Below are 115416 nucleotides of genomic sequence, written 5' to 3' on the forward strand. Positions count from 1 at the left end.
CAGCAAACGTCTGCCCCTGCCTGAGGGCTGGCTCTGGGCGTCCTTCTGTGGCCACCAATCCGAGCTGTGGACCCCAACCAGTGATGGTGGCCAAGCTCATGGTGGCCACAGGGGGCAAGGTCCCACCAGAGAGTCTGGATGGCGACTGGAACAGAAGGTCCAGTGTGCTCCATGGACACTCCAACTTGGCTCCACCACATCCCACCTGCCGGGGTCTCGAGTGATTTCACGCAGTGTCTTCATTGTTTGTGAGTCTTCATCCTCCCAGAGTTTAAAAAAATATTCACCACTCAGCCTTTCACCAACTAACGTTCATGACGATATCGTCTCATGAGTGTGCATCCCGGTAGAGCCCACAGGGCACCTCCTTGAGCTGTTAACTCTTCAGCACGCTCGATGTAGGACTCGGAGACTCTGACTCCTGGAAGGGAGATGGAGGCTGGAAGGGTTAACTGGTGTTACGTTATTCCACGTAAGCTGGATTTGAAGGCTCACAAACACAAACATGGCATCAATGAAGCAGGGAGGGGAGAAGAGAGAGGCTGTTCCATGAGCCCGAGTGTGCAGGTTGATTCTGAGGACAGAGGGTGCTCCCGACAAGTGAGCACCATAGGTGTGTGAGGGTGCGCCCACGTGTGGAGGTCCTCCTAAAGGTGATGATGAACCAGCCAGGCGCTGAGGGGTTCTCAGGCTGGGACTGAGGCAGGGAGACCCCTAGAGAGAAGCCCAGGGCACCTGCCAACCCTGGTGACCTTGATCTTCACCGACGTACAGGAGGTAGAAACAGAAGGCCAAGTTCAGAGCCAACTTAACTTTATGGGTTAAGTTGTCCCATAAAACTGGAACCCCAAAATGTGGAGGTGAGCCAGAGGACCCCAATTCTCTAGCCCCAAAGGACATAGGAATAATCAGCCTCAAACCTTGGGGATGTGAGGAAAAGAGAAAACTCATTGCTGACTATTCGGAACACCAGGCTGTCCCTAACTTTGTGAAAGGGGGCTGATCCCCTGAGCCCTCAAGCTGAGAAGTGACATAGAGGGTTAGGGTCATCCTGGGTGCCAGGCGGAGACCCTCTGAGACTCGCCCTTCATTGCTTGCTGCTCCTTCATCAACGACATCACAAAGAGAACTGCACAGAAGGTGAGCAGCTCTCAGTAAAATGACCGACTTCACATGGGGACAGAGCACTGGCGTGAGAATCCACAGAAACTGTAGCAGAAACAGACACAGAGGCCTCGGGACTCATCAGACGAAAACACCAAATAACTATGAGGATTTATTTTGTTTAGAGAACTAAAAGGCAAAGTTCAAAATATCTGAAGAGAACAGAAAACTATTCCTTAATTACCAAACACATTTGAGGAAGGATGAACTAAAACTTACAGAAATGCAAAAGGGCAGGACAAGAGGTGCATAGAGCTGAGCCTGGTCTTTGCTGCAACGGCCGCTCTGTGCCGGGTGGGGCGCCGTGTGCCGTGTGCGGGGCCGTGTGCCTGGGCTCGGAGCCCCCCACCCCTGCACACACCCCTCCGAGGTGCTCACGGGAATGTCTCCTTTTTCTGCAGGAGCCCAGGGACCTGCGCCGACTGAGAGCCCCTTCCAGGGCTCCTTCTCCGCCAGTGTGCTGCCTGTGAAGTCGGTCCCGGAAACGCGCACTCTCCTGTTCCCTCTGCGTGGCCACAGGAAAGACACGTCGTCCCAGAGGCACTGTGACGTCCTCCCCAGCAGCCAGAAGCCCTGGAGCTTGGAGGCCACGGTCTTCTACCTCCCCGGGAGCTGCCAGGAGGAGCCTCATGAGTGGGCAATGGTCAAGAGCCTGCCCGTCATCGAGGAAGAAGAGTATGGGATGAAGGTGACCCCTGTCATCAGTGTGCAGAAGGATTGCAGCCCCAAGGAGGCCACTGAGCCCGGCATCCCCACCAAGGTCACCGTGATCATAGTGAATGAGGTCCCAGAGCCCGAGGACCGGGCTGCCCAGCCTCAATAGAGCAAGCGTGTCCCCCAGGGCCCCAGGACGCCCCTTCCTCCAGAGCTGCTCACACAGCCTGGCCTCATTTCCAATTCTAGGAGGAGACCTGGGTGGGCCCTGCCGTCCACGGCCAGACCCCGCGGTCCACCTTCAGACCCCACACCCTCTGTGAGAGTCAGGAGGGAAGAGGGAGCATGAGCCCCTCTGCTTCTGGCTACGTGGGAAGAGTTTTATGATCTCTGCATTTCACTCACTCTAGAAGCCATATTTTAAAGACTTTCATATTTTTCTAAACACGTCTAAGTGTTATTCCAGAAAGAAAGAGGATTCAAGATGGAGTGGGTGCCATGTTTTTACTCTGTTGACTATTAATGTTTTTAACTGTATGAATTTAAGTAGCTTTTAAGAAAATTCTTCAGAATTCCTTAGTAAGTTTTATAAGAAAAAATAAAAATTAATTTTAATGGCAATAACCTTGAAATCAGTCTTGGTAAATTTTAAGTCCCCGGGTTTCAAGTGGCTGCTTCTGTGAAGGCCTGGCCGCCGCTCCCTGGCCTGCCCACCACACTAGTGCTGGGCTCTGAAGTCCAGTGTGAACCAGGCCTGGTTTGGGCCTCCAGAACTGGCTCCCAAGCCCATTCCCGGGGGCAGCCACCCCAGCCTTGTCCCGGTCACTCCCCTGAATCGGGCCCCCTGCAGGCGGTGACCATCCAGGGCACAGCCTGCCTCACCCGCACGGCCGTGGTCATCCCCACCAGCACGGTCCGAGGCCCTGGGCAGGCTACTGAGCTCCCATTTCCTCCACTGAGCCGCACGCTGATGACGTCCCCTCCTAGAGGGTCAGCCTCCAGGCCGCCTGTGTGGCCCCTCATCGGGAGAGCACACGCATGTGTCGTGCGTGACGCAAGGAGCCCCTTGGCCTCACCTGCTCATGACCATGTTCTTCAGTCACAGAGTCCGTTTCCAGCGCCCTCCTCCTGATGGAACGTGTTCTCCCTTGGGGACCACCTAGAAGACCCCCACACGCCCTTGGGCCTCTCCAGGGTGGGGGTGCCCTCCTACAGCCCACCTCCCCCACCGCACACACTTCTCATTCCCATCAACACAGTCGGGGGGCCCTGCCTCCAAGCCGAAGACAGCTGCGCCCTCTCACCTGCGGGAAACCTGGAGCGGCCCCTCCCTGTCCCTGTTTTCCTGCCACCTCCAGCCCTCTCTGCCCTCCCCACAGGGTTTGGGTGTCCCTCTGGGCTGCCAGCAGCACTCTGGCTCCTGCCCCCAGGCCCCCAAGTCTGCAGAGACCTGGTCCCCACAGGACCTGCTAGTGGAACTTCTGTCACCCCAGTTACTTGAAATCGGATTATGGCACCAGGTGGCAGCTCCCCTGGCCCCATGGCATGGGGACCTCCAAGTCCACGTGGGCTCTTGGGACTGAGGGAACCCAGCCGCTCATCTGACCTCAACCTTAAGAAAAGAGGAGCCTCTGGCTTCCAGAGGGGAGGTGGTCTCTGCCTCCCACCCAAGCTCACAAAGAAGATCCAGAAGATCCCCCAAATAGAGAACAGGTTCAGAAGCTGGGTGGCTAGAACGTACTGACAAAAAGCATGCAGGGACTACATGATAGGCGTTAGGGCTATGGCCCTCTGAGTCATGAATATGGACTGAGGACCTAGGACACGAGATATGAAGAAAGGGCTCCCAGGCTGTATGGTGACGTTTTTACTGCAGAACAATAAGCACTTGCTTAAAAACGCATTTTTATTGCGTCCTGCATTGAAGAAAGTGAGGAGACTCTCAAGAAACTAGAGAAAGTGAGCTGGGAGACAAGTAGTGAGCACACAGAAGGGGGGGCTTCTTTGAAACTAGGCCTTGAACCAAGAGCAGGGCTGGGTGCAAGGTTCCAGGACTAAATCAGGGACTCCAGCAGAAATAAACTGAAATAAGGCGGCCGAAGTTGAGACCCTAGATTTCTTAGATTTCTAGATTTCAGGGTTTAAGATCAATCAAAATAAGCTCACAATGAAAGATCAGAGAAAACACACCATTGTGAGTGGAAGTCAACAGAAACAGTAGAAGTGGATTTAGGCCCCAGAAACTTGAGATTTGGAATTAGAAAGATGGAATATTCAATAGGGTGCATGAAATATTTAAATATACGAAAATCACAGAAATAAGCAAAAAGAAGATTTTCTTCATGATCTGGAAGATATGTAAAAGATGCAAATAGACTTTTTTTTTTTTTTTTTTTTTTTTTTTTTGCGGTTCGCGGGCCTCTCACTGTTGTGGCCTCTCCCGTTGCAGAGCACAGGCCCCGGACGCACAGGCTCAGCAGCCATGGCTCTCGGGCCCAGCCACTCCACGGCATGTGGGATCCGCCCAGACTGGGGCACGAACCCGCTTCCCCTGCATCGGCAGGCAGACTCTCAACCACTGTGCCACCAGGGAAGCCCTGCAAATAGACTTTTTAGAAATAAATATACTTGTTAAAATAAACGTAACAGGTAAACGAAACATCAGATTAAACATAGTTGAAGAAAGAGTTATTAAACAGGAAAATCATCTGAAGAAATTACTCAGAATGCAGACACAGCAGAGAGGATGAGAGATGGACAGAAAGAAGGGAAGGTTGGCAGAGACAGAGGAAAGATGGGGTCTCAGATGCTAGAGGACAGGAAGACAAGAACGCAGGGAGGGAAGTGTTATAAGGGCTCCCCTGAACTAACAAAGGACATGAAAGTACAGGTACAGGAGGCATAACGTATAACAAGCTGCATAAATAAAAAAGTAACCCACACCTAGACACCTTGGAGAGAAAGGCAGGGCACCAGACCATCTGACCTTGAAAACAACCAGAAAGAGAACGGATCACCTACAGAGAACAGCAGACTTCTGGACAGTAACAACGAAAGGAGGGAAGTGATGTCCACCAAGTGTGACAGAAATGGGTGTCAACCCAGCGGCGTGTACCCAACAGTGCACACTTAGGACAAAGAGCCGAAACACATTCTTAGATAAATAAAAGCTGAGTTCACCACCATCAAAGGAAAACGTGTAACGCAAACATTGGCAGAAGCCACGGGAAAAATGGAGACGTGCTTCCAACACACCCCTCTCGGCTGTGTCAGGCCACCACATTGGAAAGGAAGTAAAAATACAGATGGGACAACACGACGAACAAGCCCGATTTAGGGGGCATCATCAGGACCCTGGACTCGTTTTCTGGAACATGTGGGTTCTGCTCAGGCACACAGGGATTATTTCCCAGAACAAAGCCCGAGCAACCCTCTGGTCACGGGGCGGGTGGGTGAGGGACCTCACCTCTGTCCCCACCTCCGCCCTGTGGGGTGCCGTCTCCTGCTGCCTTACGGGCTCCCCGTGACCACGGAGTTGAGCAGTGGGACTGATGTACACGCTGAGCCTCCCCTGGGTCTTCATGTTTGGGCTTCATCGAGCTTTTTGCACCTCTGGGTTTAGTTTACATCACATTTGGAAACATTTTGGCATTCATTTTTTTTCTAACATCTTTTCTGCACTCCAACCCCAATATTTTCTCCCCTTCTTCAAGAGCTTCAACTAAACATACATTAGGCTGCTTCAAGCTGTCCCACAGGTCACTGATGATTTTTTTTTTTTTGGTGGTGCCACACAGCATGTGGGATCTTAACTCCCCAACCAGGGATCAAACCCGTGCCCCCTGCAATGGAAGCACAGAGTCCTAACTAGCAGACCGCCAGGGAAGTCCCTGTGATGATTTTTTTTAATTCTCTTTCATCTCTGTTTCATCTTGGAGAGTCGGCATTGCTACACTTCTCCATGGTCTAACCTGCCAGTAACCCCTTGTGTACTTTATCCCATGCATCGTAGTTTTTACCTCCGTGAATTTAACCGGTAGTGTTGGTATAGTCTTAGAACACGTGGAATACGTTATAATACTGTTTTATTGCCCTGTGTCGGTTCTAGGTCCATTTCAATGGATTCATCTATCTTCTCACTATGGGTCTTATTTTTTTTTTTGCTTCTTTGCACACCTCATAGTTCCCATTGAATGCCAGTGACTGTTAAGGGTACCTTTTGGGTGCTAGATATTTCTGTATTCTTATACAGTAAATTTTCTTGAAGTTTGGTCTGAGATGCAGTTTGGTCCCTCTGCCTTGCTGCTAAGATTTGTAGGCAAGACCAGGGCAGAGCTCGGACTGCGGTCTCCCATCCCCTCTCCAGAGCAATCCCTTTCTTTCCAGGCACCCCAACGCCCAAGAATTGTGAAGTCTTCTTGTTGGCTGGTACACGCGTCGCTCATGACCTTGTGTGTGTCAGGCTCTGCCCCCTCTGACATTTGCAGTGGTCCACTCCCAGCCTTGCGGGTGTCCTCACCTAGGTGAGGGGATCAGCACTCGGCTGCACACTCTAGGGGGCTGTGCAGCTCTCTCTGTGCTACTCTGTCCACTTTGGACCTCCCAGTCTCTCCGCTTTGTCCCCTCACCTGGGGAGGCTGCCGGCTCCGCCCGGGTCCTCTCCCTGCACCTGGACGCTATCTAGGATGCCAGCTGGGGCTCCCGTCACTCGGGTCACTGTCCTTTGTCACCTGCTGTCCAGTGCCTTGCACACCATTGCTTCATAGATTTCATCCAGTTTGGGGCTGTTTCACATCTAGTTCCTGTGGTTACTCCATCTTGCCTGGAAGTGGAAGAGTCTGTTCAGTGATAATTTGAGGCATATTGGCTACTGCTGCGCACACACCCATTTTCCTTTGCAAACTCAGGAAATGCAATGACGGGAGCGGAGCCAACTGAACCCACACAGGCTCAGGCAGCTGCTGTTGTCACCGGTGAAGACGTGCCAGGGCCGAGGGGTCGCAGACCCCAACCCCCAGCAGGGACGCGCCCCCGAACAGCAGGAAATGGGGGCGGCGCTTCTCAAGGGCGTGTGTTCACAGAACGCAGGGGGAGGGTAGCTGACCCAGTAGCTACTGCCTTAACAGACTAGGAATCGTGCTGAGATCTCCGTGTGCTAAGAAGGCAGCACAGAAGAAGAGGTTCTCAGTTTAATGAAGTGGGAAAGGCTCGGACTGGGCTGAGGGGCGGACTCTGCTCCCACGGGGCAGCTGACCCCGGCGTGGTTTCCGGGGACACATGGTGCCCCTGTCCCGGGATCCCTTCCAGACGACGAGACACGGTGTCAGGCAGAGCCAGTGACTCCCCTGCAGTGGACGTCTTCTGATGGATTTTCACAGATGCTGGAAGAACAAGCTTATCAAAATGGCTTTGATTTCTGTTAAACTGTTTCGATTTTTATAACCTCTATGACGTGGATGCACATCCACGTCCTCTTGAAGGGACCACAGAAAGCCGCCCTGTTCACACACCCACCTCAAGCCCTGCAGTTTAGAACGCCGTCCGCCGTGACTTCGGGGTGTCCGACTGTCCTACTGTCCTCTGGCCCTCACGCCCGGAGTGCGCAGGCGTTAAACGAACTTGATGGCACATTCAGGAAACCGTGTGCATGCCTGTGCTGGCACCATACGCTCTCAGCCTCATGCAACGTTGGGAAAAAGGAAAAGCCAAGGTAGGCTGCCTCGGGTGGACACAGGGGCACCACCTCGGCCACTATGATCACAGCAACGATGACCAACAGCCCCGGGGAAGAACTCAGAGTCTGTCACTGTGCTCAGAGCCCACGCACCATGTTGCCAGGGTTAGCACCGCAGGTTTGGCATGACCAGAGGTGCAGAAGGATGCGTGGGCAGGAGGGGTCCCCAAAGCCAAGGGGACACACCAGGCCTCCACCCCGAGTTGGTGAGCTGATGCCCCTTGAGACTGTCTTAGAAGCAAAGTTAACAACAGACCCCAGGTCCTGAAAGTCTTATTAGAATAAAAATTAGGGAATCATCTTAAACCATCAGAAATGTATATGGCTTTCTTAAATAAGACTTTATGCCCAGGTTTATGGCTGCAAGGATAAGTCTACGAGCCACAAAAGCAGGTTTCCAAGGTGAGTACCAAGCACGTGCTGGTGGTGGGCGCCAGCCCTGCCCCAAGCCTGCTGTGTGTCCTGGGTCAGCTATTCAGCTTCTCTGAGTCCCAGGGGCACCGCCTGAAAATCGGGACAGCGATCAGCGCTGCGCACGCCTAGGACCCCCAGGAGGATCCCGTGCTGGCCCAGGGCTCGGCCGCCACCATCATGAGATTCTTCACAATCTGGAACGAGGGCCCCAAGGTTTCATTTTGACTGGATCCCGCACCTGACGTCGGCGGCCCCGATCGGACATCCACTCCAGGCGGGATGTGCAGCAGGGCAGGGACAGCGTGGGCCACAGAGCGGGCACTGGGCGTCCACGGTCACCGTGCTGGGCTGTGGTGAGGACATTCCTCCCCAGGAGCCATCTGTCTGTCCATCCCGTGCACCTCACCCCGAGGAGGGGGCCCTGCTGGGCACCGACCAGCAGCGAGCAGACAGAGCGGTCCCCAGCTGGCTAAGGCACCCCACCCTGGGCAGCAGCTCCCCAAGGGGCTCAGAGCTGGCTGGAGGTCGTCCCTCCTTCCTTGGCTGCCCGGGGTTATTTTGGCTCCATTGGGTCTAGGCTTCGATGAAGGGCAACTCTTCCCTGGTTGAGCAGCACCAAGCGGGAGTCGCCAAAGCTCTGTCCCCCTGGCGAGATGGATGGGCCGCCTTGTGCCCACCAGTGTCCCCCTGCCGCCTGGGTGAGAGCCTGCACGTGCCCGCGGTCCACGAGCAGCTTCCCACGTGGGGGAACACCGCGTGGCCGAGGATGGAAGCTGCCTGGGCCTCCGAGCATGTGGTCAGGAATGCATTTCAACCAAGAGGACGGACTTCAGGTTTTAAAATAAGGAACACTCTCATGCCTAGTATGTGGAGTTAGGTATATAGCCTGAGGCTCCAGCCATTTCCCGCCCACAGACGCCCTCTGCCTCCCGTCTGGGTGGCCCTCGGTGGGGGGCGCCCAGGGTCCAGAGCCTGAGGTAGCCAGTGGGAGCTAGGGTGGACAAGGCATGGGAAACAGAACGTGCCAGGAAGCCAGGCCAATGAGCTGAGCACCGTCCTGGGGGGAGCACAGAGGTGGTCTCTGTAGATGTAAGTAGGGGCCTCTACAGGAGGGCACCTCGGATTACCCTCGTGGGCCCTAAATCCACGAGAGTGTCCTTAGGAGACAAAGGGAGGAAACAGACACGGGGGAGGAGGCCACGTGAAGTCACAGCCCGAGGTCAGGGTGATGGGGCCACAAGCCCAGGGATGCCTGGAGGCCCCCAAAGCCGGAGAGGCAGGAAGGGTCCCCAGACCCCTGCAGGGAGCACGGCTGCCGACGCCTTGACTTTGGACTGTGAGGGCTTCTGTTGTTTAAGCCGCCAGCATGCAGTCCTTTGCCCCGTGGCCCTGAAAAACCAGCACAGTGTCTTACAAGTACAGATGATTCCGCTCACGGGCGGCCTCCGTGTGGCCACCGTGCAGACGTGCGTGTGCCAGCTCGAGTTGGGTTTTGATAACTGGGGTGTAGACGGAGGCCGTCCCAGTCTTGTCAGTGGACCAAGGGCCAGGGGGCAGTGTCATCCCCCACAAAGGGTGCGCTGGTGCAGCAGCCAGAGCCAGAAGAAGGGTCCTCCGACTCCCACACCAGGATGGAACCTGCCATCCCATCCTATCCTGAAGGGGACTCTCCCAGCTTGGTAAGAGCCCATGTCACTATTCCAGGCGATTTTTTGAGTGTGGCCAGGACTGACCCTATGCTGTGAACTCAAAGCACAATCTCATTCACAGACGACCAGTGGTAGCCTCCAGGAATGGTACAGCCGGCAACCCCGCTGGCTGGCTTCTGGCGCCTGCGCCGTGGGGCGTGGCTCCGTGGGCTGTAGCTCTAGCCACCCCATCGTGGGGGTGGGAGTGCTGGGAGCCCGCCCCGTCCCCCAGGCCCTGCCTCTGGGATGACTCTGTCCCTCACACACTTCTGCCCCCGGAGTCTGGCACTCACCTCCCAGAGCAGTTCTGCCATCGGCAAACCCGCACATTTATGCCACAGCGCTTGCACAGGTTTTGAAAGTGGACCGAATGCTCGCCTTTTGGCTAATACGATACTGGGAACATAATAACGAGTAGTGTTTTTCGTTCTTTCGTTTGCATCGTTAATAGTAACTTCAGCGGTGCTCGGGGCTGTGTGGGACAGAGAAGGTGCAGCCCAGCTTCAACCTAAAGAGTCAGGACCGCAGGTCACGAGGAGCGGGCCTCAGGGGGACCTCCTGCTTTCCCTGTCCTTGCGACTCTAAGATCCTGGACTTGCCTGGTGTCCAGAGCGTGAAACTTTTCAGGGAAATGAGAAATAGAAGCCCATCTTCGGCCAGTTTTGAGCAGGAGCAGAAACCAGAGGGGCTGAGAGAAAGGCACGTCACCCCAGGACCACGGTGGGGATGGGCGGGCTCAGCCTGCCTGTCCCTGGTTCCCAAAGGGTCGAGAAAACCGCATCCTCTCTCCCGGGGGCGGGCGGTCTGTTGGACAGCAGCACCTGTGACCCCTTCTCTGGCTCAGCACCCCGGCTTCCCCTGCTGCCTGGCCCGGCCGGAATCCCAGGTGAAGTCGGAAGCTGCTGCCCGCAATTCCGACTCAGACGAGACCTGAGAGCTGGGCAGAGCCTGGGGTCAGGTGTGGGGTCTCTGCAGCCAGGACGAGCACAGAGACTGGGTGGGGGGGGGAGGGAAGTCTGTGGCCAGATGGGCCATGGAGGTGTGTATGTGTAAGGCTCAGGGTGGGGGCTTTGCAGCCAAGAGGGGAGGACAGGGCCTGCGGTGGGCTCCTTGGCCAGCGCCAGGTACCACGGCAGTGAAACTAAAGGCCACGCTTCCCCCTGGAGCCCGGGCATCTGGACAGTTTGGGGCGGCTTGCTCCACTGGAGGGGGGCCTGGAGGATAGAGAGGGAGACCCCTGCACCCCAAGTCTCAGGACTAGAACCTCCCTGTCACCCCGGCCCCAGAACCTTCGGCTGAGCAAACTCCTGGTGAAGGCGGGGACGCGCCCTGTCTCCGAACCCACCCCTCCTGGCGCAGAGCCGGCCTGGTGGAGAGGAAGCAGCAGGTGTCCCGAGAAGAGAGACGAAGAGACCCTGGAAGAGGCTCTGAGGTCTGCAGCTTTCACCCAGGTAACCCGCGGAGGCCCCGGTCGGACGCAGGAAGATGGCCCGCCTCCAGCTGGAGTCGGAGCCCGGGTTGGGGCGCCGCCGCTCGCCCCCGGGAAGGCGTCCCAGCTGCGCACCGCGCCCAGGGCCCGGCACGGAGCCGCCTCCCCGCCTCTGGCCCACCCCAGCCAGGCGCTCGCCTCACCCTCCCACTGTCCCCCAAACTCTCGCGGGGCGGCCCCACTCCCCGCCCCACCCTGCTCCCCTCCTTGAGGCCCGAGCCCGGTCACCCCGGACCCCAGCGTTGGCCCGAGCGTCTCCGCAGAGAGGCCAGCGTCCAGCCGACCCAGCCGGGAGGCCCGTCCTCGCGCCCATCCGTCGACCCGCGTCCGGGGTCCCGGAGGGCCAGGTGGGACCGCACGGGCGACACCCCGCCCCGCGGAGCCGTGTGGCCCTGGGGCCAGCGCCGACCCGCCTTGTAAGGCAGGGTCCGCGCTCGGACGGCCTCAGTGCGCCTGGCAGCCCGGGAGGGAGGGGGCGGGGCGGAGCCGCCAAGAGAGTGCGGGGCGGGCCTGGGGGGCGGGTCCGAGAGGGGGCCAGTGGGGGCTGGGGGCGGGTCCTGGGACGGGTCCTCCAATAGGAGCGCGGGGAGGGCAGGGCGTGGGGCGGACCGGGCGCGGAAACTGGGGGCCAGGGGGCGCGCCGGCGGGTCTGGGGGCGGGCCTGAGGCCGGGGGCGGAGCCGGCGGGCTGGGAGCTGCGGCGCGAGCGCAGGCCGGGTACCGGGTTGCTCGCGCGCGAGTCGCGGAGGCGCCGCCGCTGCAGTCGCCGCATCTCCGAGGTAAGGGGCAGCGGGGCTCCGTCCCGGGGCGCGGCGCGCAGGGCCACCTGCTCCTGCGGGCCGGGGCGCGCCACCCATTCCCGGCGCCCGCCCGCGCCCCTTCCCCGAGGCCCAGTGCGTCCGTGCGCCCCGCGCCCCGGAGCTGCCGGCTATCCGCGCGGCGCTCGGGCCCCCGTGGCTGCGTCCGGGCGCGGGTTTGGGGACGCGGGGGCGCGGGCTGGAGCGACCGGCGATGCAAAGGGCAGGTTTATAATTGGGCCCTAAATGAGGCTCCTCGGCCTTTCTTCGTGTCGGTGCGTAACGCGATAGAGGACTCCCCTCGCAGCCCCTTCCCTCTCCGTGTCCTGCTACATAAACACCGTTCACATGCCCAGGCCTGGGGTGGCGGCTGCCAGCGAGACTGCGGGACATTAGGGCTTAGAGGGTTTGAAATGAAGCCACTGTCATACAGCACGAATTTAAGGAGCCCCAGGGCCACAGAAAGGGCCGTTTGTGTCCAGGGGCCGAGAATGTACGTGATCCTTTGGCGAGAACTCGGCCGTCCCTCGGTCCGGCATTAACGTCGCCATATCGGTGCAGGTGAGAGGGTCAGGCCTACACTTTGCAAATCCAGAAGCATCCCCGGAGGGGTGTTCTGTTTTCTTATCGCATGTGGGCACATAACCCGGCAATCAAGATAAAGAGGTTGGCTGCCAGTGTATTTTTTCCACACGCCCCTGGGGACCAGTGCCCCGCCCTTGAAGGAGGATCCAGAGAAACCCTTTATTCTGCGGTTTCAGTTATGTAAATGAAGCCTTGAAATGAGGTGGGAAGAAAACCCTCCCTGTGACTGCTGTTTTGATAGGCGCTTTGTGCTCTGATGATGGGACACCTTTTAGGCTAAGCTGGCTATGCTGTCATCCGTCTGTGTGTTTACTGGCTAATTCATCTGACGTTTATAAACGATAAAAGACCTAGCTCCCACGGCCCCCCCCGCCACCACCTCCCAGGACTCCCCGTGGCCAATCTCTCAGGGAGGGTGCGCTGGGGGGGTGCTCCCCAGGGCCTGGGCCAGCCCCTGCCGCCTAGGAGGTGATCAGTAAACCCTGACCTGAACTCCAAGTGCCCTAGGACCACATCCGGGGATGGAGCAATGGGCCTGGGGAGGGAGAGCTTGGAGCCGGCAGGAAATGGGGGGAGGGGCGGGGGCCATGGGACAGGCGCCTTGCGAGTGCCTTAAACTGGACTCCATGACCCCTTCTCTGGTACCAGCCCCTGTTCCCACCACGTGGTTGGAATCCCAGGGCTCAGTGATGAGTGATGGGGGAAGGGGGTGCTGGTGAATTGCCTGGGGGCATCTGCAGAATGCGTGCCACACAAGGGTATGTGTGTTTTCCTGGGGAAGGGGCCTTCGTGATTTCCAGAAGGATCTGTGACTCAGAAAGGTACCCTAATTTATGTACTACATTAAAAAATTCTTCTCCATCTTTTTGGAATGACGAAGTGATGGAGATTAGTGGGAGCTGTGTTGGCCGAATTCTTATCTCCTCGGTGTTGTTTGGCTGATCTTCGTGAACCCGTTGAAGTTGCAATAAATAAGCTGTTTTAACTGTATACAAGGTTATAGATGCTCATTGTGGGAAATGTGCAAATCACAGGAGAGTTTCGTGAAGAAAATTAAAATCACTCGTCACTGATTGAGGATTAAGAGAAATCTTTGAGCAGCCAAACTGTCCTCTGGGGCTGCGTCCTCGTGGCTTCCCTCGCTGGTGGGCAGTGGAGCCGCTCCCTGCAGAGGAGGCTGAGAATTAGAAGCTTCCTCAGGGAGAGGCTTGCTGGCTTAGCGCCAGGGCTATTTATAGCTGGTGATGTTGCTGTGAGGCCAGAGGAGCACGTACAGGAGCCGCCATCCGGGGCCACTGGGGCCACGAGGCACAGCCCCCACTGCACCTTGAAGTATCAGGGCCTCCCTGGGTCGGGAGGTCTGTGCCCTGGGCCCAGCCTGGCACCATCTGGAAACCACCCCAGACCGAGGGTGCCGGGCACTGTGCAGAGGCCACCTGAGCCCCAAACCCTGGACCAGGCGGATGCTGGGATTAGGCAGGAGAATCGACACACGCCCAACTCCTGCTGCTTGAGCAGCAGGTGTTTCCTGGGAAGGAAGGTGGGGAGCTGCCTGGGGGGTGCCCAGCGGCATCTGGGGCTCAGACGTGGTCTCCGGCGCCCCGCTCTTCAGCCCCTCCTCGGGAGACCAGCCCCCTCTTGGGGTGGGGAGGTAACCATGGTGTCACAACCCATGGAACCCCCAAGCTTGGCACCCCCAGTCCACAGCATCCCCGCCACAAGTCCCAGCTCAGCAGAGTCTCTTCAGAGGGGGAACGTCCTCAGTGGCATCCACATGGCAGTTCCTGGAAATGGCTTTGATTGGCCCTGCTGGGGTGACAGGGGAGGGTGCGGGTTCTGTGATCTGCAGCCCCCAAGAAGGGCATATGGGGGAAGGGCCGCTCCCCACAGGGACGTGGCATGCTGTCTCCAAATCTCGTTTGCTGACAGGGAAGCAAGACTGTTTTGCGCTTGCAGATTTCCCCTTTAACTGTACGGGATGTGCAGTGACGTGCAGTGAAGCTCAATTGTAATTTAATGTCTAAATGTCCAAATGTAGGACCTTCCTTGGTGAAGAAATGTAACAAGTCTTTCACAGGGTGTGAGGAAATGATGGTGTTCTGACTTTGGTACCAAACCCAAGTGTCTTCTGCGACCCCCCATTAGCTGGGGGTGTGTGTGAGCTTACCCTCGGGAGAGCACATTCATGGCCACTTTTCCTTTTCTTAATTAGATTTGTGAAAAGGAAGGACTGGCCCTTACCTTTTTTCAAGCCTAAAAGTTAAGAACACCTGGAGCCCTTTCCTGCCCATCGCCTTGTGTCCCACAGAACAGTGTCCCCGTGTGTCCCCCTGTGTCCCCAGCATGTCCCATGTCCAGTTGTCCCAGCACAACCTCCCCTCTTTGGGCCACAGTCCCAAGGTCTCATCCTGTAACCCTGTTGCACCCATTTGTTCAACAGACATCAGGTGCCAGGTGAGCCCGGCCAGGTCAGCCCCGGGAAGCTCTCGCTCCAGCGGGAATGTCACAAAAGCCAGCATCCTCCGGGGGCCTCGTTCAGGCCTCACGCTCCCACTGCCTCTGGGCGCGGGGGGCCACGGGCCTCGGAGCCTGGGAGGAGCCCCCAGCACCAAGCTGCCTTCCTGGGAAGGCGGTTCCCGCAGCTCATCTGGGCCTCGTCTGCCCGGCCCTGGCCCTGCTGGCTGCTCGGCCCCCAGGCCTCCAGAGGTCCCGGGCCGCTCCTTCTTCCTCCTGCCAGGGGTTGTGGCTGCCCCCCAGCCCGTTCCTGGGGAGGGACTCTGCTTTTGCTGTGGTTTTACTCCCTGCGCCTGTTTCCCGCCCCCCCTCCGGTTTAGTGTTTAACCTTCCTGCCTCACAGCACGTGCTCTGCGATGCTGGCGCGTTTCGGGCAGTACCGCGTGGAGCCGGTGCCTGCTGCGTTCCGTGAGCCCCTCACCGTCCGCTGATCCCTTGTGTGGGCCACGGGCCTTGGGGTTATTTCCATTCTCTGGCGTGGCTGCCTGGAGCCCCCCTGCGTGTTCCTCGGAGAACACGTGCGAATGTTTCTGCTGGGCCCTCGGCGCCCCGTCTTAGCCGATGGTACCGGCGGCTCCCCGGAGTTGAAGCCCCTTGACGGCCGCGCTCCACAGCCGCCGGCAGTGGGCAGGGCGCAGTGGCCTCTTGGCGGGTGGCCTTCTGGAGGGTGCGTGCCAGAGCCTGCGTTTCAGGCTAAGGTAACGAAGCCAGGCGTCCCCGCCAGTGACTGGGTGTCTGGATGTGCTGGGCCTCCTCGAGTCCCTTGCCCGTTTCTCTAGAGCTGTCTTTTTCTGGTTGATCCACAGGGTTCTTTCTAGATTCTGGAGACGGCAATGTGTGTTGCATGTAAGAGACACCTTCTCTGCCCACAGCTGTCTTTTCAATCCTTAGTGATATCTTCTGATGAATGGAAGTTCTGAGTTTTAATCTGGTGCCATTTAAGAATCTTTTCCTTTAGGGTTAGTGGTTTTTGTGTCCTGTGTAGAGTCTTTCCCACCCAGGACATCAGATACTCTCAAACATCCCCTTCCTGAGGCTTAATGATTTTGCCTTTCCTGCTTCAATCTGTACCTGAATTAATTTCCATTTTTCTCCATGTGTCTGTTCAGTCAGCCCATCTCCTTTTGTTGAAAAAGTTTTCTTCCCCGCTTTTCCTTTGTTGTCCACACTGTCTCTGCACCTGTGCGGGTGGATTGGAGGCTCTCTTCTGCCCAGTGGTTTATTTTCTGTCCTTGTACCAAGACCACACACCACACTGGCTTCATTTCCAGAACTTTCCATCAAGTCTCGAAACCGCTGGGCAAACCCTCCACCTGTTCTTCCTTCAAGATCGCTGGTTAATTCATGGTTTTTTGCCTTTTTGTGTATATTTTACAGTCAGCTTGTCTCACTACCCAGACATAAAAAGTGTTAGAATTTTTATTTGGATTAAATTAAAACTGTGGATGAATTTAGGGACAATTGACCTCTTTGTATTTCAGACTTAACCCATGTTCATAATATCACTGTTCTTTCAATAATGCTTCATAGTCTCTGTGTGGACGGTCTTACACATCTTTTGTTAAATGTATTCCTAGGTAATTCATATTTCCTCACTTTTTTTTAAATGGTATATTTCTAAATACCTTTTATTGTCTGGTTTTGCTGCTACATGGAAATAGATTTTTGTATGTTGACCATGTATCCAGAAACCTTGCTAAACTCACGTTGATTCTAATAGTTTTCCTGGGATCCCTTTGGATTTTGTGTGTACACAGTCATAGAAACTGCAAATAATGCCAGTTTTATTTCTTCCTTTCTACGTTTATATATTTATTTCCTTTCCGTATCTTACCACACTGACACAGTGAGTAGAAGTGGTGATAGGCAAGCGTCTTTCTCTTACTCCAGTTTGAAAGGAAAATTTTTCAATATTCAAAGTGTGATGATTTTGTAGCTTTTTGTAGGTACCCATTATCAAATTAAGGAATTTATTTCCTTTTCTAATTTGCTCAGAATTTTTACGGTGAATAAATGCTGAAATCCATCAAGTGCTTTGGCTGCATTTATTAAGATGATAATATGATTTTGGTTCTGTGTTGTGTTATGTGGTGAATTATATTAAGTTAATGTTAAATGAACCTTGCACTCCTGGCATAAACCAAACTTGATTGTAAGGTATTGATCCTTTTTATCTATTACTGGATTCAGTTTGTTAATATTTTGTTTAGGGTTTTTGTATCTGTGTTTGTAAGTGAGATTGGCATCCATTTTTCTTTTCTTGTAACGCCCTTATCAGGTTTTGGTACCAGGATTATTTTAGCCAGAATGAGTCGGGTGGGGTGTTTCATCTTTTACTCTTCTCTGGAAGAATTTGTGTAAGACTGACAGTATTTCTTCTTTCGGTATAAGGAAGAATCTGCTGGTAAAGTCATCCAGGCCTGGGGTTTTCTTTGTGAGAAGGTTTTAAATAAGAATTCAAATCCTCAATAATTATAAGAATTAATAATAGATACAAGAGCAATGATAAGAATATATTTCTTCTTGTTACTGTTTGGTAAAATGGCTTTTGTTTTGTTTTTAGGAATTTGTCTGTTTCATTTAAATTATCAAACATGTTGGTCCAAAATTGTTTATAATATTCTCTTATTATATTTTAATCCCTTAATATCTGTCGAGCTTGTAGGGATGTCCTCATTTTCCATCTGATATGGGATATTTTGACCTTCTCTTTTTTTTACTTGATTAGCGTCCCCAGTATTTATCAATTTTATCAGTGTTTTCAAGGCATTAAGTTTTGATGTCGTTGGTCCTCTGTATTATAGATTTGTTTTCTAATTTATTAATTTGTACTTTTATCTTCATTGTTTCTAACACCTTTGTCCTTAATTTGCTGAGGTTTTTTTCCTAACTTCCTGGATGGCAGCTTACCTCACATATGATGGTGTACCCACATACCATTTTCCTATGTGTGTACACCATACACATGCACATGTGTATGTACATGTGTGCACACACACACGTTTCCGCCATGTCTAGCTGTTTTCTTTTGGGTATTTCTGATCCACGAGTTCTTTAACCTGCTCTGCTGTGAATCCCATCCACTGAGTTCTGAATTTTAGTTATTGTGTGTTTGTTTTACGGTTAGAATTTCCAAGGTGTTCTTTTTTCAGATCTGCTACCTGCATTCTTACAGGCCCCATTCTTGGCTGGAATTCCTCACCTTGTTCTTTTTCTTCTTTGCACACGGCGCGCACTGCCCATTTCTTCTCTGCACACGGTGCACGTAGTTACTTTAAACTCAATGTCTGATCCAGCTCCAGTAACTGGAGCCTCTCGTCGTTTCTGCTTCCTGTTGTTTCTGCAAGTTCTTGGCACTTGTTCCCCCTCTTGGGCCTGGTTATTTTTTTTATCATCATATGTGGATATTGTGTTTTTCCGTCTCCAACGGTCGTCTCCTCCTCAGGAGTGCTTGTGTGTGTCCTGCCGCTGTTTGGGGCACCAGCGCTCCAGATCCCCGCATCCACGCTGGGGGTAGAGGGGAGCCGGCCTGACCGCCCCTGACTCCCAGGCGCCCGTCCGCCCACCCCCAGGGCAGGGCTGGTCTGTTCAGGGTGCCCTGCCCTCCCGGGTGGGGGGCCTGGGGCTTTTCAGTCCCCGTGGTTGGTGGGAAGCCTCCCAGCTGTCTGGCACGGGGTGGGTGGGGAGTGAGGGCTGGGCTGCAGACCACTGCGGAGACCCTCGGGCTGCCTCCGGCTTTGCGCTTCACACCTGCGCCGGCTGATCTCCTCTTCGGCTGCTTGGGGCCAGGAGAGGCTTTGCGGCCTGCAGGCGACACTGCCGCCCACCTGCCAGCCGTCAGACCCAGGCAGCGGCCCTTCCCCGCAGGCCCCTCTGCTCTTCCTGGCCCTGCGGTTGGCTTCCCCGGGCCCCGGCCTGCCCCCCACGCTGTGGGCTCCGTGGGGTCTCGGGCGGCCTGAGAGGCCTGGCCCCAGGACCTGCCGTGCGGGCACGTGGTGACCGCAGGGCGCCTGCCGTCGGGGAGAGGCCAGGCCATCCGCGGGCAGCTCCACGTTCCTGGAGCTAACAGACTTCCTGTTGAGGGTCTCACGTGCACGCCAACTCGAGGCCGGACCCCGTCTGCGGGGAGGGGCCTCTGCCCGCTATCGCCCCTGGGTTCTGTGCCGCCTCCCAGGCTTCACTCCTCTGGGCCTTTGCAGGCGCTTTTCTCCGGGGCAGGGACCCCCTTCTGGTGTCCCTGCTGTGTGCGGGTCCTGCGGCCGCTGTGACAAAGGACCACAGACTTTTGACTGAAAACTACAGAAATATGTCCTCTCCCAGTTCTGAGGCCAGACTCCCAGTCCGAGATTGAGGTGTCGCAGGGCCGTGCTCCCTCCAGAGGCACCAGGGAGGGTCCCTCCTGCCTCTTCCAGCTCCCGGGGCTCCGGGCATCCCTGGGCTTATGGCGACGTCCCTCCCGTCTTGGCCTCCGTCTTCACGTGGCTTCTCTGTCTGTGTGTCTCCTCTTCCGTCCCTTGTAAGGACACCTGTCAATGGACTTAGGGCCACCCTGGTCCAGAGTGGACCCATCTCGAGATCCTTAGCTTGATGACGTCTGCAGAGACCCTTCTTCCAAACGAGGCTCCTCCACCTTGCGAGGACGTGGACACACCTGGCTCGGGAACACCATTCACCCACTACACGTGCCCTGCACAGGGTCCGCCCGACCGCAGGTTGGCTGCAGATGCCGTGTTCTTGGATTTTGTAAGAAACTTGCTGACAAACAGTAGAGACCGGCTCTGGGACCGGGGGACTGAGGCCCAGGACATGGTTCCTGGGAGGCCAAGGGGTCCCAACGGAGTGAGTCCCCCAAAAAGCCCCAGCTTCGTGGTGACCCAGAGAAGCTCCTGCTGTCCGCATCAGTTCTTCTGAGGGGCAGGGGTGGCAAACCTGTCCTGGCCCCTTCCTCCCCCCCGCCCCCGTCCCCTCCCCCGCCAGCCCGACCAGCAGGAGCCCCCAGGCCCGCGGGTGCGGCTCCCGCAAGATGGCCACGGCCCCCAGGAAGGCGCCCGCTCAGCCACCCACCTTCTTCCCTCTCGTCCCAGAGAAACCGCGTTTGACTTGGGCGCAGGGGACAGTGTGGCTGTGACTGTGGTTCCCAGGCTGCCCCGAGGGATGGCCTAGCCTCAGTGCAGGAGGTCCCAACCCCACGGGCCTTTCCGGGCCTACGGCCTGAAGCATGTGACCCGGGACCTGAGTGGCATCCTGCTCGGACGGTGCGGCCGCTCGCCCCGTGCTGTCGGGGCCCCTGCAGGGACCGTGGAAGGCAGCGCCGAGCCGGCAGGGCTGCGTCCACGCCTGAGGCTCCGGGACCGTCTGCTCTGCGGGGCAGGCACTCAGAGGCCGCTTTGTGCCCGCCTGGGAGGCCCCGCTGCCTGGGACGAGTGGTCATTCACATCGAGTGTCGGGCAGCCGAGCTGTGGTGGCCGTATTATGACTAAAATGTGGACAGTTGCCAAAGGGCTGTGTCGTGTTCCAGTGGACTCTGAAAGAAAGAGCCAGAGCTGCGGGCCGGCGGCCCAGACGGTGCGCAGCCCCGACGCCTCTGTTCCCCTCGGGCTGTTCCCTCGGAGGCTGTGCCTCTTCCAGGGGCTGCACCGAGGGCGAAGCTGGACCCCGACCCTGGGGGCCTAAGCCCTGGTGGACAGAGGGGAGCAGGGGGAGGCGACGGCATCCATCCCCCGGCTTCTGGCCGCTTGGTCTTTTGCATTTTCTGTCCTAACCCTCACCCGCCCACCTCATCTTGGCTGCACGGGTACAGCGCGCCCACCCGGCAGGGGTCAAGGAGGTTCTCCCCGGGACCAGCTGACCAGGCGCCCTGGCCTCCTGTGCGGCCCCGGAGCAACTTGGGACTTATCTGGGGGCTGCTGCTGTTATTCCCTCGCCCCCTCCGTGCGCCATCAGTCCTGGGACTGGGCCCGGTGGGCTGAGCCGTCCAAAGGGGCTGGGCTGCCCTGGGAGGCGCCTGCTTGCCCTGCACTCTCTCCTCCTCTCCTTCCCGCACTTGGCACAGAGCCTCTGGGTTGCCTCTGCGCGTCCAGCGGCATCCGGCGAGGGGCGTTCTGTGCCCAGGCCCCTGCACGGCCGAGGTCAGGTGCGCTCAGCAGACTGTCAGCCCGGTGGGCGTCAGGAGCTCCGTCGAGGTCCAAGGAGGGCTAGTTTGTCAGATGCTCGGGAACCTGGCATTTCCAGGGCCCGTGCGGTTCTTGCGCAGAAGCAGGGTCTCAGCTGGACCCCGGGCCTCGGGGGCACATCAGCGGGCGCAGCCACGGCCCAGGGACTTGGGCTGTCGGCCCTGGTGGAGGGTGCCGCCCCTGGGCCCGGCTTGCTGTAGACATCTGGAGGGTGCTGGCACCACGCCGGCCCTGAGAACGCAGGAGGGTGGCACGTGGGGTGGGCCGACGGGGCCGAGGACCAGGAGCTCGAGAGCCCAGGGCTCCCACCGCGGCTCGTGCCTCCAGAAGGTTCCTTCTGGCGTCCGCTGTCCCGGGAGCCCTTTCCCACCTGCGGGCCGGTCTCCCGGTCCCGAGCAGCCTCTAGGACGAGGTCGGGGACAAGAACCCCAGTCGAGCTCTAGCGCGTCGTCAGCGACACCCCCAGGGCATCCCGGCGGCCACAGAGCGCTGAGGCCTCTGGATCCCCCGGCTCTCCGACCCTTCAAGTAGGGGGCTCGCCAGTGGGGCTGATGTGTTGCGGGGAGGTTCCGGACTTGGGGTGCGATGCCCGGTGACCCGGCAGAGCCCGTGGTGGGGTTCGGGCGCCGTGACCCGAGTTTCCCCCGGGTCAGTTTCCCGCCGGCCCAGCTCGCTCGGCGTGAGGTGGAGCCGGGTTCCGAGTTCCGGGAGGTTTGGCGTCAAGGAGGCCGGCGGGACGGGGCCTGAGGCCTGAGCAGCGCCCCCGCAGGGCCTGGGAGGCGGGGAGTCCCCTGTGCGGGTCCCAGCCCCCAGACATGCGCATCCCCTGGCCCGCATCCTGCCCCCAGAAGCACGCCCCCCCAGACCCCCCACCCGAGGGCCGGCAGCTTTCCCAGGCCGCCCTCCAGCGAGCCTTGGCCATCCTGGTGCACTCAACACCCGCCTGGGGCTTCGGGCCCAGAGGACCAGGGAGGTGGAATGGGCCCCGGGGGCTGGAAGGCACCTGGATCCCAAGGGGCAAGATGCTTGAGGCCTGGTCCGATGCAGGAAGTGCCTGCAGGTAGGGTGTACATATGGGCAGCGTGAGGAGGGGCATTGGGAACGAGAGGCTGAGAGTTGGTCTGGGGGGCCCGGGGGTGGAGGTGCGTTCACACCTGCGGGAGCAGGAACACACACTCCACCTGTGGTCTCAGTGCACACCTGTGTTCTGCTCGAGGAGGGGGAGCCAGGGGAGGCGGAGCTGCTGTTCCCTTTAAAACAACACGTGGCCCAGCTCACATGCACACGTGGCCCAGCTCACATGCACACGTGGCCCAGCTCACATGCACACCTGGCTCAGCTCACATGTACACGTGGCCCAGCTCACATGCACACCTGGCTCAGCTCACATGCACACTTGGCCCAGCTCACATGCACACCTGGCCCAGCTCACATGCACACCTGGCCCAGCTCCCATGTACACCTGGCCCAGCTCACAGGCACACCTGGCCCAGCTCACATGCACACGTGGCCCAGCTCACATGCACACGTGGCCCTGCTCACATGCACACGTGGCCCAGCTCACAGGCACACCTGGCCCAGCTCACATGTACAAGTGGCCCAGCTCACATGCACACCTGGCCCAGCTCACATGCACACCTGGCTCAGCTCACATGCACACCTGGCCCCGCTCACATGCACCCCTGGCCCAGCTCACATGCACACTTGGCCCTGCTCACATTTACACGTGGCCCAGCTCACATGCACATGTGGCCCAGCTCACATGCACACCTGGCCCAGCTCACATGTACACCTGGCCCAGCTCACATGCACACCTGGCCCAGCTCACATGCACACGTGGCCCAGCTCACATGTACACCTGGCCCAGCTCACATGCACACCTGGCCCAGCTCACATGCACACTTGGCCCAGCTCACATGCACACTTGGCCCTGCTCACATTTACACGTGGCCCAGCTCACATGCACATGTGGCCCAGCTCACAGGCACACGTGGCCCAGCTCACATTTACACGTGGCTCAGCTCACATGCACACGTGGCCTAGCTCACAGGCACACGTGGCCCAGCTCACATGTACACGTGGCCCAGCTCACATGCACACCTGGCCCAGCTCACATGCACACCTGGCCCAGCTCACATTTACACCTGGCTCAGCTCACATGCACACCTGGCTCAGCTCACATGCACACCTGGCTCAACTCACATGCACCCTTGGCCCTGCTCACATGCACACCTGGCCCAGCTCACATTTACACGTGGCTCAGCTCACATGCACACCTGGCTCAGCTCACATGCACACCTGGCCCTGCTCACATGCACACCTGGCCCAGCTCACATTTACACGTGGCTCAGCTCACATGCACACCTGGCCCTGCTCACATGCACACCTGGCTCAGCTCACATGCACACCTGGCTCAGCTCACAGACACACCTGGCCCATCTCACAGGCACACCTGGCCCAGCTCACATGCACACCTGGCCCTGCTCACAGGCACACCTGGCTCAGCTCACATGCACACCTGGCTCAGCTCACAGACACACCTGGCCCATCTCACAGGCACACCTGGCTCAGCTCACAGACACACCTGGCCCATCTCACAGGCACACCTGGCCCAGCTCACAGACACACCTGGCCCATCTCACATGCACACCTGGCCCATCTCAAAGGCATACCTGGCCCAGCCCACCGGCACACCTGGCCCTGCTCACAGGCACACCTGGCCCATCTCACATGCACACCTGGCCCATCTCAAAGGCACACCTGGCCCAGCTCACAGGCACACCTGGCCCAGCTCACAGGCACACCTGGCTCAGCTCACGTACACACCTGGCCCATCTCACAGGCACACCTGGCCCAGCTCACAGACACACCTGGCCCATCTCACATGCACACCTGGCCCATCTCAAAGGCATACCTGGCCCAGCCCACCGGCACACCTGGCCCAGCTCACAGGCACACCTGGCCCATCTCACATGCACACCTGGCCCATCTCAAAGGCACACCTGGCCCAGCTCACAGGCACACCTGGCCCAGCTCACAGTCAACCTGGCTCAGCTCACGTACACACCTGCTCCATCTCACAGGCACACCTGGCTCAGCTCACAGGCACACCTGGCACAGCTCACATGCACACCTGCCCCATCTCACAGGCACACCTGGCTCAGCTCACAGGCACACCTGGCACAGCTCACAGGCACACCTGGCTCAGCTCACAGGCACACCTGGCACAGCTCACAGGCACACCTGCCCCATCTCACAGGCACACCTGGCTCAGCTCACAGGCACACCTGGCCCAGCTCACAGGCACACCTGGCCCAGCTCACTGGCACACCTGGCCCATCTCACAGGCACACCTGCCCCATCTCACAGGCACACCTGGCTCAGCTCACATGCACACCTGGCCCATCTCACAGGCACACCTGGTCCTGTTGCAGGCACATTGCTAACATGGATTCCCAGCCCTCCTGGCTGGGGGCACTGTGTGCTGATGTCACGCAGAAGCTGTGACTGTGGCAGATAAGGGTCTGTCCTGGGTCACCTTTTCTACAGGTTTTGCTTCAGATAGTCACGTCTTAAGGGCGTTGCCCGGGAGAATCATTCTGGAGACACAGGCCTCGTGGCACCTTTTTGGGGCGCGGACAGCCTGTGAGGGGCTGGTGGGCCAGGGGGTCACGTGGTGTCTGAAGACAGCTGGGCCCCCATGGTGGGTGGTCCCTGGAGCCTGGTGGACACTCTGGGGCCGGCTTCCCCAGGTCCGCTCGTCCTGCATCTCCTTCCACTCTGGTCTGTGAGTCCACCTGGCAGCTGCCTTGCCCTCTCCACACCCTCATTTGAAAATGCAAATCCGGTCATGCCGTCCATCCCCACACCCACCGTGAACCCTCATCAGCTCCCAGCTCCGGAGCCCGCGGGGTCAGCCGTGCCTCAGCAGGGCCTGGCCAGGGGACACTCACACAGTGTTCTCTCCACCTCACCTGCCCACCCCCGTTCCTCCTACCCCTGGCCCGGGCCCCACCCCGTGGACCAGCGGCTGACAAGCCTCACGTGGAGGGAGCCGGGCCTCCTGTTTGCCACGTCCACGGCCGGCCACAGCGACGCCTGGCCACGGGGCGCAGCCCACACGTGGATGCCGTTTGTCCTCGATGGCTCCAACACCGGCTGTGTCGTTTCTGCTCCCCGCACCGTCCTGCTTCTCCCCACAGCAGGAAGTCACCTTGGAGAGCTTCCCATCTGCATGTAGGGTCTCACTCCTGTTAGTTTTGTTAAAGTAATTTTCAAGTTACTTTATTAAGCTACAAACGTGGAGCCCAGGACGGAGAGCTGGGTCCTGGGGCTCATCACCACATCCCCAGTCATGTCCACCCTGCCCTGAGCCCCTGGTGTCCTGGACCATCCTCACCAGCCACTGTGCCTTCTTGAGCTGCACTGCCTTTTCTGTTTGGGGAACTTGTAGGTCCTGAGTTCAGCAGGGCCCTGCTCGGGACCCCCACAATGCCAGGTTGCCTACTGCCCCCCGCTGACCACTAGCCGTGACTCTGGGGGTGGGCATTGGTGCTGAGCTCCCGGCTCCCCAGAGCTGCTGGAGTTGGAGGTGTCTTCTCAGCCCCATGGGGACCCGGGCCCAGCTTTGGGCATTCACTGGGCTCCTGACGCCATCAGCCACCCCCCAACGTGAGCCCCCCCTACCCTGGGCGCAGGCCGCAGCCCCGCTCGGCCCTCGGAGTCTCCACAGACCCCTGCTCTCGCCTGGGGCTTCCCTCTTCTACTAGCGGTCTGTTCGGCCCGCTGGACCCTAGTCAGCAGACTGGGCCCTGAGGTGGGCGCAGCAGCGTGACCGGTTCTGGATCCCTTCCCCGAGGATGGTGTCACCCCACTGATGCCCGGGAAGGTGTCACTCAGGGAGCCCCCAGAGCAGGAGGGTCCTGAGTCCCCCAGGAGGCTGGCTCGTGCCCCACCGTGCTGGAGGCTTTGACTGTCGGGGACTTGGCGGCCAGGGCGCCAGGGCTGGAGGGGCCTCGCCGTGTTCTGCAGCAGATGGACACTTTGTCCCGGGGTCGCACAGTTGCTGGCGGGCCACAGCCCCTGTCCGCGGGCAGCGGGGGCCTTGGGCATCTGCCCGCAAAAGCAGGTGACCTCTTGTTGCTTCCTCCCAGTAGCATGGCTGACAGCAGGCCCAAGCCCCCCAAGCCCGCCAACAAGACGCCCCCCAAGTCCCCAGGGGACCCCGCAAAGGACAGGACAGCCAAGAGGCTGTCACTGGAGTCGGAGGGCGCCAGCGAGGGCGCGGCCGCCGCGGGCCCGGAGCTCAGCGCCCTGGAGGAGGCCTTCCGGAGGTTTGCGGTGCACGGGGACACCAGGGCCACCGGGAAGGAGATGCATGGCAAGAACTGGTCCAAGCTGTGCAGGGACTGCCAGGTGATCGACGGCAGGAACGTGACCGTCACCGATGTGGACATCGTCTTCAGCAAGATCAAGTACGTGTGCGCCTGGGACCAGGGGGGTGGGAGCGGGGCTCTGCGTTCTCTCGGGCGGCCAGGAGGGCGACGCCTCAGGACACTCTCCCTGCCCGGAAGAAGATGCCCGGGAGTTTGAACCAGAACAGGCCCCAGTGGGGCCGGGAGCCCAGGTCAGGGACGTGCCGCAGCCGCCTGCCGCAGCCTGAGGGGTCTCAAGTGGCAGAGCCCGGCCCGTGGGGGGCTGCTGGGGGCCGGGGGCACGAGTCCGGGAGGTGGGCGTCTGTGGCGCCGCTCCCCTCAGCTCTGGGGGACGTTCGCGTGTGAAGAAGAGCGGGGATGACGAACGGTGGGCGCCGTGTGCTTGTCCGTGTGTGTGTCTGCACGCGTGTGCACACGGGCTCGGGCGTGTGGTCCGGGCGTCGATAGGCCCCCTCCCCCTTCTCCCGCCCTTCACACCCCGGGACCACACCTTGAGGACAGCAACAGCATCTCCGAGGCATCACACAGACACGCACACACGCGCACGTGCATGCCCACACGTGTAGAACTCAGGTCTCCACTCTGCTGGTCACGGCTCACCCGGAGGACAGATGCCCTGGACAGGCCTTGGAGACCGCGTGTGCAGGAGGCACGGGCAGTGGAGGCACACGGGCCCTTGTGCCCCTTGGGAAAGGGAGCCCCATCTGGTCCCCGTCCCGCTCTGGAGGGCAGGACACTGCTCAGACACTCAGGGAGGAGGCTTGGCCCCTGGCGCCCAGGCACTGCGGGGGCCCCACCTCAGAGCCTGGCTGCTCTGGGCCCCAGGGTCTCTGCCTCGGCTCGTCGCGGGAAGTGGGCGGCTGCAGCCCCGGTCCGGCGAGGGGTCGTGGTCAAGACACGGTCAAGACCAGTCTGTGGCTACTCCCCCTCTGCCCTCCTGGACCTGAACTCCCTGTGGGGTCCCTGTGACCTGTGTCCCACTTGGGAGAGCCTGTTCTGGGGGAGGGTCCCCCAGACCTCCCAGCTGTGCAGCGGGGGACCTTGCCCTTGGGAACGGAGAGGGAGACAGTGCTCCCTGGGGGGTCCTGGGGGGGTGGTGCCCTGAGTCGGGTCGTGGGGTCCTGCAGGACAGGCTGGGAGCCACACCTGGGGGACCAGGTCTGAGGAGTGTGGGGCGCGGTGGGGACGCGCGCGTCCCGGCGTGCGGGTCGTGGGACCGCGGCCGCTCCAGGTGGCAGCCGTGGCAGAAGCGCCGCAGCTCGCGGGAGCCGTGGGCGCGGAACCACACGGGTCGCTGACTGCCGATGGCTGTTTCTGTTTGGGGCGGTTGCCATGACTCTGCAGCCCTGCCGCCAGCCCGGTATCTGCAGCCTCTGTTTAGGCCGGTCGTCATGGCAGCGCTTGTTTGTTTGGATGTTGCTATGTGTTAAGTTTTAAACACGATTCTTGCAGCTCTTCCCCAGGCCTCGACTGAAGACTGCCGTCTCCGGGACCAGGGCTTCCCCCGGCCCCGTGCCCGCCCCCCCCACCCCCCAGCCCCAGGGCGGAAGGAATTAACTCAGGACCCCGTTCCCATAAGCACGAGTGTCACCCCAACAGTCCCGCCGGGGGCCCGTGGGCCGCAGGGTCCCCTGCGTGTGTGCCCAGGTGGGAAGGCCGGGGAGGCGGATGGCGGCTCTGCTGGCCCTTCCTGGCCCCCACTCGCCGGCTTTCTGGCCAACGGTGGCGTTGCCCGTGACTCTGGAGCCCTGTCTGGGCTGCAGGTTAGGAGGACGCACGCCGGGGCGGGGGACGCGGCCCATTCTTGCTGCACGGGCTGCGGAGGGAACCGTCTGAAGCGCAGAGCTTGGCGCATCGGTGCAGAGACCCAGGCCACGCGGGATGCCTGCGGGAGCGGTGGGCAGGGCAGAGCCGGGTGCGCTGTGCAGTCCCAGACACGCCAGCGGGGCCCAGCGCCTGCTCGGTGCCTGGCGCCCGGGCCTGCCCTGCCCTGCCCTGCCCTGCCCCTCCCTGCAGGCTGGTGGGTGAGGCTGCGGCATTCGGGGCCCTGACCCCAGCACGTGCTTCCAGCTGTGGCGTTGGGGGTCTCACAGTGTCCTCCGCGGGGGCCTCTCCTGGCCGCCCGAGGCTGTGCAGGGCATCCAGCAGCTTCTGCCCTGGCCTCCTTGGGGCCTGCCTGGCGTGTCTACAGAGGGCCAAGGCTTGTGGGGGCAGGAATCGGGCAAGTCCGTCCATGCTGGCTCCTCAAACCGCTGATATTGGTGTTGGACGCCAGTGCACACAGGCCTTTTGATGACCTTCCCCAAACATCCAGAAGTGGTTTCAACGACCTCAGGTGCATCTGTCCCCAGAACCCGTCCCTGAGCCTCCAGCCTGCGTTAGGCCCTCGCGAGGTCGGGAGGAACTTAGGATGCTCTTCCCTGCTTGGGGGGCAGCTGACTGTCGGGGTCACAGGTGCCCTTCAGGCGGCCGGCCTGGAGGCCGCCAGACCTGGGTGTGAGCAGCCTCCTTCCAGGTTGCCAGCAGCGTGGTCCCTGGGGCCCAGGAGCAGGGGGCTGGCATCTGCCCGCTCCCAAGGCCTGGTACCAGACGTGTGGGCAGCTGCCACATCACACTGCATCCTCACCCTGCATCCAGGTCCTCCAGACAGCGCTCCCGTGGCCACCCGCACAGCCCCGCTGGCCCAGGGTCTGATGGGAATATCCCGGGGGCTCCCTCCTCTGGCCCTCGTTGGTGCCTTAGCCTCCCCCTCCAGACCCCACTTCCTGCTCTCTGGACGGGTCACCCAGGTCCCAGCTTCTGCTGCTCAGGGGAGCCTGGGAGTCGGCTTTCTCCAGCCCCCAAGTGGCATGTTATCTGTGGTCCAGAGGGGGCCCCTTGCTCCGTCCTAGGACATGTTAGCCAAAGTCCAGCGGCCTTCATGACGCTGGCCCTGGAGACACAGACCTCTGTCCTCGGAGGGCTGTGCTGCCCCCCCCCCCCGCCCAGATCCCTGGCCACCGAGTGTCCCTGGTGACCTTCAGGAGTGGCCGGGCTCAGCCCTCTGCCTGCCCTGCGTTTGGCCTGGAGGTCTGGGGACACAGGGCCTGGGAAGCACAACCCATGGGGCCTCGTGTGTGACCAGTGACCCCATTACTGCTGGACCAGCTTTCCAGCAGAACAACGGCCTTCTGAGCAGGGCACTGGTTGGCCCCAGTGCTGAGCCGGGAGGAGGGGGTTTGGTGGGGGGACCCTCTCCGGTTCTGTGCACTCGGGAGAACAGGCTCCCTGTGTGTGCGGAGCCGTGTAAAGTGATCACGTGTCTCCAGGGAAGAGGCTGGCAGTGTCATTCGAGAACTCCCCAGGGACTGTTCCCAGCGGGGGCCGCGGGGCCCCCTGGGGAAAGCTCCCTGCCAGCCCAGACCAGGCTCTGAGACCCTGTCTGGCGGTCACGGTGGGGACATGTGGGGACACCCGGCCCCGCCAGGTGGAGCAGGCAGGTCAGCGCCCTGGGCCCGCACGTCCACTCGATCTGAATGCGGCCTCTGACGGAGGCCCCGTCGGCCATGCCCCGCCCCCAGCCCGAGTGACTCACACTGGTGGTGCCTGGTGCCCCAGCGGCCGGTCACCAGGCTGGCAGGCAGGCCTGGCGTCCGTGAATAGAGACAGGAGCGCCTTGGACAACCCAGGACAAACAAGTGGGGCCCCACGACCGTCGTGGGTCAGCGACCAGCAGGGATGGCAGGTTCCCCGCCCCAACAAGGCCAGGACCACGCTGCCCGGGACAGCTGGGCCAAGGGATCCCCCCAGCCCGGCCCACGGACCTCAGAGCCGCTGTGGTGTCGCAGCCAGGCTTTGAGGGGTGGAACCCACCGCCGGACACGGGGGCTCTGATGAGGCCTGCGGTCCAGGTGCCCCTCCCGACAGCCGTCCAGGCCTCTCGGGCTCCGCTCCCCACCCGCCCACATGGCCTCGCTGGCGGCACGACTTGGTCGTCCTCCCCGTGGCCCCTGCGGCTGTGTCCTCCCTCCGCTGTCTCCCCGACCCCGGGGTGGCCGGTCAGCACGTCCCGTGTCCTCAGACTCACGTGTCAAGTGCCTGTGAGTCCCGGCATGCGCAGGGGACGTCCTGAGGCATGTTTATCGCTTACCGCTGGGCTGTTGGAGTTCTGGTGACTGAACAGAACCACGAATAGGAGAGTGATACACACAGGTTTACGTGCGAGTGAGACCCAGGAGGGGTCAGGGGCTGTGCATGGGCTGCCGGCCCACCTTCTGGGGGTTGCTGCCGCCTGCACCCTTCCACACCGTGGTGTCCTTTTATCTGGTTTACTTACTTCCGCTGTCCCAGTGGGTGTGTGGCAGGGCCGCATCCCGGTTTAACCTGATTTCCCTGGTGCCCAGTGACGTGGAGCGTCCTTCACGGGCTGGTTTGCACTTGTAGGTCTTTGACAAAGTGTCCGGTTCAAATATTTGCCCAACTTTTTTTTTTTCTCTTTCTTGCGGTACACGGGCCTCTCACTGTTGTGGCCTCTCCCGTTGCGGAGCACAGGCTCCGGACGCGCAGGCCCAGCGACCATGGCTCACGGGCCCAGCCGCTCCGCAGCATGTGGGATCTTCCTGGACCGGGGCACGAACCCGTGTCCCCTGCATCGGCAGGCGGACTCTCAACCACTGCGCCACCAGGGAAACCCTGCCCAACTTTTTACATTGGGTTTTTTCTTGTTGTTGAGGTATAAGAGTTCTTTGTGTGTTTCAGATACAAGTCCTTTATCAGATTTTCTCCATCTGTGGCTTGTCTTTTACTTCTCTTAACAGTATCTCTTGAAGAGCATGGTTTTAAAATTTTTGGTCAAGTCCAATTCATTGTTTTTCTTTTATGGACTGTTTTTGGGGGGTCATTCCTGAGAAAATCTTTGCCTAAGCCAAGGTCACGAAGAGTTTCATTTGGATGCTTATCCAGAAGCTGGATGGTTCGGGGTCTGTGATAAATGCAGGACTGTGGTCCAGTTGAGTTAAACTTGTAGACGGCGTGGGGCACAGGCCAGGCCCTCTCCTCTGTGCGCAGCCTCCAGCCGCTGAAAGGACAGTTCCACCTCCATTCACTGGCTTTTGCAACCTTGTCAAAAACCCTTACATGTGGCCTGTTTCTGACTGTCCTGCGGCCGCTCTGCGGCCGTGCCTGTGGCTTTGCGGCCGGTGCTGACGTGGGGGCAGCCCCCTCCCACTCTGCCCTCCCCTCTCCAGCCGGTCCCCTGGGTGCCGTCAGCTGCGCTGTCTCGAGCCCTTGGCTTCTGCAGGCAGCCTTTCTGTTGGTCCCCGGGGCACCTCCCCCCACTCCTCTTACTGTAGAACATTGAGAACCTCACCGGATGGATTCGCTGGGGAAGATCCAAGGTGGCATAAGTGCTTTTCAGTTAAAACTCATAGAGACCAAGAGCCAGTCTAGAGCCATTTTGAAATTGCGAGAATGGACTTCCCTGGTGGCGCAGTGGTTGGGAATCCGCCTGCCGATGCGGGGGACATGGGTTCGAGCCCTGGTCTGGGAAGATCCCACATGCCGCGGAGCAGCTGGGCCTGTGCGCCACAACTACTGAGCCTGCGCGCCTGGAGCCCGTGCTCCACAATGGGGGAGGCCACTGCAGTGAGAAGCCCACGCACCTCAACCAAGAGTAGTCCCCGCTCGCCACCGCAACTAGAGAAAGCCCGCGCGAAGCAACGCAGCCAAAAAGGGAGGGAGGGAGGAGAAAGAAATTGCGAGAATGACCTACCAGATCCCGGGCGGCCGTGGGATGCCTCCGGATGAGGAGCTGCTCCCGGGTCCCGGCTGTGCCCCAGCGCGCCCAGTGCTGGTCAGGCCCTGGCCATGGGGAGGCGGCCCCCAATCCTGTCCCCGAGTGGGGACCGTGCCCCCCACCCCCTGGCGACCCCGCGCAGGCCGGTGGCCCCAGCCAGGACTGCAGCTGCCTTGTGCCGTGGGATCTGACGTGCTTTTCACCCTTTCCCTCTGATGAAGGCGACATGCTCGCCCACTTTAGCACCAGACCAGGATGTGTTGGTGTCCAGTCGTTCATGAAGGACGTGCTTCCTGTCAACTTCACTCCAGGACGATTTGTATTTGCTGCCATTGCCGACGGCAGCCGACTATTGGGTGTAACGCCGCAGACCAGGGCGGGGCAGGGCACGTTCTGTGTTTTAATGGATGACTCGCTCTGGGCTGTGGGAAAGAGGTGGGGTGAGGGGTCCCCTGATGTCACCGAGGCCCTGGGTGGGGTGCGGGTCCCAGCCCAGTGACTGCTCAGCGCCTCCTCCCCGTGGGGGTGCCTGGGCCCGGTGGGCGCCCCCTGAGCCCCCTCTCCCTGCAGGGGCAAGTCCTGCAGGACCATCTCATTCGAGCAGTTCAAGGAAGCACTGGAGGAGCTGGCCAAGAAGAGATTCAAAGACAAGAGCGGAGAAGAGGCCGTCCGGGAGGTGCACAGGCTCATCGAGGGCAAGGCCCCCATCATCTCGGGGGTGACGGTGAGTTCGGTGCGCGGGTCTCGGGAAGGAGGCAGAAGCGTGGCTCCCGGGCACCGGCGGCCCCCGTCCACGGTCTGGGCCCCTGGGCTGGACTCGCCCTGGCGGCTTCCCTGACCTCGTTCCCCGCTCTCTTGCAGAAAGCCATCTCCTCGCCCACCGTGTCGCGGCTCACGGATACCACCAAGTTCACGGGCTCCCACAAGGAGCGCTTCGACCCGTCGGGCAGGGGCAAGGGCAGGGCGGGCCGCGTGGACCTGGTGGACGAGTCGGGCTACGTGCCGGGCTACAAGCATGCGGGCACCTACGACCAGAAGGTGCAGGGGGGCAAGTAGCCGGCGGGGCCTCCTCCCGTCGCCCAGTCCCCCACCGCCTCACACTTCGTTACATTCCTGTGCTTGCAGGCAGAACTCGGACCCGGGGCGGGGCGGGGCGGCCGCGGAGGCTCCAGGCCCGCCTCCCTCCCACCCGGGCCCGCACCCCCGCCACCCCAGCTTTGGCCCCGACTCACCTTTCCTAACACACCTGCCTCGTGCCCGCCAGGAAGTGGGCAGATGGCCCTTTCCAAAGTGTCTCCCGGGTCCAGACCACACCGGCCACTGGTTTGCAGCAAAGGGGGCGTTTTAAAGGAGCTGGTGGGCAGACCCTCACGGGGCAGTGTTGACCCACAAGCGCCAAGGCACCAACCAGCAGCCCCAGTAAAGCGGAGGGAGCCCCGGACAGGGCGCCGCGGGGCCTGGCGAGCCGCACGGAGGTGTGGGAGGCGGGGCTCACAGGTGGAGCCTGACAAGAAGGTGGGGACAGTCCCGTCTCGGGGCAGAGGGCCCGGCCCCGCGTGAACGTCCCACGGATGACGCGCGCTCGCAGCCCTGCGTGGCCCTCGTCACCCCGCGTGTCCCCTCGGCCGCGCGGGGAGGCGGGGCTCAGGCCGCAGGGCGCGGCTCACGAGGAGAGACGCGGGACGAGCGTGGGCCGCGGCCCCTCCACCCCATCAGCTCTCTCCTCCCCCAGGTCCTCTTGGTCGGAACAACCCAGCTGATCCCGACGTCCCAGCGCAGGTCCTGGAGAGGAAGGACTTAGGCCACGGTTGCCAGGTGTGTGTGCAGGGGGCCCTGGGTCAGGGTCGGGGGGGCCCGGGCGCCACCTCGCGCCACCACATGGCGGGCCTGCTGACGGGCTGGCGGGTGTCCGCACGGCCAGCGCCGTGGGCTCCGGCTTTCACTGAAGACCCACCCGCTCGGCCCTGCATTCTGAACTTGAAGTGCCCGGGGTGTCAGGGTGACTCTCAGGTCTGATGGAGTAAATCTTTTCAGAAGACCTCTGGGAAAAGGTGAGTGGGTGCGCTTGAGTCTCCAAGCCTCCTGGGGGCTTGCTCTATCTCACCTTCAGTGACAGGCTGGCTGGTCCATCTCAGGACAGAAGACTCAGCACTTGAACTTGATAAATGCCAGTTACATCATGTCATAGGTGATGTCATTGTTCCTTCTTCCGGGACACCTGTAGGACTCTGTGTCCTGGAAGCTCGCATTTTCACCACCGTAGATGTCTTCTTTCCACTGTCTGGTTCTTGGAGGATAATTTAGTCTTCAATCTCCTTGCAGTGCGGACATTGCTTCACTTTTCTTGGGGTGGGGGCAGTGTGGATGGGGTGGGAACAGATGGGGGACGGGGTTGGGGAGGGGCTCTGTCCGCACTGCGGACAGGTTAGGAGATCTGGGACCCCCCCTGCTTCCATGGTGACCACGGCCTGTGAATCTTGGCCATGGTCGTGTCGGGGGCCTGGAGGTGACGATGACCTTACGGGTCATCCCAGCACCAAACACAGACTCTGGAGCCCCAGGGAGGCTGGAAAACAAGATGCAGGAACCAAAATGGGGCAAAAAGTGGACCCAGGCACCATCATGCCCCAAACGGCTAATTTCCTGAGCCCGACACCAGCGGTCTGCCCTATAGTGAAATCAGGATGTCCCAGAGGAGGTGGCACCAGGACAGGGCACGGAGGGAGAAGGCGGCTGTTCCCAGGGTGGGCAGGGGCACAAGATGGCCCCAGGGCCCCGGCCCAGGAAATAGCCTGGAAAACACTGAGCAGTGAGAAATGAGCCCAGAAACCTGAGAGTGTGTGCAGCTGTGGCGAGTGGTGTGTGCTATGTGCTGTGTGTCTGTGTGGCGTGTGTGATTGTGTGTGTGTGTGTGGTGTGTGTATTTGTGGCGACGTGTGTGGCATGTGTCTGTGGCATGTGCGGATTGTGTGTTTTGTGTGTGTGTATGTGTGTGGTGTATGTGTGTGTGGTGTGTGTGTGTGTGTGGTGTGTGTGCGTGCCTGCGTGTGTGGCGTGTGCTGTGTGTCCGCGTGCAGCAGCAGTGTGGAGCTGTGTCTCAGGACGGTTGGGGCAGGAGAGCCTGTCGCCTAGCGACCGGCAGGGTTCCGGTGGCCGTGGCGACGGGGGACCAGGCTCCTGGCAGAGGGCTGAACGCAGAGGAGCTGGCAGGACAAGCCAAGGCTGCAGTGGGAGGTGGAGCCTGACAAGAAGGTGGGGACAGTCCCGTCTCGGGGCAGAGGGCCCGGCCCCGCGTGAACGTCCCACGGATGACGCGCGCTCGCAGCCCTGCGTGGCCCTCGTCACCCCGCGTGTCCCCTCGGCCGCGCGGGGAGGCGGGGCTCAGGCCGCAGGGCGCGGCTCACGAGGAGAGACGCGGGACGAGCGTGGGCCGCGGCCCCTCCACCCCATCAGCTCTCTCCTCCCCCAGGTCCTCTTGGTCGGAACAACCCAGCTGATCCCGACGTCCCAGCGCAGGTCCTGGAGAGGAAGGACTTAGGCCACGGTTGCCAGGTGTGTGTGCAGGGGGCCCTGGGTCAGGGTCGGGGGGGCCCGGGCGCCACCTCGCGCCACCACATGGCGGGCCTGCTGACGGGCTGGCGGGTGTCCGCACGGCCAGCGCCGTGGGCTCCGGCTTTCACTGAAGACCCACCCGCTCGGCCCTGCATTCTGAACTTGAAGTGCCCGGGGTGTCAGGGTGACTCTCAGGTCTGATGGAGTAAATCTTTTCAGAAGACCTCTGGGAAAAGGTGAGTGGGTGCGCTTGAGTCTCCAAGCCTCCTGGGGGCTTGCTCTATCTCACCTTCAGTGACAGGCTGGCTGGTCCATCTCAGGACAGAAGACTCAGCACTTGAACTTGATAAATGCCAGTTACATCATGTCATAGGTGATGTCATTGTTCCTTCTTCCGGGACACCTGTAGGACTCTGTGTCCTGGAAGCTCGCATTTTCACCACCGTAGATGTCTTCTTTCCACTGTCTGGTTCTTGGAGGATAATTTAGTCTTCAATCTCCTTGCAGTGCGGACATTGCTTCACTTCTCTTGTTTCTCTCACGCCCTCTTCCTTTTCCTCTTCTGGAAACCCTGACAGACACACATTGTGTCTGTGTCACTTAAATTTGCTCTCACAATTATCCCTTCCACACGTCTCTGTTTCAAGATCTGCAGTAATCCCTTGATGTGACCTTGCACGTGACTGGAGTTTGATTTTTGGCAACATCTTTTCTGTTAGTTGGCCCTTCCATCTGAATGCTTTCATCTGGGAATCATGTTTCAATACCAAGCCTGCCTTTCTGGGTTCTGAACCCCTGGTGCCTTGGTTGTGTTGTACAGATGTGCTATTAGATGCTCATGAAACCCACGCAAACTCAGGGCTGCTGTGTCCCGATGTCCACATGGCGTCACATCCAGAGGGCCAGAGCAGATGACCAAAAGCTGTGGCCAGCAGCTGAAACCTGCTCTTAGGACAATCCCCAAGGGGAAGTCACAGCTCACAGAAAAAAAGAGTCTTAGGATATTTTTCAACATTTCTGTCTCTTCCCAGAGTAACACATTAATATCAGCTGTATTTTCTGTGCATTTCTTCCTGAAGAGACAATGAAGGCCGTGCACGGGGCCTTCTAACCTCAACATTCCACCTGTAACAGCCGTTAACATCCTTGCCCCCTCCAGCACCCCCAAACACCCGACAGCCTCCCTGGCCATGTCCCTCCCTTTCCCAGTGGCCCTGCCCACCTGACTGGCTGGTTCCCTCCCACCCCTGGAGGGCCTGTTCCTGTGGAAGGAAAAACACAGGACTCTGGAAATGTGGCCTCTCCTGCCACAGGGGAAACTTGTAGGATTTCTGGTGGATGAAAGTGTCACATGATCACACCAGCTAAAGTTGGCTTTTCCTGCCCCGCCCTCGGTTTCCCCGGGGATGAGGACCTTTTCCTCACTGGGTCCACCATATCCCATGAGTCTTCTGATGAGGCGTGTGCATCTATAAACCAGCCCCCAGACTCATTGCTGCAAGTGGCCCCCAGGCCATGAGGGGCTGGGAGCTGCCCGCCCAGCGGTCATGGTGGGGGGCAGGGGGTGCCCTTTGTTCCTCATCCAGGGGGCCACACCCCCCCCCCAAGAGCTGTTTTCCGCAGCTGTGATGTCACCGGGGCCCCGGGCAATGCTGGGCCGTGGGTCCCACCCCGAGTCCCCGGGCCACGAGGGCAGGAGAACATGGCCTGCCATGCCCCGTCCTGCCTTGCAGATGGCGTTCTGTGCCAGGATCTCGAGGCTCACCCTCCGAGGAACCATGTCCAGGAAGAGCACGGAGACTGTGCCACCCAGGCGGTCCAGGGTGAATGGCTGGTCGCAGCCCATCCACTGCTTTCAGGTCGTGATCTGGATCGTGTTCCTGATCCTGACCTTCACCACCTTTGGCATCTTCATTCCCTTCCTGCCACCCGAGTGGAGATACATTGCCTACAGTGTATCCTTTTACTGGGGGCATTGCTGTCATCTAAGGGGGCGAGGGGGTCCCGGAGGGGCCTCCAGTAGGCCTGGCTCCAGGCCACCCGCAGAGGTGGTCAGACCTGCCCTCCGCCCCGGCTCCCACTGTCACAGTGCTGGAAACCCCACAGCTGTCCTCCAGGCCGCCGCCGCCTCAGGGTCTGGGCTACAAGTGCCCACCAGCGCTGGGGCCGGGAGAGGGTGCCCAGCTGGCAGCAGGGGTGGGAGGGTCCCGGGTGGACAGAGACCCCAGGAGCGGGGGAGCCGCAGACGGGCCACGCACTTTCCCAACCATGGCTGAGCGGTTGCTCTGTGCTGTCCAAGAGGATTGGTGGGTTTTAATAAGGACTTGAAGAGCTCGCGTGCCCCCGCGAGGGTCACCTATGTGGAGCCGAGGCGCTGACGTCTGTGATAATGTGTGGTGGCTGTGTTCTGGGCGAGAGACGTCTGCTCTGAATGCTGGGGTGGGCGTCGGGGTGGCGCGGGACTCCACCAGGAACCCCGGCCCTCACACTGAGGGTCGCCACACGTTACAGCCAGTGGACAGGCTGGGCTGCTGCGATGTGGGCATTGGAACCAGCTTCTAAGAGTGGGGTGTTTGCGCCTGTGGCTACACTGCCTGCCTCGTCTCCTAGGCTGCCCCGTGCCCCTGGCCAGGTGTGTGTCAGTGGTGGGGATCGGGCGCGAGGGAGGTGTCAGGACCAAGAAGGGCCCTCTGTCTCCCGGGGCCTCCCAGCCCCTTATCGTGGCGCCTTTCAGCTTTGAAGAAGTGGAGAGAGCAGTGTGATGGACCCCAGCTACCAGGTACTCAGCTTCACCAGTTAAGATTTTGCCAGTGTTGTTTCATATCTCACACACATACACTGAGTATCTTTAAAAACCCCAGACATCATGAAATTTCACTGGAATGCCCCAGTTTGCATCTGACAGAGACTTTTGTCTCCACACCACCATTCTTCTTATCTCATCTAAAAAATCCCATGGGACGTTACCAAGATTGACACTTGTTGTTTTGCAGATGTGGGGCCCCCTGAGCCCCAATCAGTCAGAAAAAGCAGGGCATCTGCCTGGAGTGCCTCTCACTCAGATGAGGCCCATTTTTTCCCCTCGAGGTCATAGAGATAGATTTCTTTGTGGTAAGGTTTGCAGTGATCAGTTTCCTGAATAGGAAAAGAGCTCTTCAGCTTTTCTGTTTCATCTTCTGTCTGTTTTGGCAAGTCATGTTTTTCAAGACATTTTAGTATTTTGTCTAAATTGTCAAATTTCTTGGAATAAAATTATTTGCACTATTTCCTGTTATCTGTAAGATCTGCCGTGATGCCACTGCTGATCAGTCTTCCTAGGGTTTATTGCTTTTATCAATTATTCAGAGAGTCAGCTTTTGGACTTACTGATTTTCCCTGTTTTATTTTTTTGAATTTCTGCTTTTATTTTTACTATTTATTTTCAATGTATTGTGGCTTTAATTTCCTCTTTTTCTACCTTCTTTTTTTCTTTTAAGATTTATCTTTATCCATTTATTTATTTATTTTGGCTGTGCCAGGTCTTTGCTGTGGCACGTGGGATCTTCACTGTGGCACGTGGGAGCTTTTAGTTGCAACAAGTGAACTCTTAGTTGCGGCATGCGGGATCTAGCTCTCCGACCAGGGATCAAACGCAGAGTCTTACCCATTGGACCACCAGGGAAGTTCTGTTTTTTCTACCTTCTTAAGGTGGAAACTTAGGCCATTGATTTTAGACCTTTTTTCTTTTTGTCGTATCTGAAGCTATAATTTCCCCCCTAGGTGCAAGCACACACAGACCTACAAACACACAAATATACATACAATGCACAAGTCACAAACCAGCCACACATATGGGCACCCACTCTGCCACACGCACAGAGGCACGGAGGCACAAAGATGGAGGCCAGAGGTCCAACTGGTTTGGCAGGGCCGTGCTCCCTCTGAAGTTCCCAGGACCTGTCCCAGCTCCGGTGGCCTCAGGCATCCCTTGGCTTTAGATGCCACCACCTCTGCGTCCTCACAGGGTTGTCCCGCTGTGCGTGTCTGAGTCCTGATCTTCTCCTCTTATAAGGACCCCAGTCCTATGAGATCAGGACCCACCATGAGGACCTCATCTCAACTTGATCATCTGCAAAGACCCCATTTTCAAGTAAAATCATTCACAGTTCCTGGGGTTAGGACTTCAACATCTTTTGGGGACACAGTTCAGCCTCACCTGTGGGTCTTTGCTTATGTGCTGGCTATGATGCTGTATCTTCATTCTCTTTCGGCCCAAAACTTAGCTGAGTTTTGGCCCTTGGAGCCTTTTTGAGTGTCCTGTGTGCTTTGTCCAGTAGCCACTGTGAGTGCTTACCTGCTTTGTGCACAGCAAGGAGCCCCGGGGTCAAGTGCACCCCGTCCCACGTGGACGGCCATTTCTTCCCAGAGTCCTGGCCCCCTGGTGGGCCTCTTGCCTCTGGGTGGCTCAGCACCCAGTCTGTGTGGCCCCCTCCTGCCTGTCCCAAGCGGTGGATGCAGGATGGCGTCCCTGGCTGTTCAGAGCTCAGACGGCCTTCAGGACATGTTTTCTGGTCCAGTTTCCTGCCCCCCAGACCCGCCACTGCCCCAGCGATGTTCCTCAGGCCCAGGCAGCTGCACTTGGGCGCCATGCTCTGGCCACTAGGGCGCGCCAGCGTCACTCGGCGCCTGCAGCGACCCAGGAGCAGGGAGAGCAGTGTCCCGGGTCAGGGCCGCGGGATTTCAGGAAGCCGGGTGGCATTCCGTGGGCCCGGTGGAGACGGGGAAGCGTCAGCAAGGCTGCACGTGCAGCGTGGGGGTCACCGTGCGGAAGCCTGGCCGCCCTTGGCCTGCGGAAAGCACTGGGCGGGGTGGGGCTCCTCTGGGACCCAGGCAGCGGTAGGGCAGCTCCGCGGGGGCCGCGCCCTCCCGCTGCAGGACCGGCGAGGCGGCCGTGTGACAGGGCGGGCATCCTGGGCTGGCGCCCGGTGCTGTTTGTTTACTGAACAAAGATAGTTGCTAGGGGACCGCCGCGTCCTCAGAACAGCTCGGGGCCCTGCTTTGCAGGGGAAGTGAGAAGGCAGACCGGGTTCTTTTTATTATTTACTTGAACCTAAGACGCTCCTGAGATAAAATTACATCGAAAGTGAAAGCTGGCAGCTTGAGGGCGCGACACCCCGCCTGTGGCACCTTCTATTCTGGGGGCTCGGTGACGGCCACTGAGTGTGTGACCGACAGCGGGAGTGGCCGGGTCGTCTCTGGCAAACGCAGACGCGGGCAGGCAGGTGGGCCCACGCGCGTACCTGTGGCAGACGTGTGACGTCTGAGGGGCCGTGGCAGCTTGGCCCACCGCATCGGGGTCTCGGGAACCCCCGGGCACCTGCAGGTTTAGGGGCTCTGCAGGGCTGCCTGTCAGGCTTGGGTTGGGCCCCCGGGCACCTCCCCCGTGAGGCTGAGGGTCTGAGCGTGGGCTGCTGTCCCCCCGCCCTCCCTGGCGGCGGTCTCGTGTGGAGCCGAGTGTGGACGTGTGGACAGAGCCCTTGGGCCACACTGGGCTCCAGCCTCCCAGCTGCCCTCCTGTCCACCCTCCCGGCCCCGCCCCCCGCCGTCTGATGGGGACCGGCCTACTCTAGCTCCGCAGAGCAGGGCCGCACCTGGGCCGCAGCGCGACTTCCTGCCACATCTCCTGTCCCGGGCTGTGCCCCCGCCTGTGTCCTGCGCTCAGGACACGCTCCCGTTGCCACAGCAACCACACAAACAGTGCTGTGTCAGCTGTGCCTCAGGCCTCGGGACGCGGGCGTAGGGGCACCAGCGTGCCCGGACCTTGCTGGCATCTCCAGATGGGACAGTGCAGGCTGGCCGCTGACCACCTGCCCACTGCCCCACACCCTGCCCAGGAGCGTGGCTCCGTCTGCTGGACAGCAGGGGCAGGGAGGTCCAGGCCACAGGAAGGGTGTCACTGCGGGATCTGGTCAGTCCCGTTCCCTGTGTCGGTCCCCTGGCCTGGCTGGTCCTCGGCTCTCTCGCCCTCACCGTGGTCTCTGTGCCCCCTGGCTGGGCCGGGCCTCTGGTGCCCCACGCCTGGCACCCAGGGCCCTGGGTCTGCACTGGAGGCTGGAGGACAAGGGAGGCCAAGCAGCTTTGGCCAGACCAGCTCCCCACTGAGGCTCACCGTGCAGCAGGGATGCTTGGTCCAGGCAGGACCGCGCCTGTGAGCACAAGCCCCAGAGCCCCAGGGCGGCTCCACTGCGGCTGAGCATTACAGGCAGGGCCAGCAGGCCCTGGACCCCCAACGCGGTGCAGCCTGAGAAGGACCCCAGAAGAGGGGCCTCTTTGCTCAGAGTCTGCACTGCCGGTGGGCCTCTGTACAGGCACCGTAGACCCTGTGCACATGCGGCTTTGCCACGAGACCCTGTGGGCGGGCGGAGAGAGGCGTCTCCGCACCACGCCCAGGCCGCCCTCGCAGGAGCTGGACCTGTGAACCCGAACCCTCCCAGCTCAGACCCATCCTGGGAAGCAGGGCAGGGCTGATGGGGAGGCCAGGCCGACACTTCCTCCCCTTCTGTTTGGTTTCCATGGGGACCGTGTGTCAGTTCCTGAAGAGGAGGTGGAGAGGGTGGGATCTGAGGAATTGATTTTACCCTGGGAGCCCTGGAGGGCGTGGGAGCTGGAGTGGGCCTGGGGGGGTCCTGGGCTTGGGGGAGACAGCGAGAGACAGAGACAGACAGACAGACAGCCCCGGCCCACTCACCACAGAGGCTCACTGGGGGTACTGGAACCCTCCCTCCCTCCCTCCCTCCTTCTCCTGATGGCATGTGCGCTCAGTGTGGCCTCCCTGCCCCAAGGACCTCCACAGCCTGGCTTCGGCGCCAGGCTCGGTGCCCGCGGACACACACGGGCCTCTCCCGCTGTCCCAGCGAAGCTCCGCTTGGGTCGCAGGGCCACGGCCTCCGGCGGGCCCTGCTCTGTCCCTCAGGGGCAAAGGACTCGGGCAGGTTCTGCTGGGCGCGCAGGAGCCAGAGGGGCCGCTCCCATTCCCGGCCAGGCACAGGCTCCCGTGGCTGCCTGGGGCCTGGCCACCCGGCCACCCGGAGTGGGCCCCTCGCGCGTGCCGCCCAGGCCGAGCTGTCCTTGACAACCCCCAGGTGACCGGCGGGATTTGGCTCTTCTACATCTTGGCCCACCTGGTGGTGGTTTCCATCGACCCGGCCGAAGCCAGTGTCCGCCTCAAGAACTACTCACGGTCTGTGCCGACCTTCGACCGGTCCAAACACGCACATGTCATCGAGAGGCAGTACTGTCACCTGTGCAGGGTCACTGTGTGAGTACCCAGCCGTGCGAGGGGACCCCCGCGCCGTCCCGCGGGGGTGGGCTGGGCTCGGGAGCACCTGGTCCCCAGCAGCCGACGGGCGCCGCCCCTTTTGCAGAGAAGCAGGGGCCCCGACACACAGCCCCCCGCCAGGCCGGGGCAGGAGCGCTGTGGCCTTGGGTCTCACACAAGCCTCTGCCGCCGACCGGATCCCAGCCCGGGGCTGCTCAGGGCCCCAAGGGTGTCAGTAGGGGCCGGGAGGGATCTGACTCAGCCTCCGGGCCTCAGGCCCTGGTACCTTGTGACGGCGCCCAGCGTGAGGTTGGCCCTGCAGGCAGACAGGGGCTCTGACGGGCGGCCCCTCCCGACCTTCCTTCCAGGAATGTGAAGTCCAAACATTGTATCACCTGCAACAAGTGTGTCTCAGGCTTCGACCATCACTGCAAATGGCTTAACAACTGCGTGGGGAGCAGGAATTACTGGTGAGGGGTCTCCCCGCCTGGGACGTGGGGCCTGGGGTGGCACTCACCCCTCACGCGGCTTGCTCCCCCTCCTCCGGGACGAGCCTCCTTAAGGGGCCTCCTAACTGGCCGAGCACCTCAAGGTCCACCTGCCGTGGGGACGGGTGAGGGGTGTGGCCCTGCCGTGAAGAGCACCGAGGGGGCCAGGAGGTCCCGACGGCGGCTCCAAGCACAGAGCTGGCTGAGAGGGCTCTCCTGGCGGGCGCCTCCCCATGTCCACTGGGCAGGGTCGGCAGGACGGCGGGGTGGGGGGGCCTGGCACGCAACAGGGTTGGCCTGTGCGGGGTTATCTGGGGCATTGGGGGAGGACCTCAGGGCAGGACCTCACGGCGACTTCAGGTGAACCACAGACACTGTTTAACACTGAAAATGTTAAAGGTATTACAGCAGAAAGACTAAAGGAAGGCGTTTTAGTGGAACCGTATTCCAGGAATTGCCACCCAGGGTTTATTTGTTCGGACGGGGAGACCATTCTCGGGGTCTTTTGTGCGCAGAGTGCAGCAGTGATTTGGGTCTAAAACCGAAGCACGCAGCCCTGACGGGTGTGCTTTTCGAAGGCAGTGTGGCCCCGCTCCTTGGCGCTGGCATCAGCACCCCGGCCGGCCGTGCCCTTGGTGGTGGCTGGGAGGGAGCCGGGTCTGAACCAGCAGGAGAAGGGGACCCGGGAGGGGCCGGCTTGGACCAGTCGTGCCCCGTGTCTGAGCCTCCGTCTCCCTCTTGTGAGCTGGGGTGCTTAGTGTTAGGGTTAGGGCCCTCCTGTAGGACCGAGTGAGATCTCAGGTGCGTGTTGTGGAGCAACAGAAACCGCAGGGGAGGCCCCGGGGCCGTGGGTCTGTGCGGTCACCCCGAGAGCAGGAGAGAGAAGCCCAAAGGTCGGGAGCCAGAGGGGGACAGGCTGCGGGACGGCGGCCGGGGCACACCCTCAGCAGGGGCGACCCCGGGTCGCGCACACTGCCCTGGGCCCCGGCGCGCGTGCCGCTGGCTCCCAGGGCCCGGGCTGTGCAGCCGCCCGAGCAGGCTCTCGTCCCACAGGTACTTCTTCGCCTCAGTGGCCTCAGCGTCGGCCGGACTGCTGTGTGTGGTCGCCATGCTGCTGTACATCTTCACCCAGTACTTCATCAACCCCGCCAGGCTGCGCACCGACCCACACTACGGGAGTATGCACTGCCCCGGGCCCGGGCCCGGGCCCGGGCCTCCCCTCCCGCCACCTTCCTTCTGGGGGGCCACGTAGGGCAGCCCGGGGTCGAGCACCTGTCCAGGCTGAGTTGTGGGGTGAAGACGCTTGAGCTGGAATTCGGTCTTCACTGGCCAGCACATGACCCTTCTCTGTTTTTCTTCACTTAATTGTTGGAAGCCGCATGGCTGTGGTGTCAGGTCCCCTTGGGTCACAGAGGACTGTATCCTGGAAATGCCCCAGGTGGGGGCTCTGACCTTCCAGCTCTAGTTAGAGTGGGGAGGGCCCAGCGGGGCAGCGCAGTGGACGCCGGGGTCAGGCTCTGTGACCTGGGCACCTAGTTACCCTCTCCCAGCCTTACCTTCCAGATCCAGAAAGTGGATCGTGATATACCCACCGCAGTCAGGAGGGGCTGCAAGGGTACTTAGGCCAGGCAGAGCACACCTGGGCGAGGAGGAAGGGCTCACCTGGGCAGGGAGGGGCTCACCTGGGCAGGGAGTCACTCCCTCGGGCTGGTGTTCCCTCCCCCACTGCCAAGCTCTGCCTCCAGGTACTCACCTGACGAGAGGTGCGACCTTGTCAGCAGGAGCTGGATGCGCGTCTCTCTCCCCCCGGCACAGGTGTCTCCGACCAGAACACGTGGCTACTGCTCCTTCCGCTTTTCCCTGTGAGGACGGGCGCCCCGGTCTTCCTGGGCATCGTGGTGCTGATGCTGCTGCTTGAGCTCGCCAGCCTCCTGCTGGTCGGTCAGCTGCTCGTGTTCCACCTCTACTTGAGTACGTGCCCCCTGGGCTGCCCCGTGTTGGCCAGCCTTCGCCCCTGTGTTCACATGGGTCCCCGGGCAGGCAGCCTCCGCCAGAAACAAGCTCAGAGCACAAAGGACAAGTCACAGGAAGAGAAGAAACACCCCGCGAGGGGCAGGAGGGCTGAGTTCTGTTCCAAGTCCTGCGGGAAACATAAAGGAGGTTCAGGAAGTGGTCAGGACGGTGTTCAGAGACGGAAAAAGGAACAGAATCCATGAGGCAGGAACAGGACACTGTGGAAAAGAGCAGGGAGGTTTAGAAGAGCAACAACCAGAAACCCTAACAACGAAGAGCACTGAACTCAGCGATGGCGTCTCCACTAACCAGACTCGCTTGAGGGAGAACCGGTGGTTTTCTCGTGTCCGCACGGCAGCTGCCCGGGGCAGGCTCCATCTGCCTTTAAAATGAGGGGAGGAGGCCTGTCCCGCACCCTGTGAAGCCTTTGTTTGGAAGTCACGACCGTCACCAACCTCTGCGGCCCCAAAGGGAAGGCAAGGCGCCTGTGGTGGCCGTGCCGGGTGCTCCGGCGCCCGCCATGCCCTGCTGAGCCAGAGACGAGGGCAGAACCCGCCCTGGAAGCCCCGGACGGCTCCCCCAGCTCCTGCGTGCACGGCGGGGCCAGCAGGGCCCTGGGCTCGGGGCCGGGGTGCGTGTCGGGGGCCGCTGCGTCTGTCCAGGCGGAGCATGCCCAAGCGCTGCTCTCTGCACTTCTGCAGCTGATGGGACGCGGTGAGTCCGCAGGAGTGAGGAGGGGCCTGGAGAAGTCAAGCCCACAGGACTCGGTGGCCGGCTGGACATGTAAGGACAGGAGTGTCCAGGGGCTAGTGGTGCCACCGTCACCGAGCATGAGGACACACAGGAGGCCTGTACAGGGGGAGACGTGCGGGACTCAGGACCGAGTGGGTTTATTTTAGGGTCTTTGAACCTCCAAGAATGGATTTCCAGGAAAACGTTGGGATTTAGCTATTGGTAGTTACAGTAAGAGTACCCTGGAACGTATCTACTTAACATCCTCGCGACCCCTCAGTCTCTGCGGGGTCAGACTCAGCGCAGTGGCGAGTCGGAATTCAGTCCAGGCTCAGCGCAGTGGCGAGTGCTCAGCGTGCAATCGGAGTGAAACCCTCGGGCCGGAGGCCCAAGGGAGAGCCGGGCACCGCAAGTGGGAGAGAAAGCGCCATGGAAGATGCTGAGGAAGAAGAGGGTCCTCCAGCGGCCCGAGCTGCCGGGTGGGCCCTGCAAGGCGAGTGGACACAGGTGGCCCTTCCTCAGTGAGGCCGGGCTCCGGCCACAGCTCCCAGGCCACGCGGTGTGTGAGGCTCTGCGTCCGTGTCCCCTCCTCTGCTTGATCACTGCAGTCCGATCGCCACACCTCACGCGAAGTGCGCTCAGAAGAGGGTGAGCTCCGGAGGCACGCAGGGGTGTCTCAGTCTGGATTTGGTGGTGTTTGTGCAAACCCACACGGAAGAATGAATATTTTCACGAGAATACAAACAGGGTCAAGTTTACATCCTCAAAGTGTGACACAGGTTCTGAGGGAATGTGTGCAGTTAATCAAGAAAGATAAGGCAAACGAAGCAAAAGCCCTTGGAGGAACCCTCAGGGAAGCGGACGGGGAAGGGGTTCTGAGCCTCGGGCCCCCGCGGGGTAGCAGCCGAGCGGGTCTTGTGAGGCCTTGTGAGGACTTGTGAGGGCAGGCGGCCCTCCGTCTGCTCCTCAAGCGGCAAATAGGCTTCTGTGGGTGGCCCTTTTCGCTTTTCAGAAATGATGGTCAACCCTCTGCTCTCACGTTTGTTAGTTTTCAGGGAAAGCTTGGCCCCTCCGCGAAGGCACACGAGTGAAACGGGCACAGAGCATGCTTTCGTTAATAGTGCTTTTCTACTGGCAAACGTGTTTGAGAGTTTCTGCTAACAACCTGGGGTCCTTCCGCCACGTGTGGGAGCTGGTATCTCACCTTGATTAACACGGAGCTGGGCTCAGCACTCCCCCGTCCACCTTGGCTTTACGGGCCTGTGAGGGACGCAGGGCCATGGCTCCCCTGCCCGGGACGGGGCTGGTGGGCCGCTGCTGGCCGCGGCCCAAGGCCAGCCGGGCTTGGGGTGGCCTGGGAACCAGCCGCCACCGCCCCGGACACAGAGGGCGGGGCCGCTGCGCAGCTCATGGAGGATGACTCTGCCCCTTGCCTCCGTCCTCCTTTCTAGGGGCCAAGAAGCTGAGCACATATGATTACCTAAAGCAGGACGAAGAAGAACAGAGCTCGAATCCCCCGGCAGTGCAGAGAGATGTGACCCCACAAGGAAACGAGTTGTCACAGGTACTGGACGTCTCTCTGCTTCACCATCCAGGTTCATGCAGGGCCGGGGCAAGACCCAAGGTCACCTTGCAGCTAGGACCACTTAGGCACAGTCCTTCGCTTCTGTGTTGGTGTGTGTGTGTGTGGCTGTATGTGCCTGTGCGTGAGTTTGGCATGTAGTGTGCACGTGTGTGTTGTGTCATTTCCGAGCTCACTCTCCCCAAGGTTGAGTCAGCAGGGCCGACTCCGTTCAGGCCGCCCATTTCTTCAGCTGCTCAGCAAAATTAACATCCACTCTTCAAAGGCCAGCATGAAGAAAATGAAAATAAAAGCCACAGACACAAATGATTATTTGCAGATCATAGACTTGTACCCAGAAAATGTGTAGAAATTTCAAAACTCAATTATAAGAAAATCGACCCAGCTTTTTAAATGGGCAAAAGATTTGAACACACTGCACCAAAGGGGATCTATGGGTGGCAGATAAGCACATGAAAAGATGGTCAACATAATTCATCGTTAAGGAAACACAAATGAAAACCACAGTGAGACATCACACATGCCCATCAGAGTGGCCATAATCAAAGAGACCAGCCCCGAGTGTCGGTGAGGCTGTAGATGGCGGTGGGGATGCGGAACTACATCACTTTGCAAGGAGGTTCGGCATTTTCTTAAAAAGTGAAATATATACGTCTCAGTGACCCAGTCACCCCACTCCCTGTCTCTTGCCAAAGAGAAATGGAAACGCGCACACATGTGTAAGGGTGCGGGAGAGGGTGCCCCCCTCCCCTCCCGTGAGGTCCCTTCCCAGGACCCAGGGGACTCTTAGGTACCACTGCTGCAAATCAACTGAAAGTGTCAACAACGTGCTTTCATTTTATGACTTTCCTTTATCTCCCACAGGAGCTGGATAACGACCTGAGATCGTCTGTGCAGGGGTAAGTCGTCATCTGCCTAGAGCAGCTATATTCTCCTCTTAACTGGCTTGCTTTAAAAAGTCTTTCTTACGGGCTTCCCTGGTGGCGCAGTGGTTGAGAGTTCGCCTGCCGATGCAGGGGACACGGGTTCGTGCCCCGGTCCGGGGGGATCCCACATGCCACGGAGCGGCTGGGCCCATGAGCCATGGCCGCTGAGCCTGTGCGTCCGGAGCCTGTGCTCCGCAACGGGAGAGGCCTGCGTACTGCAAAAAAAAAAAAAAAGTCTTTCTTAGCCCAAGGAACATCCTCCATATTCTTTCCTAATATTTTTGTAATTTTTACTTGCTTTCTTTACATTTGGCTTCTAAACCATCTTCTATTTATTTTTGTATTTACTGAGGTTATTTTATTACAGCATAACTGTTGGTTGCCACCTCATTAATTAAATGGTCCACTTTTCCTCATCCAATCGAAAGGCCGTTTTCCTGATACCCCGAGCGTCCGCAGACGCTGGGCTTGTCTGCTTCTGGACACCAGTCTGTCCCTCTGCTGAGGCTACTAAGGACACTGTGCTCTTTTCACGATAGGACTTCATTTAGCTACCTTTTAACATCTAGTAGGTGAATGCCCCTCTTAAGATTTTTGCTTTTCATTACTTTTGACAATTCTTTCCTGTATTTATTTTTCCATATAAACTTGAAGATCATTTTGTGCAGTTCCAAGAAACCTGGAGTTTGAACTGGAGTTACGTTAGGTGTGCACTTTACGTGGGAGGCACAAAGCCTGCCTCCCCACCTTCACAGCTCAGCGTCTGTGTGGGGAGCAGACCAGGAAGCCAGTCTGCGGGTGGGGAGGTGGGGAATCGAGGGGCTGGAAGTGCCGGGCACACCGTAGTAGGGCTCCTTCTTCCCGGAAACCTGCAGGGGAAGCTCCAGCGTTCCTGGCAGGGAAGATTGGCCCAGGGGTCCTGGGGGACTTCACGTCTCCCTTGCCACAGCTCACCTGGCAGAGAGACTCAGAAAAGGAGAAGTGCACCATTAGTCAATTCCCCAAAAGCTGAGAATTGCTGCAGGTTTTTGCTTAGTTTAATAATCAGGGCATATAGTTTAGTGTGAAAGAACATTCCTTTTCAAATAGCCCACTATTTTTGTTTCTAAATTTATTAGAAACCTGATTGGTACTAGTATTGTGACAACCTAAGTCATTTTGAATTTCACTTTCAAGTGTCTATGGTCCTTTAAATAAAATCTAAGAATATTTTTTCTTTTATTTCTTTCTGGCAAGAAGGATTGAAGCGTACCTGGAATCAGCGTGGTGAGCTGAGCTCGAAAACCAAACCGAAACAAGACAAAAACCTAGGTTTTTTTCAGGTTGCCTAATCAATGCATATGCATTATAGAAAATTTGGAAACTGCACAACTTCCCAGTGTAAATACGAACATCCCTTCTTGCCCCCCTCCACCAACTGCCACTGCTGGCATTTTGATTAGTATCTTTTAGGTCTTCCTTTTAAATACTTTTTGTGTGCATTGTATACATGATGGGTTTTTTTCTAAAATTATAATCATACTGTAGAACTCTTTAGAAGTCTTTTTTAAAAACTCCATATATTGTGAACATTGTTAACAGAAAAAATAATGATTTTTATGAATATAAATCATGCCAACTTTGGAATGTACCGTATTCCTCATTTTTGGAATACTATTCTTTATTTTCAATCTAGTCTTTACTTTTGCATCCCTTTATTGAAAGGGTTGATTGTGGGAGAAGTGTGATGCAACGAAATACAAGTTTACAAGCCCTCCAGACCCAATGGGCAATAAAACACCAATGACCTTTTTTTTGCTGCAGAAATGTTCCTGGGGTGACCTGGGAGTCAACCTAACAGTTGACGAGTAGACACAGCCCGATTTGGGGGAAAGTTTGCTGGAGTAGGTCCTAGAAACCTGGGAATATGTTTAAATCACAAGACACTGAAGTGTCTCACAGGCGTGTTTTGGTGGAAAACACTGTGGGACTTCGTAAAGTGTGTCTCTAGTAGCAGTTATCAGACCAGTTTACTGGGAGTGTTTCTTCTGTTCTGGACTGTTTGCCTGCCGTGGAACAGTAAATAGAATAGATTATATTGATAGAAATTGACCAGCTAGGATGAAAATAAAGTGGGGAGAGGACCACACACAGGCAGACACTTCCTGTCTGATTTTAGAGGCGTGGCCTGTGCCAGTTCCCATTGCTACACAGCAAATCCCCACAGGCTTAGTGGCAAAGACGACGTGTGAACTCTCGGTTCCCGCAGTCACACGCCTGCGGGCGCATCAGTCTCTGCTTGGCACTTCACACAGAGCCGCCAGGGCTCCTGGGGCAGTGGCCTCTGCAGAAGGTGGGTCTGGAATGTTGACAGAGCCAGTCCCGTCCTCACGCTCCATCTCTAAGTCGGTAGCGGGGGGCCGAGTCCTCCTCATGCTTCAAACCTCCCCAACTTCCCCCTTCCATGTTCCTCGGTTTGTGGAGGTCCGTGTGATGACACTGACCTACCTGGGCATCAAAGACAAGCCTCCCGTATTCATTTCCTGGAGCCCCTGCGGGAAAGTGCCACAAAGTGGCAATGTTGTGGCCCCGAGGCACGTCACTGTGCACTTGTAAAGAGCCCCTGCACCGCTGCTGCTCACAAACTGGCAAGTGCAGTTGTCCTGGGGGGGCTCAGTGGGGCGAAGCCCGTCTTCCTGGCATCCCACTGGCAAGCAGCCATGGTCCTTTACATGCACAGCCCCTGCAGGCTGTTTTACATCGAGCGTTCACACGGCCTCCCAGGGCTGCTGCTCTAAGGAGGAAACGGCAGCATTGACGCTGGCGTGAGGCTTTGCAGCCTTACCCGCCCCGCGTGCGCTCCTGCCCCCAGCCAGCTCCCTCCTCGCTGACCTCAGTGTTCCCTCCGCCTGCCCCATCCTAGCAGAAAGAAGCCCAAGGCTTTCCTGCCAACTTCCATGCACCTGGGTCTGTGCTCCACCACCGTAAAGCCAGAGGACACCTCGTCATCAAAGGTAAGCCCACGGCCACCAGCGTGAGACTCACCACGGGGGTCAGAGCCGAAGGTGGGTCTCAGGCCCTCCAAGAATGAGGGCAGAGCAGTATTTGGAATCGCTTGTTTGATGAATTGAAGCATTTATGTGGTTCCCAGGGATGCCCCTTACGTGGGAACAAAGGTAGGTGGGGAACAGAAGAGAAAGTGAGGGGCAGAGGTACTCTTAACTGTGAGGCTTGTGTTGTGTGTGTGTGTGTGAGTGTGTGTGTGATGCATGTGTGTTCTGTGTGTGAAGTGTGTGTGATGTGTGTGATGTGTTTGTGATGTGTGTGTGTGAGTGTGATGCATGTGTGATGTGTGTGTGAGATGTGAGTGTGCCATATCATTTCCATAACTTCACAGGATCAAGCCTGCAGGGCTGACTCATTGTAGGCCCTCCCAGAGGTCAGATGCTCCAGGGGTTTCTGGTAGGCTACTTGTGAGCAGGCGTTGCTACTATGCCAATTTCTGAAGGTTGCTGGTGACTTTATTTTCTCTGTGGAGGAGCTTCATCTCACCACGAAGCCTGGAGGGCATCAGAGAAGGTGGATCCTTGTAATAATTTAGAAATAGCAAGAGGGTCAGCACCCACCTTTAGCAGCAGTGAAGTTGTCAGCAGTCTTTTTCCTTGCTTGCGCTCGTGCTAGCAACTTCTACTAGAAGCTCGGAAGCAACTTCGTGGAAACTGTCATCCTGCCCACCCACCCCAGACCCAACCACCAAAGGTGACCTTCACTGCAAGCCAGGAGCAGGCGTCCATGGGTTTTCCTTTGCTGTCGTTAAAGCCAGGGTGACCCTATGTTCCAGTTTGCCTGAGACAGTCCCATTTGACACCTGCTGCCAGTCCTGACCATGTGGTCACCACTCTGATGGACACTTGTCATTGATCATTATGTTAAATCTCACTAAGACTCTCCTGGACACATTATTATATCCATTTGGTGGCCAACAGGAGAGAAGGAGGCCAAGCTCAACTCCTAAGAGCAGGCAGATCTTCTAAGACTCTGAGATTTGAAACCTTTCTCTCTCCTGCACTGGAGAACACATTATCTTTGGCATTTAAGAACATGAAATTCCAAATTACCAATGCACAGGTGACTTTCTAATGCAAAAATATAACATTATGGGTTTGGGTCTCTTAAACTTTTCTATACTTAATTGTAAGTGTTCTAAGGTTGAAATATTGCTTTATTACTTAAGAAAGGGATTTACCATTCTACTTAGTTGGTACAAATTCCCAAAACCAATTCAAGAAGAAATGGAACATTCAAATGGTCATATAACAAGTAAAGACACTGAACTAGTAATTTTAAATTCTCCACAAAGAAAATCCTAGGCCCTAATGGCCTCATTGGTGAATTCTAACTGTTATTTTAAGGGGAAAAAAACCCAAATCAATTATGCACAAACTTCCAGAAAATAGAGGAGGAAGAAATACTTCCCAACTCATTTCTGTGAGGCTAGTACATAATACTAAAGCCAGATAATGTCATCAAAAAAGAGTATCATTAAAAAAAAAGAGTATCATAAGCCAATATCACTCATGAATACAGAGGCAAATATCATTAACAAAATTTAGCCAACCAAATGCAGTCACATATATACAGAACTATACACTGTGACTAAGTGAGCTTTATTCCAGAAATGCAAGGTTGGCTTTAACATCTGAAAACGTATTAATGTAGTAAACATATTAATAAAATAAAATACAGTAAACATACAAGCACATCAATCAATCAGAAAAAACATTTGCTAGTAACACATCTAGTTATGATAAAACAATTTCACAACCTAGGGGGGAAAACACCCTAAATCTGATAAAGAACACTGGTGAAACTTACAACTAATTCATACTTAATTCATACTGAAGGCTTTCCCCTTAAGATTGGGAGCAAGACAAGAATGTCCATTCCAAACTTCTATTTGACATTTTACTAAAGTTCCAGCCAGTGCAGTAAAGCAAGAAATATAAGTTAAAGGCATATAGATTTGAAAATGAAACGGTGTTTATTTGTAGGAAACATGATCTAACAAATCTGCAGAAAAGCTAGTAGAAATAATAAGATAGCTTAGCAAGGTGGTAGGATATAAAATCAATGTTAAAAACTGAATTACATTTCCGTATACTGGCAGTGAAAAGTCTGAAAATGGTATTAAGAAAACTATTCCATTCACAGTAGAATCAAAAAATAATAAAATCACGAAACAAGCCCCAAAATCTTTATATGTGAAGCTACAAACTATTGCTGAGAGAAATTAGAGACAATCCAAATAAATGGAAAGATTTACAATATTTATGGATTGGAACACTCAATATTGTCACGATAGAAAATTTCCCCCAAATTGATCTACAAACTTACATGATCCCCATTGAATTCCCAGCAAGATTTTTTCTTTAAGGAAATAGCAAGCTGTATGTGGAAATTCGGAGGACTTAGAGTGGCCAAAATCATTCAGAAAAAGAAGAACCAAATTGGAGGGTTTAGACAATCTGACTTCAAATTTCACTACAAAGCTACTGTATGGTTGCCAGCATAAGGATAGACATAGAGATCAATGAAACAGAATAGAAACTCCAGAAATAAAACCTTTACATTTATGGTAAATGGAATTTTAAACAAATGTGCCAAGGCAATTCAATGGGGAGAAATGTATTTTCAGTAAATGATACTGGAACAATTGGATACCCACAAGGAAAAAAAAAATGAACTTAATGTCCTACTTCACAGCATACAAAAAAATAACTCAAAATCAATCTTGGACCTAAATTTCAGGGCTAAACTACAACACTTTAGGAAGAAAACAGAATAAAATCTTTGTGATCTTGAGTTAGGCAAAGTTTTCTTTAATATGACACCAAAGCACTATTAAAGAAAAATATGAAAAATTGGACTTCATCCAAATTTAAAATATTTGCCCTTCAAAAGTCACCGCTACAAAAATAAAGATATAAGTCACAGACTGGAATAAATACTTCCAAACCATATACTTGTATCCAGAATATAAAGAGTTTTCAAAACTCAATTATAAGAAAAGTGACCCAGTTTTTTAAATGGGCAAAAGACTTGAACAAACTGCCCCAAAAAGGATATATGGGTGGCAAATATGCACACGAAAAGATGGTCAACATCATTAGGCATTAGGGGAATGAAAATTAAAACTAAAATAAGACCCCACTACACATGAATCAGAATGGCTAAAATTAAAAAGGCTAACAATACCAAGTGTTGGTGAACCTGTAGAGGAGTTGGATGTCTTAATACATGGAAAGGAAAATGAGAATTTAAAGTGACACCACTTTGGAAAGTAGTTTGGCAGTTTCTTTAAAACTTAAATATATTCTTATCATTTGACCCAGCAATCCCATTCCTGACTAGGAGAAATGAAGCCACCTCTGTACATGTAACCTGGGTTGGGAGGAAAGATACTATCCCACCAGTGAGATCCTTTCCCAGGCCTCAGAAGCCCCTGAGACACCATTGCTTGAAATCAACTATAACAAACTTGAATTTTCTGAACAAATAACCTCAACATCGACAATTTCTTCCTTTACAATTTTACTGATTTTTATTTATTCTCACAGCAACCAGTTGCCAGCCTGAGTTCACCTGTACAGAGGTAGGTTAGATGCTTACTGGAGTTGTTGTATCTATCTGAAAAATAGCTATATTCTCTTCTTAACTCAAATTACTTCGAAAAATAATTCATCTGTGATGGAATATTTTTAAATAATGTGTAACACAATGGAAGCTAACATTGTTTCACCTAAGATTACTAACAATTATAGCCATTCATGTCTCTCATTTTTACTTATCTTACTTGCAAAAACTACAGTAATTCTTCTCGCCCTTCTTTACAACTACTCTCCGAACTAATACACAAAAACAAGACAAGGCTCTTTACTTTCCGTGCCAGTGGGAGAACATGGGCTCCGCTGAGTCCGAATGTCCCTTTGACGGCCTCTACTAACGTTAGGGTTCAATTAAGCCCCCAACAGTCAGGCTGACTCATGTTGAGTCGCTGTTGAGTCAGTTAGATGCTAAGGTAAGTGACACTCTGCCCCAGGAGCACTGCACACACGCACATGACCTCTTCACCTTCAGAATCACAAAAGCAGACCATGGCCCATTATAAAGGTCATCATCCAGGGTAAGAACACATTTTAAGAGTACACGCTGTCTCCGTGATGAAATTGTATGCAGTCATGAAAAGTCATCTTCTCACAGAAGGTGGAGAAACAGGGAATTTACTTGCAATGTTATGGTGGGTGTTTTCATTTACTAGGGCTGCCACAGCAAAATACCACAAAACAAGCAGCTTAAACATTAGAAACAGGTCTCACTGTTCTGGAGGCTGGAAGTCTGAAATCAAGTGTTGGCAGGGTGGGTTGGGATCTGAGGGTGGGGGGATCTGTTCCAGGCCTGGCTCCTTGGCTTGTAGACGGTGATCTTCTCCCTGTGTCTCTTCACATCATCTTCCCTCTATGCCTGTCTCTGTGCACAAATTTCCCCTTTTTACAAGGCCACCACGGGTATTGGATGCTTCTTCCCAGCACCACTGCTCCATGTGGAAGCACAGGGAAGCCTCGATTCATCTCTCCTCAGTGGAAAAGGGGCCAGAAGTGCAGCCCCCACCCTTCTGGAGGGACGTGCTGGGAGCTGGGGATGGGGAGTGCTGGGGCTGTGCCCCTGTGGGTCACTCTCTCTCCATCCTGCATCCAGCAGAGCTGAGAGGTTCCCTGGACCAGGAAAGGGGAGCTTAGAAGAAATGCACCACTAGGCAGTTTCTCAGATGCTGAGAGTTACTTAGATTTTTGCTCAGTCTAACAATCAGCCAGTAAATACAATTTAGTGTAAAAAGATCATTCTCTTTCAAACAACCCAAGAAGTTTTCTTCTAAATTGACTTCCTGAGAAATCTGACTGGCAAGACTATCATGTAAATCCAAGTCATTATGAATTTCACTTTACAGCATCATCTAACCATGACCCTTTAAGTAAAATCTGAGAACGTTTCTCTTTTATCCCTTTCTGGTAAGAATGATAGAAACTTAACTGGAACCAGGATGGTAAACTTTCACCTCAGAACAATTGTTTTCAGATTTCCAAATCAATGCATATTTATTATAGGAAATTTGGAAATACAAAATTCCCAGTATAAAAACAAAAGACACTCAGCGTCCCCCACCCGCCAATAACTACTGCTGGAATTTTGATTTGTATCTTTTAAGTCTTCCCTTCTAATAATTTTTCTGTGCATTGTATACATAATGTTTTATTTTATACAATAATGATCATATACAATTCCTTAGGAGCCTCATGTATTGTGAAGTTCATTCTGTTAAAAGAAAAAAATCAAGACTTTTTCTCCTACCTTGGGCATGTGTCATATTCATCTTTACCATCTTGATTCTTTTTCTTTTCCAATCCAGCCTCTCCTCCTCCAACTGGAAAAGGAGCTAGCATTGTTTAATGAAAGGGTTAATGATGGGTAACATGTGATACAAGTACAATATAAGTTACATTGTAACTTATGTACAATAAGTTGAGATGAGATGGGAAATAAATTACCAGTAGTCTTTTGTGTGGCAGAAAATGTTGCTAGGGTAACATAGTCGTTTGGATCCAGTTGAGGAAATCTGCACTTTTGATGGCCATTCCCAGCCTCACCCCTACGGCTGACCCTGTTAGAGCAGGTCGGATCTCGGTTCACAGAGACCAGGGGAAATACGTAAGTCACGTGACACCTGCCAGGGGAAGAAATGCGCCCCATACGTGCCCGTGGATGTGACGGTGTTCTGTGGGCAAGTTGCCACGGAGAACCTCACGGAGGACTTTACACAGTGTCTCTTACTCTAGCAGCGGTTGTCGTACCAACTTCTAAAGAGTATTTCTTCTGGACTGTTTATCTGTTACGGAATGTTACATGGATGGGATGAGGATGTGAACAAGGAATAAGATCTTACATGTGAAGACGCACATCAACACTTGCTGTCTCATGGTTTCCTTGGGGCAGAAACCTGGTCGAGTGAAACTGGGTCTCTTCTCTGCACCCCACAGACAGCAACCGTGTGCCCCCAGGTTTCGTTCATCCCTGGAGGTTCTGGGGGAGAATCCACTTCCAAGCCCACTGGGGACAGTGACAGAATTCACTTCTCACCTTTTCTCGTCCCCCTGAATCGCAAGTTAGCAATGGCAGTTTAAGTCCTTCTTACGTTCAAATCTCTCTGAATTATGCTTCCTGGGTTCTCCGTTTTTAGAGGCTCAGATGATTACACTGGGCCCACGTGGCTAATTCAACACGATGCTTTTGTGTTCGTTTTAGGTCTAGTGCAACGAATCCTCACAAACTAAGGGGCTTGAAAGAGGAGGCATTTGTTCTCTCTCAGCGTCAGAGGCCCGACCCCAGGGCTCAGCAGAGCTGCTCTCTCTCTGAGCCTTGTATGGTCGCGCAGCCTCTCACAGCCCATTCTGAGCCCCCAAAAGTCCACATTTGCTGATATGTGTCCTTTCTTCCTTCTGTATGTCCCACCAGCATGAAGCTCACAGAGCTGGACTCCACCATCAGCAACCTAGGCGAGAGCTCCTCGGGGCTGCAGGTAAGCACGGCGCGGGGCCAGGGGCCAGACTCAGGGACCCGGGGGAGGACCGCACAGCGCAGGAGTTGCCTGTTTGACTCGCTTGTTTTAAACATTTATAGTGTTTCTGGGGCTGCTACTCTAACGGAATGTTCCTACGTCCATTCTTACATCCAGACGGGCATCTAGATCTTGTGTTAGGCAAAGTTTTCTTTTATACGATGCCAAAAGCACTGTCTATGAAAGAGAACAGTGGCATGCGTGTACCTGGCGAGATGATCGCATCTCACGTCGTCACCTTGTGTGTGAGAGACAGAACCTTGAGATCTAGTCTCAGCAAATTCCAAGGACAGTCACCAGGATGCACGTTAGATCATAAGGTTTATTTTAGAAGGTCTTCCTTTGGGTAAACCTATTAATAAACTTTTGGTCCCAGGAATTGCACTCCTGAGAATGAAAATAGACTCTAAGCCTTCCCGGGTTCAACCCAGTTCTGCCGGTTACCTGGGCGGGGAGCCCTGTGCATGTCTACTCCTGTGCAGACCTCTAAGTTTATTGATGATGACTGCAGAGATGTTTCACTAGCACAGTACCCAACACTTGGGAGCACGCAACTGTTTCTTACCATTAACTTGAAGATCCAATCGTAAATGTGGACAAAGCTCTATTGCAAAGATGTTCACCATAACATTGTTTACAATAATGAAAAATCTGAAATAATCTAAAAATCCAAATTCAGGTGAATGATTAAGTAAAATGGGATGAATATCCAGTCCTGACAGATGATGGGCCAATTGAAAATTCTGGCTTTGAAGATGAAATAATAAAGTTGAATGCTTCTGATGTAATAGGTGGGGAAAAGCAGTATATAAAATTACATATATGGCATGTTTGCAACTGTATAAAACAAAAACCAAATCCTATAAATAGGGAAAAAAAGATTGACAGAAAATGCATGAAAATGCATTAGGATGATTGAACTCTGGGTAACTTTTAGTTTTCTTTTTCTATTTTCCAAAGTGTTATCTGCGGTTGCATGATTTTTGAGTAAAAATACATGAAATATTTCATTTTTTAGGTTAAAAAAGGAAGAAAAAAAAGTGATACATTGGACATCATCAAAGCTTAGGGTTAGGGTTAGGGTTAGGGTTAGATTCGAACAAACTCTTTACCAAAAGGGATCAATGGACAGCGAATAAGCACCTGAGAAGAGGCTCAGTGTCACTAGACACCGAGGAAATACAAATCAGAACTGCAATAAGGTATCACCACACACCCGCCAGCGTGGCTGTAAGCGAAAAGTTCACTGATACCAAGTGTAGTGAAGAGGCAGGAGGTGGAGGCCTGTGCCCTGCGGGTGAGATGTGGATGACAGGCCAGGCCAGCAGCACCTGGAGCCAAATACATGCTTGCATGTGACCCAGCCGCCCCACTCCCGTCCTCACCAAACAGGAGTGAAAACACATGCACGTGTGGCAGTGTATTTCTCTGCTTGGGCTGCAGAGGCCAGGCAGCCCAAACTACACGTTTATTTTCTTACAATTCCGGAGGCTAGAAGTCTGCAGTCAGGGCGTGGTCAAGGTTGGAGCATCTCTCCTTGGCCATCACACGGCCTTCATCCTAATCTCCTCCTCATGTGAGGAGACCAGGCACAGTGGACTAGGATGCACCCTAATGACCTCATTCCACATTAATTGCTGCTCTAAAGGCCCTATTTCCAAATGCAGTCACAAAGTCACGAGGGGCTAGGACTTCAACATAGAAATGGAGGGGATGCAATTCAGGCCAGAACCCGAGGACTGGGGGTAGGGTACCACCCACCAGAGATCCTTCCCTGGACCTGGGAGCCCCTGAGGTACCCTTACTCAAAGTCCACTGATGATGGACTTGATTTTGTGTAAGATAAGCTCCATGTCGAGGGCTTCTTTTTTAACTTGATGAATCATCATTTACTCCTTTCCCCCCACAGGAACTGGATGCCAACCTGAGTTCATCCACAGTGGGGTAAGTCTGTGAGCTTTTCTCCCTGACAATGGGCTGTATACTCCTCTTAACGCAGATTCCTGAGGAGAGTGGTTCATCTGTGATGGGGTATTTGAAGGAAGACATAATAGAAAATACAATTATTCAGGCAACTCTCTGACACTGTCACCCACGGCTGTCCCCCAGCCTGGAAAGTCCTGAGTTCTCCCTGTCACCTTCTTTACAACTTACACCTGAGCTAATGGACACATACGAGTCATGCTTGTTTGATTTCTCTCTCTGTGAACATGTAGGACGCCCTTCCGATGGTTTCCAATAGTGTCCTCCTGACGCAGGCCTGAGTCCGGTGGGCGCTGAGTCTGTTCGCCTTCCAGGAACACGGGCCAGCCCACTGCCCACCTCCCTGCCTCAAGGGCAGGAAGTGGCCCTTTACAAAGGCCCCGACCCAGTTTCAAGCACACGTGTTAAAGCGTATGCTCTGTCCCCTGGCAAAACTGTGTGTGGCCACGAGAGCCTTATATCTTAGAATAGCGTGTAACAATGGACACACTCACAACTTGACAGTAAGTAAATTACTCTTTATTCACTTACTCAGCAACAGGGAGAGTGTTAAATAAAAAGCTACTTTTACAAAACATTTCCTATGTTGTAAGCATTTGGAGATTGCACCCTTACCCTCCAAGCTCAATCACTTTCATCTGGTGTCATTTAATACAATTTAAAATAAAAATTAAAAGGAACAAGTCATTTACTTGAATCTCACACACCACACACACACACACACACACGCACGCACATGCTCACACACCTCTCCAGCCCTCAGACACTGCACGTGGTCTCCTTCCGTGTCCCCCACATGCCAACCCCCGCCTCCCTGCTGCTTCTGTTTCCCACAGCTCCAGCAGAGTGAAGTGGAAGGGGTTCCTGCTGCCACGGTCCAGGCGCTCAAGTGTGACCCCCCTCAGGACCATGGGCCCAGAGAGCTCCCTGAAACTCCAGGTGAGCCCGGGGGACCGACCTCTGAGCCCCAAGTGCAGAGTGAGGCTCTGTGTAGAAGTCAGGCTCCCCAGACTGAGGTTAGGATGACTGGTTTGCCTGTGACCCAGGAGTGCTGCTCAGGGCAGCCCAGCTGAGTGCAGAGCAGCAGAGAAAGGGGGGGCCAAGGCTGTTCTTGGCCGCGGGATGGTGTGTGTGTGTGTGATAGAAGCAGACGGACCCCAAAACAGAGGCACCACCAGCGGCCCTTGTGGGAGTCCTGATGTCCACAAGCAGCTTTGAAAGACTGTCTAGTACCTTTTCATTTTAGCCTGAAGAATTTGGAGGGGCTGTGTAAACTGTGTTAAGTCTATTGGTGATAGATTCCCTCGGCATTTATTTACCTGAAGATGTCTTGATTTCTCCATCATTCTTAAAAGATACTTTTGTTGTGTATAGAATTCTTGGTTGGCAGGGGTTTTTTTTTTCCTTCGTGACATTATGTCACCCCAATGACTCCTGGCCTCCATGGAATCTGATGAGAAATCACTGTTTATCACAATGAGGATCCCTTGTTTGTGATCAGTTGCTTCTCTCTTGCTGCTTTCAAAATTCTCTCTTTAGGTTCTGAGAATTTGGCTGTAATATCTCAGTGTGGATTGTTTTAGTTTACCTTGCTTGAAGTTTGTTAAGCTTCTTGGATTTGTAGATGCATGTTTTTCATCTTTGAGAAGCTTTCAGTCATTATTTCTTCAGGTATTTTTCTGTTCTCTTCCCCTCTCCCCTCCTCCTGGGACTCCCAAATGCGTATGTTGATACCTTCGATGGTGTCCCACAGGTCCATCAGCCTCTGTCCACTTTCCTTCATTCTTTTTTCTTTACGGTCTTCAGACTGGATAATTTCAGTTTCATCAAGTTTTCTGATCCTTTTTCCTGCCTGCTCAAATATGCTGATCTCCTCCAGTGAATTTTTTATTTCGGTTTTCGTGTTTTTCAGCTCCAGAATTCGTTTAGTGTCTTTTTCTAATTTCTACCTCTTTACTGATATTCTTATCTGTCCGTACACCATTTTCCTGATGTCCTTTACTTCTTTGTCCATGATGTCCTCTGCCGCACTGAGCATTTTTGAGACAGCCGATTCAATATCCTTGACTATTAATTTGAAAGTCTGGGCTTCCTGTTTCTTTGTATGTTTTATAATTTTTTGTTGAGAACTGGATATTCCGAGTATTATAATGTGGTAACTCTGGAAGTCAGATTCGCTCCTCAGGGATTATAGATTTTTGCCTGTTGAAGGTTGGAACTATGTGCTTGTGACTTTTCCAAACTATTTTTGCCAAGTGTGTATTTCTCGTCACCGAAATTTCTCTTCCGTTATCTCTGTGGTCAGCTAGTGACCTGACAAAGCCTTTCTTAAATGTCTGGCTGCAAATAGAGGGGAAAGGTTCTGTCCCTTTAAATCTTCCAGAAGGTGGCACTGACGGAAGCTCTTGCTGCCAAGGGGGCCAAAACCAAGGCAGGCACCTGTGCCTGCCCCTCAGGGCAAGGCCAGACCAAGCAAAACACACAACCCCAAACTTGTGGAGTGCATCAGCCAGCTGCTCTGGGAATGAAGGTTCTTCTGCCCAAAGCCGCAGCAGGACTAAAGAACAGAGGGTGGCGGCCTCTCCCTCCCCCCCAAGATGTTACAGTATCTGATCAGTCTCCAAGTGTGAGATGGGTGACTGACAGCTCCTTACAGCATGAGGGTTACCTCAGTGGAGGACAAACGTCTAAAGCTTGCGACTGCACCCCTTTTCCCTAGCAAACCATTGCTGCACTTTTGATACACAACCTTCTTCAACACAGTCATCAGCCACATCCTTCCCCACAAATCTCCATTCCCCAGTCCTCCACTGTTTCACCTACCTGCTTTGTCTGGTTTTTATTTTCATTCCAAAGTAATATTTTGTTTCCCCTTAGTTCCAGTAATTTTTAGATGGTTTGGCAACACCTCACCTCGCCTTTGCTTCCTGGGCATCACTTCCTCTGTGTATTGTTTCTCACACTGCCCTGTCTCTACCAAGATTACTGCTCCAGTGCTTTCATCTGGGGGCAGACACCCCATTGTTGCCTGTGGACTCAGGAAGGTTTGTAGCAGCGATCGTTTGCCTGGCTGCTCGGCCTGCAGTGGTCCCAGCAAGTTATCCATTGGGGGTACCCCCCCCCACAACCACAGCAGCACCCTGCCCCCCTCACGGTGGATTCCATGAGGGTCTCTCCCACCTTCCACAGCACACTCCTCTGACCATGTCCTTCTGTGCCCATTTGCTTCCTCCTCTTTGGGAGCTGTCTTTTCTGGCCCAGCAAGGGTTTCCCTTCTTGCTTTCCCCTGAGGTTATATCTTTACCCCTTTGTGTATCTATTTATCTATTGACTATAATTTTAAAGTATTGGATCAGGGAAGGGAGACTATAGCGTATTTTAGACATGCTGTTTTGATTTAGAAGTCTCCTAGTGACATGTTTACTTGTAAGTCTTTCCAAAGTTTCAAAGAACAATTTTGCATAGTCGCAGTCTCTGGTTCCTGCCACATTCAGCACTGGAAGTTGAAATGATCACCATCCCTGACCCTTTGGCAAATCTGGCAAGAGCTGTGGTCACCCTTCCTGTTGGCTAGCTGGCAGACATGGGACAATAAAGTCTTCAGTCTGCTGGGCCAGGTTAGCACCAGGGCAAGGAAAAAAATGCCTGTATTCAGATGTGGGTGTAAAACACTAGGGGCTCCCTGGTAGCCAGACCCCAGCACCACAGAGCAGCGAGTTATATGGAGAAGTTGCCAGGTTTGCGATGACTTGTGTGTGCCCCAGGCACCCCCCATTTCTCGTGCTGGGAACCCACACAGGTCTCCTTGGCTTCCATGAGACCCTCACACGCATTAGGCAAAGCACACTTGTCTTTATCCTGATGTACATGCTGGAGAAAAAGCCAACATTCTCCACCAGAAGCAGTGGTGGTTCTAGCCACACACAGAGATGAATGCTCTGAGGCTCTAGAGGTGACCGACTGCCCACATCTCAGAGCTCATCCAGGGGAGAGGCAGGCTTGTCTGTCTCTAAAACATCCTCTTGTCACTACATTTTGTCCCCTTTGGCAGTTTAACAAATACTGCATCATGGATTCCATATTACTTCTCTTTCTGTAGAATGCAAAGGATCAACAAGAAATAAAGCTGCAAATGGAAGGAGACATGGCTGAAAACCAAGGCTCAGCTTCAGGTTAGCTATTTGGCAATTTGGGTCATGTTGAGATCTACCCAAGTGTGATTTTCTACAGAGTTAAATATTTTCTAAGGAAAAAAAAAAAGGAGAGAGAAATCAGCATGGAAACTCAGGGCTGGGACAGTTGTCTCTGTGATGTGTCCGCAGACAGCTCCTGACATCCCATGTGTTTGCCTTCCCCACTCTGTGCCAAAAAGCAGTCCAAGGGGTGGAGCTGGACCCTGGCCGAAGCACCAGCAGCAAACGTCTGCCCCTGCCTGAGGGCTGGCTCTGGGCATCCTTCTGTGGCCACCAATCCGAGCTGTGGGCCCCAACCAGTGATGGTGGCCAAGCTCATGGTGGCCACAGGGGGCAAGGTCCCACCAGAGAGTCTGGATGGCGACTGGAACAGAAGGTCCAGTGTGCTCCATGGACACTCCAACTTGGCTCCACCACATCCCACCTGCCGGGGTCTCGAGTGATTTCACGCAGTGTCTTCATTGTTTGTGAGTCTTCATCCTTCCAGAGTTTAAAAAAATATTCACCACTCAGCCTTTCACCAACTAACGTTCATGACGATATCGTCTCATGAGTGTGCATCCCGGTAGAGCCCACAGGGCACCTCCTTGAGCTGTTAACTCTTCAGCACGCTCGATGTAGGACTCGGAGACTCTGACTCCTGGAAGGGAGATGGAGGCTGGAAGGGTTAACTGATGTTACGTTATTCCACGTAAGCTGGATTTGAAGGCTCACAAACACAAACATGGCATCAATGAAGCAGGGAGGGGAGAAGAGAGAGGCTGTTCCATGAGCCCGAGTGTGCAGGTTGATTCTGAGGACAGAGAGTGCTCCCGACAAGTGAGCACCATAGGTGTGTGAGGGTGCGCCCACGTGTGGAGGTCCTCCTAAAGGTGATGATGAACCAGCCAGGCGCTGAGGGGTTCTCAGGCTGGGACTGAGGCAGGGAGACCCCTAGAGAGAAGCCCAGGGCACCTGCCAACCCTGGTGACCTTGATCTTCACCGACGTACAGGAGGTAGAAACAGAAGGCCAAGTTCAGAGCCAACTTAACTTTATGGGTTAAGTTGTCCCATAAAACTGGAACCCCAAAATGTGGAGGTGAGCCAGAGGACCCCAATTCTCTAGCCCCAAAGGACATAGGAATAATCAGCCTCAAACCTTGGGGATGTGAGGAAAAGAGAAAACTCATTGCTGACTATTCGGAACACCAGGCTGTCCCTAACTTTGTGAAAGGGGGCTGATCCCCTGAGCCCTCAAGCTGAGAAGTGACATAGAGGGTTAGGGTCATCCTGGGTGCCAGGCGGAGACCCTCTGAGACTCGCCCTTCATTGCTTGCTGCTCCTTCATCAACGACATCACAAAGAGAACTGCACAGAAGGTGAGCAGCTCTCAGTAAAATGACCGACTTCACATGGGGACAGAGCACTGGCGTGAGAATCCACAGAAACTGTAGCAGAAACAGACACAGAGGCCTCGGGACTCATCAGACGAAAACACCAAATAACTATGAGGATTTATTTTGTTTAGAGAACTAAAAGGCAAAGTTCAAAATATCTGAAGAGAACAGAAAACTATTCCTTAATTACCAAACACATTTGAGGAAGGATGAACTAAAACTTACAGAAATGCAAAAGGGCAGGACAAGAGGTGCATAGAGCTGAGCCTGGTCTTTGCTGCAACGGCCGCTCTGTGCCGGGTGGGGCGCCGTGTGCCGTGTGCGGGGCCGTGTGCCTGGGCTCGGAGCCCCCCACCCCTGCACACACCCCTCCGAGGTGCTCACGGGAATGTCTCCTTTTTCTGCAGGAGCCCAGGGACCTGCGCCGACTGAGAGCCCCTTCCAGGGCTCCTTCTCCGCCAGTGTGCTGCCTGTGAAGTCGGTCCCGGAAACGCGCACTCTCCTGTTCCCTCTGCGTGGCCACAGGAAAGACACGTCGTCCCAGAGGCACTGTGACGTCCTCCCCAGCAGCCAGAAGCCCTGGAGCTTGGAGGCCACGGTCTTCTACCTCCCCGGGAGCTGCCAGGAGGAGCCTCATGAGTGGGCAATGGTCAAGAGCCTGCCCGTCATCGAGGAAGAAGAGTATGGGATGAAGGTGACCCCTGTCATCAGTGTGCAGAAGGATTGCAGCCCCAAGGAGGCCACTGAGCCTGGCATCCCCACCAAGGTCACCGTGATCATAGTGAATGAGGTCCCAGAGCCCGAGGACCGGGCTGCCCAGCCTCAATAGAGCAAGCGTGTCCCCCAGGGCCCCAGGACGCCCCTTCCTCCAGAGCTGCTCACACAGCCTGGCCTCATTTCCAATTCTAGGAGGAGACCTGGGTGGGCCCTGCCGTCCACGGCCAGACCCCGTGGTCCACCTTCAGACCCCACACCCTCTGTGAGAGTCAGGAGGGAAGAGGGAGCATGAGCCCCTCTGCTTCTGGCTACGTGGGAAGAGTTTTATGATCTCTGCATTTCACTCACTCTAGAAGCCATATTTTAAAGACTTTCATATTTTTCTAAACACGTCTAAGTGTTATTCCAGAAAGAAAGAGGATTCAAGATGGAGTGGGTGCCATGTTTTTACTCTGTTGACTATTAATGTTTTTAACTGTATGAATTTAAGTAGCTTTTAAGAAAATTCTTCAGAATTCCTTAGTAAGTTTTATAAGAAAAAATAAAAATTAATTTTAATGGCAATAACCTTGAAATCAGTCTTGGTAAATTTTAAGTCCCCGGGTTTCAAGTGGCTGCTTCTGTGAAGGCCTGGCCGCCGCTCCCTGGCCTGCCCACCACACTAGTGCTGGGCTCTGAAGTCCAGTGTGAACCAGGCCTGGTTTGGGCCTCCAGAACTGGCTCCCAAGCCCATTCCCGGGGGCAGCCACCCCAGCCTTGTCCCGGTCACTCCCCTGAATCGGGCCCCCTGCAGGCGGTGACCATCCAGGGCACAGCCTGCCTCACCCGCACGGCCGTGGTCATCCCCCCCAGCACGGTCCGAGGCCCTGGGCAGGCTACTGAGCTCCCATTTCCTCCACTGAGCCGCACGCTGATGACGTCCCCTCCTAGAGGGTCAGCCTCCAGGCCGCCTGTGTGGCCCCTCATCGGGAGAGCACACGCATGTGTCGTGCGTGACGCAAGGAGCCCCTTGGCCTCACCTGCTCATGACCATGTTCTTCAGTCACAGAGTCCGTTTCCAGCGCCCTCCTCCTGATGGAACGTGTTCTCCCTTGGGGACCACCTAGAAGACCCCCACACGCCCTTGGGCCTCTCCAGGGTGGGGGTGCCCTCCTACAGCCCACCTCCCCCACCGCACACACTTCTCATTCCCATCAACACAGTCGGGGGGCCCTGCCTCCAAGCCGAAGACAGCTGCGCCCTCTCACCTGCGGGAAACCTGGAGCGGCCCCTCCCTGTCCCTGTTTTCCTGCCACCTCCAGCCCTCTCTGCCCTCCCCACAGGGTTTGGGTGTCCCTCTGGGCTGCCAGCAGCACTCTGGCTCCTGCCCCCAGGCCCCCAAGTCTGCAGAGACCTGGTCCCCACAGGACCTGCTAGTGGAACTTCTGTCACCCCAGTTACTTGAAATCGGATTATGGCACCAGGTGGCAGCTCCCCTGGCCCCATGGCATGGGGACCTCCAAGTCCACGTGGGCTCTTGGGACTGAGGGAACCCAGCCGCTCATCTGACCTCAACCTTAAGAAAAGAGGAGCCTCTGGCTTCCAGAGGGGAGGTGGTCTCTGCCTCCCACCCAAGCTCACAAAGAAGATCCAGAAGATCCCCCAAATAGAGAACAGGTTCAGAAGCTGGGTGGCTAGAACGTACTGACAAAAAGCATGCAGGGACTACATGATAGGCATTAGGGCTATGGCCCTCTGAGTCATGAATATGGACTGAGGACCTAGGACACGAGATATGAAGAAAGGGCTCCCAGGCTGTATGGTGACGTTTTTACTGAAGAACAATAAGCACTTGCTTAAAAACGCATTTTTATTGCGTCCTGCATTGAAGAAAGTGAGGAGACTCTCAAGAAACTAGAGAAAGTGAGCTGGGAGACAAGTAGTGAGCACACAGAAGGGGGGGCTTCTTTGAAACTAGGCCTTGAACCAAGAGCAGGGCTGGGTGCAAGATTCCAGGACTAAATCAGGGACTCCAGCAGAAATAAACTGAAATAAGGCGGCCGAAGTTGAGACCCTAGATTTCTTAGATTTCTAGATTTCAGGGTTTAAGATCAATCAAAATAAGCTCACAATGAAAGATCAGAGAAAACACACCATTGTGAGTGGAAGTCAACAGAAACAGTAGAAGTGGATTTAGGCCCCAGAAACTTGAGATTTGGAATTAGAAAGATGGAATATTCAATAGGGTGCATGAAATATTTAAATATACGAAAATCACAGAAATAAGCAAAAAGAAGATTTTCTTCATGATCAGGAAGATATGTAAAAGATGCAAATAGACTTTTTTTTTTTTTTTTTTTTTTTTTTTGCGGTTCGCGGGCCTCTCACTGTTGTGGCCTCTCCCGTTGCAGAGCACAGGCCCCGGACGCACAGGCTCAGCAGCCATGGCTCTCGGGCCCAGCCACTCCACGGCATGTGGGATCCGCCCAGACTGGGGCACGAACCCGCTTCCCCTGCATCGGCAGGCAGACTCTCAACCACTGTGCCACCAGGGAAGCCCTGCAAATAGACTTTTTAGAAATAAATATACTTGTTAAAATAAACGTAACAGGTAAACGAAACATCAGATTAAACATAGTTGAAGAAAGAGTTATTAAACAGGAAAATCATCTGAAGAAATTACTCAGAATGCAGACACAGCAGAGAGGATGAGAGATGGACAGAAAGAAGGGAAGGTTGGCAGAGACAGAGGAAAGATGGGGTCTCAGATGCTAGAGGACAGGAAGACAAGAACGCAGGGAGGGAAGTGTTATAAGGGCTCCCCTGAACTAACAAAGGACATGAAAGTACAGGTACAGGAGGCATAACGTATAACAAGCTGCATAAATAAAAAAGTAACCCACACCTAGACACCTTGGAGAGAAAGGCAGGGCACCAGACCATCTGACCTTGAAAACAACCAGAAAGAGAACGGATCACCTACAGAGAACAGCAGACTTCTGGACAGTAACAACGAAAGGAGGGAAGTGATGTCCACCAAGTGTGACAGAAATGGGTGTCAACCCAGCGGCGTGTACCCAACAGTGCACACTTAGGACAAAGAGCCGAAACACATTCTTAGATAAATAAAAGCTGAGTTCACCACCATCAAAGGAAAACGTGTAACGCAAACATTGGCAGAAGCCACGGGAAAAATGGAGACGTGCTTCCAACACACCCCTCTCGGCTGTGTCAGGCCACCACATTGGAAAGGAAGTAAAAATACAGATGGGACAACACGACGAACAAGCCCGATTTAGGGGGCATCATCAGGACCCTGGACTCGTTTTCTGGAACATGTGGGTTCTGCTCAGGCACACAGGGATTATTTCCCAGAACAAAGCCCGAGCAACCCTCTGGTCACGGGGCGGGTGGGTGAGGGACCTCACCTCTGTCCCCACCTCCGCCCTGTGGGGTGCCGTCTCCTGCTGCCTTACGGGCTCCCCGTGACCACGGAGTTGAGCAGTGGGACTGATGTACACGCTGAGCCTCCCCTGGGTCTTCATGTTTGGGCTTCATCGAGCTTTTTGCACCTCTGGGTTTAGTTTACATCACATTTGGAAACATTTTGGCATTCATTTTTTTTCTAACATCTTTTCTGCACTCCAACCCCAATATTTTCTCCCCTTCTTCAAGAGCTTCAACTAAACATACATTAGGCTGCTTCAAGCTGTCCCACAGGTCACTGATGATTTTTTTTTTTTTTTGGTGGTGCCACACAGCATGTGGGATCTTAACTCCCCAACCAGGGATCAAACCCGTGCCCCCTGCAATGGAAGCACAGAGTCCTAACTAGCAGACCGCCAGGGAAGTCCCTGTGATGATTTTTTTTAATTCTCTTTCATCTCTGTTTCATCTTGGAGAGTCGGCATTGCTACACTTCTCCATGGTCTAACCTGCCAGTAACCCCTTGTGTACTTTATCCCATGCATCGTAGTTTTTACCTCCGTGAATTTAACCGGTAGTGTTGGTATAGTCTTAGAACACGTGGAATACGTTATAATACTGTTTTATTGCCCTGTGTCGGTTCTAGGTCCATTTCAATGGATTCATCTATCTTCTCACTATGGGTCTTATTTTTTTTTTTTGCTTCTTTGCACACCTCATAGTTCCCATTGAATGCCAGTGACTGTTAAGGGTACCTTTTGGGTGCTAGATATTTCTGTATTCTTATACAGTAAATTTTCTTGAAGTTTGGTCTGAGATGCAGTTTGGTCCCTCTGCCTTGCTGCTAAGATTTGTAGGCAAGACCAGGGCAGAGCTCGGACTGCGGTCTCCCATCCCCTCTCCAGAGCAATCCCTTTCTTTCCAGGCACCCCAACGCCCAAGAATTGTGAAGTCTTCTTGTTGGCTGGTACACGCGTCACTCATGACCTTGTGTGTGTCAGGCTCTGCCCCCTCTGACATTTGCAGTGGTCCACTCCCAGCCTTGCGGGTGTCCTCACCTAGGTGAGGGGATCAGCACTCGGCTGCACACTCTAGGGGGCTGTGCAGCTCTCTCTGTGCTACTCTGTCCACTTTGGACCTCCCAGTCTCTCCGCTTTGTCCCCTCACCTGGGGAGGCTGCCGGCTCCGCCCGGGTCCTCTCCCTGCACCTGGACGCTATCTAGGATGCCAGCTGGGGCTCCCGTCACTCGGGTCACTGTCCTTTGTCACCTGCTGTCCAGTGCCTTGCACACCATTGCTTCATAGATTTCATCCAGTTTGGGGCTGTTTCACATCTAGTTCCTGTGGTTACTCCATCTTGCCTGGAAGTGGAAGAGTCTGTTCAGTGATAATTTGAGGCATATTGGCTACTGCTGCGCACACACCCATTTTCCTTTGCAAACTCAGGAAATGCAATGACGGGAGCGGAGCCAACTGAACCCACACAGGCTCAGGCAGCTGCTGTTGTCACCGGTGAAGACGTGCCAGGGCCGAGGGGTCGCAGACCCCAACCCCCAGCAGGGACGCGCCCCCGAACAGCAGGAAATGGGGGCGGCGCTTCTCAAGGGCGTGTGTTCACAGAACGCAGGGGGAGGGTAGCTGACCCAGTAGCTACTGCCTTAACAGACTAGGAATCGTGCTGAGATCTCCGTGTGCTGAGAAGGCAGCACAGAAGAAGAGGTTCTCAGTTTAATGAAGTGGGAAAGGCTCGGACTGGGCTGAGGGGCGGACTCTGCTCCCACGGGGCAGCTGACCCCGGCGTGGTTTCCGGGGACACATGGTGCCCCTGTCCCGGGATCCCTTCCAGACGACGAGACACGGTGTCAGGCAGAGCCAGTGACTCCCCTGCAGTGGACGTCTTCTGATGGATTTTCACAGATGCTGGAAGAACAAGCTTATCAAAATGGCTTTGATTTCTGTTAAACTGTTTCGATTTTTATAACCTCTATGACGTGGATGCACATCCACGTCCTCTTGAAGGGACCACAGAAAGCCGCCCTGTTCACACACCCACCTCAAGCCCTGCAGTTTAGAACGCCGTCCGCCGTGACTTCGGGGTGTCCGACTGTCCTACTGTCCTCTGGCCCTCACGCCCGGAGTGCGCAGGCGTTAAACGAACTTGATGGCACATTCAGGAAACCGTGTGCATGCCTGTGCTGGCACCATACGCTCTCAGCCTCATGCAACGTTGGGAAAAAGGAAAAGCCAAGGTAGGCTGCCTCGGGTGGACACAGGGGCACCACCTCGGCCACTATGATCACAGCAACGATGACCAACAGCCCCGGGGAAGAACTCAGAGTCTGTCACTGTGCTCAGAGCCCACGCACCATGTTGCCAGGGTTAGCACCGCAGGTTTGGCATGACCAGAGGTGCAGAAGGATGCGTGGGCAGGAGGGGTCCCCAAAGCCAAGGGGACACACCAGGCCTCCACCCCGAGTTGGTGAGCTGATGCCCCTTGAGACTGTCTTAGAAGCAAAGTTAACAACAGACCCCAGGTCCTGAAAGTCTTATTAGAATAAAAATTAGGGAATCATCTTAAACCATCAGAAATGTATATGGCTTTCTTAAATAAGACTTTATGCCCAGGTTTATGACTGCAAGGATAAGTCTACGAGCCACAAAAGCAGGTTTCCAAGGTGAGTACCAAGCACGTGCTGGTGGTGGGCGCCAGCCCTGCCCCAAGCCTGCTGTGTGTCCTGGGTCAGCTATTCAGCTTCTCTGAGTCCCAGGGGCACCGCCTGAAAATCGGGACAGCGATCAGCGCTGCGCACGCCTAGGACCCCCAGGAGGATCCCGTGCTGGCCCAGGGCTCGGCCGCCACCATCATGAGATTCTTCACAATCTGGAACGAGGGCCCCAAGGTTTCATTTTGACTGGATCCCGCACCTGACGTCGGCGGCCCCGATCGGACATCCACTCCAGGCGGGATGTGCAGCAGGGCAGGGACAGCGTGGGCCACAGAGCGGGCACTGGGCGTCCACGGTCACCGTGCTGGGCTGTGGTGAGGACATTCCTCCCCAGGAGCCATCTGTCTGTCCATCCCGTGCACCTCACCCCGAGGAGGGGGCCCTGCTGGGCACCGACCAGCAGCGAGCAGACAGAGCGGTCCCCAGCTGGCTAAGGCACCCCACCCTGGGCAGCAGCTCCCCAAGGGGCTCAGAGCTGGCTGGAGGTCGTCCCTCCTTCCTTGGCTGCCCGGGGTTATTTTGGCTCCATTGGGTCTAGGCTTCGATGAAGGGCAACTCTTCCCTGGTTGAGCAGCACCAAGCGGGAGTCGCCAAAGCTCTGTCCCCCTGGCGAGATGGATGGGCCGCCTTGTGCCCACCAGTGTCCCCCTGCCGCCTGGGTGAGAGCCTGCACGTGCCCGCGGTCCACGAGCAGCTTCCCACGTGGGGGAACACCGCGTGGCCGAGGATGGAAGCTGCCTGGGCCTCCGAGCATGTGGTCAGGAATGCATTTCAACCAAGAGGACGGACTTCAGGTTTTAAAATAAGGAACACTCTCATGCCTAGTATGTGGAGTTAGGTATATAGCCTGAGGCTCCAGCCATTTCCCGCCCACAGACGCCCTCTGCCTCCCGTCTGGGTGGCCCTCGGTGGGGGGCGCCCAGGGTCCAGAGCCTGAGGTAGCCAGTGGGAGCTAGGGTGGACAAGGCATGGGAAACAGAACGTGCCAGGAAGCCAGGCCAATGAGCTGAGCACCGTCCTGGGGGGAGCACAGAGGTGGTCTCTGTAGATGTAAGTAGGGGCCTCTACAGGAGGGCACCTCGGATTACCCTCGTGGGCCCTAAATCCACGAGAGTGTCCTTAGGAGACAAAGGGAGGAAACAGACACGGGGGAGGAGGCCACGTGAAGTCACAGCCCGAGGTCAGGGTGATGGGGCCACAAGCCCAGGGATGCCTGGAGGCCCCCAAAGCCGGAGAGGCAGGAAGGGTCCCCAGACCCCTGCAGGGAGCACGGCTGCCGACGCCTTGACTTTGGACTGTGAGGGCTTCTGTTGTTTAAGCCGCCAGCATGCAGTCCTTTGCCCCGTGGCCCTGAAAAACCAGCACAGTGTCTTACAAGTACAGATGATTCCGCTCACGGGCGGCCTCCGTGTGGCCACCGTGCAGACGTGCGTGTGCCAACTCGAGTTGGGTTTTGATAACTGGGGTGTAGACGGAGGCCGTCCCAGTCTTGTCAGTGGACCAAGGGCCAGGGGGCAGTGTCATCCCCCACAAAGGGTGCGCTGGTGCAGCAGCCAGAGCCAGAAGAAGGGTCCTCCGACTCCCACACCAGGATGGAACCTGCCATCCCATCCTATCCTGAAGGGGACTCTCCCAGCTTGGTAACAGCCCATGTCACTATTCCAGGCGATTTTTTGAGTGTGGCCAGGACTGACCCTATGCTGTGAACTCAAAGCACAATCTCATTCACAGACGACCAGTGGTAGCCTCCAGGAATGGTACAGCCGGCAACCCCGCTGGCTGGCTTCTGGCGCCTGCGCCGTGGGGCGTGGCTCCGTGGGCTGTAGCTCTAGCCACCCCATCGTGGGGGTGGGAGTGCTGGGAGCCCGCCCCGTCCCCCAGGCCCTGCCTCTGGGATGACTCTGTCCCTCACACACTTCTGCCCCCGGAGTCTGGCACTCACCTCCCAGAGCAGTTCTGCCATCGGCAAACCCGCACATTTATGCCACAGCGCTTGCACAGGTTTTGAAAGTGGACCGAATGCTCGCCTTTTGGCTAATACGATACTGGGAACATAATAACGAGTAGTGTTTTTCGTTCTTTCGTTTGCATCGTTAATAGTAACTTCAGCGGTGCTCGGGGCTGTGTGGGACAGAGAAGGTGCAGCCCAGCTTCAACCTAAAGAGTCAGGACCGCAGGTCACGAGGAGCGGGCCTCGGGGGGACCTCCTGCTTTCCCTGTCCTTGCGACTCTAAGATCCTGGACTTGCCTGGTGTCCAGAGCGTGAAACTTTTCAGGGAAATGAGAAATAGAAGCCCATCTTCGGCCAGTTTTGAGCAGGAGCAGAAACCAGAGGGGCTGAGAGAAAGGCACGTCACCCCAGGACCACGGTGGGGATGGGCGGGCTCAGCCTGCCTGTCCCTGGTTCCCAAAGGGTCGAGAAAACCGCATCCTCTCTCCCGGGGGCGGGCGGTCTGTTGGACAGCAGCACCTGTGACCCCTTCTCTGGCTCAGCACCCCGGCTTCCCCTGCTGCCTGGCCCGGCCGGAATCCCAGGTGAAGTCGGAAGCTGCTGCCCGCAATTCCGACTCAGACGAGACCTGAGAGCTGGGCAGAGCCTGGGGTCAGGTGTGGGGTCTCTGCAGCCAGGACGAGCACAGAGACTGGGTGGGGGGGGGAGGGAAGTCTGTGGCCAGATGGGCCATGGAGGTGTGTATGTGTAAGGCTCAGGGTGGGGGCTTTGCAGCCAAGAGGGGAGGACAGGGCCTGCGGTGGGCTCCTTGGCCAGCGCCAGGTACCACGGCAGTGAAACTAAAGGCCACGCTTCCCCCTGGAGCCCGGGCATCTGGACAGTTTGGGGCGGCTTGCTCCACTGGAGGGGGGCCTGGAGGATAGAGAGGGAGACCCCTGCACCCCAAGTCTCAGGACTAGAACCTCCCTGTCACCCCGGCCCCAGAACCTTCGGCTGAGCAAACTCCTGGTGAAGGCGGGGACGCGCCCTGTCTCCGAACCCACCCCTCCTGGCGCAGAGCCGGCCTGGTGGAGAGGAAGCAGCAGGTGTCCCGAGAAGAGAGACGAAGAGACCCTGGAAGAGGCTCTGAGGTCTGCAGCTTTCACCCAGGTAACCCGCGGAGGCCCCGGTCGGACGCAGGAAGATGGCCCGCCTCCAGCTGGAGTCGGAGCCCGGGTTGGGGCGCCGCCGCTCGCCCCCGGGAAGGCGTCCCAGCTGCGCACCGCGCCCAGGGCCCGGCACGGAGCCGCCTCCCCGCCTCTGGCCCACCCCAGCCAGGCGCTCGCCTCACCCTCCCACTGTCCCCCAAACTCTCGCGGGGCGGCCCCACTCCCCGCCCCACCCTGCTCCCCTCCTTGAGGCCCGAGCCCGGTCACCCCGGACCCCAGCGTTGGCCCGAGCGTCTCCGCAGAGAGGCCAGCGTCCAGCCGACCCAGCCGGGAGGCCCGTCCTCGCGCCCATCCGTCGACCCGCGTCCGGGGTCCCGGAGGGCCAGGTGGGACCGCACGGGCGACACCCCGCCCCGCGGAGCCGTGTGGCCCTGGGGCCAGCGCCGACCCGCCTTGTAAGGCAGGGTCCGCGCTCGGACGGCCTCAGTGCGCCTGGCAGCCCGGGAGGGAGGGGGCGGGGCGGAGCCGCCAAGAGAGTGCGGGGCGGGCCTGGGGGGCGGGTCCGAGAGGGGCCAGTGGGGGCTGGGGGCGGGTCCTGGGACGGGTCCTCCAATAGGAGCGCGGGGAGGGCAGGGCGTGGGGCGGACCGGGCGCGGAAACTGGGGGCCAGGGGGCGCGCCGGCGGGTCTGGGGGCGGGCCTGAGGCCGGGGGCGGAGCCGGCGGGCTGGGAGCTGCGGCGCGAGCGCAGGCCGGGTACCGGGTTGCTCGCGCGCGAGTCGCGGAGGCGCCGCCGCTGCAGTCGCCGCATCTCCGAGGTAAGGGGCAGCGGGGCTCCGTCCCGGGGCGCGGCGCGCAGGGCCACCTGCGCCTGCGGGCCGGGGCGCGCCACCCATTCCCGGCGCCCGCCCGCGCCCCTTCCCCGAGGCCCAGTGCGTCCGTGCGCCCCGCGCCCCGGAGCTGCCGGCTATCCGCGCGGCGCTCGGGCCCCCGTGGCTGCGTCCGGGCGCGGGTTTGGGGACGCGGGGGCGCGGGCTGGAGCGACCGGCGATGCAAAGGGCAGGTTTATAATTGGGCCCTAAATGAGGCTCCTCGGCCTTTCTTCGTGTCGGTGCGTAACGCGATAGAGGACTCCCCTCGCAGCCCCTTCCCTCTCCGTGTCCTGCTACATAAACACCGTTCACATGCCCAGGCCTGGGGTGGCGGCTGCCAGCGAGACTGCGGGACATTAGGGCTTAGAGGGTTTGAAATGAAGCCACTGTCATACAGCACGAATTTAAGGAGCCCCAGGGCCACAGAAAGGGCCGTTTGTGTCCAGGGGCCGAGAATGTACGTGATCCTTTGGCGAGAACTCGGCCGTCCCTCGGTCCGGCATTAACGTCGCCATATCGGTGCAGGTGAGAGGGTCAGGCCTACACTTTGCAAATCCAGAAGCATCCCCGGAGGGGTGTTCTGTTTTCTTATCGCATGTGGGCACATAACCCGGCAATCAAGATAAAGAGGTTGGCTGCCAGTGTATTTTTTCCACACGCCCCTGGGGACCAGTGCCCCGCCCTTGAAGGAGGATCCAGAGAAACCCTTTATTCTGCGGTTTCAGTTATGTAAATGAAGCCTTGAAATGAGGTGGGAAGAAAACCCTCCCTGTGACTGCTGTTTTGATAGGCGCTTTGTGCTCTGATGATGGGACACCTTTTAGGCTAAGCTGGCTATGCTGTCATCCGTCTGTGTGTTTACTGGCTAATTCATCTGACGTTTATAAACGATAAAAGACCTAGCTCCCACGGCCCCCCCCGCCACCACCTCCCAGGACTCCCCGTGGCCAATCTCTCAGGGAGGGTGCGCTGGGGGGGTGCTCCCCAGGGCCTGGGCCAGCCCCTGCCGCCTAGGAGGTGATCAGTAAACCCTGACCTGAACTCCAAGTGCCCTAGGACCACATCCGGGGATGGAGCAATGGGCCTGGGGAGGGAGAGCTTGGAGCCGGCAGGAAATGGGGGGAGGGGCGGGGGCCATGGGACAGGCGCCTTGCGAGTGCCCTAAACTGGACTCCATGACCCCTTCTCTGGTACCAGCCCCTGTTCCCACCACGTGGTTGGAATCCCAGGGCTCAGTGATGAGTGATGGGGGAAGGGGGTGCTGGTGAATTGCCTGGGGGCATCTGCAGAATGCGTGCCACACAAGGGTATGTGTGTTTTCCTGGGGAAGGGGCCTTCGTGATTTCCAGAAGGATCTGTGACTCAGAAAGGTACCCTAATTTATGTACTACATTAAAAAATTCTTCTCCATCTTTTTGGAATGACGAAGTGATGGAGATTAGTGGGAGCTGTGTTGGCCGAATTCTTATCTCCTCGGTGTTGTTTGGCTGATCTTCGTGAACCCGTTGAAGTTGCAATAAATAAGCTGTTTTAACTGTATACAAGGTTATAGATGCTCATTGTGGGAAATGTGCAAATCACAGGAGAGTTTCGTGAAGAAAATTAAAATCACTCGTCACTGATTGAGGATTAAGAGAAATCTTTGAGCAGCCAAACTGTCCTCTGGGGCTGCGTCCTCGTGGCTTCCCTCCCTGGTGGGCAGTGGAGCCGCTCCCTGCAGAAGAGGCTGAGAATTAGAAGCTTCCTCAGGGAGAGGCTTGCTGGCTTAGCGCCAGGGCTATTTATAGCTGGTGATGTTGCTGTGAGGCCAGAGGAGCACGTACAGGAGCCGCCATCCGGGGCCACTGGGGCCACGAGGCACAGCCCCCACTGCACCTTGAAGTATCAGGGCCTCCCTGGGTCGGGAGGTCTGTGCCCTGGGCCCAGCCTGGCACCATCTGGAAACCACCCCAGACCGAGGGTGCCGGGCACTGTGCAGAGGCCACCTGAGCCCCAAACCCTGGACCAGGCGGATGCTGGGATTAGGCAGGAGAATCGACACACGCCCAACTCCTGCTGCTTGAGCAGCAGGTGTTTCCTGGGAAGGAAGGTGGGGAGCTGCCTGGGGGGTGCCCAGCGGCATCTGGGGCTCAGACGTGGTCTCCGGCGCCCCGCTCTTCAGCCCCTCCTCGGGAGACCAGCCCCCTCTTGGGGTGGGGAGGTAACCATGGTGTCACAACCCATGGAACCCCCAAGCTTGGCACCCCCAGTCCACAGCATCCCCGCCACAAGTCCCAGCTCAGCAGAGTCTCTTCAGAGGGGGAACGTCCTCAGTGGCATCCACATGGCAGTTCCTGGAAATGGCTTTGATTGGCCCTGCTGGGGTGACAGGGGAGGGTGCGGGTTCTGTGATCTGCAGCCCCCAAGAAGGGCATATGGGGGAAGGGCCGCTCCCCACAGGGACGTGGCATGCTGTCTCCAAATCTCGTTTGCTGACAGGGAAGCAAGACTGTTTTGCGCTTGCAGATTTCCCCTTTAACTGTACGGGATGTGCAGTGACGTGCAGTGAAGCTCAATTGTAATTTAATGTCTAAATGTCCAAATGTAGGACCTTCCTTGGTGAAGAAATGTAACAAGTCTTTCACAGGGTGTGAGGAAATGATGGTGTTCTGACTTTGGTACCAAACCCAAGTGTCTTCTGCGACCCCCCATTAGCTGGGGGTGTGTGTGAGCTTACCCTCGGGAGAGCACATTCATGGCCACTTTTCCTTTTCTTAATTAGATTTGTGAAAAGGAAGGACTGGCCCTTACCTTTTTTCAAGCCTAAAAGTTAAGAACACCTGGAGCCCTTTCCTGCCCATCGCCTTGTGTCCCACAGAACAGTGTCCCCGTGTGTCCCCCTGTGTCCCCAGCATGTCCCATGTCCAGTTGTCCCAGCACAACCTCCCCTCTTTGGGCCACAGTCCCAAGGTCTCATCCTGTAACCCTGTTGCACCCATTTGTTCAACAGACATCAGGTGCCAGGTGAGCCCGGCCAGGTCAGCCCCGGGAAGCTCTCGCTCCAGCGGGAATGTCACAAAAGCCAGCATCCTCCGGGGGCCTCGTTCAGGCCTCACGCTCCCACTGCCTCTGGGCGCGGGGGGCCACGGGCCTCGGAGCCTGGGAGGAGCCCCCAGCACCAAGCTGCCTTCCTGGGAAGGCGGTTCCCGCAGCTCATCTGGGCCTCGTCTGCCCGGCCCTGGCCCTGCTGGCTGCTCGGCCCCCAGGCCTCCAGAGGTCCCGGGCCGCTCCTTCTTCCTCCTGCCAGGGGTTGTGGCTGCCCCCCAGCCCGTTCCTGGGGAGGGACTCTGCTTTTGCTGTGGTTTTACTCCCTGCGCCTGTTTCCCGCCCCCCCTCCGGTTTAGTGTTTAACCTTCCTGCCTCACAGCACGTGCTCTGCGATGCTGGCGCGTTTCGGGCAGTACCGCGTGGAGCCGGTGCCTGCTGCGTTCCGTGAGCCCCTCACCGTCCGCTGATCCCTTGTGTGGGCCACGGGCCTTGGGGTTATTTCCATTCTCTGGCGTGGCTGCCTGGAGCCCCCCTGCGTGTTCCTCGGAGAACACGTGCGAATGTTTCTGCTGGGCCCTCGGCGCCCCGTCTTAGCCGATGGTACCGGCGGCTCCCCGGAGTTGAAGCCCCTTGACGGCCGCGCTCCACAGCCGCCGGCAGTGGGCAGGGCGCAGTGGCCTCTTGGCGGGTGGCCTTCTGGAGGGTGCGTGCCAGAGCCTGCGTTTCAGGCTAAGGTAACGAAGCCAGGCGTCCCCGCCAGTGACTGGGTGTCTGGATGTGCTGGGCCTCCTCGAGTCCCTTGCCCGTTTCTCTAGAGCTGTCTTTTTCTGGTTGATCCACAGGGTTCTTTCTAGATTCTGGAGACGGCAATGTGTGTTGCATGTAAGAGACACCTTCTCTGCCCACAGCTGTCTTTTCAATCCTTAGTGATATCTTCTGATGAATGGAAGTTCTGAGTTTTAATCTGGTGCCATTTAAGAATCTTTTCCTTTAGGGTTAGTGGTTTTTGTGTCCTGTGTAGAGTCTTTCCCACCCAGGACATCAGATACTCTCAAACATCCCCTTCCTGAGGCTTAATGATTTTGCCTTTCCTGCTTCAATCTGTACCTGAATTAATTTCCATTTTTCTCCATGTGTCTGTTCAGTCAGCCCATCTCCTTTTGTTGAAAAAGTTTTCTTCCCCGCTTTTCCTTTGTTGTCCACACTGTCTCTGCACCTGTGCGGGTGGATTGGAGGCTCTCTTCTGCCCAGTGGTTTATTTTCTGTCCTTGTACCAAGACCACACACCACACTGGCTTCATTTCCAGAACTTTCCATCAAGTCTCGAAACCGCTGGGCAAACCCTCCACCTGTTCTCCCTTCAAGATCGCTGGTTAATTCATGGTTTTTTGCCTTTTTGTGTATATTTTACAGTCAGCTTGTCTCACTACCCAGACATAAAAAGTGTTAGAATTTTTATTTGGATTAAATTAAAACTGTGGATGAATTTAGGGACAATTGACCTCTTTGTATTTCAGACTTAACCCATGTTCATAATATCACTGTTCTTTCAATAATGCTTCATAGTCTCTGTGTGGACGGTCTTACACATCTTTTGTTAAATGTATTCCTAGGTAATTCATATTTCCTCACTTTTTTTTAAATGGTATATTTCTAAATACCTTTTATTGTCTGGTTTTGCTGCTACATGGAAATAGATTTTTGTATGTTGACCATGTATCCAGAAACCTTGCTAAACTCACGTTGATTCTAATAGTTTTCCTGGGATCCCTTTGGATTTTGTGTGTACACAGTCATAGAAACTGCAAATAATGCCAGTTTTATTTCTTCCTTTCTACGTTTATATATTTATTTCCTTTCCGTATCTTACCACACTGACACAGTGAGTAGAAGTGGTGATAGGCAAGCGTCTTTCTCTTACTCCAGTTTGAAAGGAAAATTTTTCAGTATTCAAAGTGTGATGATTTTGTAGCTTTTTGTAGGTACCCATTATCAAATTAAGGAATTTATTTCCTTTTCTAATTTGCTCAGAATTTTTACGGTGAATAAATGCTGAAATCCATCAAGTGCTTTGGCTGCATTTATTAAGATGATAATATGATTTTGGTTCTGTGTTGTGTTATGTGGTGAATTATATTAAGTTAATGTTAAATGAACCTTGCACTCCTGGCATAAACCAAACTTGATTGTAAGGTATTGATCCTTTTTATCTATTACTGGATTCAGTTTGTTAATATTTTGTTTAGGGTTTTTGTATCTGTGTTTGTAAGTGAGATTGGCATCCATTTTTCTTTTCTTGTAACGCCCTTATCAGGTTTTGGTACCAGGATTATTTTAGCCAGACTGAGTCGGGTGGGGTGTTTCATCTTTTACTCTTCTCTGGAAGAATTTGTGTAAGACTGACAGTATTTCTTCTTTCGGTATAAGGAAGAATCTGCTGGTAAAGTCATCCAGGCCTGGGGTTTTCTTTGTGAGAAGGTTTTAAATAAGAATTCAAATCCTCAATAATTATAAGAATTAATAATAGATACAAGAGCAATGATAAGAATATATTTCTTCTTGTTACTGTTTGGTAAAATGGCTTTTGTTTTGTTTTTAGGAATTTGTCTGTTTCATTTAAATTATCAAACATGTTGGTCCAGAATTGTTTATAATATTCTCTTATTATATTTTAATCCCTTAATATCTGTCGAGCTTGTAGGGATGTCCTCATTTTCCATCTGATATGGGATATTTTGACCTTCTCTTTTTTTTACTTGATTAGCGTCCCCAGTATTTATCAATTTTATCAGTGTTTTCAAGGCATTAAGTTTTGATGTCGTTGGTCCTCTGTATTATAGATTTGTTTTCTACTTTATTAATTTGTACTTTTATCTTCATTGTTTCTAACACCTTTGTCCTTAATTTGCTGAGGTTTTTTTCCTAACTTCCTGGATGGCAGCTTACCTCACATATGATGGTGTACCCACATACCATTTTCCTATGTGTGTACACCATACACATGCACATGTGTATGTACATGTGTGCACACACACACGTTTCCGCCATGTCTAGCTGTTTTCTTTTGGGTATTTCTGATCCACGAGTTCTTTAACCTGCTCTGCTGTGAATCCCATCCACTGAGTTCTGAATTTTAGTTATTGTGTGTTTGTTTTACGGTTAGAATTTCCAAGGTGTTCTTTTTTCAGATCTGCTACCTGCATTCTTACAGGCCCCATTCTTGGCTGGAATTCCTCACCTTGTTCTTTTTCTTCTTTGCACACGGCGCGCACTGCCCATTTCTTCTCTGCACACGGTGCACGTAGTTACTTTAAACTCAATGTCTGATCCAGCTCCAGTAACTGGAGCCTCTCGTCGTTTCTGCTTCCTGTTGTTTCTGCAAGTTCTTGGCACTTGTTCCCCCTCTTGGGCCTGGTTATTTTTTTTATCATCATATGTGGATATTGTGTTTTTCCGTCTCCAACGGTCGTCTCCTCCTCAGGAGTGCTTGTGTGTGTCCTGCCGCTGTTTGGGGCACCAGCGCTCCAGATCCCCGCATCCACGCTGGGGGTAGAGGGGAGCCGGCCTGACCGCCCCTGACTCCCAGGCGCCCGTCCGCCCACCCCCAGGGCAGGGCTGGTCTGTTCAGGGTGCCCTGCCCTCCCGGGTGGGGGGCCTGGGGCTTTTCAGTCCCCGTGGTTGGTGGGAAGCCTCCCAGCTGTCTGGCACGGGGTGGGTGGGGAGTGAGGGCTGGGCTGCAGACCACTGCGGAGACCCTCGGGCTGCCTCCAGCTTTGCGCTTCACACCTGCGCCGGCTGATCTCTTCGGCTGCTTGGGGCCAGGAGAGGCTTTGCGGCCTGCAGGCGACACTGCCGCCCACCTGCCAGCCGTCAGACCCAGGCAGCGGCCCTTCCCCGCAGGCCCCTCTGCTCTTCCTGGCCCTGCGGTTGGCTTCCCCGGGCCCCGGCCTGCCCCCCACGCTGTGGGCTCCGTGGGGTCTCGGGCGGCCTGAGAGGCCTGGCCCCAGGACCTGCCGTGCGGGCACGTGGTGACCGCAGGGCGCCTGTCGTCGGGGAGAGGCCAGGCCATCCGCGGGCAGCTCCACGTTCCTGGAGCTAACAGACTTCCTGTTGAGGGTCTCACGTGCACGCCAACTCGAGGCCGGACCCCGTCTGCGGGGAGGGGCCTCTGCCCGCTATCGCCCCTGGGTTCTGTGCCGCCGCCCAGGCTTCACTCCTCTGGGCCTTTGCAGGCGCTTTTCTCCGGGGCAGGGACCCCCTTCTGGTGTCCCTGCTGTGTGCGGGTCCTGCGGCCGCTGTGACAAAGGACCACAGACTTTTGACTGAAAACTACAGAAATATGTCCTCTCCCAGTTCTGAGGCCAGACTCCCAGTCCGAGATTGAGGTGTCGCAGGGCCGTGCTCCCTCCAGAGGCACCAGGGAGGGTCCCTCCTGCCTCTTCCAGCTCCCGGGGCTCCGGGCATCCCTGGGCTTATGGCGACGTCCCTCCCGTCTTGGCCTCCGTCTTCACGTGGCTTCTCTGTCTGTGTGTCTCCTCTTCCGTCCCTTGTAAGGACACCTGTCAATGGACTTAGGGCCACCCTGGTCCAGAGTGGACCCATCTCGAGATCCTTAGCTTGATGACGTCTGCAGAGACCCTTCTTCCAAACGAGGCTCCTCCACCTTGCGAGGACGTGGACACACCTGGCTCGGGAACACCATTCACCCACTACACGTGCCCTGCACAGGGTCCGCCCGACCGCAGGTTGGCTGCAGATGCCGTGTTCTTGGATTTTGTAAGAAACTTGCTGACAAACAGTAGAGACCGGCTCTGGGACCGGGGGACTGAGGCCCAGGACATGGTTCCTGGGAGGCCAAGGGGTCCCAACGGAGTGAGTCCCCCAAAAAGCCCCAGCTTCGTGGTGACCCAGAGAAGCTCCTGCTGTCCGCATCAGTTCTTCTGAGGGGCAGGGGTGGCAAACCTGTCCTGGCCCCTTCCTCCCCCCCGCCCCCGTCCCCTCCCCCGCCAGCCCGACCAGCAGGAGCCCCCAGGCCCGCGGGTGCGGCTCCCGCAAGATGGCCACGGCCCCCAGGAAGGCGCCCGCTCAGCCACCCACCTTCTTCCCTCTCGTCCCAGAGAAACCGCGTTTGACTTGGGCGCAGGGGACAGTGTGGCTGTGACTGTGGTTCCCAGGCTGCCCCGAGGGATGGCCTAGCCTCAGTGCAGGAGGTCCCAACCCCACGGGCCTTTCCGGGCCTACGGCCTGAAGCATGTGACCCGGGACCTGAGTGGCATCCTGCTCGGACGGTGCGGCCGCTCGCCCCGTGCTGTCGGGGCCCCTGCAGGGACCGTGGAAGGCAGCGCCGAGCCGGCAGGGCTGCGTCCACGCCTGAGGCTCCGGGACCGTCTGCTCTGCGGGGCAGGCACTCAGAGGCCGCTTTGTGCCCGCCTGGGAGGCCCCGCTGCCTGGGACGAGTGGTCATTCACATCGAGTGTCGGGCAGCCGAGCTGTGGTGGCCGTATTATGACTAAAATGTGGACAGTTGCCAAAGGGCTGTGTCGTGTTCCAGTGGACTCTGAAAGAAAGAGCCAGAGCTGCGGGCCGGCGGCCCAGACGGTGCGCAGCCCCGACGCCTCTGTTCCCCTCGGGCTGTTCCCTCGGAGGCTGTGCCTCTTCCAGGGGCTGCACCGAGGGCGAAGCTGGACCCCGACCCTGGGGGCCTAAGCCCTGGTGGACAGAGGGGAGCAGGGGGAGGCGACGGCATCCATCCCCCGGCTTCTGGCCGCTTGGTCTTTTGCATTTTCTGTCCTAACCCTCACCCGCCCACCTCATCTTGGCTGCACGGGTACAGCGCGCCCACCCGGCAGGGGTCAAGGAGGTTCTCCCCGGGACCAGCTGACCAGGCGCCCTGGCCTCCTGTGCGGCCCCGGAGCAACTTGGGACTTATCTGGGGGCTGCTGCTGTTATTCCCTCGCCCCCTCCGTGCGCCATCAGTCCTGGGACTGGGCCCGGTGGGCTGAGCCGTCCAAAGGGGCTGGGCTGCCCTGGGAGGCGCCTGCTTGCCCTGCACTCTCTCCTCCTCTCCTTCCCGCACTTGGCACAGAGCCTCTGGGTTGCCTCTGCGCGTCCAGCGGCATCCGGCGAGGGGCGTTCTGTGCCCAGGCCCCTGCACGGCCGAGGTCAGGTGCGCTCAGCAGACTGTCAGCCCGGTGGGCGTCAGGAGCTCCGTCGAGGTCCAAGGAGGGCTAGTTTGTCAGATGCTCGGGAACCTGGCATTTCCAGGGCCCGTGCGGTTCTTGCGCAGAAGCGGGGTCTCAGCTGGACCCCGGGCCTCGGGGGCACATCAGCGGGCGCAGCCACGGCCCAGGGACTTGGGCTCTCGGCCCTGGTGGAGGGTGCCGCCCCTGGGCCCGGCTTGCTGTAGACATCTGGAGGGTGCTGGCACCACGCCGGCCCTGAGAACGCAGGAGGGTGGCACGTGGGGTGGGCCGACGGGGCCGAGGACCAGGAGCTCGAGAGCCCAGGGCTCCCACCGCGGCTCGTGCCTCCAGAAGGTTCCTTCTGGCGTCCGCTGTCCCGGGAGCCCTTTCCCACCTGCGGGCCGGTCTCCCGGTCCCGAGCAGCCTCTAGGACGAGGTCGGGGACAAGAACCCCAGTCGAGCTCTAGCGCGTCGTCAGCGACACCCCCAGGGCATCCCGGCGGCCACAGAGCGCTGAGGCCTCTGGATCCCCCGGCTCTCCGACCCTTCAAGTAGGGGGCTCGCCAGTGGGGCTGATGTGTTGCGGGGAGGTTCCGGACTTGGGGTGCGATGCCCGGTGACCCGGCAGAGCCCGTGGTGGGGTTCGGGCGCCGTGACCCGAGTTTCCCCCGGGTCAGTTTCCCGCCGGCCCAGCTCGCTCGGCGTGAGGTGGAGCCGGGTTCCGAGTTCCGGGAGGTTTGGCGTCAAGGAGGCCGGCGGGACGGGGCCTGAGGCCTGAGCAGCGCCCCCGCAGGGCCTGGGAGGCGGGGAGTCCCCTGTGCGGGTCCCAGCCCCCAGACATGCGCATCCCCTGGCCCGCATCCTGCCCCCAGAAGCACGCCCCCCCAGACCCCCCACCCGAGGGCCGGCAGCTTTCCCAGGCCGCCCTCCAGCGAGCCTTGGCCATCCTGGTGCACTCAACACCCGCCTGGGGCTTCGGGCCCAGAGGACCAGGGAGGTGGAATGGGCCCCGGGGGCTGGAAGGCACCTGGATCCCAAGGGGCAAGATGCTTGAGGCCTGGTCCGATGCAGGAAGTGCCTGCAGGTAGGGTGTACATATGGGCAGCGTGAGGAGGGGCATTGGGAACGAGAGGCTGAGAGTTGGTCTGGGGGGCCCGGGGGTGGAGGTGCGTTCACACCTGCGGGAGCAGGAACACACACTCCACCTGTGGTCTCAGTGCACACCTGTGTTCTGCTCGAGGAGGGGGAGCCAGGGGAGGCGGAGCTGCTGTTGCCTTTAAAACAACACGTGGCCCAGCTCACATGCACACGTGGCCCAGCTCACATGCACACGTGGCCCAGCTCACATGCACACGTGGCCCAGCTCACATGCACACCTGGCCCAGCTCACATGCACACCTGGCTCAGCTCACATGCACACTTGGCCCAGCTCACATGTACACCTGGCCCAGCTCACATGCACACCTGGCCCAGCTCACATGCACACCTGGCTCAGCTCACATGCACACTTGGCCCAGCTCACATGTACACCTGGCCCAGCTCACATGCACACCTGGCCCAGCTCACAGGCACACGTGGCCCAGCTCACATGTACACGTGGCCCAGCTCACATGCACACCTGGCCCAGCTCACATGCACACTTGGCCCTGCTCACATTTACACGTGGCCCAGCTCACATGCACAAGTGGCCCAGCTCACATGCACACCTGGCTCAGCTCACATGCACACTTGGCCCTGCTCACATGCACACGTGGCCCAGCTCACATGCACACCTGGCTCAGCTCACATGCACACTTGGCCCAGCTCACATGTACACCTGGCCCAGCTCACATGCACACCTGGCCCAGCTCACATGCACACTTGGCCCAGCTCACATGCACACTTGGCCCTGCTCACATTTACACGTGGCCCAGCTCACATGCACATGTGGCCCAGCTCACATGCACACCTGGCCCAGCTCACATTTACACGTGGCCCTGCTCACATGCACACGTGGCCCAGCTCACATGTACACGTGGCCCAGCTCACATGCACACCTGGCCCAGCTCACATGCACACTTGGCCCTGCTCACATTTACACGTGGCCCAGCTCACATGCACATGTGGCCCAGCTCACATGCACACCTGGCTCAGCTCACATGCACACTTGGCCCTGCTCACATGCACACGTGGCCCAGCTCACAGGCACACCTGCCCCAGCTCACATTTACACGTGGCTCAGCTCACATGCACACCTGGCCCAGCTCACATGCACACGTGGCCCAGCTCACATTTACACGTGGCCCTGCTCACATGCACACCTGGCCCAGCTCACATGCACACCTGGCCCAGCTCACATGCACACTTGGCCCAGCTCACAGGCACACCTGCCCCAGCTCACATTTACACGTGGCTCAGCTCACATGCACACCTGGCCCAGCTCACATGCACACGTGGCCCAGCTCACATTTACACGTGGCCCTGCTCACATGCACACCTGGCCCAGCTCACATGCACACCTGGCCCAGCTCACATTTACACCTGGCTCAGCTCACATGCACACCTGTCTCAGCTCACATGCACACCTGGCTCAACTCACATGCACCCTTGGCCCTGCTCACATGCACACCTGGCCCAGCTCACATTTACACGTGGCTCAGCTCACATGCACACCTGGCTCAGCTCACATGCACACCTGGCCCTGCTCACATGCACACCTGGCCCAGCTCACATTTACACGTGGCTCAGCTCACATGCACACCTGGCCCTGCTCACATGCACACCTGGCTCAGCTCACATGCACACCTGGCTCAGCTCACAGACACACCTGGCCCATCTCACAGGCACACCTGGCCCAGCTCACATGCACACCTGGCCCTGCTCACAGGCACACCTGGCTCAGCTCACATGCACACCTGGCTCAGCTCACAGACACACCTGGCCCATCTCACAGGCACACCTGGCTCAGCTCACAGACACACCTGGCCCATCTCACAGGCACACCTGGCCCAGCTCACAGACACACCTGGCCCATCTCACATGCACACCTGGCCCATCTCAAAGGCATACCTGGCCCAGCCCACCGGCACACCTGGCCCTGCTCACAGGCACACCTGGCCCATCTCACATGCACACCTGGCCCATCTCAAAGGCACACCTGGCCCAGCTCACAGGCACACCTGGCCCAGCTCACAGGCACACCTGGCTCAGCTCACGTACACACCTGGCCCATCTCACAGGCACACCTGGCCCAGCTCACAGACACACCTGGCCCATCTCACATGCACACCTGGCCCATCTCAAAGGCATACCTGGCCCAGCCCACCGGCACACCTGGCCCAGCTCACAGGCACACCTGGCCCATCTCACATGCACACCTGGCCCATCTCAAAGGCACACCTGGCCCAGCTCACAGGCACACCTGGCCCAGCTCACAGTCAACCTGGCTCAGCTCACATACACACCTGCTCCATCTCACAGGCACACCTGGCTCAGCTCACAGGCACACCTGGCACAGCTCACATGCACACCTGCCCCATCTCACAGGCACACCTGGCTCAGCTCACAGGCACACCTGGCACAGCTCACAGGCACACCTGGCTCAGCTCACAGGCACACCTGCCCCATCTCACAGGCACACCTGGCTCAGCTCACAGGCACACCTGGCTCAGCTCACAGGCACACCTGGCCCAGCTCACAGGCACACCTGGCCCAGCTCACTGGCACACCTGGCCCATCTCACAGGCACACCTGCCCCATCTCACAGGCACACCTGGCTCAGCTCACATGCACACCTGGCCCATCTCACAGGCACACCTGGTCCTGTTGCAGGCACATTGCTAACATGGATTCCCAGCCCTCCTGGCTGGGGGCACTGTGTGCTGATGTCACGCAGAAGCTGTGACTGTGGCAGATAAGGGTCTGTCCTGGGTCACCTTTTCTACAGGTTTTGCTTCAGATAGTCACGTCTTAAGGGCGTTGCCCGGGAGAATCATTCTGGAGACACAGGCCTCGTGGCACCTTTTTGGGGCGCGGACAGCCTGTGAGGGGCTGGTGGGCCAGGGGGTCACGTGGTGTCTGAAGACAGCTGGGCCCCCATGGTGGGTGGTCCCTGGAGCCTGGTGGACACTCTGGGGCCGGCTTCCCCAGGTCCGCTCGTCCTGCATCTCCTTCCACTCTGGTCTGTGAGTCCACCTGGCAGCTGCCTTGCCCTCTCCACACCCTCATTTGAAAATGCAAATCCGGTCATGCCGTCCATCCCCACACCCACCGTGAACCCTCATCAGCTCCCAGCTCCGGAGCCCGCGGGGTCAGCCGTGCCTCAGCAGGGCCTGGCCAGGGGACACTCACACAGTGTTCTCTCCACCTCACCTGCCCACCCCCGTTCCTCCTACCCCTGGCCCGGGCCCCACCCCGTGGACCAGCGGCTGACAAGCCTCACGTGGAGGGAGCCGGGCCTCCTGTTTGCCACGTCCACGGCCGGCCACAGCGACGCCTGGCCACGGGGCGCAGCCCTCACGTGGATGCCGTTTGTCCTCGATGGCTCCAACACCGGCTGTGTCGTTTCTGCTCCCCGCACCGTCCTGCTTCTCCCCACAGCAGGAAGTCACCTTGGAGAGCTTCCCATCTGCATGTAGGGTCTCACTCCTGTTAGTTTTGTTAAAGTAATTTTCAAGTTACTTTATTAAGCTACAAACGTGGAGCCCAGGACGGAGAGCTGGGTCCTGGGGCTCATCACCACATCCCCAGTCATGTCCACCCTGCCCTGAGCCCCTGGTGTCCTGGACCATCCTCACCAGCCACTGTGCCTTCTTGAGCTGCACTGCCTTTTCTGTTTGGGGAACTTGTAGGTCCTGAGTTCAGCAGGGCCCTGCTCGGGACCCCCACAATGCCAGGTTGCCTACTGCCCCCCGCTGACCACTAGCCGTGACTCTGGGGGTGGGCATTGGTGCTGAGCTCCCGGCTCCCCAGAGCTGCTGGAGGTGGAGGTGTCTTCTCAGCCCCGTGGGGACCCGGGCCCAGCTTTGGGCATTCACTGGGCTCCTGACGCCATCAGCCACCCCCCAACGTGAGCCCCCCCTACCCTGGGCGCAGGCCGCAGCCCCGCTCGGCCCTCGGAGTCTCCACAGACCCCTGCTCTCGCCTGGGGCTTCCCTCTTCTACTAGCGGTCTGTTCGGCCCGCTGGACCCTAGTCAGCAGACTGGGCCCTGAGGTGGGCGCAGCAGCGTGACCGGTTCTGGATCCCTTCCCCGAGGATGGTGTCACCCCACTGATGCCCGGGAAGGTGTCACTCAGGGAGCCCCCAGAGCAGGAGGGTCCTGAGTCCCCCAGGAGGCTGGCTCGTGCCCCACCGTGCTGGAGGCTTTGACTGTCGGGGACTTGGCGGCCAGGGCGCCAGGGCTGGAGGGGCCTCGCCGTGTTCTGCAGCAGATGGACACTTTGTCCCGGGGTCGCACAGTTGCTGGCGGGCCACAGCCCCTGTCCGCGGGCAGCGGGGGCCTTGGGCATCTGCCCGCAAAAGCAGGTGACCTCTTGTTGCTTCCTCCCAGTAGCATGGCTGACAGCAGGCCCAAGCCCCCCAAGCCCGCCAACAAGACGCCCCCCAAGTCCCCAGGGGACCCCGCAAAGGACAGGACAGCCAAGAGGCTGTCACTGGAGTCGGAGGGCGCCAGCGAGGGCGCGGCCGCCGCGGGCCCGGAGCTCAGCGCCCTGGAGGAGGCCTTCCGGAGGTTTGCGGTGCACGGGGACACCAGGGCCACCGGGAAGGAGATGCATGGCAAGAACTGGTCCAAGCTGTGCAGGGACTGCCAGGTGATCGACGGCAGGAACGTGACCGTCACCGATGTGGACATCGTCTTCAGCAAGATCAAGTACGTGTGCGCCTGGGACCAGGGGGGTGGGAGCGGGGCTCTGCGTTCTCTCGGGCAGCCAGGAGGGCGACGCCTCAGGACACTCTCCCTGCCCGGAAGAAGATGCCCGGGAGTTTGAACCAGAACAGGCCCCAGTGGGGCCGGGAGCCCAGGTCAGGGACGTGCCGCAGCCGCCTGCCGCAGCCTGAGGGGTCTCAAGTGGCAGAGCCCGGCCCGTGGGGGGCTGCTGGGGGCCGGGGGCACGAGTCCGGGAGGTGGGCGTCTGTGGCGCCGCTCCCCTCAGCTCTGGGGGACGTTCGCGTGTGAAGAAGAGCGGGGATGACGAACGGTGGGCGCCGTGTGCTTGTCCGTGTGTGTGTCTGCACGCGTGTGCACACGGGCTCGGGCGTGTGGTCCGGGCGTCGATAGGCCCCCTCCCCCTTCTCCCGCCCTTCACACCCCGGGACCACACCTTGAGGACAGCAACAGCATCTCCGAGGCATCACACAGACACGCACACACGCGCACGTGCATGCCCACACGTGTAGAACTCAGGTCTCCACTCTGCTGGTCACGGCTCACCCGGAGGACAGATGCCCTGGACAGGCCTTGGAGACCGCGTGTGCAGGAGGCACGGGCAGTGGAGGCACACGGGCCCTTGTGCCCCCTGGGAAAGGGAGCCCCATCTGGTCCCCGTCCCGCTCTGGAGGGCAGGACACTGCTCAGACACTCAGGGAGGAGGCTTGGCCCCTGGCGCCCAGGCACTGCGGGGGCCCCACCTCAGAGCCTGGCTGCTCTGGGCCCCAGGGTCTCTGCCTCGGCTCGTCGCGGGAAGTGGGCGGCTGCAGCCCCGGTCCGGCGAGGGGTCGTGGTCAAGACACGGTCAAGACCAGTCTGTGGCTACTCCCCCTCTGCCCTCCTGGACCTGAACTCCCTGTGGGGTCCCTGTGACCTGTGTCCCACTTGGGAGAGCCTGTTCTGGGGGAGGGTCCCCCAGACCTCCCAGCTGTGCAGCGGGGGACCTTGCCCTTGGGAACGGAGAGGGAGACAGTGCTCCCTGGGGGGTCCTGGGGGGGTGGTGCCCTGAGTCGGGTCGTGGGGTCCTGCAGGACAGGCTGGGAGCCACACCTGGGGGACCAGGTCTGAGGAGTGTGGGGCGCGGTGGGGACGCGCGCGTCCCGGCGTGCGGGTCGTGGGACCGCGGCCGCTCCAGGTGGCAGCCGTGGCAGAAGCGCCGCAGCTCGCGGGAGCCGTGGGCGCGGAACCACACGGGTCGCTGACTGCCGATGGCTGTTTCTGTTTGGGGCGGTTGCCATGACTCTGCAGCCCTGCCGCCAGCCCGGTATCTGCAGCCTCTGTTTAGGCGGGTCGTCATGGCAGCGCTTGTTTGTTTGGATGTTGCTATGTGTTAAGTTTTAAACACGGTTCTTGCAGCTCTTCCCCAGGCCTCGACTGAAGACTGCCGTCTCCGGGACCAGGGCTTCCCCCGGCCCCGTGCCCGCCCCCCCCACCCCCCAGCCCCAGGGCGGAAGGAATTAACTCAGGACCCCGTTCCCATAAGCACGAGTGTCACCCCAACAGTCCCGCCGGGGGCCCGTGGGCCGCAGGGTCCCCTGCGTGTGTGCCCAGGTGGGAAGGCCGGGGAGGCGGATGGCGGCTCTGCTGGCCCTTCCTGGCCCCCACTCGCCGGCTTTCTGGCCAACGGTGGCGTTGCCCGTGACTCTGGAGCCCTGTCTGGGCTGCAGGTTAGGAGGACGCACGCCGGGGCGGGGGACGCGGCCCATTCTTGCTGCACGGGCTGCGGAGGGAACCGTCTGAAGCGCAGAGCTTGGCGCATCGGTGCAGAGACCCAGGCCACGCGGGATGCCTGCGGGAGCGGTGGGCAGGGCAGAGCCGGGTGCGCTGTGCAGTCCCAGACACGCCAGCGGGGCCCAGCGCCTGCTCGGTGCCTGGCGCCCGGGCCTGCCCTGCCCTGCCCTGCCCTGCCCCTCCCTGCAGGCTGGTGGGTGAGGCTGTGGCATTCGGGGCCCTGACCCCAGCACGTGCTTCCAGCTGTGGCGTTGGGGGTCTCACAGTGTCCTCCGCGGGGGCCTCTCCTGGCCGCCCGAGGCTGTGCAGGGCATCCAGCAGCTTCTGCCCTGGCCTCCTTGGGGCCTGCCTGGCGTGTCTACAGAGGGCCAAGGCTTGTGGGGGCAGGAATCGGGCAAGTCCGTCCATGCTGGCTCCTCAAACCGCTGATATTGGTGTTGGACGCCAGTGCACACAGGCCTTTTGATGACCTTCCCCAAACATCCAGAAGTGGTTTCAACGACCTCAGGTGCATCTGTCCCCAGAACCCGTCCCTGAGCCTCCAGCCTGCGTTAGGCCCTCGCGAGGTCGGGAGGAACTTAGGATGCTCTTCCCTGCTTGGGGGGCAGCTGACTGTCGGGGTCACAGGTGCCCTTCAGGCGGCCGGCCTGGAGGCCGCCAGACCTGGGTGTGAGCAGCCTCCTTCCAGGTTGCCAGCAGCGTGGTCCCTGGGGCCCAGGAGCAGGGGGCTGGCATCTGCCCGCTCCCAAGGCCTGGTACCAGACGTGTGGGCAGCTGCCACATCACACTGCATCCTCACCCTGCATCCAGGTCCTCCAGACAGCGCTCCCGTGGCCACCCGCACAGCCCCGCTGGCCCAGGGTCTGATGGGAATATCCCGGGGGCTCCCTCCTCTGGCCCTCGTTGGTGCCTTAGCCTCCCCCTCCAGACCCCACTTCCTGCTCTCTGGACGGGTCACCCAGGTCCCAGCTTCTGCTGCTCAGGGGAGCCTGGGAGTCGGCTTTCTCCAGCCCCCAAGTGGCATGTTATCTGTGGTCCAGAGGGGGCCCCTTGCTCCGTCCTAGGACATGTTAGCCAAAGTCCAGCGGCCTTCATGACGCTGGCCCTGGAGACACAGACCTCTGTCCTCGGAGGGCTGTGCTGCCCCCCCCCCCGCCCAGATCCCTGGCCACCGAGTGTCCCTGGTGACCTTCGGGAGTGGCCGGGCTCAGCCCTCTGCCTGCCCTGCGTTTGGCCTGGAGGTCTGGGGACACAGGGCCTGGGAAGCACAACCCATGGGGCCTCGTGTGTGACCAGTGACCCCATTACTGCTGGACCAGCTTTCCAGCAGAACAACGGCCTTCTGAGCAGGGCACTGGTTGGCCCCAGTGCTGAGCCGGGAGGAGGGGGTTTGGTGGGGGGACCCTCTCCGGTTCTGTGCACTCGGGAGAACAGGCTCCCTGTGTGTGCGGAGCCGTGTAAAGTGATCACGTGTCTCCAGGGAAGAGGCTGGCAGTGTCATTCGAGAACTCCCCAGGGACTGTTCCCAGCGGGGGCCGCGGGGCCCCCTGGGGAAAGCTCCCTGCCAGCCCAGACCAGGCTCTGAGACCCTGTCTGGCGGTCACGGTGGGGACATGTGGGGACACCCGGCCCCGCCAGGTGGAGCAGGCAGGTCAGCGCCCTGGGCCCGCACGTCCACTCGATCTGAATGCGGCCTCTGACGGAGGCCCCGTCGGCCATGCCCCGCCCCCAGCCCGAGTGACTCACACTGGTGGTGCCTGGTGCCCCAGCGGCCGGTCACCAGGCTGGCAGGCAGGCCTGGCGTCCGTGAATAGAGACAGGAGCGCCTTGGACAACCCAGGACAAACAAGTGGGGCCCCACGACCGTCGTGGGTCAGCGACCAGCAGGGATGGCAGGTTCCCCGCCCCAACAAGGCCAGGACCACGCTGCCCGGGACAGCTGGGCCAAGGGATCCCCCCAGCCCGGCCCACGGACCTCAGAGCCGCTGTGGTGTCGCAGCCAGGCTTTGAGGGGTGGAACCCACCGCCGGACACGGGGGCTCTGATGAGGCCTGCGGTCCAGGTGCCCCTCCCGACAGCCGTCCAGGCCTCTCGGGCTCCGCTCCCCACCCGCCCACATGGCCTCGCTGGCGGCACGACTTGGTCGTCCTCCCCGTGGCCCCTGCGGCTGTGTCCTCCCTCCACTGTCTCCCCGACCCCGGGGTGGCCGGTCAGCACGTCCCGTGTCCTCAGACTCACGTGTCAAGTGCCTGTGAGTCCCGGCATGCGCAGGGGACGTCCTGAGGCATGTTTATCGCTTACCGCTGGGCTGTTGGAGTTCTGGTGACTGAACAGAACCACGAATAGGAGAGTGATACACACAGGTTTACGTGCGAGTGAGACCCAGGAGGGGTCAGGGGCTGTGCATGGGCTGCCGGCCCACCTTCTGGGGGTTGCTGCCGCCTGCACCCTTCCACACCGTGGTGTCCTTTTATCTGGTTTACTTACTTCCGCTGTCCCAGTGGGTGTGTGGCAGGGCCGCATCCCGGTTTAACCTGATTTCCCTGGTGCCCAGTGACGTGGAGCGTCCTTCACGGGCTGGTTTGCACTTGTAGATCTTTGACAAAGTGTCCGGTTCAAATATTTGCCCAACTTTTTTTTTTTCTCTTTCTTGCGGTACACGGGCCTCTCACTGTTGTGGCCTCTCCCGTTGCGGAGCACAGGCTCCGGACGCGCAGGCCCAGCGACCATGGCTCACGGGCCCAGCCGCTCCGCAGCATGTGGGATCTTCCTGGACCGGGGCACGAACCCGTGTCCCCTGCATCGGCAGGCGGACTCTCAACCACTGCGCCACCAGGGAAACCCTGCCCAACTTTTTACATTGGGTTTTTTCTTGTTGTTGAGGTATAAGAGTTCTTTGTGTGTTTCAGATACAAGTCCTTTATCAGATTTTCTCCATCTGTGGCTTGTCTTTTACTTCTCTTAACAGTATCTCTTGAAGAGCATGGTTTTAAAATTTTTGGTCAAGTCCAATTCATTGTTTTTCTTTTATGGACTGTTTTTGGGGGGTCATTCCTGAGAAAATCTTTGCCTAAGCCAAGGTCACGAAGAGTTTCATTTGGATGCTTATCCAGAAGCTGGATGGTTCGGGGTCTGTGATAAATGCAGGACTGTGGTCCAGTTGAGTTAAACTTGTAGACGGCGTGGGGCACAGGCCAGGCCCTCTCCTCTGTGCGCAGCCTCCAGCCGCTGAAAGGACAGTTCCACCTCCATTCACTGGCTTTTGCAACCTTGTCAAAAACCCTTACATGTGGCCTGTTTCTGACTGTCCTGCGGCCGCTCTGCGGCCGTGCCTGTGGCTTTGCGGCCGGTGCTGACGTGGGGGCAGCCCCCTCCCACTCTGCCCTCCCCTCTCCAGCCGGTCCCCTGGGTGCCGTCAGCTGCGCTGTCTCGAGCCCTTGGCTTCTGCAGGCAGCCTTTCTGTTGGTCCCCGGGGCACCTCCCCCCACTCCTCTTACTGTAGAACATTGAGAACCTCACCGGATGGATTCGCTGGGGAAGATCCAAGGTGGCATAAGTGCTTTTCAGTTAAAACTCATAGAGACCAAGAGCCAGTCTAGAGCCATTTTGAAATTGCGAGAATGGACTTCCCTGGTGGCGCAGTGGTTGGGAATCCGCCTGCCGATGCGGGGGACATGGGTTCGAGCCCTGGTCTGGGAAGATCCCACATGCCGCGGAGCAGCTGGGCCTGTGCGCCACAACTACTGAGCCTGCGCGCCTGGAGCCCGTGCTCCACAATGGGGGAGGCCACTGCAGTGAGAAGCCCACGCACCTCAACCAAGAGTAGTCCCCGCTCGCCACCGCAACTAGAGAAAGCCCGTGCGAAGCAACGCAGCCAAAAAGGGAGGGAGGGAGGAGAAAGAAATTGCGAGAATGACCTACCAGATCCCGGGCGGCCGTGGGATGCCTCCGGATGAGGAGCTGCTCCCGGGTCCCGGCTGTGCCCCAGCGCGCCCAGTGCTGGTCAGGCCCCGGCCATGGGGAGGCGGCCCCCAATCCTGTCCCCGAGTGGGGACCGTGCCCCCCACACCCTGGCGACCCCGCGCAGGCCGGTGGCCCCAGCCAGGACTGCAGCTGCCTTGTGCCGTGGGATCTGACGTGCTTTTCACCCTTTCCCTCTGATGAAGGCGACACGCTCGCCCACTTTAGCACCAGACCAGGATGTGTTGGTGTCCAGTCGTTCATGAAGGACGTGCTTCCTGTCAACTTCACTCCAGGACGATTTGTATTTGCTGCCATTGCCGACGGCAGCCGACTATTGGGTGTAACGCCGCAGACCAGGGCGGGGCAGGGCACGTTCTGTGTTTTAATGGATGACTCGCTCTGGGCTGTGGGAAAGAGGTGGGGTGAGGGGTCCCCTGATGTCACCGAGGCCCTGGGTGGGGTGCGGGTCCCAGCCCAGTGACTGCTCAGCGCCTCCTCCCCGTGGGGGTGCCTGGGCCCGGTGGGCGCCCCCTGAGCCCCCTCTCCCTGCAGGGGCAAGTCCTGCAGGACCATCTCATTCGAGCAGTTCAAGGAAGCACTGGAGGAGCTGGCCAAGAAGAGATTCAAAGACAAGAGCGGAGAAGAGGCCGTCCGGGAGGTGCACAGGCTCATCGAGGGCAAGGCCCCCATCATCTCGGGGGTGACGGTGAGTTCGGTGCGCGGGTCTCGGGAAGGAGGCAGAAGCGTGGCTCCCGGGCACCGGCGGCCCCCGTCCACGGTCTGGGCCCCTGGGCTGGACTCGCCCTGGCGGCTTCCCTGACCTCGTTCCCCGCTCTCTTGCAGAAAGCCATCTCCTCGCCCACCGTGTCGCGGCTCACGGATACCACCAAGTTCACGGGCTCCCACAAGGAGCGCTTCGACCCGTCGGGCAGGGGCAAGGGCAGGGCGGGCCGCGTGGACCTGGTGGACGAGTCGGGCTACGTGCCGGGCTACAAGCATGCGGGCACCTACGACCAGAAGGTGCAGGGGGGCAAGTAGCCGGCGGGGCCTCCTCCCGTCGCCCAGTCCCCCACCGCCTCACACTTCGTTACATTCCTGTGCTTGCAGGCAGAACTCGGACCCGGGGCGGGGCGGGGCGGCCGCGGAGGCTCCAGGCCCGCCTCCCTCCCACCCGGGCCCGCACCCCCGCCACCCCAGCTTTGGCCCCGACTCACCTTTCCTAACACACCTGCCTCGTGCCCGCCAGGAAGTGGGCAGATGGCCCTTTCCAAAGTGTCTCCCGGGTCCAGACCACACCGGCCACTGGTTTGCAGCAAAGGGGGCGTTTTAAAGGAGCTGGTGGGCAGACCCTCACGGGGCAGTGTTGACCCACAAGCGCCAAGGCACCAACCAGCAGCCCCAGTAAAGCGGAGGGAGCCCCGGACAGGGCGCCGCGGGGCCTGGCGAGCCGCACGGAGGTGTGGGAGGCGGGGCTCACAGGTGGAGCCTGACAAGAAGGTGGGGACAGTCCCGTCTCGGGGCAGAGGGCCCGGCCCCGCGTGAACGTCCCACGGATGACGCGCGCTCGCAGCCCTGCGTGGCCCTCGTCACCCCGCGTGTCCCCTCGGCCGCGCGGGGAGGCGGGGCTCAGGCCGCAGGGCGCGGCTCACGAGGAGAGACGCGGGACGAGCGTGGGCCGCGGCCCCTCCACCCCATCAGCTCTCTCCTCCCCCAGGTCCTCTTGGTCGGAACAACCCAGCTGATCCCGACGTCCCAGCGCAGGTCCTGGAGAGGAAGGACTTAGGCCACGGTTGCCAGGTGTGTGTGCAGGGGGCCCTGGGTCAGGGTCGGGGGGGCCCGGGCGCCACCTCGCGCCACCACATGGCGGGCCTGCTGACGGGCTGGCGGGTGTCCGCACGGCCAGCGCCGTGGGCTCCGGCTTTCACTGAAGACCCACCCGCTCGGCCCTGCATTCTGAACTTGAAGTGCCCGGGGTGTCAGGGTGACTCTCAGGTCTGATGGAGTAAATCTTTTCAGAAGACCTCTGGGAAAAGGTGAGTGGGTGCGCTTGAGTCTCCAAGCCTCCTGGGGGCTTGCTCTATCTCACCTTCAGTGACAGGCTGGCTGGTCCATCTCAGGACAGAAGACTCAGCACTTGAACTTGATAAATGCCAGTTACATCATGTCATAGGTGATGTCATTGTTCCTTCTTCCGGGACACCTGTAGGACTCTGTGTCCTGGAAGCTCGCATTTTCACCACCGTAGATGTCTTCTTTCCACTGTCTGGTTCTTGGAGGATAATTTAGTCTTCAATCTCCTTGCAGTGCGGACATTGCTTCACTTTTCTTGGGGTGGGGGCAGTGTGGATGGGGTGGGAACAGATGGGGGACGGGGTTGGGGAGGGGCTCTGTCCGCACTGCGGACAGGTTAGGAGATCTGGGACCCCCCCTGCTTCCATGGCGACCACGGCCTGTGAATCTTGGCCATGGTCGTGTCGGGGGCCTGGAGGTGACGATGACCTTACGGGTCATCCCAGCACCAAACACAGACTCTGGAGCCCCAGGGAGGCTGGAAAACAAGATGCAGGAACCAAAATGGGGCAAAAAGTGGACCCAGGCACCATCATGCCCCAAACGGCTAATTTCCTGAGCCCGACGCCAGCGGTCTGCCCTATAGTGAAATCAGGATGTCCCAGAGGAGGTGGCACCAGGACAGGGCACGGAGGGAGAAGGCGGCTGTTCCCAGGGTGGGCAGGGGCACAAGATGGCCCCAGGGCCCCGGCCCAGGAAATAGCCTGGAAAACACTGAGCAGTGAGAAATGAGCCCAGAAACCTGAGAGTGTGTGCAGCTGTGGCGAGTGGTGTGTGCTGTGTGCTGTGTGTCTGTGTGGCGTGTGTGATTGTGTGTGTGTGTGTGGTGTGTGTATTTGTGGCGACGTGTGTGGCATGTGTCTGTGGCATGTGCGGATTGTGTGTTTTGTGTGTGTGTGGTGTGTGTGTGTGTGTGGTGTGTGTACGTGCCTGCGTGTGTGGCGTGTGCTGTGTGTCCGCGTGCAGCAGCAGTGTGGAGCTGTGTCTCAGGACGGTTGGGGCAGGAGAGCCTGTCGCCTAGCGACCGGCAGGGTTCCGGTGGCCGTGGCGACGGGGGACCAGGCTCCTGGCAGAGGGCTGAACGCAGAGGAGCTGGCAGGACAAGCCAAGGCTGCAGTGGGAGGTGGAGCCTGACAAGAAGGTGGGGACAGTCCCGTCTCGGGGCAGAGGGCCCGGCCCCGCGTGAACGTCCCACGGATGACGCGCGCTCGCAGCCCTGCGTGGCCCTCGTCACCCCGCGTGTCCCCTCGGCCGCGCGGGGAGGCGGGGCTCAGGCCGCAGGGCGCGGCTCACGAGGAGAGACGCGGGACGAGCGTGGGCCGCGGCCCCTCCACCCCATCAGCTCTCTCCTCCCCCAGGTCCTCTTGGTCGGAACAACCCAGCTGATCCCGACGTCCCAGCGCAGGTCCTGGAGAGGAAGGACTTAGGCCACGGTTGCCAGGTGTGTGTGCAGGGGGCCCTGGGTCAGGGTCGGGGGGGCCCGGGCGCCACCTCGCGCCACCACATGGCGGGCCTGCTGACGGGCTGGCGGGTGTCCGCACGGCCAGCGCCGTGGGCTCCGGCTTTCACTGAAGACCCACCCGCTCGGCCCTGCATTCTGAACTTGAAGTGCCCGGGGTGTCAGGGTGACTCTCAGGTCTGATGGAGTAAATCTTTTCAGAAGACCTCTGGGAAAAGGTGAGTGGGTGCGCTTGAGTCTCCAAGCCTCCTGGGGGCTTGCTCTATCTCACCTTCAGTGACAGGCTGGCTGGTCCATCTCAGGACAGAAGACTCAGCACTTGAACTTGATAAATGCCAGTTACATCATGTCATAGGTGATGTCATTGTTCCTTCTTCCGGGACACCTGTAGGACTCTGTGTCCTGGAAGCTCGCATTTTCACCACCGTAGATGTCTTCTTTCCACTGTCTGGTTCTTGGAGGATAATTTAGTCTTCAATCTCCTTGCAGTGCGGACATTGCTTCACTTTTCTTGGGGTGGGGGCAGTGTGGATGGGGTGGGAACAGATGGGGGACGGGGTTGGGGAGGGGCTCTGTCCGCACTGCGGACAGGTTAGGAGATCTGGGACCCCCCCTGCTTCCATGGCGACCACGGCCTGTGAATCTTGGCCATGGTCGTGTCGGGGGCCTGGAGGTGACGATGACCTTACGGGTCATCCCAGCACCAAACACAGACTCTGGAGCCCCAGGGAGGCTGGAAAACAAGATGCAGGAACCAAAATGGGGCAAAAAGTGGACCCAGGCACCATCATGCCCCAAACGGCTAATTTCCTGAGCCCGACACCAGCGGTCTGCCCTATAGTGAAATCAGGATGTCCCAGAGGAGGTGGCACCAGGACAGGGCACGGAGGGAGAAGGCGGCTGTTCCCAGGGTGGGCAGGGGCACAAGATGGCCCCAGGGCCCCAGCCCAGGAAATAGCCTGGAAAACACTGAGCAGTGAGAAATGAGCCCAGAAACCTGAGAGTGTGTGCAGCTGTGGCGAGTGGTGTGTGCTATGTGCTGTGTGTCTGTGTGGCGTGTGTGATTGTGTGTGTGTGTGTGGTGTGTGTATTTGTGGCGACGTGTGTGGCATGTGTCTGTGGCATGTGCGGATTGTGTGTTTTGTGTGTGTGTATGTGTGTGTGTGGTGTGTGTGTGTGTGTGGTGTGTGTGCGTGCCTGCGTGTGTGGCGTGTGCTGTGTGTCCGCGTGCAGCAGCAGTGTGGAGCTGTGTCTCAGGACGGTTGGGGCAGGAGAGCCTGTCGCCTAGCGACCGGCAGGGTTCCGGTGGCCGTGGCGACGGGGGACCAGGCTCCTGGCAGAGGGCTGAACGCAGAGGAGCTGGCAGGACAAGCCAAGGCTGCAGTGGGAGGTGGAGCCTGACAAGAAGGTGGGGACAGTCCCGTCTCGGGGCAGAGGGCCCGGCCCCGCGTGAACGTCCCACGGATGACGCGCGCTCGCAGCCCTGCGTGGCCCTCGTCACCCCGCGTGTCCCCTCGGCCGCGCGGGGAGGCGGGGCTCAGGCCGCAGGGCGCGGCTCACGAGGAGAGACGCGGGACGAGCGTGAGCCGCGGCCCCTCCACCCCATCAGCTCTCTCCTCCCCCAGGTCCTCTTGGTCGGAACAACCCAGCTGATCCCGACGTCCCAGCGCAGGTCCTGGAGAGGAAGGACTTAGGCCACGGTTGCCAGGTGTGTGTGCAGGGGGCCCTGGGTCAGGGTCGGGGGGGCCCGGGCGCCACCTCGCGCCACCACATGGCGGGCCTGCTGACGGGCTGGCGGGTGTCCGCACGGCCAGCGCCGTGGGCTCCGGCTTTCACTGAAGACCCACCCGCTCGGCCCTGCATTCTGAACTTGAAGTGCCCGGGGTGTCAGGGTGACTCTCAGGTCTGATGGAGTAAATCTTTTCAGAAGACCTCTGGGAAAAGGTGAGTGGGTGCGCTTGAGTCTCCAAGCCTCCTGGGGGCTTGCTCTATCTCACCTTCAGTGACAGGCTGGCTGGTCCATCTCAGGACAGAAGACTCAGCACTTGAACTTGATAAATGCCAGTTACATCATGTCATAGGTGATGTCATTGTTCCTTCTTCCGGGACACCTGTAGGACTCTGTGTCCTGGAAGCTCGCATTTTCACCACCGTAGATGTCTTCTTTCCACTGTCTGGTTCTTGGAGGATAATTTAGTCTTCAATCTCCTTGCAGTGCGGACATTGCTTCACTTCTCTTGTTTCTCTCACGCCCTCTTCCTTTTCCTCTTCTGGAAACCCTGACAGACACACATTGTGTCTGTGTCACTTAAATTTGCTCTCACAATTATCCCTTCCACACGTCTCTGTTTCAAGATCTGCAGTAATCCCTTGATGTGACCTTGCACGTGACTGGAGTTTGATTTTTGGCAACATCTTTTCTGTTAGTTGGCCCTTCCATCTGAATGCTTTCATCTGGGAATCATGTTTCAATACCAAGCCTGCCTTTCTGGGTTCTGAACCCCTGGTGCCTTGGTTGTGTTGTACAGATGTGCTATTAGATGCTCATGAAACCCACGCAAACTCAGGGCTGCTGTGTCCCGATGTCCACATGGCGTCACATCCAGAGGGCCAGAGCAGATGACCAAAAGCTGTGGCCAGCAGCTGAAACCTGCTCTTAGGACAATCCCCAAGGGGAAGTCACAGCTCACAGAAAAAAAGAGTCTTAGAATATTTTTCAACATTTCTGTCTCTTCCCAGAGTAACACATTAATATCAGCTGTATTTTCTGTGCATTTCTTCCTGAAGAGACAATGAAGGCCGTGCACGGGGCCTTCTAACCTCAACATTCCACCTGTAACAGCCGTTAACATCCTTGCCCCCTCCAGCACCCCCAAACACCCGACAGCCTCCCTGGCCATGTCCCTCCCTTTCCCAGTGGCCCTGCCCACCTGACTGGCTGGTTCCCTCCCACCCCTGGAGGGCCTGTTCCTGTGGAAGGAAAAACACAGGACTCTGGAAATGTGGCCTCTCCTGCCACAGGGGAAACTTGTAGGATTTCTGGTGGATGAAAGTGTCACATGATCACACCAGCTAAAGTTGGCTTTTCCTGCCCCGCCCTCGGTTTCCCCGGGGATGAGGACCTTTTCCTCACTGGGTCCACCATATCCCATGAGTCTTCTGATGAGGCGTGTGCATCTATAAACCAGCCCCCAGACTCATTGCTGCAAGTGGCCCCCAGGCCATGAGGGGCTGGGAGCTGCCCGCCCTGCGGTCATGGTGGGGGGCAGGGGGTGCCCTTTGTTCCTCATCCAGGGGGCCACACCCCCCCCCAAGAGCTGTTTTCCGCAGCTGTGATGTCACCGGGGCCCCGGGCAATGCTGGGCCGTGGGTCCCACCCCGAGTCCCCGGGCCACGAGGGCAGGAGAACATGGCCTGCCATGCCCCGTCCTGCCTTGCAGATGGCGTTCTGTGCCAGGATCTCGAGGCTCACCCTCCGAGGAACCATGTCCAGGAAGAGCACGGAGACTGTGCCACCCAGGCGGTCCAGGGTGAATGGCTGGTCGCAGCCCATCCACTGCTTTCAGGTCGTGATCTGGATCGTGTTCCTGATCCTGACCTTCACCACCTTTGGCATCTTCATTCCCTTCCTGCCACCCGAGTGGAGATACATTGCCTACAGTGTATCCTTTTACTGGGGGCATTGCTGTCATCTAAGGGGGCGAGGGGGTCCCGGAGGGGCCTCCAGTAGGCCTGGCTCCAGGCCACCCGCAGAGGTGGTCAGACCTGCCCTCCGCCCCGGCTCCCACTGTCACAGTGCTGGAAACCCCACAGCTGTCCTCCAGGCCGCCGCCGCCTCAGGGTCTGGGCTACAAGTGCCCACCAGCGCTGGGGCCGGGAGAGGGTGCCCAGCTGGCAGCAGGGGTGGGAGGGTCCCGGGTGGACAGAGACCCCAGGAGCGGGGGAGCCGCAGACGGGCCACGCACTTTCCCAACCATGGCTGAGCGGTTGCTCTGTGCTGTCCAAGAGGATTGGTGGGTTTTAATAAGGACTTGAAGAGCTCGCGTGCCCCCGCGAGGGTCACCTATGTGGAGCCGAGGCGCTGACGTCTGTGATAATGTGTGGTGGCTGTGTTCTGGGCGAGAGACGTCTGCTCTGAATGCTGGGGTGGGCGTCGGGGTGGCGCGGGACTCCACCAGGAACCCCGGCCCTCACACTGAGGGTCGCCACACGTTACAGCCAGTGGACAGGCTGGGCTGCTGCGATGTGGGCATTGGAACCAGCTTCTAAGAGTGGGGTGTTTGCGCCTGTGGCTACACTGCCTGCCTCGTCTCCTAGGCTGCCCCGTGCCCCTGGCCAGGTGTGTGTCAGTGGTGGGGATCGGGCGCGAGGGAGGTGTCAGGACCAAGAAGGGCCCTCTGTCTCCCGGGGCCTCCCAGCCCCTTATCGTGGCGCCTTTCAGCTTTGAAGAAGTGGAGAGAGCAGTGTGATGGACCCCAGCTACCAGGTACTCAGCTTCACCAGTTAAGATTTTGCCAGTGTTGTTTCATATCTCACACACATACACTGAGTATCTTTAAAAACCCCAGACATCATGAAATTTCACTGGAATGCCCCAGTTTGCATCTGACAGAGACTTTTGTCTCCACACCACCATTCTTCTTATCTCATCTAAAAAATCCCATGGGACGTTACCAAGATTGACACTTGTTGTTTTGCAGATGTGGGGCCCCCTGAGCCCCAATCAGTCAGAAAAAGCAGGGCATCTGCCTGGAGTGCCTCTCACTCAGATGAGGCCCATTTTTTCCCCTCGAGGTCATAGAGATAGATTTCTTTGTGGTAAGGTTTGCAGTGATCAGTTTCCTGAATAGGAAAAGAGCTCTTCAGCTTTTCTGTTTCATCTTCTGTCTGTTTTGGCAAGTCATGTTTTTCAAGACATTTTAGTATTTTGTCTAAATTGTCAAATTTCTTGGAATAAAATTATTTGCACTATTTCCTGTTATCTGTAAGATCTGCCGTGATGCCACTGCTGATCAGTCTTCCTAGGGTTTATTGCTTTTATCAGTTATTCAGAGAGTCAGCTTTTGGACTTACTGATTTTCCCTGTTTTATTTTTTTGAATTTCTGCTTTTATTTTTACTATTTATTTTCAATGTATTGTGGCTTTAATTTCCTCTTTTTCTACCTTCTTTTTTTCTTTTAAGATTTATCTTTATCCATTTATTTATTTATTTTGGCTGTGCCAGGTCTTTGCTGTGGCACGTGGGATCTTCACTGTGGCACGTGGGAGCTTTTAGTTGCAACAAGTGAACTCTTAGTTGCGGCATGCGGGATCTAGCTCTCCGACCAGGGATCAAACGCAGAGTCTTACCCACTGGACCACCAGGGAAGTTCTGTTTTTTCTACCTTCTTAAGGTGGAAACTTAGGCCATTGATTTTAGACCTTTTTTCTTTTTGTCGTATCTGAAGCTATAATTTCCCCCCTAGGTGCAAGCACACACAGACCTACAAACACACAAATATACATACAATGCACAAGTCACAAACCAGCCACACATATGGGCACCCACTCTGCCACACGCACAGAGGCACGGAGGCACAAAGATGGAGGCCAGAGGTCCAACTGGTTTGGCAGGGCCGTGCTCCCTCTGAAGTTCCCAGGACCTGTCCCAGCTCCGGTGGCCTCAGGCATCCCTTGGCTTTAGATGCCACCACCTCTGCGTCCTCACAGGGTTGTCCCGCTGTGCGTGTCTGAGTCCTGATCTTCTCCTCTTATAAGGACCCCAGTCCTATGAGATCAGGACCCACCATGAGGACCTCATCTCAACTTGATCATCTGCAAAGACCCCATTTTCAAGTAAAATCATTCACAGTTCCTGGGGTTAGGACTTCAACATCTTTTGGGGACACAGTTCAGCCTCACCTGTGGGTCTTTGCTTATGTGCTGGCTATGATGCTGTATCTTCATTCTCTTTCGGCCCAAAACTTAGCTGAGTTTTGGCCCTTGGAGCCTTTTTGAGTGTCCTGTGTGCTTTGTCCAGTAGCCACTGTGAGTGCTTACCTGCTTTGTGCACAGCAAGGAGCCCCGGGGTCAAGTGCACCCCGTCCCACGTGGACGGCCATTTCTTCCCAGAGTCCTGGCCCCCTGGTGGGCCTCTTGCCTCTGGGTGGCTCAGCACCCAGTCTGTGTGGCCCCCTCCTGCCTGTCCCAAGCGGTGGATGCAGGATGGCGTCCCTGGCTGTTCAGAGCTCAGACGGCCTTCAGGACATGTTTTCTGGTCCAGTTTCCTGCCCCCCAGACCCGCCACTGCCCCAGCGATGTTCCTCAGGCCCAGGCAGCTGCACTTGGGCGCCATGCTCTGGCCACTAGGGCGCGCCAGCGTCACTCGGCGCCTGCAGCGACCCAGGAGCAGGGAGAGCAGTGTCCCGGGTCAGGGCCGCGGGATTTCAGGAAGCCGGGTGGCATTCCGTGGGCCCGGTGGAGACAGGGAAGCGTCAGCAAGGCTGCACGTGCAGCGTGGGGGTCACCGTGCGGAAGCCTGGCCGCCCTTGGCCTGCGGAAAGCACTGGGCGGGGTGGGGCTCCTCTGGGACCCAGGCAGCGGTAGGGCAGCTCCGCGGGGGCCGCGCCCTCCCGCTGCAGGACCGGCGAGGCGGCCGTGTGACAGGGCGGGCATCCTGGGCTGGCGCCCGGTGCTGTTTGTTTACTGAACAAAGATAGTTGCTAGGGGACCGCCGCGTCCTCAGAACAGCTCGGGGCCCTGCTTTGCAGGGGAAGTGAGAAGGCAGACCGGGTTCTTCTTATTATTTACTTGAACCTAAGACGCTCCTGAGATAAAATTACATCGAAAGTGAAAGCTGGCAGCTTGAGGGCGCGACACCCCGCCTGTGGCACCTTCTATTCTGGGGGCTCGGTGACGGCCACTGAGTGTGTGACCGACAGCGGGAGTGGCCGGGTCGTCTCTGGCAAACGCAGACGCGGGCAGGCAGGTGGGCCCACGCGCGTACCTGTGGCAGACGTGTGACGTCTGAGGGGCCGTGGCAGCTTGGCCCACCGCATCGGGGTCTCGGGAACCCCCGGGCACCTGCAGGTTTAGGGGCTCTGCAGGGCTGCCTGTCAGGCTTGGGTTGGGCCCCCGGGCACCTCCCCCGTGAGGCTGAGGGTCTGAGCGTGGGCTGCTGTCCCCCCGCCCTCCCTGGCGGCGGTCTCGTGTGGAGCCGAGTGTGGACGTGTGGACAGAGCCCTTGGGCCACACTGGGCTCCAGCCTCCCAGCTGCCCTCCTGTCCACCCTCCCGGCCCCGCCCCCCGCCGTCTGATGGGGACCGGCCTACTCTAGCTCCGCAGAGCAGGGCCGCACCTGGGCCGCAGCGCGACTTCCTGCCACATCTCCTGTCCCGGGCTGTGCCCCCGCCTGTGTCCTGCGCTCAGGACACGCTCCCGTTGCCACAGCAACCACACAAACAGTGCTGTGTCAGCTGTGCCTCAGGCCTCGGGACGCGGGCGTAGGGGCACCAGCGTGCCCGGACCTTGCTGGCATCTCCAGATGGGACAGTGCAGGCTGGCCGCTGACCACCTGCCCACTGCCCCACACCCTGCCCAGGAGCGTGGCTCCGTCTGCTGGACAGCAGGGGCAGGGAGGTCCAGGCCACAGGAAGGGTGTCACTGCGGGATCTGGTCAGTCCCGTTCCCTGTGTCGGTCCCCTGGCCTGGCTGGTCCTCGGCTCTCTCGCCCTCACCGTGGTCTCTGTGCCCCCTGGCTGGGCCGGGCCTCTGGTGCCCCACGCCTGGCACCCAGGGCCCTGGGTCTGCACTGGAGGCTGGAGGACAAGGGAGGCCAAGCAGCTTTGGCCAGACCAGCTCCCCACTGAGGCTCACCGTGCAGCAGGGATGCTTGGTCCAGGCAGGACCGCGCCTGTGAGCACAAGCCCCAGAGCCCCAGGGCGGCTCCACTGCGGCTGAGCATTACAGGCAGGGCCAGCAGGCCCTGGACCCCCAACGCGGTGCAGCCTGAGAAGGACCCCAGAAGAGGGGCCTCTTTGCTCAGAGTCTGCACTGCCGGTGGGCCTCTGTACAGGCACCGTAGACCCTGTGCACATGCGGCTTTGCCACGAGACCCTGTGGGCGGGCGGAGAGAGGCGTCTCCGCACCACGCCCAGGCCGCCCTCGCAGGAGCTGGACCTGTGAACCCGAACCCTCCCAGCTCAGACCCATCCTGGGAAGCAGGGCAGGGCTGATGGGCAGGCCAGGCCGACACTTCCTCCCCTTCTGTTTGGTTTCCATGGGGACCGTGTGTCAGTTCCTGAAGAGGAGGTGGAGAGGGTGGGATCTGAGGAATTGATTTTACCCTGGGAGCCCTGGAGGGCGTGGGAGCTGGAGTGGGCCTGGGGGGTCCTGGGCTTGGGGGAGACAGCGAGAGACAGAGACAGACAGACAGACAGCCCCGGCCCACTCACCACAGAGGCTCACTGGGGGTACTGGAACCCTCCCTCCCTCCCTCCCTCCTTCTCCTGATGGCATGTGCGCTCAGTGTGGCCTCCCTGCCCCAAGGACCTCCACAGCCTGGCTTCGGCGCCAGGCTCGGTGCCCGCGGACACACACGGGCCTCTCCCGCTGTCCCAGCGAAGCTCCGCTTGGGTCGCAGGGCCACGGCCTCCGGCGGGCCCTGCTCTGTCCCTCAGGGGCAAAGGACTCGGGCGGGTTCTGCTGGGCGCGCAGGAGCCAGAGGGGCCGCTCCCATTCCCGGCCAGGCACAGGCTCCCGTGGCTGCCTGGGGCCTGGCCACCCGGCCACCCGGAGTGGGCCCCTCGCGCGTGCCGCCCAGGCCGAGCTGTCCTTGACAACCCCCAGGTGACCGGCGGGATTTGGCTCTTCTACATCTTGGCCCACCTGGTGGTGGTTTCCATCGACCCGGCCGAAGCCAGTGTCCGCCTCAAGAACTACTCACGGTCTGTGCCGACCTTCGACCGGTCCAAACACGCACATGTCATCGAGAGGCAGTACTGTCACCTGTGCAGGGTCACTGTGTGAGTACCCAGCCGTGCGAGGGGACCCCCGCGCCGTCCCGCGGGGGTGGGCTGGGCTCGGGAGCACCTGGTCCCCAGCAGCCGACGGGCGCCGCCCCTTTTGCAGAGAAGCAGGGGCCCCGACACACAGCCCCCCGCCAGGCCGGGGCAGGAGCGCTGTGGCCTTGGGTCTCACACAAGCCTCTGCCGCCGACCGGATCCCAGCCCGGGGCTGCTCAGGGCCCCAAGGGTGTCAGTAGGGGCCGGGAGGGATCTGACTCAGCCTCCGGGCCTCAGGCCCTGGTACCTTGTGACGGCGCCCAGCGTGAGGTTGGCCCTGCAGGCAGACAGGGGCTCTGACGGGCGGCCCCTCCCGACCTTCCTTCCAGGAATGTGAAGTCCAAACATTGTATCACCTGCAACAAGTGTGTCTCAGGCTTCGACCATCACTGCAAATGGCTTAACAACTGCGTGGGGAGCAGGAATTACTGGTGAGGGGTCTCCCCGCCTGGGACGTGGGGCCTGGGGTGGCACTCACCCCTCACGCGGCTTGCTCCCCCTCCTCCGGGACGAGCCTCCTTAAGGGGCCTCCTAACTGGCCGAGCACCTCAAGGTCCACCTGCCGTGGGGACGGGTGAGGGGTGTGGCCCTGCCGTGAAGAGCACCGAGGGGGCCAGGAGGTCCCGACGGCGGCTCCAAGCACAGAGCTGGCTGAGAGGGCTCTCCTGGCGGGCGCCTCCCCATGTCCACTGGGCAGGGTCGGCAGGACGGCGGGGTGGGGGGGCCTGGCACGCAACAGGGTTGGCCTGTGCGGGGTTATCTGGGGCATTGGGGGAGGACCTCAGGGCAGGACCTCACGGCGACTTCAGGTGAACCACAGACACTGTTTAACACTGAAAATGTTAAAGGTATTACAGCAGAAAGACTAAAGGAAGGCGTTTTAGTGGAACCGTATTCCAGGAATTGCCACCCAGGGTTTATTTGTTCGGACGGGGAGACCATTCTCGGGGTCTTTTGTGCGCAGAGTGCAGCAGTGATTTGGGTCTAAAACCGAAGCACGCAGCCCTGACGGGTGTGCTTTTCGAAGGCAGTGTGGCCCCGCTCCTTGGCGCTGGCATCAGCACCCCGGCCGGCCGTGCCCTTGGTGGTGGCTGGGAGGGAGCCGGGTCTGAACCAGCAGGAGAAGGGGACCCGGGAGGGGCCGGCTTGGACCAGTCGTGCCCCGTGTCTGAGCCTCCGTCTCCCTCTTGTGAGCTGGGGTGCTTAGTGTTAGGGTTAGGGCCCTCCTGTAGGACCGAGTGAGATCTCAGGTGCGTGTTGTGGAGCAACAGAAACCGCAGGGGAGGCCCCGGGGCCGTGGGTCTGTGCGGTCACCCCGAGAGCAGGAGAGAGAAGCCCAAAGGTCGGGAGCCAGAGGGGGACGGGCTGCGGGACGGCGGCCGGGGCACACCCTCAGCAGGGGCGACCCCGGGTCGCGCACACTGCCCTGGGCCCCGGCGCGCGTGCCGCTGGCTCCCAGGGCCCGGGCTGTGCAGCCGCCCGAGCAGGCTCTCGTCCCACAGGTACTTCTTCGCCTCAGTGGCCTCAGCGTCGGCCGGACTGCTGTGTGTGGTCGCCATGCTGCTGTACATCTTCACCCAGTACTTCATCAACCCCGCCAGGCTGCGCACCGACCCACACTACGGGAGTATGCACTGCCCCGGGCCCGGGCCCGGGCCCGGGCCTCCCCTCCCGCCACCTTCCTTCTGGGGGGCCACGTAGGGCAGCCCGGGGTCGAGCACCTGTCCAGGCTGAGTTGTGGGGTGAAGACGCTTGAGCTGGAATTCGGTCTTCACTGGCCAGCACATGACCCTTCTCTGTTTTTCTTCACTTAATTGTTGGAAGCCGCATGGCTGTGGTGTCAGGTCCCCTTGGGTCACAGAGGACTGTATCCTGGAAATGCCCCAGGTGGGGGCTCTGACCTTCCAGCTCTAGTTAGAGTGGGGAGGGCCCAGCGGGGCAGCGCAGTGGACGCCGGGGTCAGGCTCTGTGACCTGGGCACCTAGTTACCCTCTCCCAGCCTTACCTTCCAGATCCAGAAAGTGGATCGTGATATACCCACCGCAGTCAGGAGGGGCTGCAAGGGTACTTAGGCCAGGCAGAGCACACCTGGGCGAGGAGGAAGGGCTCACCTGGGCAGGGAGGGGCTCACCTGGGCAGGGAGTCACTCCCTCGGGCTGGTGTTCCCTCCCCCACTGCCAAGCTCTGCCTCCAGGTACTCACCTGACGAGAGGTGCGACCTTGTCAGCAGGAGCTGGATGCGCGTCTCTCTCCCCCCGGCACAGGTGTCTCCGACCAGAACACGTGGCTACTGCTCCTTCCGCTTTTCCCTGTGAGGACGGGCGCCCCGGTCTTCCTGGGCATCGTGGTGCTGATGCTGCTGCTTGAGCTCGCCAGCCTCGTGCTGGTCGGTCAGCTGCTCGTGTTCCACCTCTACTTGAGTACGTGCCCCCTGGGCTGCCCCGTGTTGGCCAGCCTTCGCCCCTGTGTTCACATGGGTCCCCGGGCAGGCAGCCTCCGCCAGAAACAAGCTCAGAGCACAAAGGACAAGTCACAGGAAGAGAAGAAACACCCCGCGAGGGGCAGGAGGGCTGAGTTCTGTTCCAAGTCCTGCGGGAAACATAAAGGAGGTTCAGGAAGTGGTCAGGACGGTGTTCAGAGACGGAAAAAGGAACAGAATCCATGAGGCAGGAACAGGACACTGTGGAAAAGAGCAGGGAGGTTTAGAAGAGCAACAACCAGAAACCCTAACAACGAAGAGCACTGAACTCAGCGATGGCGTCTCCACTAACCAAACTCGCTTGACGGAGAACCGGTGGTTTTCTCGTGTCCGCACGGCAGCTGCCCGGGGCAGGCTCCATCTGCCTTTAAAATGAGGGGAGGAGGCCTGTCCCGCACCCTGTGAAGCCTTTGTTTGGAAGTCACGACCGTCACCAACCTCTGCGGCCCCAAAGGGAAGGCAAGGCGCCTGTGGTGGCCGTGCCGGGTGCTCCGGCGCCCGCCATGCCCTGCTGAGCCAGAGACGAGGGCAGAACCCGCCCTGGAAGCCCCGGACGGCTCCCCCAGCTCCTGCGTGCACGGCGGGGCCAGCAGGGCCCTGGGCTCGGGGCCGGGGTGCGTGTCGGGGGCCGCTGCGTCTGTCCAGGCGGAGCATGCCCAAGCGCTGCTCTCTGCACTTCTGCAGCTGATGGGACGCGGTGAGTCCGCAGGAGTGAGGAGGGGCCTGGAGAAGTCAAGCCCACAGGACTCGGTGGCCGGCTGGACATGTAAGGACAGGAGTGTCCAGGGGCTAGTGGTGCCACCGTCACCGAGCATGAGGACACACAGGAGGCCTGTACAGGGGGAGACGTGCGGGACTCAGGACCGAGTGGGTTTATTTTAGGGTCTTTGAACCTCCAAGAATGGATTTCCAGGAAAACGTTGGGATTTAGCTATTGGTAGTTACAGTAAGAGTACCCTGGAACGTATCTACTTAACATCCTCGCGACCCCTCAGTCTCTGCGGGGTCAGACTCAGCGCAGTGGCGAGTCGGAATTCAGTCCAGGCTCAGCGCAGTGGCGAGTGCTCAGCGTGCAATCGGAGTGAAACCCTCGGGCCGGAGGCCCAAGGGAGAGCCGGGCACCGCAAGTGGGAGAGAAAGCGCCATGGAAGATGCTGAGGAAGAAGAGGGTCCTCCAGCGGCCCGAGCTGCCGGGTGGGCCCTGCAAGGCGAGTGGACACAGGTGGCCCTTCCTCAGTGAGGCCGGGCTCCGGCCACAGCTCCCAGGCCACGCGGTGTGTGAGGCTCTGCGTCCGTGTCCCCTCCTCTGCTTGATCACTGCAGTCCGATCGCCACACCTCACGCGAAGTGCGCTCAGAAGAGGGTGAGCTCCGGAGGCACGCAGGGGTGTCTCAGTCTGGATTTGGTGGTGTTTGTGCAAACCCACACGGAAGAATGAATATTTTCACGAGAATACAAACAGGGTCAAGTTTACATCCTCAAAGTGTGACACAGGTTCTGAGGGAATGTGTGCAGTTAATCAAGAAAGATAAGGCAAACGAAGCAAAAGCCCTTGGAGGAACCCTCAGGGAAGCGGACGGGGAAGGGGTTCTGAGCCTCGGGCCCCCGCGGGGTAGCAGCCGAGCGGGTCTTGTGAGGCCTTGTGAGGACTTGTGAGGGCAGGCGGCCCTCCGTCTGCTCCTCAAGCGGCAAATAGGCTTCTGTGGGTGGCCCTTTTCGCTTTTCAGAAATGATGGTCAACCCTCTGCTCTCACGTTTGTTAGTTTTCAGGGAAAGGTTGGCCCCTCCGCGAAGGCACACGAGTGAAACGGGCACGGCGCGTGCTTTCGTTAATAGTGCTTTTCTACTGGCAAACGTGTTTGAGAGTTTCTGCTAACAACCTGGGGTCCTTCCGCCACGTGTGGGAGCTGGTATCTCACCTTGATTAACACGGAGCTGGGCTCAGCACTCCCCCGTCCACCTTGGCTTTACGGGCCTGTGAGGGACGCAGGGCCATGGCTCCCCTGCCCGGGACGGGGCTGGTGGGCCGCTGCTGGCCGCGGCCCAAGGCCAGCCGGGCTTGGGGTGGCCTGGGAACCAGCCGCCACTGCCCCGGACACAGAGGGCGGGGCCGCTGCGCAGCTCATGGAGGGTGACTCTGCCCCTTGCCTCCGTCCTCCTTTCTAGGGGCCAAGAAGCTGAGCACATATGATTACCTAAATCAGGACGAAGAAGAACAGAGCTCGAATCCCCCGGCAGTGCAGAGAGATGTGACCCCACAAGGAAACGAGTTGTCACAGGTACTGGACGTCTCTCTGCTTCACCATCCAGGTTCATGCAGGGCCGGGGCAAGACCCAAGGTCACCTTGCAGCTAGGACCACTTAGGCACAGTCCTTCGCTTCTGTGTTGGTGTGTATGTGTGTGGCTGTATGTGCCTGTGCGTGAGTTTGGCATGTAGTGTGCACGTGTGTGTTGTGTCATTTCCGAGCTCACTCTCCCCAAGGTTGAGTCAGCAGGGCCGACTCCGTTCAGGCCGCCCATTTCTTCA

The 115416-nt window shown here is 57.8% G+C and overlaps 5 protein-coding genes across 17 annotated transcripts; all 5 read left to right on the forward strand.

Annotated features, from left to right (window-relative positions):
- The first annotated feature begins 10215 nt into the window (after positions 1-10215).
- On the forward strand, positions 10216-34149 carry LOC309803721 (tubulin polymerization-promoting protein). Of its 5 annotated transcripts, none has more exons than XM_082620349.1 (4): positions 10216-11105; positions 26365-26685; positions 32990-33143; positions 33281-34145. In XM_082620349.1, exons 2-4 carry the CDS (start codon positions 26369-26371, stop codon positions 33473-33475), a joined length of 666 nt encoding a protein of 221 aa, XP_082476475.1. In that variant the 5' UTR covers positions 10216-11105; positions 26365-26368; the 3' UTR covers positions 33476-34145. The 5 variants fall into 5 exon arrangements, with proteins under 5 accessions (XP_082476475.1, XP_082476474.1, XP_082476473.1 ...); XM_082620348.1 differs by having other exon boundaries at positions 10217-11105; positions 26368-26685; positions 33281-34144; XM_082620347.1 differs by lacking the exon at positions 10216-11105 and adding an exon at positions 11815-11921 and having other exon boundaries at positions 33281-34144.
- Positions 34150-36309: 2160 nt separating this feature from the next.
- On the forward strand, positions 36310-58611 carry LOC309804228 (putative palmitoyltransferase ZDHHC11B). 5 transcript variants are annotated; one of them, XM_082621456.1, is made up of 8 exons: positions 36313-37926; positions 43093-43268; positions 43637-43738; positions 44810-44934; positions 45572-45727; positions 47953-48065; positions 48948-52002; positions 55606-55640. In XM_082621456.1, exons 1-7 carry the CDS (start codon positions 37519-37521, stop codon positions 48984-48986), a joined length of 1119 nt encoding a protein of 372 aa, XP_082477582.1. In that variant the 5' UTR covers positions 36313-37518; the 3' UTR covers positions 48987-52002; positions 55606-55640. The 5 variants fall into 5 exon arrangements, with proteins under 5 accessions (XP_082477580.1, XP_082477578.1, XP_082477579.1 ...); XM_082621454.1 differs by lacking the exon at positions 55606-55640 and adding an exon at positions 58556-58611 and having other exon boundaries at positions 36310-37926; positions 47953-52002; XM_082621452.1 differs by having other exon boundaries at positions 36310-37926; positions 47953-52002.
- On the forward strand, positions 56789-67495 carry LOC309804229 (uncharacterized protein). Its single transcript, XM_082621457.1, has 5 exons — positions 56789-58619; positions 60568-60602; positions 61478-61580; positions 64741-64813; positions 66619-67495. The coding sequence occupies exons 1-5, from the start codon at positions 58557-58559 to the stop codon at positions 67038-67040; spliced, it is 696 nt and encodes a 231-aa protein (XP_082477583.1). The 5' UTR covers positions 56789-58556; the 3' UTR covers positions 67041-67495.
- Positions 67496-75295: 7800 nt separating this feature from the next.
- Positions 75296-99550, forward strand: LOC309805033 (tubulin polymerization-promoting protein). Of its 5 annotated transcripts, none has more exons than XM_082622850.1 (4): positions 75296-76159; positions 91767-92087; positions 98391-98544; positions 98682-99545. In XM_082622850.1, the coding sequence occupies exons 2-4, from the start codon at positions 91771-91773 to the stop codon at positions 98874-98876; spliced, it is 666 nt and encodes a 221-aa protein (XP_082478976.1). In that variant the 5' UTR covers positions 75296-76159; positions 91767-91770; the 3' UTR covers positions 98877-99545. The 5 variants fall into 5 exon arrangements, with proteins under 5 accessions (XP_082478976.1, XP_082478975.1, XP_082478974.1 ...); XM_082622849.1 differs by having other exon boundaries at positions 91770-92087; XM_082622848.1 differs by lacking the exon at positions 75296-76159 and adding an exon at positions 76868-76974.
- A 3868-nt stretch (positions 99551-103418) lies between these two features.
- On the forward strand, positions 103419-114956 carry LOC309805685 (putative palmitoyltransferase ZDHHC11B). Its single transcript, XM_082623807.1, has 5 exons — positions 103419-105029; positions 110195-110370; positions 110739-110840; positions 111912-112036; positions 112674-114956. Exons 1-5 carry the CDS (start codon positions 104703-104705, stop codon positions 113072-113074), a joined length of 1131 nt encoding a protein of 376 aa, XP_082479933.1. The 5' UTR covers positions 103419-104702; the 3' UTR covers positions 113075-114956.
- Positions 114957-115416: the final 460 nt, after the last annotated feature.

This window comes from Mesoplodon mirus (assembly GCF_964341445.2).
Source record: "Mesoplodon mirus genome assembly, chromosome: 5".
Taxonomy (NCBI): Eukaryota; Metazoa; Chordata; class Mammalia; order Artiodactyla; family Ziphiidae; genus Mesoplodon; species Mesoplodon mirus.

Bases quoted from the DNA above. Each gene is read 5' to 3' on its own strand.
- LOC309805033 (XM_082622846.1), top strand. From the start codon at position 87,077: ATGCGCATCCCCTGGCCCGCATCCTGCCCCCAGAAGCACGCCCCCCCA. The intron at 87,322-91,766 runs GTAGGGTGTACA...GCTTCCTCCCAG, and splicing joins GATGCAGGAAGTGCCTGCAG to TAGCATGGCTGACAGCAGGC. The intron at 98,545-98,681 runs GTGAGTTCGGTG...GCTCTCTTGCAG, and splicing joins CCATCATCTCGGGGGTGACG to AAAGCCATCTCCTCGCCCAC.
- LOC309804228 (XM_082621454.1), top strand. From the start codon at position 37,519: ATGGTGGGGGGCAGGGGGTGCCCTTTGTTCCTCATCCAGGGGGCCACA. The intron at 37,927-43,092 runs GTATCCTTTTAC...GACAACCCCCAG, and splicing joins GGAGATACATTGCCTACAGT to GTGACCGGCGGGATTTGGCT. The intron at 43,739-44,809 runs GTGAGGGGTCTC...CTCGTCCCACAG, and splicing joins GTGGGGAGCAGGAATTACTG to GTACTTCTTCGCCTCAGTGG.
- LOC309805685 (XM_082623807.1), top strand. From the start codon at position 104,703: ATGTCACCGGGGCCCCGGGCAATGCTGGGCCGTGGGTCCCACCCCGAG. The intron at 105,030-110,194 runs GTATCCTTTTAC...GACAACCCCCAG, and splicing joins GGAGATACATTGCCTACAGT to GTGACCGGCGGGATTTGGCT. The intron at 112,037-112,673 runs GTATGCACTGCC...CCCCCGGCACAG, and splicing joins CACCGACCCACACTACGGGA to GTGTCTCCGACCAGAACACG.
- LOC309804229 (XM_082621457.1), top strand. From the start codon at position 58,557: ATGAAGCTCACAGAGCTGGACTCCACCATCAGCAACCTAGGCGAGAGC. The intron at 60,603-61,477 runs GTAAGTCTGTGA...TGTTTCCCACAG, and splicing joins CTGAGTTCATCCACAGTGGG to CTCCAGCAGAGTGAAGTGGA. The intron at 64,814-66,618 runs GTTAGCTATTTG...CTTTTTCTGCAG, and splicing joins AAACCAAGGCTCAGCTTCAG to GAGCCCAGGGACCTGCGCCG.
- LOC309803721 (XM_082620345.1), top strand. From the start codon at position 22,027: ATGCGCATCCCCTGGCCCGCATCCTGCCCCCAGAAGCACGCCCCCCCA. The intron at 22,272-26,364 runs GTAGGGTGTACA...GCTTCCTCCCAG, and splicing joins GATGCAGGAAGTGCCTGCAG to TAGCATGGCTGACAGCAGGC. The intron at 26,686-32,989 runs GTACGTGTGCGC...CTCTCCCTGCAG, and splicing joins ATCGTCTTCAGCAAGATCAA to GGGCAAGTCCTGCAGGACCA.